Source organism: Oryctolagus cuniculus, chromosome 19 (assembly GCF_051225735.1).
Source record: "Oryctolagus cuniculus isolate XC-2025 breed Fujian yellow rabbit chromosome 19, ASM5122573v1, whole genome shotgun sequence".
Lineage (NCBI taxonomy): Eukaryota > Metazoa > Chordata > Mammalia > Lagomorpha > Leporidae > Oryctolagus > Oryctolagus cuniculus.
The window spans coordinates 43076997-43215915 of NC_142885.1; the positions used below are offsets into that span (position 1 = coordinate 43076997).

Here is a 138919-nt window from a genome sequence, read left to right on the forward strand (position 1 = left end):
AGTGGCTGGAGCTGGAAGCTGGGCAGAGCCAAAGGCTTTTTAGCTCAGGGCCACAGGGTCTGCGGTTCTGAACCAGGAGTCCTTCGACACCCAGGGCAGTTCCATGTCCAGTAGCCTTGCTCTTGGCAGAGTTGACAGAAGGCAGTCGCTGTTACAACAGCTGCTTGCCCAATGCCCTGGCTCCTTATGTCAGCAACAGGTGCCATTTGGGGTACATTGGCTTTGCTGGGTTTCCTTGACAGTGGATCACCGTGTAAAGCAGCCACTGATTGGCCTGTTGCCCATCCTTATATCGCTCCTGCTGCTAGCTTGCTCCTCATTTTCCTGGTCTCTAATAAAGTGGACCAAGGAGGCAGCCTCTATGATGTCAGTCAAGGGGGTGCTCAACCCCGTCCCTGATTTTTGGAGGTTTTTTTTTTTTTTTTAACATTTTAAAACTTTTTATGACTTGTTTATACCTTTGGAAACTTTACATCCGTAGTTACTTTTATATAGCCTTGAATTGTCATGTGTGGACGACCTATGAGAATACATGCTAACAGACTCAAACAGTCTCTCTTATCGAATTTGAGATGTTAAAAGTACACATAATACACTTTTCCAAGTTTTACTTAGTACTGATGCCTAGATGACTTAAGACACAGAGTTATTAATGAATACCATACCAGTATCTGAAGTAAAAGTCAAAATTACATTTCCATGCTTTTAAGTAATATAAGGACAACACCTCCTGAGCAGTAAACACGGTCACTAGTGCATGGTTACAACTTTGAAAAGATCTTTATCATTAAAAGAAACAAGTTTAAAGCACATCAAAGACATGTAAAACTGAGCAAGCAAGCCACTGAGCAAACTGAAGGGCATTTGCATTACCTCAATTTTCTGAACCAATCTGCATTGGCTTACTTTAGTTAACAACATAAAGGCTTGTATACACAGAATTTACTCTTATTTTTATAAGACCATTTTAGCTGGAAAGTAAAAACATGAATACAGCATAGGTCTGACACCATTTATAACATTTTAATACATTTTACATAGTCTGAATTGACTCAAGCAGCTGTTACTTTAACAAATTCAGAGTCTCATCCTTTGAGAGTTCCAGGGATCCAACTGGAAGCCCAAAGTTGGAAGACTCGATTTAGAATTTAAGCTGTCAGAGTCAAACCATTTAGCCAAAATTAGTACATTTTTGATCAGTTGGGTAATTACTCAAACATTAAAAACAGATAAACAACGTAGTCTCAGTACTACAAATAATAAAACATGAAACCTTCAAGACAGGTGAACACTCTCATCAGATAAGTCAGGGACAGCAGCACAGAAAAGAGCTGATAAAAACCCATTTACATTTTGGAATAACCTGTTAAGAATTTTTAAATTAAGACAACATTTTTAAAGTTTTTATTATAGAGTTTAGAACAGTTGGTTCTGAATGGAATTTTCCCATAATGTGTCCCCCTTGGTTGTACAAAACAAGAGATAAAGACCTCCGGAACAGGCACTGATCCGGAGTGAGATTGCTTCGCCCGCCTGGTGAACACGGAGCTGCAGGTTATGGCCCATTTAGACTCTGTAGCTGCAGGGCCGTGGAGCCACAAACACATTTACACCACACACACGCTCCTTTCCATTGCAGACACCAGGCAGGTCCCTGGTAGAGGGGCAACAGAAGCCCCCCCTTCCGCACAAAGGCGGGCCTGAGTACTGAGTGCCCCAGGGTGACTTACCGGGTCCTGAAGTCCAGGAGATCCATCCATTTGCCCCATTTGGTCGGCCATGGGGAGTCAGTCTGGGGGGACGGGTATGGCTTGGGGAGTTAGGGTCCTGAGGAATAAGTCAGGAGGCGCGCCTTCCCATCCTCCGCCTGCCATTCCTGGGCCCCAGCTGAGTCCTGCAGGTTGAGGCTCACAGGGCCAGCTTTGTTTGAACACACAGGGGGTTCCAGCACTTGCTAATGGCACAGCAGGGGTTTCCCTGCTGCCTGTGAAGGGGGAGTGGAGGGATCTGCTGGCCCCTGGGGAGCTGCTTCTGGTACCCTCTCCTGTGGCCCCCTCTGCCGGCCCCACAGCCAGGGCCGGGCGGCTGGTAGGGAGGAGGGAAAATCAAATCTTCAGAGTCGCCCTGTAAAACAGAATAGAGCGGCGCCGAGGCTGAAGTCTTAGTTTGTTTTATCTGCTTTGCTGGGACGGTCCTGGACGACTAAAATCTTTTTTTGAAGGTTGTTTCTGAGGGAGTAAAAGAGGCTTTAACCAGGAAAGGGAGTTTTTACCAGATCTTGCCAGACCAGGATGTCAAGGGTGCCCTCAGGCGCCCACCCTACTTCAAAGGTAGGCCAATCTGCAGAACAAAGGGTGGTTAGTCTCCCTTTCTAAGAGTTGTCTAAATCCGTCCCATTGTCTGAATTTCAGAAAGGCAAATACAAATAGCCAAAAACAAACACCAAAGAGACTCACAAAAAGGCACTGAACAAAACAAAAAAGACAAAAAATGGAACATCGGCCTCACGCCTGCGGAGCGACCCACTTCGTTCCTACAGAGGTGGGGAGCCTGGCCCCCTACAGAGTCCCAGATGGGGTCCGAGAACCACACTGACACACAGACACAGATACGAATGCAAGTTCCGGAACCACTTCAGAACCTACAAATGCAGACTCTGGGACCACTTCAGAGTCTCGCAACAATGCAACACACAAAGACCTACAAACACAGACTCTGGAACCGCATCAGAGCCCTGTGACAATGCCGGCAATACAAAATGTGAGTCTGAAAACAGTTTATGCAATAGAAGTAAAACCTGAAAGAAAAGGATGAATACTGATGCTGGCACCAAATTCCCGACCGCGGGAATTCCAGATGGGAGTTTTGCTGAGCGTCCTCAGTCACCCGGTCCTCCCCAGGCGTCCCTCGAGGCTGTAGCGTTGTGGCTTCTGGGCACGTCTGCCAGCCCAACGTCTACCGTGCCAGCCCGAAACCGCTTCAGGCCTGAACCAGATACAGAAACAGAAATGCACGTGCACAGAGTCCCTATCCTTTAGGCGCCTTTACTTACCCCGAGAGATGTCCGTTGGAGACGTCCGTGGGCAGCAGAGCCATCTCGGTGGAACCTCCATATGTTACAGTCGAATTAGAGTTGAATTGCTCTTGCCACCCCAAAAACGCTCCAAGAGACCTTCTCTCATGTAATTAACAAAGGGTCAAGTTTATTGATGTTCCGACATGTCGGGGCCCCGTCCCAGTACAGGCGAGCGGCCTCGAATAGTCTTGGGTTGGGGTTTTTATACACGTTTAAACAAAGAAAATCAATCATTGCGTAGAGCAGACAGTGGTATAGAGTAAACAATTGACACAAGTTAAGTGATTTTACAATCAGTTGATTTATGAACACAGGGAGTATCAAAAAGCCTCCTATTGCCAAAAGGGAGGGCCACACAAGATTGCAGGAACTGCCTTGATGATACCTAGGAATGCAGCCGAATGGCGATAAGGGACACCTGGTAGAGTCAGGGGTCCAGGAGGCAGAGATATATGGTGACTTCTTCTATCTCACTTAGGTGAAACTGAGGTTACACTCACATTGGGGTAATTTACTGATTAATGGCTATGCAGAACAAGTCTAACAAGGTCAGGAAAGTTCACCAGAGGAGGTTGGGGGGGAGCAGCTTTTAACTTTTTAACCCTTCACTAGCTTCCAGGGCCGGCACTGTGGCCTACTAGTGCAGCGATATTAGGCGCACGAGGCAATCCAAAGATGGCGCCCAAAGGAAGTAAGGTGGGTGGAACCCGAGGTTGTTTACCACCAAAGCTCATTGGCCGTGCAGCATCAGGAGAGATGACGACGACTGATGACAAGTCTACAGACATATGGCTGGTTCCGTAAAAATCGCCCCATAAAATGACCTTTTAAGCAATTGGTTGGTCCTTATGCTCTGACCCAATAATCGTGCAGTTTTGTGCTTTAAAAGGTTTTACTACGCGTGCAATAAACGAGTTCCTGCTTGACTCGACTTCCCGCTGCGTCTGATTGTCTCCGGGATCGGGAGGCTGGGGAACGGGTGAGTGGCGCACTTGCCTTTCCTGGGACCCAGTCCATCCGCGTTTGGGTGGACTCAGACCCTGCACACTAGGTTAAGCCTCTGCCTGCAGTGCTGACATGCCATATAGGTACCAGTTCAAGTCCCGTCTGCTCCCCTTCCAATCCAGCTCCCTGCTAATGGCCTGGGAAAGCAGTGGAAGATGGCCCAAGTGTCTGGGCACCCGCACCCATGTGGGAGACCCAGAAGAAGCTCCTGGCTCCTGGCTTCAGCTCAGCCCAGCTTCAGCCATTCTGGTTACTTGGGGAGGGAACTATTGGATGGAAGAACTTTCTCTCTTCCTGGCTCCCAGCTTCAGCCTGGTCCAGCCCAGCTGTTGCAAGAAGGTGTCAGAGTCGACCACCCGAAAAACGTCACCAAGAGACACGTCTCTTATGCAAACAGCACGGGGAAGTTTTATTGATTATCCAGCATGCTGGGGCTGTCTGATCATCATGAACAAAGCAGCCCCGAATAACCAAAGGTTAGGGTTTATAAAGGCAAAAACCGCAAAACCGGGAGAGGGGGGGAGAATACACAGTTGCTAAGCGGTTGCTAATATCTTACAATCAGCAATTATGATCTTAAGACATAGACAAATCACATCTTCATTATTAGCCCAGGTAACCCAGGTGCAACCTTTCTACTTTTAAGCTTGAGCAATCATGCTAGGGGGTTTTTGTGCGTTGCCAAGGGTGATGTAGTGCACTGCTATTGTCCGACTATTTGAGATCATAGTTTCAGACCAGAGTCTCACGGTGGGGGGGGGGGATTGCTTTCCCAGAATGCAGTCTCAAGGGCTCCAAAATGGAGTCCCTACTGTCAGGGTGCTACTTTACTCTGTCTTATTTTCACAGTTGCACCAGGAAGGTTTAAACCTGTAAGCTTAAGCTTAACTTTTTACATCCGCACATATACAATTTTAACTCTTCAAAGGTAGGGAGTAAACCAGCAGATTGGAGCTCTCACTCCCTTTCTTTCTGCCTCTCAAATAAAGAACACATTAAAAATTAAAAAAAAAAAAAAGGCAAGACAAACATACATTGTCCGCGCTAAAGTGAATTTAGGACATTTTGGCTACCAATGAAACTATAACTCCAAGCCACATTTACTGAGTATCTGTACGCCAGGACTCGACCGGCAGTCTTCATGGGGCCTGCTCTTAGGAAGTTAACTTAAGGAGGACGGACAAGCAAACAAGCCTCACAGACCAGCAATGAGAGCCGGGCAGCCCGCGCAGCCCAAGCCCCTGCTGTTCTCAGCGTGTGTTCTCTGTGTGTGGAATTCTTGGGGAGGCTTCCAGAATAAGTCTCCCTGATGGGTGTGGGGAGAGGGGAGACGGGGGAGGGGGTGGACTCAGGCCTTTCTAGTCGGACAGCTTCATGGAGGGCATGGGAACCCCCAAGGTCACGGTTCTGGGCTATGTTGTCTAACCAGAGGCCCAGAGGAGGCTAGGCCCAGTGGACATGGTCCCCAAGGGACAGGAAGCTCAGTGAAAAGTCTCCTGGTTTCTCCCTGAATGCCTCCACAATTGTCTCCGAGAATTGCCCAGTCATATTATTGTATGTCATTTCATCCCCTAAAATAACGCGACACAGGTGTCGTCCCGTATTTACTAACAGGAAACAGGCTGGCCTGGGGTGGGTGGCAGATTTGAATGTCCACCAGCTTCGCCCGCTATCGTGGTCTGGAAGTCTGTTTTTGGAGAGTGGCCATCAGCCAAGACAGCCACTCCCCGGGAGAGCCTCAAGCAGGACAAGGCTTCTGTTCGTGGTCATCGGGGGTCATCGGGGGCATCTGTCGGGTCAGACAGAGGAGGCAGCTGAAGAAAACGCATGAAATAACAGAAACAAGGGCTTTTTTATTATTATACTTAAAGATTCCAGAGGGGGAAGGTAACATGACTTGTATGGCCAGTGGGAAGGTTAGCAAGGAGGGACTGCAGAGAGAGAGAGAGAGAGAGAGAGAGAGAGAGAGAGAGAGAGAGGACCAAAGCTGTCATTGGGCCAGGGCATTCTCCAAGCAGGTTTCCTGTGGGGCGATCTAATTGGAGGGTTTAGCTCCAGCAGGCATGGTTCCTGGAGGCCACGCTGTGAAGGACAGATGGGCACCGCGGCCCCTGTGCACAGCCCGTGTGGAGTGGGGTCAGTGGAGTCAGTCATGTGGGTTGCATCCAGCTGTCCCACCAGGTGAAGGGCTGGTAACCGGGCCCCTGCTCCTGGGGTGAGCAGCCTGGACGCCACGGCAGCACAAACCCTGGGAACTCACTACGCTCTGAGGGCAGAGTGCGAAATCCTTTTGCAAGCATTTGGGTGTGTGAACCAGTGAATGAGAGTGTTTCTCTCTCTCTCTCTCTCTCTCTCTCTCTGCACCTCACGTTAGAAAAACAAAAACAGGGCCGGCACCGCGGCTCACTAGGCTAATCTTCCACCTTGGGCAACTGGCACACTGGATTCTAGTTCTGGTCGGGGCGCCGGATTCTGTCCCGGTTGCCCTCTTCCAGGCCAGCTCTCTGCTGTGGCCTGGGAGTGCAGTGGAGGATGGCCCAAGTGCTTGGGCCCTGCACCCCATGGGAGACCAGGAGAAGCACCTGGCTCCTGCCTTGGGATCAGGGCCATTGGAGGGTGAACCAACGGCAAAGGAAACATTTCTCTCTGTCTCTCTCTCACTGTCCACTCTGCCTTTCGGAAAAAAAAAAAAAAAAAAGAGCAGGAGGGAGTGCTAGGAGCTGGTATAAAAGTTCTGGAAGGTTCTAAGGGGTTACCTTGCACCTGAAGCTCCCAGGTGAGAGGTGTTAGGGATTCCTGGGTCTGCCTTTGAGGGGGTGGGGATTCAGATCTGATCTGGTCTGGCGAAGGGGATGCCTGGATTGAGTGGCAGGGAGTGTTAGTGAAGTGGGCACCTGGGTTGAAGCTATCTTGGTGCAGAGATGTGTCAGCTGTCAGTTGAAGGACTAGGAACCTGGGACACTCAGGTGACTGGGAAAGGCCAGGCGTGTGTCGGTGGACAAAGAATGGTGACAAAGATCCCATCTGCTGGTTCACTCCCCCACATGGCCGCAATGGCCAGAGCTGGGCCAATCTGAGCCAGGAGCTTGAGCTTCTTCCACGTCTCCCAAGGGGGTGCAGGGGCTCAAGAGCTTGGGCCATCTTCCACCGCCTTCCCAGGGCACTAGCAGAGAGCTGAACCTTGCTGGAGCAGACCAAGGAACACCAGGTCTGGAGGATGCACTGCAGGCTGTGGACAGCGCTGTGCACCTTGAGCCTGGGTCTGGCTAGGTGGGAGCTGAAGGGTCAGGCCACCCGGAGGCCAGAGGGAAAGGGGGAAACCTCCCCCTCTGCTCTCTTCTTCCCCCTGCAGCCTCACGATGTGGACCTTCATGCTCCTGGGCCTTCTCTGTGCCTCGGCCTCTGCCAGTGCCAGTAAGTGAGCCGCTGGGACTCTGGTGGCGGGTGGCGGGAAGGGGCCCTGCTCGGCTGGTGGCCAAGGCTTGCAGGGCCACCCCTGAGCGGTGGGAACTGGGAGGTCCTTGCCTCCAAGCCCCCCTTTCTTTCCACTGCAGTCCAGGCCAGGTCCTCCTCCTACAGTGGCGAGTACGGAAGGGGAGGAGGAGAGCCATTCTCCCACTCCGGCCTCCAGCTGGAAGGGCCCATCACAGCCATTCGTGTCCGGGTCAACAGCCGCTATATTGTGGGGTAAGGCTCTTCCGCGTTCCTCAAGCTCTTACTAGCTCAGGAAGTGCTCTTTCGCTCTGGGCCACCTGTGCTTCAACCAACAGGTCCCTAGTGAGGCAGGATATGGGGATAGCTGTGAGAGGACTCGGCTTCCAGAACCGTACCCTTTGGACTCCTCCCTCCCCGAATATGCCTGGTGGTGGCAAATCATTAATAACCACTAACTCTCAGGGGCCTGGAAGTCGACCAGCCCAGCCCACCCGCCTTCTGCGGTTTAAAGTTTCTTTCCAATATCCCTGCTGGGTGCCCTGCAACTTTGCTCAACGCCTCTCTTGAGCAGTCCCCACTCCATTGCTAGTCGGAAAATTCTATCACGTGCAGAGCCAACGTGTGTCCGCTGATCCTGGATCTGCCTCCTGGGACAGCAGGGACAAGCCTCTTCCCTCTCCCACAAGGGAGCCACTCAGCTGTTAGAAAATCCCTTTGCTTCCACAAGTGCGGGAAAGGGTGGGGCATCTTAGGAGGCTGGACTCCAAATTCAAGGCCTGCCATGTGCTGTGTGTGGGTGACTCTGGGCAAGCTGCCTTCCTTCTCTGCACCTGCTGTCAGCCAGGCCAGGAGCTGAAGTTCTTTGTGTGGTCCTCCAGGGCTCACCCGGCCTACACTTTTGGGGCAACTAGCAGGGACTGCTCATGCTAGCGTCCAGTTTGGAGGACTCCACGTGCAGGCCAAACGGTCCTGAACTCTGATGACCTAATCAGTGTCCCCGTTCCTGCCCTCCCACCCGTCCCCAGTCTCCAGGTGCGCTATGGCCAGGTGTGGAGCGACTACGTGGGTGGCAACCTGGGAGACCTGGAGGAGATCTTTCTGCACCCAGGGGAGTCAGTGATCCAGGTGTCTGGGTCATACAAAAAGTATCTGAAGACCCTGGTCTTTCAGACTGATGAGGGTCGCTTCCTTTCCTTTGGGAAAGACACAGGCATAATGTTCTATGCTATACCCTTGGACCTGGACGCCGTGCTCCGATTCATCAGTGGCCGAGCTGGCTTATTCATCACCGCCATTGGCCTGCACTGGGACACCATCCCAGAAACTGCCCCAGCTACTGCTGAGCCCGCCTCCTCCGTGGCAGGGCCCCGTGGTGGGGTGTGACAACTCCCTGATCACCATTCCCATACAAATGGCTCAATAAAAGGACATGGCTAAAGCTGGTGTGCATGTGGGTGTGTGCAGGCGGGACCCACTCTTGGAGGGCGGTGTGACTCTCAGCTCTGGCTACCTGCTGCTAAGAGTGGGAGCACGAGGGAGACAGGTGTTGAGAATCCTGGGCTCTTCCGTACATCGCAAGGAGAGGAGACGCTGGTTTGTACCAACTCTTTTCGGGGTTAGCTCATGAGAATGTCTGTCCAAACAGGAGTTCTGAAGGGAAGGCTCAGCGGGGGCACACCGCCGAGCCCCAGGTGTGCCTCTCTGGCGCCCTCCCCCCTGAGAAGGGGCTGGCTTCTCTGACCAAAGGCTGTCCCCTCTCCCTGGAGCTCAGCTGCAGGTGGGTGGCCTGCACCTCTGTCCTCCCATCTGTCCCAGATGCGATCTCCCTGCTGAAGTTTCGCCCCTGTTTGTGCTTAAGGACTCCACCCCATTCCCCAGGCCAGTTCTTCCTCGTCTTTACCCCTAACCTGGTGCTCTTGCTTAGCCCTCTGGGAACTGGCGCTCAGGCAGATGAGAAGCCCGTGGCTGAGACACACCCATGTCCCGTATTAGAGCGAGTGGGTTTCATTCCTGACTCCACCTTCCTGCTGACGTGGCTGCTGGGAGGCAGCAGGGACGGTTCAGGATGGTTCAAGTGCCACCCACACGGAGCGCCGGTTGAGTTCTCCTCCAGCTTCTGCCCCCACTCCCACCTCTCTAACAAACAGAAAATAAAAACAGGGCCGGCGCCATGGCTCAATAGGATAATGCTCCGCTTACGGCGCCGGCAGACCCAGTTCTAGTCCCGGTTGGGGCGCCGGATTCTGTCCCGGTTGCCCCTCTTCCAGGCCAGCTCTCTGCTGTGGCCAGGGAGTGCACTGGAGGATAGCCCACGTCCTTGGGCCCTGCACCCCATGGGAGACTAGGAAAAGCACCTGGCTCCTGCCTTCGGATCAGTGTCGTGCGCTGGCCGCAGCGGGCCGGCCTCGGCGGCCATTGGAGTGTGAACCAACGGCAAAAGAAGACCTTTCTCTCTGTGTCTCACCCTCACTGTCCACTCTGCCTGTGGAAAAAAAAAAATCAGAGAGTCTTTCCTTAGGGACCCACCATTTCAACAGTGTGAACTTGGCCAACACCACAGCCAAAGTGGAAATTCTGGGGTAGGTACTTAGTATGGTGGTTAAGTTGCCACTAGGGGCTGAGTCCCATATCTGAGTGCCTGAGTTCAAGGCCTGGCTCTACTTTTGTTTTTTAAGACTTTTTCAAAAAATATATTTATTTGAGAGTTACAGAGAGGCAGAGGCAGAGAGAGAGAGAGGTCTTGACATCTGCTGGTTCACTCCCAGATGGCTACAACGGCCGGAGCTGGGCCGATCTAAAGCCAGGAGCCTCTTCTGGGTGTCCCACGTGGATACAGGGACCCAAGGACTTGGAGCATCTTCTACTGCTTTCCCAGGCCATAGCAGAGAGCTGGATCACAAATGGAGCAGCCGGGACTCCAACCAGCGCCCATACAGAATGCCAGCACTGCAGGCGGCAGCTTTACCCACTACTCCACAGCCTGGCTCCACTTTTGAGTCCAGCTTCCTATTAATGCCAACCATGTGGGAGGCCTGCATTGAGTTCTGGGCTCCTGGCTTCAGTCTGGCCCAGCCTGCCTGTCGTGGGCATTTAGGGAGTGAACCAATGGATGGGACATCTCTGTCTGCCTTTCATAGAGCATGAAAATAAATTTTTACAAAAGTAAAGCCAAAGTAGAGACATTTTCATCTTTGATTGCCCCAAGTACAAGGGGTTAGTTAGAATTCAGGGGAAGCATTAGGATGGCTGGATAGAGTCAGTGAGGACACGAAGTGGCTTTGGGAAGAATTTCGAGGACTCTAAAATACTGGCAGTTTTAGGTTTCGGTGGTAGTGGTGGGCAGTAACATATTGCTTCCCATAGATTTCTTTGTGTCATAGGGAATGTCAAGTCATATTTCTTCCCAATTAGACAAAGAGAAGTTACAGACATGTAATTTTGTAAACAATAAAAATAAAAAAAACCCAAACACTATAAAAAGAAGCCCACCACTAGCACGTTTTCATAACAATTCCTTGGGCGCAGATGTTGCTGTGGATCCATTCTGAGAGGAGGATGGTGGTGGGGGCAAGAGGCGTGGAGTCACCACACAGACCCCAGGTGTGGGTGAAAGCAGGCCAGATGCGAGCAACTGGAAGACTCATTTATTTCAGTTGGTAGAGCAGCTTATAGAGCCAAGGCAACCAATCTGGTCAAGGGGTGGTCTATGCCCTAACCAATCATAGCCTGTTGCCAGGCAGTTTCCAAAGCCATCCAATCACAGCGTGTTGCCAGGCAGGCTCCGTTGCCATGTCATTCCTGAAGCCATCCAATCACAGCCTGTTGCCAGGCAGTTTCCGCTGCCTGCGGCCATCTTGGCATGGCCTTCTCATTCCACCACAAATTCCATCACAGAATATTATGCCATTGGAATTCTTTTTGAGCTATAAATATCATAGAACTTACCCTTTTCAAGTGTGCGAGTGATTTTTAGTATATTTATAAGGTTTGTACATCCAGCATCGCCAGTTCCAGAATACCTAAGTAAAAAATAAAACAAAAAACAAAAAACCCGAGGCCATGAGTTGTCTCCCCAGCCTCCCTTGAGCCCAGCAGAGTCATGTTCTCATGTGTGAACCTGAGGTAGAATTAAATCAGGCTGATAACAAAGCCATTGCCTTACATACTCATTTGTGGTGAAAACATTTACGATCTACTTTTAGCAATTCTGACGAAAGTCACCATTCCATGTGATCTATTGATCACTAAAGGCTGCTTCTTCCTTTCACCTGAAACTTTGTATGCTCTGATCAACATCTTGCCTCTCTCCATCCAGTGTTCTGCCAAGCTTCTCATGACTATCACTTTTTTTTTTTTTGTAAAGATTATTTATTTGAAAGGCAGAATGACAGAGAGAGGGAGAGACAGGGAGAGATCTTCCATCCACTGATTTACATCCCATACAGCTGCAATTGCTGGGGCTGGTCCAGGCTGTAATCAGGAGCCTAGAATCTCATCTAGGCCTCCCACGTGGGTAGCAGGGACCCAAGCAGTTAGGCCACCCTCCACTGCTTCCCCAGGTGCATCAGCAGGAAGCTGGATCAGAACTGGAGCAGCTGGGACTCAGATCAGCCTCTGATACGGGAAGCCGCTTAGCCCACTGTGTCATTACTCTGGCCCCTGCTGACGGCCACCCTGCTCTCAAATTCTGAGTTGGTATTTCTTAGATTCTACACCTAAGTGGGATGTGGTATGTATTTGTCTCTCTGTGCCTGATTTCCCTTAGCATAATGCCCTTCAGGTTCACCCCTAGGGTTACAAAGGACAGGGTTTGGGAATACAGCTGACTCAGAGGTCATCAGCACATAAATAGTGAAGTTCAAGTGCTACAGTGAAGTTCATGTGCTGGGTGTGGAAGAAGCCATTCAGGAAAGCAACAGGTATAGAAAAGGAGAAAGGCAGGAGTAAGCGAACTGGGAAACACCAGTGTTGGTTGGTACAAAGAGGAGGCAGTTACAGAACTATAGAAGGGAGGTTAATGTTGCGGCACAGCAGGTTAAGGCACCACGCTGCATCCCATACTGCAGTGCCCGTTGGAGTCCTGGCTACACTCCTTCTGGTCCAGCTCCCTGCCTCTGATAATGGCTCAAGTGATTGAGTTCCTGCTACCCATCTTGGATGGAGCTCCTGGCTCCTGGCTTTATGCTGGCCCAGCCCCAGCTGTTGTAGGCATCTGGGGAGTGAACCAATGGACGAAAGATCTCTCTCCTTCTCTCTGTCTGCATTTCAAATCAATAAATAGGGAAAAAAGAACTAGAGAATGGAGTGGTATGGGAGGCAATGAGAAGGCAAGAGAGAAATTCCAAGCAGTGGCTAAGGCCACGATAATGGAGAAAAGGAAAGATCTCCGTTTCTTCCATGGTGGCCGTGAGGAGGTCATCCATTATCTTGACAAGCACAGCTTCAGTGGGCTGCAGGAATCGGCTGAAGCAGACTGCAATTTGCTAAGGAATGAATGGGAGGTGAGGATTCCCAGAGGGGAGGGCTATTTCAAGAAGTGTGTCTCCAGAAAGACAAAAATAAGCTGGTCGTCATAGCTGGGGACTGTAATGTTGCGGTGGATTTATTCTGAGAGGAGGAGCGTGGTAGGGGAAGAGGCATGGAGTCACCACACAGACCCCAGGTGTCAGGTGAAAGCAAGCCAGAGGTGAGCAGCCCACAGACTCGTTTACTTCAGTTGGTAGAGCAGCTTAAATAGCCAAGGCATTCAATCTGGTCAAAGGGCGGTCTATGTCCTAACCAATCACAGCCTGTTGCCAGGCAGTTTCCAAAGCCATCCAATCACAGCTTGTTGCCAGGCAGGCTCCATTGCCATGTGGTTCCCGAAGCCATCCAATCACAGCCTGTTGCTAGGCAGTTTCCGTTGTTAGCGGCCATCTTGGCATGACCTTCTCTTTCCACCGCATTTCTTCCATTTCATTTATTTTTGAGCAACAGGAGGCATGATTCTTGGCCAGACCCCGTTTCCATGTGGTCTCTGCATGTGGCTGTTCCTGTCTTAGGTTGTCTCCCAGCGGATCTTACCCATCATTGACTAACCAGTGCTCCAAAAGGGAGGCCACAGGAGTGCTTGCTCAGATAGGGATTGAATGAGGAACAATGGTAATCAGGAATGGCGTGACTGCACACAGGTATGGAGACCCATGAGCCGGCCATGGGCGCACATGCTAAGGCTTCGCTTGCTGACCATTGGCATTAGTTACTGTTGTGTGGATGCTTATGGTTTCCGTGGAGCTGTGATATCGGGACCGTTTCATAAGTCCAGGCTAGAGTCCAAACAACTGTGGCCTTGGGGCTTCCCATACTTCTTTTCCCACTGACCAAGGCTGAGAAAACACCAGGTGGAAGCTTGTTGTTAGTGCCCGAGTTGCCTGCTACGTGACCAGGAGCTTGATTGGATGAAGGCGCGTGATCACCTTTATGGTTGGACCAGGAGCGCATGGACTGTGCGTGATCAGGCACCCGACTGGAGCACCGCCGCATGGACTAAGCTTGCTTACATGCTTCTGCAATGATACACTATATAAGCCATTTCTGACATGGTACGGGAGCTTCCCCTTTCTTTCGGAGCTCCCCTTGCTCAAGGGTTTCTTTTTCTATCCTGTTTAAATAAAAGTCTACTGAAGACCGATAAGCTGCGAGCAACATCGTTCCTTTGTGGGCAAGGGAGCGACACACAGGCTGTGGGCCGTTTGAGTGGCTGACCAGAGCTAGTGGGGTATAAAGCAGTAGCAGATGTGGCTATGGGCACCTTCTCAGGGTAGGATGATAGGGCAGGTGCATCCGCTAACAAGGCAGACTCTCAGTCTTGTTCAGCTGGTTCTGGTTGGCTGAGAGTTGTAGGCTTGATGTTTCTGGCTGGTACCCAAATGGGCTGTCCCGCATTCTCTGGAAAGACACAAGCATATCCTCGGCCCTAGGTTAGCAGAAGCCTTTTTACAGGCGTTGGAATCCAGGGCCTGAATTCTGTGTTCACTTCGAGATTAACGGCAAACAAGCGGGTGGGATGAGGTTTAGCTGCTGTCCTGAGAGCCTGGGTGCCTGGGGACTGCCAAAACGTGGGGATCCTCACTGGGTGCAGATGGGATGACCTCGCATTGGTTACTGCCTGGAGATCGTCTAAGTTCATCCCATGGATATTTGGGGGTGGTTGTCTAGGCATTGCTGGGTTGTTTGCTACATTGTCGTTTTCACTGTTGGAGCTCTCTCTCCCTAAGTTTCAGCTGTTGCCTGTGAGGCAGCAGCCTGAAGTGACAGGCTCTTATCACTCACAGACTCACTATATTTGTCCAGTGCTTACTGGGGGACTTCCTTGATTCATTAGGTCAAGGCCGTATGCCCACACGGTGTCTCCGGAGTGTCGTCTCTCTCGAGTGAGGGACAATGACATGCTTCCGAATTCTGGCATGATCAGTCCTTATGTGAATTCGCCGGGCGAACCGACAGTAAAAGGAGGAGCTGAGAAGCGGCATTAGGCTTCTGGGTGGTGTGTGCCTGCCTAACCTGGGGTGACTTAGACCGAGGACAAGGACCAGGAAAGGGGCGTAGGAGCGGGTCCACAGGAACACCTGTCCTATTTTATACACAGAAGTGTTCAGCCTGATTCTAGAATCACAGACAAAAGCCAGTTAGGATCTTTTCGATTAAACTTGTTGTATTTTGTCTTTGACAGGTGAAGGAGGCTCAGTCCCACCATGGGGTCTGGATTGCACCAAGACTCGAAAAGAGGGCAAAGGCTGCTTTGTCGCTTGCAGGCCACACAGGAGGGGAGGAGAGAGCAGGGACCCAGTGACATGGAAGCCATGGCCTCCCAGTTCTGCTGTCACTTTTGCAAAGTCCTGAGAAGAACTCCCTGGAACTCCTTGTCACACGTGACAAGTTCAGGTTGCTCTGAGCTAGGTAGCTCCGCTGCCCTCTTGGTCGAAACACAACCTGTGTTGCTGGTCCTTTGAGAGAGGAGCTGTGTCATTGGCCCAAAGGAGGCAGGAGCATGTGACGGTTCCAAGCTGCTTCCCCCATGGTGTGGTGGTGCAGGGGGCATTTTATAGATGACGCAGCAGACAGCTGGTGTGTGGAGATGCAGGTTGGGCAAGTTCTCATTGGAGGAGTTTGGAAACAGGCCAGCGTGGCACTGGCTCCTGCATACAGCTGCTTTGCCAAGCAAAACGCTGAAAAGGCAGAAGACCTTTGGACTTCCATAGCCTGTAGCACTGGGGCTGGGTGAAGTTTAAGGCAACGTCCTTGACATTTTCAGGGGCAGTAGGCCGGGCCCCTGGGTTAAATGGAAAACAGGGGGCAGGGGTTCGGGGCAACGGATTAAGCCACCGCTTGGGATGCCTGCATCCCACATCAGAGTTCCCGGTTGGACTCCCAGCTGCTCCACTTCCACTCCAGCTCCCCTAATGCATCCTGGGAGACAACAGATGATGCACAAGTGTTTGGGCCCTGCTGCTCATGTGGGAGCCCAGAGAGAGTCCCTGGCTTGTGGCTTCAGCCTGGCCTAGGCCTGGCTGTGCGGGCACGTGGAGAGCGAAACCATGGATGGAAGATCCCCATCTCTCTCTCTCTCCTTGTCACTCGACCTTTCAAGGAGAAGAAAATAAACACGTTTTTAAATTGCCGGCATTGTGGCACAGCGGGTTAAACTGCCTACCTGCTACACCAGCATCCTATAAATTATTTTATTTTTACTTTTATTATTTTTTAGAGAAAGATTTTATTTAATAAATATAAATTTCAAAAGTAGAACTTTTGGATTCTCCAGTGCATCCTGTAAGTTGAAGTGCTGGTTCGAGTCCTAGCTACCTGCTTCCCACCTAATTCCCTCGAACACGCCTCGGAAGGTAGCAGACAAGGGAACAAATATTTGGGACCCTGTCACCCATGTCCAAGACCCTAAGAGAGAAGCCTGGCTCCTGGCTTTGGGCTGTCCCATCCTCAATGTGGTAGCCATTAAAAAATATATTTATGTCTTATTTGAAAGAGTGGCAGAGAGAAAAGAGAGAAAGAGAAAGATCTTCCATTCCTGGCTTCACTTCCCAGTAGACCACAACGGACAGGCCTGGACCAGGCCAAAGCCAGGATCCAGGAGCTTCATCCGGGTCTCCCACATGGGAACAGGGGTCCAAGCACTTGGGCCATCCTCTGCCTCTTTCCCAGGCGCATTAGTAGGGAGCTGGGTTGGAAATGGAGCAGCCGGGACACGAACTGGTGCCCATACACGGGGTGCTGGCATTGCCGCCAGCAGCTTTACCCACAACGCCACAACGCCGGCCCCCTAAATAAATAGTGTTACAAATTCTAGTGTGAACAGATGGACAGGTGGGAGCTTGGTGTTCCACCGCCTTCCCGCTCTGCGCTGGTGCTTCAGTCACTACATGGGCAAATGTGGACTCCTGGAAAGGACCGGGCGGGGCCCTGGGACCCCTTCAGGGCCTCTGTCTTAAGGGTCCTGGGCGTTTCCTGCAGGCATCAAGAGAGAATCAGCAGTGAAAGGCAGACAGAGGACAAGGGACAAGGCCAAGCCGAGTGGCTGGGTGAGGTGAGAGTTCCGTCAAAGGGTACCTGAAGGCCAAGGAGAAGAGAGGAGACACCTTGGCGTTCCTGGCCTGGGTGCACCTGTGCTCCCGGAAGTGCGCCGCCCTACTTCCGGCTCTGGAGGGCGGGACTCCCTTTGGCATCTGGGCTGAGCCCCCAGTGCCAGATGGTGAGTCAGCTGGAGGGGAGGGAGTGGGATGCCCTGAGCGACGGGTCAGGAGCCACTGATAAGCGATGCTACTTACTCCAGACCCTCCCTGGCCTCCATGCTTCTGTCTTCTTGGAAGACCTGCTGACTCAGAGGGGTCACAGGGGCCAGTCCTGGAGACGCCAGACAACAGGACTCGGGGCTTGAGGTGGCTGAAAGATCCACCCTCGCGGGGCCGAAGGAGTCTGACACCCACTCTGAAGTCTCAGACCCGAGGGTGGGGGAGGGCTCCAGGACCTTTCTGCCATGGTGTCTGAGAGTCTGGGGCAGGGCCCAGCCCCACCCTGCCCCAAGGAGCACCTGCACCCCCTCAGCGCCTCAGCTTCCCTCATGCTCCCTGGAATGACATCTCTTGGGAGGGGGGCAACTTGCAGCCCAAGTCACCCTTCTCAGAGACAGAGATGGTTTGAGAAGCGGCTGGCAGGTTGAGGCTGGCTGGCTGGCTAGACTTGCTAATGTACAAGATAGTCCCCATGATGTGATAGAATCCATAAAGTGGTATATGGTTGTACGGGTGTTTCCCATGCCATTCTTTAAACTTTACTGCCTGCTTGTTCTTCGTTTTTTTTTCTTTGTTTGTTTGTTTTTCTTTTTGTATCAAAATATCAGGAAAGAGGGGGAAAATTCTTTTTTTAAAGATTTATTTATTGGGCCGGCGCTGCGGCTCACTAGGCTAATCCTCCGTCTTGCGGCGCCAGCACACTGGGTTCTAGTCCCGGTCGGGGCGCCGGATTCTGTCCCGGTTGCCCCTCTTCCAGGCCAGCTCTCTGCTGTGGCCAGGGAGTGCAGTGGAGGATGGCCCAGGTGCTTGGGCCCTGCACCCACATGGGAGACCAGGAAAAGCACCTGGCTCCTGGCTCCTGCCATCAGATCAGCGCGGTGCACCGGCTGCAGCGCGCTGGCTGCGGCGGCCATTGGAGGGTGAAGCAACGGCAAAGGAAGACCTTTCTCTCTGTGTCTCTCTCTCACTGTCCACTCTGCCTGTCAAAAAATAAAAAAATATAAAAATAAAGATTTATTTATTTATTTGGAGGTCAGAGTTACACAGACAGAGAAGACGCAGAGAGAGAGAGAGAGAGATAAAGAGAGGTCGGTGGGGATTCAGATCTGATCTGGTCTGGGGAAGGGGATGCCTGGATTGAGTGGCAGGGAGTGTTGGTGAAGTGGGCACCTGGGTTGAAGCTATCTTGGGTGCAGAGATGTGTCAGCTGTCAGTTGAAGGACTAGGAACCTGGGACACTCAGGTGACTGGGAAAGGCCAGGCGTGTGTCGGTGGACAAAGAATCGTGACAAAGATCCCATCTGCTGGTTCACTCCCCCACATGGCCACAATGGCCAGAAATGGGTCAATCCAAAGCCAGGAGCTTGAGCTTCTTCCAGGTCTCCCAAGGGGGTGCAGGGCCTCAAGTGCTTGGGCCATCTTCCACCGCCTTCCCAGGGCACTAGCAGAGACCTGGATCGGAAGTGGAGCAGACTGGACTTGAACCGGTGCCCATATGGGATGGCGGCTCCAGGGGCGGAGGACTCACCTACTGCACTCCAGCGGCCAGCTTGTCGGTGTTGGCTCTGATGCTGGGTTCAGGAAATTCAGCCGTCTCCAGGCTGAGGCCTATCCTCCAGTCCTAATTCAGAAAGAACCCGTCCTGGCTGTGTCAGGACACAGCGCTCGCCAAAAGTGAGCGCTGACCTTCTTCCCCCCTGCAGCCTGGCGATGTGGACCTTCATGCTCCTGGGCCTTCTCTGTGCCTCGGCCTCTGCCAGTGCCAGTAAGTGAGCCGCTGGGACTGTGGGGGCGGGTGGCGGGAAGGGGCCCCTGCTCGGCTGGTGGCCAAGGCTTGCAGGGCCGCCCCTGAGCGGTGGGAACTGGGAGGTCCTTGCCTCCAAGCCCCCCTTTCTTTCCACTGCAGTCCAGGCCAGGTCCTCCTCCTACAGTGGCGAGTACGGAAGGGGAGGAGGAGAGCCATTCTCCCACTCCGGCCTCCAGCTGGAAGGGCCCATCACAGCCATCCGTGTCCGGGTTGACAGCTTCAATATCGCGGGGTAAGGCTCTTCCGCGTTCCTCAAGCTCTTACTAGCTCAGGAAGTGCTCTTTCGCTCTGGGCCACCTGTGCCTCAACCAACAGGTCCCTAGTGAGGCAGGATATGGGGATAGCTGTGAGAGGACTCGGCTTCCAGAACCGTACCCTTTGGACTCCTCCCTCCCCGAATATGCCTGATGGTGACAAATCGTTAATAACCACTAACTCTCAGGGGCCTGGAAGTCGACCAGCCCAGCCCACCCCGCCTTCTGCGGGTTAAAGTTTCTTTCCAATATCCCTGCTGGGTGCCCTGCAACTTTGCTCAACGCCTCTCTTGAGCAGTCCCCACTTCATTGCTAGTCGGAAAATTCTATCACATGCAGAGCCAAAGTGTGTCCGCTGATCCTGGATCTGCCTCCTGGGACAGCAGGGACAAGCCTCTTCCCTCTCCCACAAGGGAGCCACTCAGCTGTTAGAAAATCCCTTTGCTTCCACAAGTGGGGGAATAGGGTGGGGCATCGTAGGAAGCTGGACTCCAAATTCAAGGCCTGCCATTTGCGGTATGTGGGAGACTCTGGGCAAGCTGCCTTCCTTCTCTGCACCTGCTGTCAGCCAGGCCAGGAGCTGAAGTTCTTTGTGTGGTCCTCCAGGGCTCACCCGGCCTACACTTTTGGGGCAACTAGCAGGGACTGCTCATGCTAGCGTCCAGTTTGGAGGACTCCACGTGCAGGTCAAAAGGTCCTGAACTCTGATGACCTAATCAGTGTCCCCGTTCCTGCCCTCCCACCCGTCCCCAGTCTCCAGGTGCGCTATGGCCAGGTGTGGAGCGACTACGTGGGTGGCAAGCTGGGAGACCTGGAGGAGATCTTTCTGCACCCAGGGGAGTCAGTGATCGCGGTGTCTGGGTCATACAGCAACTACCTGAAGACGCTGAACTTTGTGACTGACGAGGGTCGCTTCCTTTCCTTTGGGAAAGACACAGGCATAATGTTGTATGCTGTCCCCTTGCACCCAAACACCGTGCTCCGATTCATCTATTGGCGAGCTGGCTTATTTGTCACCGCCATTGGCCTGCACTGGGACAACTACCCCAGAAACTACCCCAGCAACTGCTGAGCCCGCCTCCTCCGTGGCAGGGCCCCGTGGTGGGGTGTGACAACTCCCTGATCACCATTCCCATACAAATGGCTCAATAAAAGGACATGGCTAAAGCTGGTGTGCATGTGGGTGTGTGCAGGCGGGACCCACTCTTGGAGGGCGGTGTGACTCTCAGCTCTGGCTACCTGCTGCTAAGAGTGGGAGCACGAGGGAGACAGGTGTTGAGAATCCTGGGCTCTTCCGTACGTCACAAGGAGAGGAGACGCTGGTTTGAACCAACTCTTTTCGGGGTTAGCTCTTGAGAATGTCTGTCCAAACAGGAGTTCTGAAGGGAAGGCTCAGCGGGGGCACACCGCCGAGCCCCAGGTGTGCCTCTCTGGCGCCCTCCCCCCTGAGAAGGGGCTGGCTTCTCTGACCAAAGGCTGTCCCCTCTCCCTGGAGCTCAGCTGCAGGTGGGTGGCCTGCACCTCTGTCCTCCCATCTGTCCCAGATGCGATCTCCCTGCTGAAGTTTCGCCCCAGTTTGTGCTTAAGGACTCCACCCCATTCCCCAGGCCAGTTCTTCCTCGTCTTTACCCCTAACCTGGTGCTCTTGCTTCACCCTCTGGGAACTGGCGCTCAGGCAGATGAGAAGCCCGTGGCTGAGACACACCCATGTCCCGTATTAGAGCGAGTGGGTTTCATTCCTGACTCCACCTTCCTGCTGACGTGGCTCCTGGGAGGCAGCAGGGACGGTTCAGGATGGTTCAAGTGCCACCCACACGGGAGAGCCGGTTGAGTTCTCCTCCAGCTTCTGCCCCCACTCCCACCTCTCTAACAAACAGAGAATAAAAACGGAGCCGGCGCCGTGGCTCATAGGCTAATGCTCCGCTTATGGCGCCGGCACACCAGGTTCTAGTCCCGGTTGGGGCGCCGGATTCTGTCCCGGTTGCCCCTCTTCCAGGCCAGCTCTCTGCTGTGGCCAGGGAGTACAATAGAGGATGGCCCAAGACCTTGGGCCCTGCACCCCATGGGAGATCAGGAGAAGTACCTGACTCCTGCCTTCGGATCAGTGTGGTGCGCCGACCGCAGTGCACCGGCCTCGGCTGCAATTGGAGGGTGAACCAATGGCAAAAGAAGACCTTTCTCTCTGTCTCTCTCCCTCACTGTCCAATCTGCCTGTCAAAAAAAAAGACAAAAAAAACCAAAACAAAACAAAACAAACAAACAAACAAACAAACAAAAACCAAAAACACGGTGCAAAGAGAAGCATCAAGATTACAGAATTATTGCACCAAGGAGAAGAAATAGCCAGGATTTCCATGAACAGATGTCAGGCCACAAATCCCAGCCCTGCTTGGCCTGGTCCTGGAGCTGTTTGGCTTTGTCCAGGAAAAGTACGAATTTGGATTTGTACCTGTCTAGTCTGATTGACCGAGAGACAACATTCTTCCTAGAACATGGCACAGACACCCCCCAGAACAGCACTTAGCATGTCCAATTTCTTTCTTTCATAACCTTTTGTGACTTCCACACACCCTCTTCAACTTACTTGAAACATGCCATCATTTCCATTCCAGTCTAGAGTAAACTAGCCATCAGGATTCTTACAACCATGTGCTTTCCTTATTTAAAAAGCTCTTTCCTTTTTAACCCTTCTTGCCAAGAACACTCTTTCCTTCTAAACCTTACTTACCAAGCACACATTTTTATCCTTGTGATGTTTTCCATAGAGCCTGGTTGGCTCTTCCTACCTTACCAGAAGTCTGAGGTCTCCATGCAGAGTGAAGGTGCCTTACAAATCCCCTGTGTGATCTAGAGCTCTGGTTAAGGCAATCAGTTTGCTAACTGAGCAAAAGTTCCTGGGGGCAGAGCACGCTTCAGTAACGTGCCATGCCGTAACTGTTGCATACCCAGAGAAGCAGGTCCCATCTGACAAAGCTGCTTCCATCTATGAACCAAACTTCACGTGTGTTAGTCAGGGGGCTGTCTTTTAGGTCCCTTCTGCTGGCATAGATCAAGTCTATAGTCTCAGCAGAGGAGTGGAGGGGACCACTTTCCCCCTGGGTTAGAGTAGAGCAATGCCTTATTTTTACCTGAGGGTTTTTTAGAAGGAGGACCTGATATTTTAGTATTCTGCGATCTGTGAGCCAGTGAGAGCCCTTTTGCTCTAATAGAGAATTTATTTGGTGTGGGGTATAAAGGGCGATGTCTTGTCCCACTGTAATTCTAGATACCTCCTCTGTCAGCAAGGCAGCCGCTGCCATTGTCTTTAGGCAGTGAGGCTATCCTTGTGCAACCATGTCTAAGGTTTTAGAAAAGTAGCCCACAGGTTGCTTAACAGGTCCCAGATCCTGAGTTAACCCTCCTAAGGTGCCTCCCTTCCTCCCAGTGATGTGCAGCTGGGAGGGTCTCTCTGGATTTGGCAGTCCTAGCACAGGGGCTTTAGTCATAGCATCCTTTAGTTGAGCAAAGGCTGTGGTTTGCTCTTTCCCCCAAAGGAGGGGGCTCTGCTTTGGCTGCCTGTGGAGAGCCTGGTTTAGGAACTGTGCTGTTTTCCTGTATCTGGGAACCTGATAGAGAACACTGGGACTGCCTGAAGTTTGCAGAAGTAGGAATTTGCTGCATGGCCCATATCCTCTCTGGGGCAGGTTTTCTCTCCCCAGGGGTGAGGATAAGGGTTAAATAATTAACACTCTAGGCCGGCGCCGCGGCTCACTAGGCTAATCCTCCACCTAGCGGCGCCGGCACACCGGGTTCTAGTCCCGGTCGGGGCGCCGGATTCTGTCCCGGTTGCCCCTCTTCCAGGCCAGCTCTCTGCTGTGGCCAGGGAGTGCAGTGGAGGATGGCCCAGGTGCTTGGGCCCTGCACCCCATGGGAGGCCAGGAAAAGCACCTGGCTCCTGGCTCCTGCCATCGGATCAGCGCGGTGCGCCGGCCGCAGCGCGCCGGCCGCGGCGGCCATTGGAGGGTGAACCAACGGCAAGGGAAGACCTTTCTCTCTGTCTCTCTCTCTCACTGTCCACTCTGCCTGTCAAAAAAAAAAAAAATAATTAACACTCTAATGGACTAGCAATGCTTTGTTTTCCTCTGGATACCCAGTAGCCAGTTTTGCTAGGAAGTTAAGCCAATGTACAAGACTAGAGTCTCAGGCTGGGAAAGGAGACAGACTAACAAATCATTTACATTTAACCATCTACATTATGGACTATTGTGCACCCCCTTCAAGAGATAGGCCCTTTATTCTCAGTGAGGACCTGTCCAAATAGGTGCAGGACTATCTGAGTTAATGTTACTGAAAGCCCTGTGTTTAGGAACTGGCAGGGAGGGCTTTCTAAGCTTAATGCTATTGGATAGACTTTTAAGGCCTGGCTGGGTGTGTGAGGCCCAGACCTATCCATGGGGTGCTGGAAGAGAATTGCAAGAGATGCAAATCCCCTTTAAGGGAGGCCCCCTGCTGACTTGCATTACATGGCTGGACTAGGAGGAGAGCTGAGTAGGAGGCTCATAGAAATAGGCAACTTGCATGTCGCTGACCCTAGGCCATCCCCTCAATAGCAGTGGCTGGAGCTGGAAGCTGGGCGGAGGCTGGGCAGAGCCAAAGGCTTTTTAGCTCAGGGCCACAGGGTCTGCGGTTCTGAACCAGGAGTCCTTCGACACCCAGGGCAGTTCCGTGTCCAGTGGCCTTGCTCTTGGCAGCGCTGACAGAAGGCAGTTGCTGTCACAACAGCTGCTTGCCCAATGCCCTGGCTCCTCATATCAGCAACAGGTGCTGTTTGGGGTGCACTGGCCTTGCTGGGTCTCCTTGACGGCAGATCACTGTGTAAAGCAGCCATGGATGGGCCTGTTGCCCATCCTCTGCTGCTTGCTTGCTCCTCGTTCTCCTGATCTCTAATAAAGTAGACCAAATAGGCAGCCTCTATGATGTCAGTCAAGGGGGTGCTCAACCCAACCCTGATTTTTGGAGATTTCTTTAATATCAGGGTGAGCTAAAAAACTATGGTCATGGGCAAATTCTGACACTTAGTATTTTCCTGCGAGTTTAGACTGCGCCCATGAGGAGAACTGTGACCTTTTAGGGAAGATCAACTGTGGTGACCTGCTTGCATACTTTGAGGTCATCAGTGCAACTTCCTATCTATCCCTCAGTTTGGTTTAAAAGGGGAGTTCTGCCCATTTACCGCGTACACCGAAAAATCGATCTAGCTGTCACATCAGTTCATAGTTTAACCTCTTTTTCTGGCTATGCTGTTTGGGGGCCCTATACTGTGGCCAGGCATTATTACAGAAAAGGTCAGTCATCTCTTACATCAGGTCTGGGGATCAAACCGTACATCACAGTGGAGAGTCCTGCAGAACAGTAGTAACTTCCCTTCTGGAAGAGAAAAGAGGAGAAGTGAGGCAGCGAGTCGGGTCTCTAGCCTGACTTCCTGGGCTTTCAGATTTAACTGGCATTTGACCAGTGCTTACTGCATAGCCTGACTTAGAGAGGAGAAATTGTGGCAGAGGTCTCTGCCATCCCTTGGCTTCTGGATATTTACCATGTAGCCAGTGGGCTATGGGCCTGGGTTTCCGGGTTTAACTAGTCTTACCGTGTAACCCATAAGTTTAGGTTTTGGGCTTCCGGGCTTTCACCGTGTAGCTGTGGACACTAGAGTTTTCTTGGGCTCCTGGAACCCAGTGCTCTAGCATCTGCCGCATAACCATCCCCTGTTGGCTCTAAGTCTCTTTTGGAACACTTTCTCCCTTTTGGCTAGACCTCTGTTTGATCCACATTTGAACTAGCAATGCCTGGTTGTTCAGCGTTAGCTGGACGGAGACTATGTCCGTCCCTCTTTAAAGGATCTGGCTTCTGAGCCAGAGACTGGAGCAGCTAGAAAGAAACACATTTATTGTCGCTCCCCCTCTTCGCGGAGGAACGACACAGGACCCCGCGCTGTTCTCTTGTCTGCTCGGCCCTCCCCGGGTTTGCTGCCGTCCCTCTACCTCCATTGAGGGGCGGCCCCCCCTGCCACTTTCCCCACTTCTGTGGGGGAGCGGCACACCGCCGGCCAGCTCGGGGGCTGCTCAGATGTTCCTCAGGTGTTCCTGGTGCATGTTGGCTCTCTCCTCCTTTATAGTCCTCTTCCACCAATCCCAACTCTGCTACCCACAAGCCGAGTACGCTGCTCTCCTCCAATTAGGAGCAGGATCAGCTCCTGCAGGTTATTGGTCAAACTGGAGGCAGCTGTGTAAAAGTTGTTTACTCCTCTCCCAGCGCCATATTGTGGGAGAGCAGATGCATAGAATAAGTCTTAATTCCAGTAACTTAGTCTAGTCCAAGTTGCTCCCCACAATTTATAACTGAAGTTTAGCATCATTTCACATCTTGGCACCACTTTTAATCTAAACAGCCTGATTGGTTATTATCTCTGCAAGATGAGAGATCTATCTTTTGACATCTCCAGGAGCCCTCTGGAGATACCAAAAGTCCAGAGAATTTAGAACTTTGATTTTCAGAAAGTCTGTTAAAGGTGCCAAGAGAACTTAGAGTATCTGGTCAAAATAGAATTCCTGAACATCCTGAAATGACAGCCATTCATTAGTCAGGGTGATTTTAACACTTTTAGACCAGATCTGTCATAATGATATGTAACAATGCTTTTCATCAATCTGAACTTAACAGAGACGGTAGAGTACACAATAGATTACTTTGGCAGAACATGAATTCTAGGTCTCTTGTTGTCGAATAAACCAGAAATAAAAAAAAAAAACCTTGAACATAAGAGTTAGCACACAAAGTCATCACATAACTCAGAATTATTTAACAGAGTCAAAAAGAGCTTACACGACCTAACTTTAGAAATGGCAGAGCAACCGATTAAGCAGACATTGTTAAAAAGAGACGTTACAGTTTTTGCAAAAACAGATTTAAGATTTACGATTGAAACCATTTCCAGATATTTACCAACATTAGTGCACATTTTTTAAAAACCCCATTGTTATAACAGAAGATCAGACTTCAACTTTAGGTCAGTGTAATTTTGGCATTAGCACTCAACTTAAAGAAAACTCGTAAACAATATTTTAAAATCGTAAACATTTGAAAACTTTTCATGACTTGCTCACACCTTCTGAAACTTTACACCCGTAGTTACTTTTACATAGTCTTGAATTGTCATGTATGGACAACCTTTGAGAATACATGCTAACAAACTCAGTCTCTCTTATCGAATTGGAGATGCTAAAAGTACACGTAATACATTTTCCCAAGTTTTACTTAGCACCGATGCCTAGATGACTTAAAACACTGAGTTATTAATGACTACCACACCATTATCTGAATTAAAGTCAAAACTCCATTTCCCATGCCTTTAAGTAACATAAGGGTAACACCTGAGCAGCAACAGGGACACTAGTGCATGTTTACAACTTTGAAAAGAAACAAGTTTAAAGCATATCAAGGACATGTAAAACTGAGCAAGGGAGCCACCGGGCAAACCCAAGGGCTTTTGCATTAACTCAATTCTCTGAACCAAACTGTACTGGCTTACTTTAGTTAACAACATAAAGGCCTGTATACACAGAATTTACTCTCATTTTCATAAGACCACTCTAGCTGGAAAGCAAAAACATGAATACAGCATAGGTCTGACACCGTTTACAACATTTTAATACATTTCACATAACCTGATTTGACTCAAGCAGCTGTTACTTTAACAAATTTTAGAGTCTCATCTTTGAGAGTTCCAGGGATCCGACTGGAAGCCCAAAGTTGGAAGACTCGGTTTAGATTTTTTTTTTTTTTTTTTGACAGGCAGAGTGGACAGTGAGAGAGACAGAGAGAAAGGTCTTCCTTTTGCCGTTGGTTCACCCTCCAATGGCCGCCGCGGCCGGCACACTGCACTGATCCGATGGCAGGAGCCAGGTGCTTCTCCTGGTCTCCCATGGGGTGCAGGGCCCAAGCACTTGGGCCATCCTCCACTGCACTCCCGGGCCACAGCAGAGAGCTGGCCTGGAAGAGGGGCAACCGGGACACCCGGTGTGCCTGCGCTGCAAGGCCCAAGGCGGAGGATTAGCCTAGTGAGCCAGGGCGCCAGCCTTCGGTTTAGAATTTAAACTGTCAGAGTCAAACGGTTTAACGTAAACAACTTCCCGTTGCAGTTTTCCCAATCAAGACTCATAATGGCAATAAAACGCGAAAACTTCAAGACAGGTGAACGCTCTCAGATAAGTCAGGGACAGCAGCACAGAAAAGAACTCGTCATCAGCGTATGAGCCCATTGCTTAGGCGTCCATAACTGCAGAGAAAAACCCATCAGGTTGGAAAGGTTGATGGATTAAGGGTCTTGCTCCCTCAGGTAAGGCCAGCAGTGGTACTGAATTGGAAATTCCTCCCAGGGAGGAAAAAAGCTGCCCTGGGGGCGCGCTCCCTAGAGATATCTGGCTATGCCTGCCTGGGTGCGGCAGGCCACGAGGACTGGAATAAAGTGCAGAGAAAGGCTGTGGTCCCCCATTTACAGGGAAGACTGCGCACACCGGGGCCTGGCAGGACTAGCCGTGGGGTTGGGTAGGTGCGCCATTTCACCAAGAGTGCTGGGAACCTCCTATAATTCAACCAAAGCCAGATCAATTAGGACTACTGCAGACACTCAGTCAATTACAACAGATAGTAAACTTTAGCTCTTTTCCAGATTTAGTCCTCAGGCAATCAAAGCTTAGCAACAGGAATAGTTCACAAAAACTTTAAGACGCACCAGAGCTACCATAAGCTGCAAAGATGGAAAACTTTCTACCAGGTTGGGAAGGGTTAACAGGTAACAGCTTTTCCCTTAGGTGGAGAGACCTGTGGAATTTCCCTCTCCCTTTCTCCTGGCCAGTGGTATAGGAATGGAGATGAGGAGAGCAAAAGAGTGGGGGAAGGAGCCCCCGGGAGGAGGAGGAAGGCAGAAAGCAATGGAGGACAAGACGTGCCCTCACCTTCCGCTATGAATCTCAGCTGGAGGAGAGCATAGGGAAAGGCCCTCCTGTCTGGAGGCTGAGTGGGGTTCGAAATCTCCTATCGCTCAAGGTTACCCACTACCTAGTTGTCTGAGTTTACCTGGAGGGCCAATATTAGCCTCGACCGAAGCTAAGCCCTGCTCGCGTAGCAGTAGGCAGCGTGACCAGGCGTCCCTCCAAGAGAGAGACCTGGTCCTCGGGTCGCAGTCCGGCTGCCGGGAAGCTGAAGAGAGCTCAGGGGGTCTCCAGGCTCCCAGCCAACTGCCCTTCCTAATTTCCCTCCCGTTCCTTACAATCCCTCTGGAGTTTCGGCCGTAGCTAAGCCGTGTCCGGGGGGACTCCGCGTTCTCGGAGAGCTGTGGGGTGCCGGACACTCAATGGTCACTTCCACAGGTCGTTCCCGCTTGAGGGAAGGAATACTGACCTCCGATGTCCTCAAAATCCCTTCGTGGTTGCCAAAAATGTTACCGGAGAAATTGCAGGGTTCTTGTCTTCGCGCAAGAAAGAATTCAGGCGTGAGACAGAGAGTAGTGGGAGGTAAAAGTAGCAAAGTTTATTAGGGAAGGGACATCCGTAAGAACGGATGGGCACCTCTCCAGACAGGACCTGAGAGAGAGTGCCCAGTCGCTCGGACTCGGGGGGGGGGGGCGAGGTTACATAGTTGAGTGCAGAGATTACGCCTGGCCAGACCAGGCAGGGACTCAGCAGAGAGGCAGAGGGCTGAGCGTGCAGTCGGGTTGAGGCCAGGGGTTTTTAAGGAGATGGGTCTTGCTTCCCCACCTCTGTTCCCCTTGGAACAAAGGGATTTTTGGATGTAAATAGAAAAACTTCTATCTGAGTTTCCTCTTGAAGGTCTGAAACAAAGGACTTTATGGATGCAAATGTTATCAGCCAGGAGGAAGGGTGGGCAGGACCCCCTAAGGGATTGGGATCTGGAGCAGGGTGTCTGAAATGCAGATACTGGGCTGCACCTGAGAGATATCAGGTGGAAGGGGTCAGGCAGGGCAGGATGTGAATACCAGGCTGCCCCTGAAACACCATCAGGATGACTTTGAGGTGCAGCATATGCTGGTCATAGAGGTCTTCTCTTTAGGCCTTTATGTCGCACACACATAAGCTCATAACTGACTTCCTACCTAACAGCCACATTGCCACCATTCCAGAAGGATCTGTTGTACAACACTTCCGGTCCAAGGGTCACCCCATTGGTGTCTCCTGGAAGCACACTGCAGTGCAGTCGCAGGCTCCCCAAGACTGCAGAGTTGGAACGTTTAGCTCATCAGGCAACTCAGCTGAAATGCAGGGCACTGGCCCCCTGTTCTCAGCATCGGGAGCCCCCTGGGAGCTTTTAGGAGTGCCAGATGGCTTGGCTGAGCCGCCATCTGTGGGACCATGGCCAAATGTCTGTAAGTCAGAGTACCCCCGGTTGGAAGGGCATGGCAACACAGGGAGGTTTGCTCAGCCTTGACCGGCACCATCCTGGAGGGCAGAGCGAGGCACACGGTGTGTCCTGCAGTGTACCAGGGCCCGGTCAGGTGCCAAGACAGGGGACAGGGCTGCAGGGTCGGGGAGGGGAGAGCTGCCCCTCATCCTTCATGCAATACACATTGATGGGCAACCTTGTGCTAAACTATTCTTTAAAAAACAAAGATTTATTTTGTTTGTTTGAAGGAGTCACAGAGAGAGGTAGACAGAGAGATCTTCCATTCGCTGGTTCACTCCTCAGATGGCAGCTTTACCTACCATGTCATGGTGTCAGCCCCCAAAACCCAACTTTCCAGACTTAACTTTATTACATGTGCCCTAATCTCACAATGAGACAAAGCCATAGCTCCCTGACTGACCTATGTATGTACTTATTTATCCATTCATCTGACCATCCACCCATCCATCCATCTGTCCATTGGTCCATCCGTCTGTCTGTCCTGGGCCACCTGTCTGTGCGTCCATCTGTCTGTCCAGTGTCCTGTGACTACATCCCTGTGTTAGCTGCAGCGTCATTCACAATAACCAAGCTTTTAAATCAACCTGAACGCCCATCGGCAGATGAACGGAGAGAGAAAAACATGGTGTTTCTACACAGTGAGATCCCGTTCACCCACGAAAAGAAGGAAGTCCTGGCCCTCGAGACATCCAGGACGAACAAACCTGGAGGACAGTGTGGCCAGACACAGAAGCACAAACACCCAGGGCCTCACTCAGATGGGGGAATCTCAAAAATGCTGACATCATAGTGGTCAGTTGTAGAACAGTGGTTGGGAGAGATGGGGGAGGGGTGGAAGAGGGAGGTGAGGGGGAGGATGCCAGCAGCTAGAAAGGGACACTAAGAGAAGAGGGGTGTGGCCTGGTAGGGTGACCTGGTTAACAAGAAGGTGTTGGATATTACAGCTAGAAGAAGGTTTGAGTGCTTCCACCAGGGAGTGATAATAAATCTATGAGGTGATACGCTAACCACTCTCATTCGATCCACATACGGTGCATACATATATTGAAACACCAAAAAGTGCCCCATAAATATGTACTCAAAGAGAGTCTGTTTATTACTTTCTTGCAAGATGTGTTGATTTAAAAGGCAGAGTGGCCAGAGGGAGGAAGAGAGAGAGTGATCATCCATCCTCTGGTTCATCCCCCTACATGGCCGCAACAGCTGGGCCTGGGGCCAGGCTGAAGCCAGGAGCCAGGAATTCCATCTGGGGCTCCCATGTGGGCCACAGGGGCCCGAGCACTTGGGCCATCCTCTGCTGCCTTCCTAGGTGCATTAGCAGGGGGCTGGATTGGAAGCAGAACAGCTGGGAGAGTCCATGTTGTGAATCCAGTGCTTTGGCTCTCTACCAGGTGCTGGGATCCACAGCCTTGGCCCTTGACGTTGGAACACCTTCTGTCTGGTTCACTTTGACTATTCCAACAGGGCTCAGCTGAAGCATCATCCCCGTGGAAACCTGGGATCTCTGCAGACGGACAGATGGAACTGTTTCAGGAGGGGGGGTACAGAAGGCACACCTCCCAGGGGGGAGCCATGCTGTCTCTTCACCCAGTGTTCACCCAGCGATTCCCAAAGAATGACTTCACTTCTGGGCTGGGTTTCAAGGACAATGATCAGGCAATACCCAGGATGGGTTGGCCTAGATTTCTGGACGCGACAGCCAAGCCAAGCTCACCGGCAGATTCAGCGTGCTCAAGGCGAGCTGAAATTCTCAGGAAGAGAAGCCAGTGGGGGTCAGAGTGTGGAAGTGTGTGTTCCCACATCTGTGCGTGCTGGCCCCAGCAGATGATGATTAAAAGTCCTCGAGCCCCTGCCCCCCGTGGGGGGAGACCCAGATTGAATTCCTAGCTTCCAGGGCCGGCACTGTGGCCTACTAGTGCAGCGATATTAGGCGCACGAGGCAATCCAAAGATGGCGCCCAAAGGAAGTAAGGTGGGTGGAACCCGAGGTTGTTTACCACCAAAGCTGATTGGCCGTGCAGCATCAGGAGAGATGACGACGACTGATGACAAGTCTACAGACATATGGCTGGTTCCGTAAAAATCGCCCCATAAAATGACCTTTTAAGCAATTGGTTGGTCCTTATGCTCTGACCCAATAATCGTGCAGTTTTGTGCTTTAAAAGGTTTTACTACGCGTGCAATAAACGAGTTCCTGCTTGACTCGACTTCCCGCTGCGTCTGATTGTCTCCGGGATCGGGAGGCTGGGGAACGGGTGAGTGGCGCACTTGCCTTTCCTGGGACCCAGTCCATCCGCGTTTGGGTGGACTCAGACCCTGCACACTAGGTTAAGCCTCTGCCTGCAGTGCTGACATCCCATATAGGTACCAGTTCAAGTCCCGTCTGCTCCACTTCCAATCCAGCTCCCTGCTAATGGCCTGGGAAAGCAGTGGAAGATGGCCCAAGTGTCTGGGCACCCGCACCCATGTGGGAGACCCAGAAGAAGCTCCTGGCTCCTGGCTTCAGCTCAGCCCAGCTTCAGCCATTCTGGTTACTTGGGGAGGGAACTATTGGATGGAAGAACTTTCTCTCTTCCTGGCTCCCAGCTTCAGCCTGGTCCAGCCCAGCTGTTGCAAGAAGGTGTCAGAGTCGACCACCCGAAAAACGTCACCAAGAGACACGTCTCTTATGCAAACAGCACGGGGAAGTTTTATTGATGATCCAGCATGCTGGGGCTGTCTGATCATCATGAACAGAGCAGCCCCGAATAACCAAAGGTTAGGGTTTATAAAGGCAAAAACCGCAAAACCGGGAGAGGGGGGGAGAATACACAGTTGCTAAGCGGTTGCTAATATCTTACAATCAGCAATTATGATTTGAAGACATAGACAAATCACATCTTCATTATTAGCCCAGGTAACCCAGGTGCAACCTTTCTACTTTTAAGCTTGAGCAATCATGCTAGGGGGTTTTTGTGCGTTGCCAAGGGTGATGTAGTGCACTGCTATTGTCCGACTAGTTGAGATCATAGTTTCAGACCAGAGTCTCACGTTGGGGGGGGGGGTTGCTTTCCCAGAATGCAGTCTCAAGGGCTCCAAAATGGAGTCCCTACTGTCAAGGTGCTACTTTACTCTGTCTTATTTTCACAGCTGCACCAGGAAGGTTTAAACCTGTAAGCTTAAGCTTAACTTTTTACATCCGCACATATACAATTTTAACTCTTCAAAGGTAGGGAGTAAACCAGCAGATTGGAGCTCTCACTCCCTTTCTTTCTGCCTCTCAAATAAAGAACACATTAAAAATTTAAAAAAAAAAAAAAAGGCAAGACAAACATACATTGTCCGCGCTAAAGTGAATTTAGGACATTTTGGCTACCAATGAAACTATAACTCCAAGCCACATTTACTGAGTATCTGTATGCCAGGACTCGACCGGCGGTCTTCATGGGGCCTGCTCTTAGGAAGTTAACTTAAGGAGGACGGACAAGCAAACAAGCCTCACAGACCAGCAATGAGAGCCGGCAGCCCGCGCAGCCCAAGCCCCTGCTGTTCTCAGCATGTGTTCTCTGTGTGTGGAATTCTTGGGGAGGCTTCCAGAATAAGTCTCCCTGATGCGTGTGGGGAGAGGGGAGATGGGGGAGGGGGTGGACTCAGGCCTTTCTAGTCGGACAGCTTCATGGAGGGCATGGGAACCCCCAAGGTCACGGTTCTGGGCTATGTTGTCTAACCAGAGGCCCAGAGGAGGCTAGGCCCAGTGGACATGGTCCCCAAGGGACAGGAAGCTCAGTGAAAAATCTCCTGGTTTCTCCCTGAATGCCTCCACAATTGCTACTCTTGTTTAGTTTATTTTCTCTTTGTTTCCAGAACACAGGACAATCAAACACCCTAAGGCAGGGATCCCTATCTGTCAGAGTTGTTAGCATCAGCCTTATCCAGTTCCTCTACCCTGAATAAGGTGCTCTCCAAGTGGCCGTGGGGTGAATTCCTTCCATCAGGGGGCGCTGTCGTTGCTTTGTGTCAGGGAGAATTCCTCTAACAACCCCAGCAGATTTGGTTTATTTTCTCCATCAGGAGGCTTCATCCTTGGTAGATCACCTGAGTTCTGTTTTTTATTGCTTAATAAAATATCTGAGCCCGGGTCCTTTGTAAAGCAGAGGAGATTTCTCCAGCTCATGGTTTTGCAGCTGAAAATCCAAGACCTGGCAGCCCCCCTGACTCCCCCCCTGGTGAGGGCCTTGGTCTGCATCTCGCCATGGCATCATGGTGGGAGTGTGTGCAGGGGGAGAAGGCAGTCATGTGGGGATACAGAAAGCCAGAGAAACTCAGGAGCTGTGCTGTGTGTGTGTGTGTGTTTTTTTTTTTTTTTTTTGTTTTTTTGTTTTTTTTTTTGACAGGCAGAGTGGACAGTGAGAGAGAGACAGAGAGAAAGGTCTTCCTTTGACGTTGGTTCACCCTCCAATGGCCGCCGCGGCCGGCGCACCGCACTGATCCGATGGCAGGAGCCAGGTGCTTATCCTGGTCTCTCATGGGGTGCAGGGCACAAGCACCTGTCCATCCTCCACTGCACTCCCAGGCCACAGCAGAGAGCTGGCCTGGAAGAGGGCAACAGGGACAGAATCCGGCACCCCGACTGGGACTAGAACCCAGTGTGCTGGCGCCGCAAGGCGGAGGATTAGCCTAGTGAGCCGTGGTGCCGGCACTGTTTTTGTTTTTCTAACGTGAGGTGCAGAGAGAGAGAGAGAGAGAGAGAGAGAGAGAGAGAGAGAAACACTCTCATTTTCTGGTTCACACACCCAAATGCTTGCAAAAGGATTTCGCACTCTGCCCTCAGAGCGTAGTGAGTTCCCAGGGTTTGTGCTGCCGTGGCGTCCAGGCTGCTCACCCCAGGAGCAGGGGCCCGGTTACCAGCCCTTCACCTGGTGGGACAGCTGGATGCAACCCACATGACTGACTCCACTGACCCCACTCCACACGGGCTGTGCACAGGGGCCGCGGTGCCCATCTGTCCTTCACAGCGTGGCCTCCAGGAACCATGCCTGCTGGAGCTAAACCCTCCAATTAGATCGCCCCACGGGAAACCTGCTTGGAGAATGCCCTGGCCCAATGACAGCTTTGGTTCTCTCTCTCTCTCTCTCTCTCTCTCTCTCTCTCTGCAGTCCCTCCCTGCTAACCTTCCCACTGGCCATACAAGTCATGTTACCTTCCCCCTCTGGAATCTTCAAGTATAATAATAAAAAAGCCCTTGTTTCTGTTATTTCATGCGTTTTCTTCAGCTGCCTCCTCCGTCTGACCCGACAGATGCCCCCTGGCCCCACGAACAGAAGCCTTGTCCTGCTTGAGGCTCTCCCGGGGAGTGGCTGTCTTGGCTGATGGCCACTCTCCAAAAACAGACTTCCAGACCACGATAGCGGGCGAAGCTGGTGGACATTCAAATCTGCCACCCACCCCAGGCCAGCCTGTTTCCTGTTAGTAAATACGGGACGACACCTGTGTCATGTTATTTTAGGGGATGAAATGACATACAATAATATGACTGGGCAATTCTCAGAGATAGGTGTTTGATTGTCCTGTGTTCTGGAAACAAAGAGAAAATAAACTAAACAAGAGTAGCAATTCTGGAGACGCCAGACAAGAGGACTCGGGGCTTGAGGTGGCGAGAGATCCACCCTCGCGGGGCCGAAGGAGTCTGACACCCACTCCGAGGTTCCAGACCCAAGGGTGGGCTACGGCTCCAGGACCTTTCTGCCATGGTGTCTGAGAGTCCAGGGCAGGGGGGCACCTAAAGCCCAGCCCCACCCTGCTCCAAGGAGGACCTGCACCCCCTCAGCCCCTCAGCTTCCCTCATGCTCGCTAGAATGACGTCTCTTGGGAGGGGGGCAACTTGCAGCCCAAGTCACCCTTCTCAGAGACAGAGATGGTTTGAGAAGGGGCTGGCAGGTTGAGGCTGGCTGGCTGGCTAGCCTTGCTAATGTACAAGATAGTCCCCATGATGTGATAGAATCCATAAAGTGGTATATGGTTGTACGGGCGTTTGCCATGCCATTCTTTAAACTTTACTGCCTGCTTGGGGTGTTTTTGCCTTTTTTTTTTTTTTTGTAATAAAATATCAGGAAAGAGAGGGAAAAATTCTTTTTTTTTAAAGATTTATTTATTTGAAGGTCAGAGTTACGCAGAGAAGAAGAGGCAGAGAGAGAGAGAGAGAGAGAGAGAGAGAGAGGTCTTCCATGTGATGGTTCACTCTCCAGATGGGGGAACATCCATAGCAATCCATCGGATCGGCTCAGTTCTGGCCATTGCGGCCATGTGGGGAGTGAAGCAGTGGATGAAGACTTCTCTGTCTCTCTCTCTCTCCCTCTCTCTCTCTCTCTCTCTCCCTTGCCACACTGAATAAATAAAATAAATTAATCAAAAGCTTCTGGTGACCATGCCTCAAGCTTGTCCTGCCCCTCCTGGCCTTGGCACTCAGCCAAGTGGACCCCACCTTGTCATCCATAAGCTTTACGAGAGGGACAGACCCTGCCCAACACCTGATGCCAAGAGGTTGACCTTGTTTGCTCAGGAGGTGAGCTTCACTTGATAAAGAGTAGGAGGGGCCGGCGCCCCAGCTCACAGCTCACTAGGCTAATCCTCCACCTAGCGGCGCCGGCACACTGGGTTCTAGTCCCGGTTTTCCCTCTTCCAGGCCAGCTCTCTGCTGTGGCCTGGGAGTGCAGTGGAGGAAGGCCCAAGTGCTTGGGCCCTGCACCCCATGGGAGACCAGGAGAAGCACCTGGCTCCTGCCTTGGGATCAGCGCCATTGGAGGGTGAACCAACGGCAAAGGAAAACATTTCTCTCTGTCTCTCTCTCACTGTCCACTCTGCCTGTCAAAAAAAAAAAAAAAAAAAAAAAAAAAAAAGAGCAGGAGGGAGGGTTTGGAGCTGGTATAAAAGTTCTGGAAGGTTCTAAGGGGTTACCTTGCACCTGAAGCTCCCAGGTGAGAGGTGTTAGGGATTCCTGGGTCTGCCTTTGAGGGGGTGGGGATTCAGATCTGATCTGGTCTGGGGAAGGGGATGCCTGGATTGAGTGGCAGGGAGTGTTAGTGAAGTGGGCACCTGGGTTGAAGCTATCTTGGGTGCAGAGATGTGTCAGCTGTCAGTTGAAGGACTAGGAACCTGGGACACTCAGGTGACTGGGAAAGGCCAGGCGTGTGTCGGTGGACAAAGAATCGTGACAAAGATCCCATCTGCTGGTTCACTCCCCCACATGGCCGCAATGGCCAGAGCTGGGCCAATCTGAGCCAGGAGCCTGGAGGTTCTTCCAGGTCTCCCAAGGGGGTGCAGAGTCCCAAGTGCTTGGGCCATCTTCCACCGCCTTCCCAGGGCACTAGCAGAGAGCTGGACCTTGCTGGAGCAGACCAAGGAACACCAGGTCTGGAGGATGCACTGCAGGCTGTGGACAGTGCTGTGCAACCTTGAGCCTGGGTCTGGCTAGGTGGGAGCTGAAGGGTCAGGCCACCCGGAGGCCAGAGGGAAAGGGGGAAACCTCCCCCTCTGCTCTCTTCTTCCCCCTGCAGCCTCACGATGTGGACCTTCATGCTCCTGGGCCTTCTCTGTGCCTCGGCCTCTGCCAGTGCCAGTAAGTGAGCCGCTGGGACTCTGGTGGCGGGGTGGCGGGAAGGGGCCCCTGCTCGGCTGGTGGCCAAGGCTTGCAGGGCCGCCCCTGAGCGGTGGGAACTGGGAGGTCCTTGCCTCCAAGCCCCCCTTTCTTTCCACTGCAGTCCAGGCCAGGTCCTCCTCCTACAGTGGCGAGTACGGAAGGGGAGGAGGAGAGCCATTCTCCCACTCCGGCCTCCAGCTGGAAGGCCCCATCACAGCCATCCGTGTCCGGGTTGACAGCCGCTATATCGTGGGGTAAGGCTCTTCCGCGTTCCTCAAGCTCTTACTAGCTCAGGAAGTGCTCTTTCACTCTGGGCCACCTGTGCCTCAACCAACAGGTCCCTAGTGAGGCAGGATATGGGGATAGCTGTGAGAGGACTCGGCTTCCAGAACCGTACCCTTTGGACTCCTCCCTCCCCAAATATGCCTGGTGGTGGCAAATCATTAATAACCACTAACTCTCAGGGGCCTGGAAGTCGACCAGCCCAGCCCACCCGCCTTCTGCGGTTTAAAGTTTCTTTCCAATATCCCTGCTGGGTGCCCTGCAACTTTGTTCAACGCCTCTCTTGAGCAGTCCCCACTCCATTGCTAGTCGGAAAATTCTATCACGTGCAGAGCCAAAGTGTGTCCCCTGATCCTGGATCTGCCTCCTGGGACAGCAGGGACAAGCCTCTTCCCTCTCCCACAAGGGAGCCACTCAGCTGTTAGAAAATCCCTTTGCTTCCACAAGTGCGGGAAAGGGTGGGGCATCGTAGAAAGCTGGACTCCAAATTCAAGGCCTGCCATGTGCTGTGTGTGGGCGACTCTGGGCAAGCTGCCTTCCTTCTCTGCACCTGCTGTCAGCCAGGCCAGGAGCTGAAGTTCTTTGTGTGGTCCTCCAGGGCTCACCCGGCCTACACTTTTGGGGGAACTAGCAGGGACTGCTCATCCTAGCGTCCAGTTTGGAGGACTCCACGTGCAGGCCAAAAGGTCCTGAACTCTGATGACCTAATCAGTGTCCCGTTCCTGCCCTCCCACCCGTCCCAGTCTCCAGGTGCGCTATGGCCAGGTGTGGAGCGACTACGTGGGTGGCAACCAGGGAGACCTGGAGGAGATCTTTCTGCACCCAGGGGAGTCGGTGATCCAGGTGTCTGGGTCATACAAAAAGTATCTGAAGACCCTGGACTTTTTTACCGATTATGGTCGCATCCTTTCCTTTGGGAGAGACACAGGCGTAATCTTCTATGCTGTCCCCTTGGACCTGGACGCCGTGCTCCGATTCATCAGTGGCCGAGCTGGCTTATTCGTCAACACCATTGGCCTGCACTGGGACACCATCCCAGAAACTACCCCAGCAACTGCTGAGCCCGCCTCCTCCGTGGCAGGGCCCCGTGGTGGGGTGTGACAACTCCCTGATCACCATTCCCATACAAATGGCTCAATAAAAGGACATGGCTAAAGCTGGTGTGCATGTGGGTGTGTGCAGGCGGGACCCACTCTTGGAGGGCGGTGTGACTCTCAGCTCTGGCTACCTGCTGCTAAGAGTGGGAGCACGAGGGAGACAGGTGTTGAGAATCCTGGGCTCTTCCGTACGTCGCAAGGAGAGGAGACGCTGGTTTGAACCAACTCTTTTCGGGGTTAGCTCTTGAGAATGTCTGTCCAAACAGGAGTTCTGAAGGGAAGGCTCAGCGGGGGCACACCGCCGAGCCCCAGGTGTGCCTCTCTGGCGCCCTCCCCCCTGAGAAGGGGCTGGCTTCTCTGACCAAAGGCTGTCCCCTCTCCCTGGAGCTCAGCTGCAGGTGGGTGGCCTGCACCTCTGTCCTCCCATCTGTCCCAGATGCGATCTCCCTGCTGAAGTTTCGCCCCTGTTTGTGCTTAAGGACTCCACCCCATTCCCCAGGCCAGTTCTCCCTCGTCTTTACCCCTAACCTGGTGCTCTTGCTTAGCCCTCTCGGAACTGGCGCTCAGGCAGATGAGAAGCCCGTGGCTGAGACACACCCATGTCCCGTATTAGAGCGAGTGGGTTTCATTCCTGACTCCACCTTCCTGCTGACGTGGCTCCTGGGAGGCAGCAGGGACGGTTCAGGATGGTTCAAGTGCCGCCCACACGGACCGCCGGTTGAGTTCTCCTCCAGCTCTGCCCCCACTCCCACCTCTCTAACAAACAGAAAATAAAAATAGGGCTGGCGCCATGGCTCAATAGGATAATGCTCCGCTTACGGCGCCGGCAGACCCAGTTCTAGTCCCGGTCGGGGTGCCGGATTCTGTACTGGTTGCCCCTCTTCCAGGCCAGCCCTCTGTTGTGTCCAGGGAGTGCACTGGAGGATAGCCCACGTCCTTGGGCCCTGCACCCCATGGGAGACTAGGAAAAGCACCTGGCTCCTGCCTTCGGATCCGTGTCGTGCGCTGGCCGCAGCGGGCCGGCCTCGGCGGCCATTGGAGTGTGAACCAACGGCAAAGGAAGACCTTTCTCTCTGTCTCTCTCCCTCACGGTCCACTCTGCCTATGGAAAAAAAAAAAAAAATTGGAGAGTCTTTCCTTAGGGACCCACCATTTCAACAGTGTGAACTTGGCCAACACCACAGCCAAAGTGGAAATTCTGGGGTAGGTACTTAGTATGGTGGTTAAGTTGCCACTAGGGGCTGAGTCCCATATCTGAGTGCCTGAGTTCAAGGCCTGGCTCTACTTTTGTTTTTTAAGACTTTTTCAAAAAATATATTTATTTGAGAGTTACAGAGAGGCAGAGGCAGAGAGAGAGAGAGGTCTTGACATCTGCTGGTTCACTCCCAGATGGCTACAACGGCCGGAGCTGGGCTGATCTAAAGCCAGGAGCCTCTTCTGGGTGTCCCACGTGGATACAGGGACCCAAGGACTTGGAGCATCTTCTACTGCTTTCCCAGGCCATAGCAGAGAGCTGGATCACAAGTGGAGTAGCCGGGACTCGAACCGGCGCCCATACAGATTGCCAGCACTGCAGGCGGCAGATTTACCCACTACTCCACAGCCTGGCTCCACTTTTGAGTCCAGCTTCCTATTAATGCCAACCATGTGGGAGGCCTGCATTGAGTTCTGGGCTCCTGGCTTCAGTCTGGCCCAGCCTGCCTGTTGTGGACATTTAGGGAGTGAACCAATGGATGGGACATCTCTGCCTGCCTTTCATAGAGCATGAAAATAAAGTTTTTACAAAAGTAAATTCCAAAGTAGAGACATTTTCATCTTTGATTGCCCCAAGTACAAGGGGTTGGATAGAATTCAGGGGAAGCATTAGGATGGCTGGATAGAGTCAGTGAGGACACAAAGTGGCTTTGGGAAGAAATTCAAGGACTCTAAAATACTGGCAGTTTTTGGTTTTGGTGGTAGTGGTGGGCAGTAACATATTGCTTCCCATAGAGGGCAATGTCAAAATCATATTTCACCCAGTTAGACAAAGAGAAGTTACAGACATGTAATTTTGTAAAAAACAAAAACAAAACAAATCAAAACAAAACAAAACAAAAAAACAAAAAACCCAAGCACTATAAAAAGAAGCCCACCACTAGCATGTTTTTATAAGAATTCCTTGGGCACCAGATGTTGCTGTGGATCCATTCTGAGAGGAGGATCGAGGTGGGGGCAAGAGGCGTGGAGTCACCACACAGACCCCAGGTGTGGGTGAAAGCAGGCCAGATGCGAGCAGCTGGAAGACTCATTTATTTCAGTTGGTACAGCAGCTTATAGAGCCAAGGCAGCCAATCTGGTCAAGGGGTGGTCTATGCTCTAACCAATCACAGCCTGTTGCCAGGCAGTTTCCAAAGCCATCCAATCACAGCTTGTTGCCAGGCAGTTTCTGTTGCCTGCAGCCATCTTGGCATGGCCTTCTCATTCCATCACAAATTCCATCACAGAATATTATGCCATTGGAATTCTTTTTGAGCTATCAATATCATAGATCTTACCCTTTTCAAGTGTGCAAGTGATTTTTAGTAAATTTATAAGGTTTGTACATCCAGCATCACCAATTCCAGAATACTGAAGAAAACAACAACAGCAACAACAAAAAAACCAAAAACGTGAATTGTCTCCCCAGCCTCCCTTTAGCCCAGCAGAGTCATGTTCTCATGTGTGAACCTGAGGAAGAATTAAGTCAGGCTGATAACAAAGCCATTGCCTTACATACTCATTTGTGGTGAAAACATTTAGGATCTACTTTTAGCAATTCTGACGAAAGTCACCATTCCATGTGATCTATTGATCACTAAAGGCTGCTTCTTCCTTTCACCTGAAACTTTGTATGCTCTGATCAACATCTTGCCTCTCTCCATCCAGTGTTCTGCCAAGCCTCTCATGACTACCACCTTTATTTGTAAAGATTATTTATTTGAAAGGCAGAATGACAGAGAGAGGCAGAGACAGGGAGAGATCTTCCATCCACTGATTTACATCCCATACAGCTGCAATTGCTGGGGCTGGTCCAGGCTGTAATCAGGAGCCTAGAATCTCATCTAGGCCTCCCACGTGGGTAGCAGGGACCCAAGCAGTTAGGCCACCCTCCACTGCTTCCCCAGGTGCATCAGCAGGAAGCTGGATCAGAACTGGAGCAGCTGGGACTCAGATCAGCCTCTGATACGGGAAGCCGCTTAGCCCACTGTGTCATTACTCTGGCCCCTGCTGACGGCCACCCTGCTCTCAAATTCTGAGTTGGTATTTCTTAGATTCTACACGTAAGTGGGATGTGGCATGTATTTGTCTCTCTGTGCCTGATTTCCCTTAGCATAGTGCCCTTCAGGTTCACCCCTAGGATTACAAAGGACAGCTTACTCAAAGGTCATCAGCACATAAATAGTGAAGTTCAAGTGCTACAGTGAAGTTCATGTGCTGGGTGTGGAAGAAGCCATTCAGGAAAGCAACAGGTATAGAAAAGGAGAAAGGCAGGAGTAAGGGAATTGGGAAACACCAGTGGTGGTTGGTAGAAAGAGGAGGCAGTTACAGAACTATAGAATGGAGGTTAATGTTGTGGCACAGCAGGTCAAGGCACCACGCTGCATCCCATACTGCGGTGCCCTTTGGAGTCCTGGCTACACTCCTTCTGGTCCAGCTCCCTGCCTCTGATAATGGCTCAAGTGATTGAGTTCCTGCTACCCACCTGGATGGAGCTCCTGGCTCCTGGCTTTATGCTGGCCCAGCCCCAGCTGTTGTAGGCATCTGGGGAGTGAACCAATGGATGAAAGATCTTTCTGCTTCTCTCTGTCTGCATTTCAAATCAATAAATAGGGAAAAAAGAACTAGAGAATGGAGTGTCATGGGAGGCAAGGAGAAGGCAAGAGAGAAATTCCAAGAAGTGGCTAAGGCCAGGAGAAATGGAGAAAAAGAAAGATCTCCGTTTCTTCCATGGTGGCCGTGAGGAGGTCATTCATTATCTTGACAAGCACAGCTTCAGTGGCCTGTAGGAATTGGCTGAAGCAGGCTGCAATTTGCTAAGGAATGAATGGGAGGTGAGGATTCCCAGAGGCGAGGGCTATTTCAAGAAGTGTGTCTCTAGGAAGACAAAAATAAGCTGGTCGTCATAGCTCTGGGGACTGTGATTTTGTGGTGGATTCCTTCTGAGAGTAGGAGCGTGGTAGGGGCAAGAGGCATGGAGTCACCACACAGACCCCAGGTGTCAGGTGAAAGCAAGCCAGAGGTGAGCAGCCCACAGACTCGTTTACTTATTTGGTAGAGCAGCCTAAATATCCAAGGCAGTCAATCGTGTCAAGGGGCGGTCTATGCCCTAACCAGTCACAGCCTGTTGCCAGGCAGTTTCTGAAGCCATCCAATCACAGCTTGTTGCCAGGCAGGCTCCATTGCCATGTGGTTCCCAAAGCCATCCAATCAAAGCCTGCTGTCAGTCAGGCTCCATTGTCATGTTGTTTCCCGAAGCCATCCAATCATAGCCTGTTGCCAGGCAGTCTCCATTGTCAGCGGCCATCTTGGCATGACCTTCTCTTTCCACCACATTTCTTCCTTTTCATTTATTTTTGAGCAATGGGAGGTATGATTCTTGGCCATACCATTGCTGACCCCGTTTCCATGTGGTCTCTGCACGTGGCTGTGCTTCTCTTAGGTTGTCTCCCAGGGGATCTTACCCATCATTGACTAACCAGTGCTCAAAATGGGAGGCCACAGGAGTGCTTGCTCAGATAGGGATAGGAATGAAGAACAATGGTAATCAGCAATGGCGTGTCTGCACACAGGCTGTGGGCCGTTTGAGTGGCTGACCAGAGCTAGTGGGGTATAAAGCAGTAGCAGATGTGGCTATGGGCACTTTCTCAGGGTAGGATGATAGGGCAGGTGCATCCGCTAACAAGGCGGACTCTCAGTCTTGTTCAGCTGGTTCTGGTTGGCTGACAGTTGTAGGCTTGATGTTTCTGGCTGGTACCCAAATGGGCTGTCCCGCATTCTCTGGAAAGACACAAGCATATCCTCGGCCCTAGGTTAGCAGAAGCCTTTTTACAGGCGTTGGAATCCAGGGCCTGAATTCTGTGTTCACTTCGAGATTAACGGCAAACATGTGGGTGGGATGGGGTCTAGCTGCTGTCCTGAGAGCCTGGGTGCCTGGGGACTGCCACAAACGTGGGGATCCTCACTGGGTGCGGATGGGATGACCTCGCGTTGGTTACTGCTTGGAGATTGTCTAAGTTCATCCCATGGATATTTGGGGGTGGCTGACTAGGCATTGCTGCGTTGTTTGCTACATTGTCGTTTTCACTGTTGGAGCTCTCTCTCCCTAAGTTTCAACTGTTGCCTGTGAGGCAGCAGCCTGAAGTGACAGGCTCTTATCACTCACAGACTCACTATATTTCTCCTGTGCTTAGTGGGGGACTTCCTTGATTCATTAGGTCAAGGCCGTATGCCCACACGGTGTCTCCGGAGCGTCACCTCTCTCGAGTGAGGGACAATGACATGCTTCCGAATTCTGGCATGATCAGTCCTTATGTGAATTCGCCGGGCGAACCGACAGTAAAAGGAGGAGCTGAGAATTGGCGTTAGGCTTCTGGGTGGTGTGTGCCTGCCTAACCTGGGGTGACTTAGACCGAGGGCAAGGACCTGGAAAGGGGCGTAGGAGGGGGTCCACAGGAACACCTGTCCTATTTTATACACAGAAGTGTTCAGCCTGATTCTAGAATCACAGACAAAAGCCAGTTAGGATCTTTTTGATTAAACTTGTTGTATTTTGTCTTTTGACAGGTGAAGGAGGCTCAGTCCCACCATGGGGTCTGGAATGCACAAAGACTTTGAAAAGAGGGCAAAGGCTGCTTTGTCGTTTTCAGGCCACACAGGAGGGGAGGAGAGAGCTGGGACCCAGTGACATGGAAGCCATTGCCTCCCTTTTCTGCTGTCACTTTTGCAAAGTCCTGAGAGGAACTCCCTGGAACTCCTTGTCACACGTGACAAGTTCAGGTTGCTCTGAGCTAGGTAGCTCCGCTGCCCTCTTGGTCGAAACACAACCTGTGTTGCTGGTCCTTTGAGAGAGGAGCTGTGTCATTGGCTCAAAGGAGGCAGGAGCATGTGACAGTTCCAAGCTGCTTCCCCCATGGTGTGGGGGTGCAGGGGGCATTTTATAGATGACGCAGCAGACAGCTGGTGTGTGGAGATGCAGGTTGGGCAAGTTCTCATTGGAGGAGCTTGGAAACAGGCCAGCATGGCACTGGCTCCTGCATACAGCTGCTTTGCCAAGCAAAACACTGAAAACACAAAGACCTTTGGACTTCCATAGCCTGTAGCACTGGGGCTGGTGAAGTTTAAGGCAACGTCCTTGACATTTTCAGGGGCAGTAGGCCGGGCCCCTGGGTGAAATGGAAAACAGGGGGCAGGGGTTCAGGGCAATGGATTAAGCCACCGCTTGGGATGCCTGCATCCCACATCAGAGTTCCCGGTTGGACTCCCAGCTGCTCCACTTCCACTCCAGCTCCCCTAATGCATCCTGGGAGGCAGCATATGATGTACAAGTGCCCTGGCCCTGCTGCTCATGTGGGAGCCCCAGATAGAGTCCCTGGCTTGTGGCTTCAGCCTGGCCTAGGCCTGGCTGTGTGGGCACGTGGAGAGCGAAACCGTGGATGGAAGATCCCCATCTCTCTCTCTCTCCCTGTCACTCTACCTTTCAAGGAGAAGAAAATGATAAACACGTTTTAAAATTGCCAAAGAGAGGACCGGCATTGTGGCACAGCGGGTTAAACTGCCTACCTGCTACACCAGCATCCTATAACTTATTTTATTTTTACTTTTATTATTTTTTAGAGGAAGATTTTATTTAATAAACATAAATTTCAAAAGTAGAACTTTTGGATTCTCCAGTGCATCCTGTAAGTTGAAGTGCTGGTTCGAGTCCTAGCTACCTGCTTCCCATCTAATTCCCTCGAACACGCCTGGGAAGGTAGCAACAAGGGAACAAATATTTGGGACCCTGTTACCATGTCTGAGACCCTAAGAGAGAGGCCTGGCTCCTGGCTTTGGGCTGTCCCATCCTCAATGTGGTGGCCATTAAAAAATATATTTATGTCTTATTTGAAAGAGTGGCAGAGAGAAAAGAGAGAAAGAGAAAGATCTTCCATTCCTGGCTTCACTTCCCAGACGACCACAACGGACAGGCCTGGACCAGGCCAAAGCCAGGATCCAGGAGCTTCATCCGGGTCTCCCACATGGGAGCTGGGGTCCAGGCACTTGGGCCATTCTCTGCCTCTTTCCCAGGCGCATTAGTAGGGAGCTGGGTTGGAAGTGGAGCAGCCGGGACACAAACTGGTGCCCATACACGGGGTGCTGGCATTGCCGCCAGCAGCTTTACCCACAACGCCACAACGCCGGCCCCCTAAATAAATAGTGTTACAAATTCTAGTGTGAACAGATGGACAGGTGGAGCATGGTGTTCCACCGCCTTCCCGCTCTGCGCTGGTGCTTCAGTCACTACATGGGCAAATGTGGACTCCTGGAAAGGACCGGGCGGGGCCCTGGACCGCTTCAGGGCCTCTGTCTTAAGGGTCCTGGGCGTTTCCTGCAGGCATCAAGGGAGAGAATCAGCAGAGAAAGGCAGACAGAGGACAAGGGACAAGGCTAAGCCGAGTGGCTGGGTGAGATGGAAGTTCCGTCAAAGGTTACCTGAAGGCCAAGGAGAAGAGAGGAGACACCTTGGCATTCCTGGCCTGGGTGCACCTGTGCTCCCGGAAGTGCGCCGCCCTACTTCCGGCTCTGGAGGGCGGGACTCCCTTTGCCATCTGGGCTGAGCCTCCAGTCCCAGATGATGAGCCAGCTGGAGGGGAGGGAGTGGGATGCCCTGAGCGACGGGTCAGGAGCCACTGATAAGTGATGCTACTTACTCCAGACGCTCCCTGGCCTCCATGCTTCTGTCTTCTTGGAAGACCTGCTGACTCAGAGGGGTCACAGAACCAGTCCTGGAGACGCCAGACATCAGGACTCGGGGCTTGAGGTGGAGAGATCCACCCTTGCAGGGCAGAACGAGTCTGACACCCACTCTGAAGTCTCAGACCCGAGGGTGGGGGAGGGCTCCAGGACCTTTCTGCCATGGTGTCTGAGAGTCTGGGGCAGGGGCCCAGCCCCACCCTGTCCCAAGGAGGACCTGCACCCCCTCAGCCCCTAAGCTTCCCTCATGCTCGCTGGAATGACGTCTCTTGGGAGGGGGGCAACTTGCAGCCCAAGTCACCCTTCTCAGAGACAGATGGTTTGAGAAGGGGCTGGCAGGTTGAGGCTGGCTGGCTGGCTAGACTTGCTAATGTACAAGATAGTCCCCATGATGTGATAGAATCCATAAAGTGGTATATGGTTGTACGGGTGTTTGCCATGCCATTCTTTAAACTTTACTGCCTGCTTGTTCTTCGTTTTTTTTTCTTTGTTTGTTTGTTTTTCTTTTTCTATCAAAATATCAGGAAAGAGGGGGAAAATTCTTTTTTAAAGATTTATTTATTGGTCCGGCGCTGCGGCTCACTAGGCTAATCCTCCGTCTTGCGGCGCCAGCACACTGGGTTCTAGTCCCGGTCGGGGCGCCGGATTCTGTCCCGGTTGCCCCTCTTCCAGGCCAGCTCTCTGCTGTGGCCAGGGAGTGCAGTGGAGGATGGCCCAGGTGCTTGGGCCCTGCACCCGCATGGGAGACCAGGAAAAGCACCTGGCTCCTGGCTCCTGCCATCGGATCAGCGCCGTTGGAGGGTGAACCAACGGCAAAGGAAGACCTTTCTCTCTGTCTCTCTCTCACTGTCCACTCTGCCTGTCAAAAAATAAAAAAAAAATAAAAAAAATAAAAAAAATAAAGATTTATTTATTTATTTGAAGGTCAGAGTTACAAAGACAGAGAAGACGCAGAGAGAGAGAGAGAGAGATAAAGAGAGGTCGGTGGGGATTCAGATCTGATCTGGTCTAGGGAAGGGGATGCCTGGATTGAGTGGCAGGGAGTGTTAGTGAAGTGGGCACCTGAGTTGAAACTATCTTGGTGCAGAGATGTGTCAGCTGTCAGTTGAAGGACTAGGAACCTGGGACACTCAGGTGACTGGGAAAGGCCAGGCGTGTGTCGGTGGACAAAGAATCGTGACAAAGATCCCATCTGCTGGTTCACTCCCCCACATGGCCACAACGGCCAGAAATGGGTCAATCCAAAGCCAGGAGCTTGAGCTTCTTCCAGGTCTCCCAAGGGGGTGCAGGGGCTCAAGTGCTTGGGCCATCTTCCACCGCCTTCCCAGGGCACTAGCAGAGAGCTGGATCAGAAGTGGAGCAGACAGGACTTGAACCGGTGCCCATATGGGATGGCGGCTCCAGGGGCGGAGGACTCACCTACTGTACTCCAGCGGCCAGCTTGTCGGTGTTGGCTCTGATGCTGGATTCAGGAAATTCAGCCGTCTCCAGGCTGAGGCCTATCCTCCAGTCCTTCTTCAGAAAGTCCCCGTCGTGGCTGAGCGCTGACCTTCTGCTTGGAGGGGAAAAGGAGGGCGTGGCTACAGCCAGACCAAGGGTGGGCCAGAGACAGTTGGACCCTGGAACACCAGGTCTGGAGGATGCACTGCAGGCTGTGGACAGTGCTGTGCACCTTGAGCCTGGGTCTGGCTAGGTGGGAGCTGAAGGGTCAGGCCACCCGGAGGCCAGAGGGAAAGGGGGAAACCTCCCCCCTCCTCTCTTCTTCCCCCCTGCAGCCTCACGATGTGGACCTTCATGCTCCTGGGCCTTCTCTGTGCCTCGGCCTCTGCCAGTGCCAGTAAGTGAGCCGCTGGGACTCTGGTGGCGGGGTGGCGGGAAGGGGCCCCTGCTCGGCTGGTGGCCAAGGCTTGCAGGGCCGCCACTGAGCGGTGGGAACTGGGAGGTCCTTGCCTCCAAGCCCCCCTTTCTTTCCACTGCAGTCCAGGCCAGGTCCTCCTCCTACAGTGGCGAGTATGGAAGTCCAGGAGGAGAGCCATTCTCCCACTCCGGCCTCCAGCTGGAAGGGCCCATCACAGCCATCCGTGTCCGGGTTGACAGCTTCAATATCGTGGGGTAAGGCTCTTCCGCGTTCCTCAAGCTCTTACTAGCTCAGGAAGTGCTCTTTCACTCTGGGCCACCTGTGCCTCAACCAACAGGTCCCTAGTGAGGCAGGATGTGGGGATAGCTGTGAGAGGACTCGGCTTCCAGAACCGTACCCTTTGGACTCCTCACTCCCCGAATATGCCTGGTGGTGGCAAATCATTAATAACCACTAACTCTCAGGGGCCTGGAAGTCGACCAGCCCAGCCCACCCGCCTTCTGTGGTTTAAATTTTCTTTCCAATATCCCTGCTGGGTGCCCTGCAACTTTGTTCAACGCCTCTCTTGAGCAGTCCCCACTCCATTGCCAGTTGGAAAATTCTATCACGTGCAGAGCCAAAGTGTGTCCCCTGATCCTGGATCTGCCTCCTGGGACAGCATGGACAAGCCTCTTCCCTCTCCCACAAGGGAGCCACTCAGCTGTTAGAAAATCCCTTTGCTTCCACAAGTGGGGGAATATGGTGGGGCATCGTAGGAAGCTGGACTCCAAATTCAAGGCCTGCCATTTGCGGTATGTGGGAGACTCTGGGCAAGCTGCCTTCCTTCTCTGCACCTGCTGTCAGCCAGGCCAGGAGCTGAAGTTCTTTGTGTGGTCCTCCAGGGCTCACCCGGCCTACACTTTTGGGGCAACTAGCAGGGACTGCTCATGCTAGCGTCCAGTTTGGAGGACTCCACGTGCAGGTCAAAAGGTCCTGAACTCTGATGACCTAATCAGTGTCCCCGTTCCTGCCCTCCCACCCGTCCCAGTCTCCAGGTGCGCTATGGCCAGGTGTGGAGTGACTACGTGGGTGGCAAGCTGGGAGACCTGGAGGAGATCTTTCTGCACCCAGGGGAGTCAGTGATCGCGGTGTCTGGGTCATACGGTAACTATCTGAAGACCCTGAACTTTTATACCGATGAGGGTCGCTTCCTTTCCTTTGGGAAAGGCACAGGCGTAATCTTCTATGCTGTCCCCTTGGACCTGGACGCCGTGCTCCGATTCATCAGTGGCCGAGCTGGCTTATTCATCACCGCCATTGGCCTGCACTGGGACACCATCCCAGAAACTGCCCCAGCAACTGCTGAGCCCGCCTCCTCTGTGGCAGGGCCCCGTGGTGGGGTGTGAGAACTCCCTGATCACCATTCCCATACAAATGGCTCAATAAAAGGACATGGCTAAAGCTGGTGTGCATGTGGGTGTGTGCAGGCGGGACCCACTCTTGGAGGGCGGTGTGACTCTCAGCTCTGGCTACCTGCTGCTAAGAGTGGGAGCACGAGGGAGACAGGTGTTGAGAATCCTGGGCTCTTCCGTACGTCGCAAGGAGAGGAGACGCTGGTTTGAACCAACTCTTTTCGGGGTTAGCTCTTGAGAATGTCTGTCCAAACAGGAGTTCTGAAGGGAAGGCTCAGCGGGGGCACACCGCCGAGCCCCAGGTGTGCCTCTCTGGCGCCCTCCCCCCTGAGAAGGGGCTGGCTTCTCTGACCAAGGGCTGTCCCCTCTCCCTGGAGCTCAGCTGCAGGTGGGTGGCCTGCACCTCTGTCCTCCCATCTGTCCCAGATGCGATCTCCCTGCTGAAGTTTCGCCCCAGTTTGTGCTTAAGGACTCCACCCCATTCCCCAGGCCAGTTCTTCCTCGTCTTACCCCTAACCTGGTGCTCTTGCTTAGCCCTCTGGGAACTGGCGCTCAGGCAGATGAGAAGCCCGTGGCTGAGACACACCCATGTCCCGTATTAGAGCGAGTGGGTTTCATTCCTGACTCCACCTTCCTGCTGACGTGGCTCCTGGGAGGCAGCAGGGACGGTTCAAGTGCCACCCACACGGGCGAGCCGGTTGAGTTCTCCTCCAGCTTCTGCCCCTACTCCCACCTCTCTAACAAACAGAAAATAAAAACGGAGCCGGCGTCGTGGCTCATAGGCTAATGCTCGGCTTATGGCGCCGGCACACCGAGTTCTAGTCCCGGTCGGGGCGCCGGATTCTGTCCTGGTTGCCCCTCTTCCAGGCCAGCTCTCTGTTGTGGCCAGGGAGTGCAATAGAGGATGGCCCAAGACCTTGGGCCCTGCACCCCATGGGAGACAAGGAGAACCACCTGACTCCTGCCTTCGGATCAGCGCGGTACGCCGACCACAGTGCACCGGCCTCGGCTGCCATTGGAGGGTGAACCAATGGCAAAGGAAGACCTTTCTCTCTGTCTCTCTCCCTCACTGTCCACTCTGCTTGTAAAAAATAAAAAATAAAATTAAAAAAAAATCGGAGAGTCTTTCCTTAGGGACCCACCATTTCAACAGTGTGAACTTGGCCAACACCACAGCCAAAGTGGAAATTCTGGGGCAGGCACTTAGTATGGTGGTTAATTGCCACTAGGGGCTGAGTCCTATATCTGAGTGCCTGGGTTCATGGCCTGGCTCCACTTTCGTTTTTTAAGACTTTTTCAAAAAATGTATTTATTTGAGAGTTACAGAGAGGCAGAGGCAGAGGCAGAGAGAGAGAGAGAGGTCTTCCATCTGCTGGTTCACTCCCAGATGGCTGCAATGGCCGGACCTGGGCCGATCTGAAGCCAGGAGCTTCTTCTGGGTCTCCCACGTGGATACAGGGACCCAAGGACTTGGAGCATCTTCTACTGCTTTCCCAGGCCATAGCAGAGAGCTGGATCACAAGTGGAGTAGCCGGGACTCCAACCGGTGCCCATACAGAATGCCGGTGCTGCAGGCTGCAGCTTTACCCACTACTCCACAGCCTGGCTAAACTTTTGAATCCGGCTTCCTATTAATGCCAACCATGTGGGAGGCCTGCATTGTGTCGCTCGCCCTCTTCGTGGAGGAACGACACAGGACCCTGCGCTGTTCTTTCGTCTGCTCGGCCCTCCCCGGGTTTGCTGCTGGTTCTTCCCGGGTTGGCCATTATCCCTTCCACCTCCGTGGAAGGGCAGTTCCCCCTGGCCACATTCCCCACTTCCGCAGGGGAGCGGCACACCATTGGCTGGTTCTTTCGGGGGCTGCACAGGTGTTCCTTCAGCTAGATGTTCCCCTTAGATGTTCCTGGTGCATGCCGTCTCTCTCCTCCTAATAGTCCTCCTCTGCCAATCCTAACTCGGCTGCCCACACACCGAGCACGCTGCTCTCCTCCAATCAGGAGCAAGTCCTACAGTTTATTGGTTGAACTGGAGGCAGCTGTGTAGAAGCTGTTTTCTTCTCTCCCAGCGCCATATTGTGGGAGAGCAGGTGCATAGAATAAGTCTTAATTCCAGTAACTTAGTCTAGTCCGAGTTGCTCCCCACACATTGAGTTCTGGACTCCTGGCTTCAGTCTGGCCCAGCCTGCCTGTCGTGGGCATTTAGGGAGTGAACCAATGGATGGGACATCTCTGTCTGCCTTTCATAGAGCATGAAAATAAATTTTTTACAAAAGTAAAGCCAAAGTAGAGACATTTTCATCTTTGATTGCCCCAAGTACAAGTTGTTGGATAGAATTCAGGGGAAGCATTAGGATGGCTGGATAGAGTCAGTGAGGACACAAAGTGGCTTTGGGAAGAATTTCGAGGACTCTAAAATACTGGCAGGTTTTGGTTTTGGTGGTAGTGGTGGGCAGTAACATATTGCTTCCCATAGATTTCTTTGTGTCATAGGGAATGTCAAAGACATAATTCTTCCCAACTAGACAAAGAGAAGCTATAGACACGTAATTTTGTTAGAAAAAATTTAAAAAAAACCCAAGCACTATAAAAAGAAGCCCACCACTAGCATGTTTTTATAACAATTCCTTGGGTGCCAGATGTTGCTGTGGATCCATTCTGAGAGGAGGATGGTGGTGGGGGCAAGAGGCGTGGAGTCACCACACAGACCCCAGGTGTGGGTGAAAGCAGGCCAGATGCGAGCAGCTGGAAGACTCATTTATTTCAGTTAGTACAGCAGCGTATAGAGCCAAGGCAGCCAATCTGGTCAAGGGGTGGTCTATGCCCTAACCAATCACAGCCTCTTGCCAGGCAGTTTCCAAAGCCATCCAATCACAGCCTGTTGCCAGGCAGTTTCCGTTGCCTGTGGCCATCTTGGCATGGCCTTCTCATTCCACCACAAATTCCATCACAGAATATTATGCCATTGGAATTCTTTTTGAGCTATAAATATCATAGATCTTACCCTTTTCAAGTGTGCAAGTGATTTTTAGTATATTTGTAAGGTTTGTAAAGCCTTCATCGCCAATTCCAGAATACCTAAGTAAAAAAAAAAAAAAAAAAAAAAAACCTGAGGCCATGAGTTGTCTCCCCAGCCTCCCTTGAGCCCAGCAGAGTCATGTTCTCATGTGTGAACCTGAGGAAGAATTAAGTCAGGCTGATAACAAAGCCATTGACTTACATACTCATTTGTGGTGAGAACATTTACAATCTACTTTTAGCAATTCTGACGAAAGTCACCATTCCATGTGATCTATTGATCACTAAAGGCTGCTTCTTCCTTTCACCTGAAACTTTGTATGCTCTGATCAACATCTTGCCTCTCTCCATCCAGCGTTCTGCCAAGCCTCTCATGACTACCACTTTTATTTGTAAAGATTATTTATTTGAAAGGCAGAATGACAGAGAGAGGCAGAGACAGGGAGAGATCTCCCATCCACTGATTTACATCCCATACAGCTGCAATTGCTGGGGCTGGTCCAGGCTGTAATCAGGAGCCTAGAATCTCATCTAGGCCTCCCACGTGGGTAGCAGGGACCCAAGCAGTTAGGCCACCCTCCACTGCTTCCCCAGGTGCATCAGCAGGAAGCTGGATCAGAACTGGAGCAGCTGGGACTCAGATCAGCCTCTGATACGGAAAGCCGCTTAGCCCACTGTGTCATTACTCTGGCCCCTGCTGACGGCCACCCTGCTCTCAAATTCTGAGTTGGTATTTCTTAGATTCTACACCTAAGTGGGATGTGGTATGTATTTGTCTCTCTGTGCCTGATTTCCCTTAGCATAGTGCCCTTCAGGTTCACCCCTAGGATTACAAAGGACAGCTTACTCAAAGGTCATCAGCACATAAATAGTGAAGTTCAAGTGCTACAGGGAAGTTCATGTGCTGGGTGTGGAAGAAGCCATTCAGGAAAGCAACAGGTATAGAAAAGGAGAAAGGCAGGAGGAAGCGAACTGGGAAACACCAGTGGTGGTTGGTACAAAGAGGAGGCAGTTACAGAACTATAGAATGGAGGTTAATGTTGTGGCACAGCAGGTCAAGGCACCACACTGCATCCCATACTGCGGTGCCCTTTGGAGTCCTGGCTACACTCCTTCTGGTCCAGCTCCCTGCCTCTGATAATGGCTCAAGTGATTGAGTTCCTGCTACCCATCATGGATGGAGCTCCTGGCTCCTGGCTTTATGCTGGCCCAGCCCCAGCTGTTGTAGGCATCTGGGGAGTGAACCAATGGACGAAAGATCTCTCTGCTTCTCTCTGTCTGCATTTCAAATCAATAAATAGGGAAAAAAGAACTAGAGAATGGAGTGGTTTGGGAGGCAAGGAGAAGGCAAGAGAGAAATTCCAAGAAGTGGCTAAGGCCATGATAATGGAGAAAAGGAAAGATCTCCATTTCTTCCATGGTGGCCGTGAGGAGGTCATCCATTATCTTGACAAGCACAGCTTCAGTGGGCTGCAGGAATCGGCTAAAGCAGGCTGCAATTTGCTAAGGAATGAATGGGAGGTGAGGATTCACAGAGGCGAGGGCTATTTCAAGAAGTATGTCTCTAGAAAGACAAAAATAAGCTGGTTGTCATAGCTCTGGGGACTGTGATGTTGCGGTGGATTCATTCTGAGAGTAGGAGCATGGTAGGAGCAAGAGGCATGAGTCACCACGCAGACCACAGGTGTCAGGGGAAAGCAAGCTAGAGGCGAGCGGATGGAACACTCATTAATTTAGTTGGCACAGCAGCTTATAGAGCCAAGGCAGCCAATCTGGTCAAGGGGTGGTCTATGCCCTAACCAATCATAGCCTGCTGCCAGGCAGTTTCTAAAACCAAGCCATCCAATCATAGCCTGTTGTCTGTCAGGCTCCATTGTCATGTAGTTTCCCGATGCCATCCAATCACAGCCTGTTGCCAGGCAGTTTCCGTTGCCTGCGGCCATCTTGGCATGACCTTCTCTTTCCACCACATTTCTTCCTTTTCGTTTATTTTTGAGCAATGGGAGGCATGATTCTTGGTCAGACCATTGTTGACCCCGTTTCCATGTGGTCTCTGCACGTGGCTGTGCTACTCTTAGGTTGTCTCCCAGAGGATCTTACCCATCATTGACTAACCAGTGCTCAAAACGGGAGGCACAGGAGTGCTTGCTCAGATAGGGAAAGGAATGAGGAACAGTGGTAATCAGGAATGGCGTGACTGCACACAGGCTGTGGGCCGTTTGAGTGGCTGACCAGAGCTAGTGGGGTATAAAGCAGTAGCAGATGTGGCTATGGGCACTTTCTCAGGGTAGGATGATAGGGCAGATGCATCCGCTAACAAGGCAGACTCTCAGTCTTGTTCAGCTGGTTCTGGTTGGCTGAGAGTTGCAGGCTTGATGTTTCTGGCTGGTACCCAAATGGGCTGTCCCGCACTCTCTGGAAAGACACAAGCATATCCTCGGCCCTAGGTTAGCAGAAGCCTTTTTACAGGCGTTGGAATCCAGGGCCTGAATTCTGTGTTCACTTCGAGATTAACGGCAAACATGTGGGTGGGATGGGGTCTAGCTGCTGTCCTGAGAGCCTGGGTGCCTGGGGACTGCCACAAACGTGGGGATCCTCACTGGGTGCGGATGGGATGACCTCGCGTTGGTTACTGCTTGGAGATTGTCTAAGTTCAGCCCATGGATATTTGGGGGTGGTTGTCTAGGGATTTCTGCGTTGTTTGCTACATTGTCGTTTTCACTGTTGGATCTCTCTCTCCCTAAGTTTCAGCTGTTGCCTGTGAGGCAGCAGCCTGAAGTGACAGGCTCTTATCACTCACAGACTCACTATATTTCTCCTGTGCTTACTGGGGGACTTCCTTGATTCATTAGGTCAAGGCCGTATGCCCACACGGTGTCTCCGGAGCGTCACCTCTCTCGAGTGAGGGACAATGACATGCTTCCGAATTCTGGCATGATCAGTCCTTATGTGAATTCGCCGGGCGAACCGACAGTAAAAGGAGGAGCTGAGAAGCGGCGTTAGGCTTCTGGGTGGTGTGTGCCTGCCTAACCTAGGGTGACTTAGACCGAGGGCAAGGACCTGGAAAGGGGCGAAGGAGCGGGTCCACAGGAACACCTGTCCTATTTTATACACGCAAGTGTTCAGCCTGATTCTAGAATCACAGACAAAAGCCAGTTAGGATCTTTTCGATTAAACTTGTTGTATTTAGTCTTTGACAGGTGAAGGAGGCTCAGTCCCACCATGGGGTCTGGATTGCACCAAGACTCGAAAAGAGGGCAAAGGCTGCTTTGTCGCTTGCAGGGCCACACAGGAGGGGAGGAGAGAGCAGGGACCCAGTGACATGGCCAGCCATGGCCTCCCAGTTCTGCTGTCACTTTTGCAAAGTCCTGAGAACTCCCTGGAACTCCTTGTCACACATGACAAGTTCAGGTTGCTCTGAGCTAGGTAGCTCCGCTGCCCTCTTGGTCGAAACACAACCTGTGTTGCTGGTCCTTTGAGAGAGGAGCTGTGTCATTGGCTCAAAGGAGGCAGGAGCATGTGAGGGTTCCAAGCTGCTTCCCCCATGGTGTGGGGGTGCAGGGGGCATTTTATAGATGACGCAGCAGACAGCTGGTGTGTGGAGATGCAGGTTGGGCAAGTTCTCATTGGAGGAGCTTGGAAACAGGCCAGCATGGCACTGGCTCCTGCATACAGCTGCTTTGCCAAGCAAAAAGCTGAAAAGGCAGAAGACCTTTGGACTTTCATAGCCTGTAGCACTGGGACTGGGTGAAGTTTAAGGCAACTCCTTGACATTTTCAGGGGCAGTAGGCCGGGCCCCTGGGTGAAATGGAAAACAGGGGGCAGGGGTTCGGGGCAACAGATTAAGCCACCGCTTGGGATGCCTGCATCCCACATCAGAGTTCCCGGTTGGACTCCCAGCTGCTCCACTTCCACTCCAGCTCCCCTAATGCATCCTGGGAGGCAGCATATGATGCACAAGTGCTTGGGCCCTGCTGCTCATGTGGGAGCCTAGATAGAGTTCCTGGCTTGTGGCTTCAGCCTGGCCTAGGCCTGGCTGTGCGGGCACGTGGAGAGCGAAACCGTGGATGGAAGATCCCCATCTCTCTCTCTCTCCCTGTCACTCTACCTTTCAAGGAGAAGAAAATAAACACGTTTTAAAATTGCCAAAGAGAGGACCGGCATTGTGGCACAGCGGGTTAAACTGCCTACCTGCTACACCAGCATCCTATAACTTATTTTATTTTTACTTTTTATTATTTTTGATAGAAAGCTTTTTTAATAAACATAAATTTCAAAAGTAGAACTTTTGGATTCTAGCAGTGCATCCTGTAACTTGAAGTGCTGGTTCGAGTCCTAGCTACCTGCTTCCCATCTAATTCCCTCGAATACGCCTCGGAAGGTAGCAGACAAGGGAACAAATATTTGGGACCCTGTCACCCATGTCTGAGACCCTAAGAGAGAAGCCTGGCTCCTGGCTTTGGGCTGTCCCATCCTCAATGTGGTAGCCATTAAAAATATATTTATGTCTTATTTGAAAGAGTGGCAGAGAGAAAAGAGAGAAAGAGAAAGATCATCCATTCCTGGCTTCACTTCCCAGATGACCACAACGGACAGGGCTGGACCAGGCCAAAGCCAGGAACCAGGAGCTTCATCCGGGTCTCCCACATGGGAGCAGGGGTCCAAGCACTTGGGCCATCCTCTGCCTCTTTCCCAGGCGCATTAGTAGGGAGCTGGGTTGGAAGTGGAGCAGCCGGGACACGAACTGGTGCCCATACACGTGGTGCTGGCATTGCCGCCAGCACCTTTACCCACAACGCCACAACACCGGCCCCCTAAATAAATAGTGTTACAAATTCTAGTGTGAACAGATGGACAGGTGGGAGCTTGGTGTTCCACTGCCTTCCCGCTCTGCGCTGGTGCTTCAGTCACTACATGGGCAAATGTGGACTCCTGGAAAGGACCGGGCGGGGCCCTGGGACCCCTTCAGGGCCTCTGTCTTAAGGGTCCTGGGCGTTTCCTGCAGGCATCAAGGGAGAGAATCAGCAGAGAAAGGCAGACAGAGGACAAGGGACAAGGCCAAGCCCATTGGCTGGGTGAGGAGACAGTTCCGTCAAAGGGTACCTGAAGGCCAAGGAGAAGAGAGGAGACACCTTGGCATTCCTGGCCTGGGTGCACCTGCGCTCCCGGAATTGTGCCGCCCTACTTCCGGTTCTGGAGGGCGGGGCTCCCTTTGCCATCTGGGCTGAGCCCCCAGTCCCAGATGGTGAGCCAGCAGGAGGGGAGGGAGTGGGATGCCCTGAGTGACGGGTCAGGAGCCACCGATAAGCGATGCTAGTTACTCCAGACCCTCCATGGCCTCCATGCTTCTGTCTTCTTGGAAGACCTGCTGACTCACAGGGGTCACAGGGGCCAGTCCTGGAGACGCCAGACAACAGGACTCGGGGCTTGAGGTGGCGAGAGATCCACCCTCGCAGGGCCGAAGGAGTCTGACACCCACTCTGAAGTTTCAGACCCCAGGGTGGGGGAGGGCTCCAGGACCTTTCTGCCATGGTGTCTGAGAGTCTGGGGCAGGGGCCCAGCCCCACCCTGCCCCAAGGAGGACCTGCACCCCCTCAGCGCCTCAGCTTCCCTCATGCTCCCTGGAATGACGTCTCTTGGGAGGGGGGCAACTTGTATCCCAAGGCACCCTTCTCAGAGACAGAGATGGTTTGAGAAGGGGCTGGCAGGTTGAGGCTGGCTGGCTGGCTAGACTTGCTAATGTACAAGATAGTCCCCATGATGTGATAGAACTCATAAAGTGGTATATGGTTGTATGGGTGTTTGCCATGCCATTCTTTAAACTTTACTGCCTGCTTGCTTTTCGTTTTTTTTTTCTTTGTTTGTTTGTTTTTCTTTTTGTATCAAAATATCAGGAAAGAGGGGGAAAATTCTTTTTTTAAACATTTATTTATTTATTTGAAAGTCAGTGTTACACAGACAGAGAAGAAGACGCAGAGAGAGAAAGAGAGAGAGAGAGAGAGAGGTCTTCCATGTGCTGGTTCTCTCCCCAGATGGGGGAACTTCCATAGCGATCCATCGGATCGGCTCAGTTCTGGCCATTGCAACCATGTGGGGAGTGACCAGTGGATGAAGACCTTGCTCTCTCTCTCTCTCCCTTCCCACACTTAATAAATAAAATGAATTCATCAAAAGCTGCGGTGACCATGTCTCAAGCTTGTCCTGCCCCTCCTGGGCTCTGGCACTCAGCCGAGTGGACCCCACCTTGTCATCCCTAAGCTTTCCGGGAGGGACAGACCCTGCCCAACACCTGATCCCAAGAGGTTGACCTTGTTTGCTCAGGAGGTGAGCTTCCCTTGATAAAGAGCAGGAGGGAGTGCTAGGAGCTGGTATAAAAGTTCCGGAAGGTTCTAAGGGGTTACCTTGCACCTGAAGCTCCCAGGTGAGAGGTGTTAGGGATTCCTGGGTCTGCCTTTGAGGGGGTGGGGATTCAGATCTGATCTGGTCTGGGGAAGGGGATGCCTGGATTGAGTGGCAGGGAGTGTTGGTGAAGTGGGCACCTGGGTTGAAGCTATCTTGGGTGCAGAGATGTGTCAGCTGTCAGTTGAAGGACTAGGAACCTGGGACACTCAGGTGACTGGGAAAGGCCAGGCGTGTGTCGGTGGACAAAGAATCGTGACAAAGATCCCATCTGCTGGTTCACTCCCCGATATGGCCACAATGGCCAGAGCTGGGCCAATCCAAAGCCAGGAGCTTGAGCTTCTTCCAGGTCTCCCAAGGGGGTGCAGGGCCTCAAGTGCTTGGGCAATCTTCCACCGCCTTCCCAGGGCACTAGCAGAGAGCTGGATCGGAAGTGGAGCAGACGGGACTTGAACCGGTGCGCATATGGGATGGCCGCTCCAGGGGCGGAGGACTCACCTACTGCACTCCAGCGGCCAGCTTGTCGGTGTTGGCTCTGATGCTGGGTTCAGGAAATTCAGCCATCTCCAGGCTGAGGCCTATCCTCCAGTCCTAATTCAGAAAGAACCCGTCCTGGCTGTGTCAGGACACAGCGCTCGCCAAAAGTGAGCGCTGACCTTCTTCCCCCCTGCAGCCTGGCGATGTGGACCTTCATGCTCCTGGGCCTTCTCTGTGCCTCGGCCTCTGCCAGTGCCAGTAAGTGAGCCGCTGGGACTCTGGTGGCGGGTGGCGGGAAGGGGCCCCTGCTCGGCTGGTGGCCAAGGCTTGCAGGGCCGCCCCTGAGCGGTGGGAACTGGGAGGTCCTTGCCTCCAAGCCCCCCTTTCTTTCCACTGCAGTCCAGGCCAGGTCCTCCTCCTACAGTGGCGAGTATGGAAGGGGAGGAGGGGAGCCATTCTCCCACTCCGGCCTCCAGCTGGAAGGGCCCATCACAGCCATCCGTGTCCGGGTTGACAGCCGCTATATTGTGGGGTAAGGCTCTTCCGCGTTCCTCAAGCTCTTACTAACTCAGGAAGTGCTCTTTCACTCTGGGCCACCTGTGCCTCAACCAACAGGTCCCTAGTGAGGCAGGATATGGGGATAGCTGTGAGAGGACTCGGCTTCCAGAACCGTACCCTTTGGACTCCTCCCTCCCCGAATATGCCTGGTGGTGGCAAATCATTAATAACCACTAACTCTCAGGGGCCTGGAAGTCGACCAGCCAAGTCCACCCGCCTTCTGCGGTTTAAAGTTTCTTTCCAATATCCCTGCTGGGTGCCCTGCAACTTTGCTCAACGCCTCTCTTGAGCAGTCCCCACTCCATTGCCAGCTGGAAAATTCTATCACGTGCAGAGCCAAAGTGTGTCCGCTGGTCCTAGATCTGCCTCCTGGGACAGCATGGACAAGCCTCTTCCCTCTCCCACAAGGGAGCCACTCAGCTGTTAGAAAATCCCTTTGCTTCCACAAGTGCGGGAAAGGGTGGGGCATCTTAGGAGGCTGGACTCCAAATTCAAGGCCTGCCATGTGCTGTGTGTGGGCGACTCTGGGCAAGCTGCCTTCCTTCTCTGCACCTGCTGTCAGCCAGGCCAGGAGCTGAAGTTCTTTGTGTGGTCCTCCAGGGCTCACCCGGCCTACACTTTTGGGGCAACTAGCAGGGACTGCTCATCCTAGCGTCCAGTTTGGAGGACTCCACGTGTAGGTCAAAAGGTCCTGAACTCTGATGACCTAATCAGTGTCCCGGTTCCTGACCTCCCACCCGTCCCAGTCTCCAGGTGCGCTATGGCCAGGTGTGGAGCGACTACGTGGGTGGTAAGCTGGGAGACCTGGAGGAGATCTTTCTGCACCCAGGGGAGTCAGTGATCGCGGTGTCTGGGTCATACAGCAACTATCTGAAGACGCTGAACTTTGTGACTGACGAGGGTCGCTTCCTTTCCTTTGGGAAAGACACAGGCATAATGTTGTATGCTGTCCCCTTGCACCCAAACACCGTGCTCTGATTCATCAATGGCCGAGCTGGCTTATTCGTCACCGCCATTGGCCTGCACTGGGACAACCACCCCAGAAACTACCTCAGCGACTGCTGAGCCCACCTCCTCCGTGGCAGGGCCCCGTGGTGGGGTGTGACAACTCCCTGATCACCATTCCCATACAAATGGCTCAATAAAAGGACATGGCTAAAGCTGGTGTGCATGTGGGTGTGTGCAGGCGGGACCCACTCTTGGAGGGCGGTGTGACTCTGAGCTCTGGCTACCTGCTGCTAAGAGTGGGAGCACGAGGGAGATAGGTGTTGAGAATCCTGGGCTCTTCCGTACGTCGCAAGGAGAGTGACGCTGGTTCGAACCAACTCTTTTCGGGGTTAGCTCTTGAGAATGTCTGTCCAAACAGGAGTTCTGAAGGGAAGGCTCAGCAGGGGCACACCGCCGAGCCCCAGGTGTGCCTCTCTGGCGCCCTCCCCCCTGAGAAGGGGCTAGCTTCTCTGACCAAGGGCTGTCCCCTCTCCCTGGAGCTCAGCTGCAGGTGGGTGGCCTGACCTCTGTCCTCCCATCTGTCCCAGATCCGATCTCCCTGCTGAGGTTTCGCCCCAGTTTGTGCTTAAGGACTCCACCCCATTCCCCAGGCCAGTTCTTCCTCGTCTTTACCCCTAACCTGGTGCTCTTGCTTAGCCCTCTGGGAACTGGCGCTCAGGCAGATGAGAAGCCCGTGGCTGAGACACACCCATGTCCCGTATTAGAGCGAGTGGGTTTCATTCCTGACTCCACCTTCCTGCTGACGTGGCTCCTGGGAGGCAGCAGGGACGGTTCAGGATGGTTCAAGTGCCGCCCACACGGAGCGCCGGTTGAGTTCTCCTCCAGCTTCTGCCCCCACTCCCACCTCTCTAACAAACAGAAAATAAAAACGGAGCCGGCGCCGTGGCTCAATAGGCTAATGCTCCGCTTATGGCGCCGGCACACCGAGTTCTAGTCCCGGTTGGGGCGCCGGATTCTTTCCCGGTTGCCCCTCTTCCAGGCCAGCTTCTGCTGTGGCCAGGGAGTACAATAGAGGATGGCCCAAGACCTTGGGCCCTGCACCCCATGGGAGACCAGGAGAAGTACCTGACTGCTGCCTTCGGATCAGTGTGGTGCGCCGACCGCAGTGCACCGGCCTCGGCTGCAATTGGAGGGTGAACCAATGGCAAAAGAAGACCTTTCTCTCTGTCTCTCTCCCTCACTGTCCACTCTGCCTGTCAAAAAAAAAAAGACCAAAAAAAAAAAAAAAACCAAACCAAAACAAAACAAACAAACAAACAAAAACCAAAAACACGGTGCAAGGAGAAGCATCAAGATTACAGAAGTTATTGCGCCAAGGAGAAGAAATAGCCAGGATTTCCATGACCAGATGTCAGGCCACAAATCCCAGTCCTGCTTGGCCCGGTCCTGGAGCTGCTTGGCTTTGTCCAGGAAAAGTACGAATTTGGATTTGTACCTGTCCAGTCTGATTGACCCAGAGACAACATTCTTCCTAGAACATGGCACAGACACCCCCCAGAACAGCACTTAGCATGTCCAATTTCTTTCTTTCATAACCTTTTGTGACTTCCACACACCCTCTTCAACTTACTTGAAACATGCCATCATTTCCATTCCAGTCTAGAGTAAACTAGCCATCAGGATTCTTACAACCATGTCCTTTCCTTATTTAAAAAGCTCTTTCCTTTTTAACCCTTCTTGCCAAGAACACTCTTTCCTTCTAAACCTTACTTACCAAGCACACATTTTTATCCTTGTGATGTTTTCCATAGAGCCTGGTTGGCTCTTTCTACCTTACCAGAAGTCTGAGGTCTCCATGCAGAGTGAAGGTGCCTTACAAATCCCCTGTGTGATCTAGAGCTCTGGTTAAGGCAATCAGTTTGCTAACTGAGCAAAAGTTCCTGGGGGCAGAGCACGCTTCACTAACGTGCCATGCCGTAACTGTTGCATACCCAGAGAAGCAGGTCCCATCTGACAAAGCTGCTTCCATCTATGAACCAAACTTCATGTGTGTTAGTCAGGGGGCTGTCTTTTAGGTCCCTTCTGCTGGCATAGATCAAGTCTATAGTCTCAGCAGAGGAGTGGAGGGGACCACTTTCCCCCTGGGTTAGAGTAGAGCAATGCCTTATTTTTACCTGAGGGTTTTTTAGGAGGACTTGATATTTTAGTATTCTGCGATCTGTGAGCCAGTGAGAGCCCTTTTGCTCTAATAGAGAATTTATTTGGTGTGGGGTATGTCTTGTCCCACTGTAATTCTAGATACCTCCTCTGTCAGCAAGGCAGCCGCTGCCATTGCCTTTAGGCAGTGAGGCTATCCTTGTGCAACCATGTCTAAGGTTTTAGAAAAGTAGCCCACAGGTTGCTTATGTTAGAGTCGACTGCCCGAAAAACGTCACCAAGAGACATCTCTTATGCAAACAGCACGGGGAAGTTTTATTGATTATCCAGCATGCTGGGGCTGTCTGATCATACATGAACAGAGCAGCCCCGAATAACCAAAGGTTAGGGTTTATAAAGGCAAAAACCGCAAAACCGGGAAGGGGAAGAGAATACACGGTTGTTAAGTGGTTGCTAAAGTCTTACAATCAGCAATTATGATCTTAAGACATAGACAAATTATATCTTTATTATTAGCCCAGGTAACCCAGGTGCAACCTTTTTACTTTTAAGCTTGAGCAATCATGCTAGGGGGTTTTTGTGCGTTGCCAAGGGTGATGTAGTGCACTGCTATTGTCCGACTATTTGAGATCATAGTTTCAGACCAGAGTCTCACGGTGGGGGGGGGGTGCTTTCCCAGAATGCAGTCTCAAGTGCTCCAAAATGGAGTCCCTACTGTCAAGGTGCTACTTCACTCTGTCTTATTTTCACGGCTGCACCAGGAAGGTTTAAACCTGTAAGCTTAAGCTTAACTTTTTACACCCGCACATATACAATTTTAACTCTTCATTCCCCACTCCTTGTTGTGAGGATCTCTAATCTTAGAGATTATTTGTTTTTGTCTTTTTTAATGTGACATATTGTTGTTTTATAACCATGAGTTTAACATTTTTAACTTGTTCCCTCACGAAGGTGATGAGTCTATTTAACACACAAGGTCCTATGGTTACAATTAGGAGTAAAACAATTAAGGGTCCTGTTAGGGCTGACAGTAGAGTAGTAAGCCATGGGGACCAGCCAAACCATGACTCAAACCATCCCTGTTGAGTTTCCCTCTCCCGTTGCCATTTTTCCAGTCGTTTTCTGAGTTTGGCCATGGAGTTTTTAACCACCCCAGTTTAGTCGGCATAAAGACAATATATTTTTTTTTTTTTAGGGCCGTGCATAACCCCCCCACCATGAAAATGAGATTTAACCCCCACCTGTTTTGTAATACTGAAATGCAGATACTGGGCTGCATCTGGGAGATTGTGGAAGATTTCTCAGGCAGAAGGGGCGGGGACCTCCACCTGGCAGGTTATCAGGTAGAAGGGGGCAGGGCAGGATGCGAAGGCCAGGCTGCCCGTGAAACATTGTCAGGATGACTGAGATACAGATGCATATGCTGGACACATTAGGCCTTTATGTCACACACACATAAGCTCATAACTGACTTTCTGCCTAATATTTTCCCCTCAAGAGGCAATACCCAAAATTCTTCTTTGGGATTATGGATGGAGTTCCGTTTTCTGTAACTTCTTCGAAGCTGGCATGTGGGCGTCGAGGGGATTTGGGTATTTCCTCTTGCTACCTGTCTTATGGTGTGCAACAGTGGCCTTGGAAAGACTGTGTTGCTCGGTCCAGAGGGCTGCTCAGGTCGTCCAGTGGAATGGGCTGGAAGCCTTGCCTGATGACCATTTGGAGTTCAACAGCTTTTAGTCTGTTAGAGACAAAACGAACAAGGGCATTAAAAACACACGGTGCAAAGAGAAGCATCAAGATTGCAGAAGTTAGTGGGCCAAGGAGAGGAAATAGCCAGGATTTCCATGACCAGATGGCAGGTCAGAAATCCCAGCCCTGCTTGGCCTAATCCTGGAGCTGTTTGGCTTTTTCCAGGAAAAGTACAAATTTGGGTTTGTGCCTGTCTAGTCTGATTGACCCAGAGACAATTTTTTTTTTTTTTAATATTTAGTAGCCAGTTTTGCTAGGAAGTTAAGCCAATGTACAAGACTAGAGTCTCAGGCTGGGAAAAGGACAGACTAATGAATTATTTACATTTAACCATTTATATTATGGATTATTGTGCACCCCCCCTCAAGAGATAGGCCCTTTAAGTTCTCAGTGAGGACCTGTCCAAATCGGTGTAGGGCTATCTGAGTTAGCTGTTACTGAAAGCCCTGTTTTTAGGAACTGGCAGGGAGGGCTTTCTAAGCTTAATGTTATTGGATAGACTTTGAAGGCCTGGCTGGGTATGAGAGGCGCAGACCTATCCATGGGGTGCTGGAAGAGAATTGAAAGAGATGCAAATCCCCTTTAAGGGAGGCCCCCTGCTGACTTGCATTACATGGCTGGACTAGGAGGAGAGCTGAATAGGAGGCTGATGGAAATAGGCAACTTGCAATTCACTGACCCTAGGCCATCCCCTCAATAGCAGTGGCTGGAGCTGGAAGCTGGGCAGAGGCTGGACAGAGCCAAAGGCTTTTTAGCTTGGGGCCACAGGGTCAGCGGTTCTGAACCAGGAGTCCTTCGACACCCAGGGCAGTTCCGTGTCCAGTGGCCGTGCTCTTGGCAGGGCTGACAGAAGGCATTTGCTGTCACGACAGCTGCTTGCCCAATGCCCTGGCTCCTTATATCAGCAACAGGTGCCGTTTGGGGTGCACTGGCCTTGTTGGGTCTCCTTGATGGCAATCACCGTGTAAAGCAGCCATTGATTGGTCTGTTGCCTATCCTCTGCTGCTAGCTTGCTCTGCGTTTTCCTGGTCTCTAATAAAGTAGACCAAATAGGCAGCCTCTATGATGTCAGTCAAGGGGGTGCTCAACCCATCCCTGATTTTTGGAGATTTTTTTAAATATCAGGGTGAGCTAGAAAAACTATGGTCATGGGCAAATTCTGACACTTAGTATTTTCCTGCGAGTTAAGACTGTGCCCATGAGGAGAACTATGACCCTTTAGGTAAGATCAACTGTGGTGACCTGCTTGCATACTTTGAGGTCATCAGTGTAACTTTTTACACCCAAAAATTGATTTAGTTGTCACATTATTTTATAGTTTAACCTTTGTTGTTGTTGTTGTTGTTGTTGGGGGCCCTATACTGTGGCCAGGCATTATTACAGAAAAGGTCAGTCATCCCTTACATCAGGTCTGGGGATCAAACCGTACATCACAGTGGAGAGTCCTGCAGAACAGTAGTAACTTCCCTTCTGGAAGAGAAAAGAGGAGAAGTGAGGCAGCGAGTCGGGTCTCTAGCCTGACTTCCTGGGCTTTCAGATTTAACTGGCATTTGACCAGTGCTTACTGCATAGCCTGACTTAGAGAGGAGAAATTGTGGCAGAGGTCTCTGCCATCCCTTGGCTTCTGGATATTTACCATGTAGCCAGTGGGCTATGGGCCTGGGTTTCCGGGTTTAACTAGTCTTACCTTGTAACCCATAAGTTTAGGTTTTGGGCTTCCGGGCTTTCACCGTGTAGCTGTGGACACTAGAGTTTTCTTGGGCTCCTGGAACCCAGTGCTCTAGCATCTGCCGCATAACCATCCCCTGTTGGCTCTAAGTCTCTTTTGGAACACTTTCTCCCTTTTGGCTAGACCTCTGTTTGATCCACATTTGAACTAGCAATGCCTGGTTGTTCAGCGTTAGCTGGATGGAGACTATGTCAGTCCCTCTTTAAAGGATCTGGCTTCCGAGCCAGAGACTGGAGCAGCTAGAAAGAAACACATTTATTGTCGCTCCCCCTCTTCGCGGAGGAACGACACAGGACCCCGCGCTGTTCTCTTGTCTGCTCGGCCCTCCCCGGGTTTGCTGCCATCCCTCTACCTCCATTGAGGGGCGGCCCCCCCTGCCACTTTCCCCACTTCCGCGGGGGAGCGGCACACCGCTGGCCAGCTCGGGGGCTGCTCAGATGTTCCTCAGGTGTTCCTGGTGCATGTTGGCGCTCTCCTCCTTTATAGTCCTCTTCCACCAATCCCAACTCGGCTGCCCACATGCTGAGCACGCTGCTCTCCTCCAATCAGGAGCAGGATCAGCTCCTGCAGGTTATTGGTCGAACTGGAGGCAGCTGTGTAAAAGTTGTTTACTCCTCTCCCAGCGCCATATTGTGGGAGAGCAGATGCATAGAATAAGTCTTAATTCCAGTAACTTAGTCTAGTCCGAGTTGCTCCCCACAATTTATAACTGAAGTGTAGCATCATTTCACATCTTGGCACCACTTTTAATCTAAACAGCCTGATTGGTTATTATCTCTGCAAGATGAGAGATCTATCTTTTGACATCTCCAGGAGCCCTCTGGAGATACCACAAGTCCAGAGAATTTAGAACTTTGATTTTCAGAAAGTCTGTTAAAGGTGCCAAGAGAACTTAGAGTATCTGGTCAAAACAGAATTCCTTAATTCCTGAAATGACAGCCATTCATTAGTCAGGGTGATTTTAACACTTTTAGACCAGACCTGATCATAATGATATGTAACAATGCTTTTCATCAATCTGAACTTAACAGAGACGGTAGAGTACACAATAGATTACTTTGGCAGAACAGGAATTCTAGGTCTCTTGTTGTCGAATAAACCAGAAATAAAAAAAACCTTGAACATAAGAGTTAGCACACAAAGTCATCACATAACTCAGAATTATTTAACAGAGTCAAAAAGAGCTTACACGACCTAACTTTAGAAATGGCAGAGCAACCGATTAAGCAGACATTGTTAAAAAGAGACGTTACAGTTTTTGCAAAAACAGATTTAAGATTTACGATTGAGACCATTTCCAGATATTTACCAACATTAGTGCACATTTTTTAAAAACCCCATTGTTATAACAGAAGATCAGACTTCAACTTTAGGTCAGTGTAATTTTGGCATTAGCACTCAACTTGAAGAAAACTCGTAAACAATATTTTAAAATCGTAAACATTTGAAAACTTTTCAAGACTTGCTCACACCTTCTGAAACTTTACACCCGTAGTTACTTTTACATAGTCTTGAATTGTCATGTATGGACAACCTTTGAGAATACATGCTAACAAACTCAGTCTCTCTTATCGAATTGGAGATGCTAAAAGTACACGTAATACATTTTCCCAAGTTTTACTTAGCACCGATGCCTAGATGACTTAAAACACTGAGTTATTAATGACTACCACACCATTATCTGAATTAAAGTCAAAACTCCATTTCCCATGCCTTTAAGTAACATGAGGGTAACACCTGAGCAGCAACAGGGACACTAGTGCATGTTTACAACTTTGAAAAGAAACAAGTTTAAAGCATATCAAGGACATGTACAACTGAGCAAGGGAGCCACCGGGCAAACCCAAGGGCTTGTGCATTAACTCAATTCTCTGAACCAAACTGTACTGGCTTACTTTAGTTAACAACATAAAGGCCTGTATACACAGAATTTACTCTCATTTTCATAAGACCACTCTAGCTGGAAAGCAAAAACATGAATACAGCATAGGTCTGACACCGTTTACAACATTTTAATACATTTCACATAACCTGAATTGACTCAAGCAGCTGTTACTTTAACAAATTTTAGAGTCTCATCCTTTGAGAGTTCCAGGGATCCGACTGGAAGCCCAAAGTTGGAAGACTCGGTTTAGAATTTTTTTTTTTTTTTTTTTGACAGGCAGAGTGGACAGTGAGAGAGAGAGACAGAGAGAAAGGTCTTCCTTTTGCCATTGGTTCACCCTCCAATGGCCGCTGCGGCCGGCACACTGCGCTGATCCGATGGCAGGAGCCAGGTGCTTCTCCTGGTCTCCCATGGGGTGCAGGGCCCAAGGACTTGGGCCATCCTCCACTGCACTCCCGGGCCACAGAAGAGAGCTGGCCTGGAAGAGGAGCAACCGGGACACCCGGTGTGCCGGCGCCACAAGGCGGAGGATTAGCCTAGTGAACCAGGGCACCAGCCTTTGGTTTAGAATTTAAGCTGTCAGAGTCAAACGGTTTAACGTAAACAACTTCCCGTTGCAGTTTTCCCAATCAAGACTCATAATGGCAATAAAAACGCGAAAACTTCAAGACAGGTGAACGCTCTCAGATAAGTCAGGGACAGCAGCACAGAAAAGAACTCGTCATCAGCGTATGAGCCCATTGCTTAGGCGTCCATAACTGCAAAGAGAAAAACCCATCAGGTTGGAAAGGTTGATGGGTTAAGGGTCTCGCTCCCTCAGGTGAGGCCAGCAGTGGTACTGAATTGGAAATTCCTCCCAGGGAGGAAAAAAGCTGCCCTGGGGGCGCGCTCCCTAGAGATATCTGGCTGTGCCTGCCTGGGTGCGGCAGGCCACGAGGACTGGAATACAGTGCAGAGAAAGGCTGTGGTCCCCCATTTACAGGGAAGACTGCGCACACCGGGGCCTGGCAGGACTAGCCGTGGGGTTGGGTAGGTGCGCCATTTCACCAAGAGTGCTGGGAACCTCCTATAATTCAACCAAAGCCAGATCAATTAGGACTACTGCAGACACTCAGTCAATTACAACAGATAGTAAACTTTAGCTCTTTTCCAGATTTAGTCCTCAGGCAATCAAAGCTTAGCAACAGGAATAGTTCACAAAAACTTTAAGACGCACCAGAGCTACCATAAGCTGCAAAGATGGAAAACTTTCTACCAGGTTGGGAAGGGTTAACAGGTAACAGCTTTTCCCTTAGGTGGAGAGACCAGTGGAATTTCCCTCTCCCTTTCTCCTGGCCAGTGGTATAGGAATGGAGATGAGGAGAGCAAAAGAGTGGGGGAGGGAGCCCCGGGAGGAGGAGGAAGGCAGAAAGCAATGGAGGACAAGACGTGCCCTCACCTTCCGCTATGAATCTCAGCTGGAGGAGAGCATAGGGAAAGGCCCTCCTGTCTGGGGGCTGACTGGGGTTCGAAATCTCCTATCGCTCAAGGTTACCCACTACCTAGTTGTCTGAGTTTACCTGGAGGGCCAATATTAGCCTCGACCGAAGCTAAGCCCTGCTCGCGTAGCAGTAGGCAGCGTGACCAGGCGTCCCTCCGAGAGAGAGACCTGGTCCTCGGGTCGCAGTCCGGCTGCCGGGAAGCTGAAGAGAGCTCAGGGGGTCTCCAGGCTCTCAGCCAACTGCCCTTCCTAATTTCCCTCCTGTTCCTTACAATCCCTCTGGAGTTTTGGCCATAGCTAAGCCGTGGCCGGGGGGGGGACTCCGTGTTCTCGGAGAGCTGTGGGGTGCCGGACACTCAACGGTCACTTCCACAGATCCGTTCCCGCTTGAGGGAAGGAATACTGACCTCCGATGTCCTCAAAATCCCTTCGTGGTTGCCAAAAATGTTACCGGAGAAATTTCAGGGTTCTTGTCTTCGCACAAGAAAGAATTCGGGCGTGAGACAGAGAGTAGTGGGAGGTAAAAGTAGCAAAGTTTATTAGGGAAGGGACATCCGTAAGAACGGATGGGCACCTCTCCAGACAGGACCTGAGAGAGAGTGCCCAGTCGCTCGGACTCGGGGGGGGGGGGTTGAAGGAGCGAGGTTACATAGTTGAGTGCAGAGATTACGCCTGGCCAGACCAGGCAGGCGACTCAGCAGAGAGGCAGAGGGCTGAGCGTGCAGTCTGGTTGGGGCCGGGGGTTTTTAAGGAGATGGGTCTTGCTTCCCCACCTCTGTTCCCCTTGGAACAAAGGGCTTTTGGGATGTAAATAGAAAAACTTCTACCTGTGTTTTCTCTTGAAGGTCTGAAACAAAGGACTTCATGGATGCAAATGTTATCAGCCAGGAGGAAGGGTGGGCAGGACCCCCTAGAGAATGGGGATCTGGAGCAGGGTATCTGAAATGCAGATACTGGGCTGCACCTGAGAGATATCAGGTGGAAGGGGTCAGGCAGGGCAGGATGTGAATACCGGGCTGCCCCTGAAACACCATCAGGATGACTTTGAGGTGCAGCATATGCTGGTCATAGATGGCTCCTCTTTAGGCCTTTATGTCGCACACACATAAGCTCATAACTGACTTCCTACCTAACAGCCACATTGCCACCATTCCAGAAGGATCTGTTGTACAACACTTCCGGTCCAAGGGTCACCCCATTGCTGTCTCCTGGAAGCACACTGCAGTGCGGTCGCAGGCTCCCCAAGACTGCAGAGTTGGAACGTTTAGCTCATCAGCCAACTCAGCTGAAATGCAGGGCACTGGCCCCCTGTTCTCAGCATCGGGAGCCCCCCGGGAGCTTTTAGGAGTGCCAGATGGCTTGGCTGAGCCGCCATCTGTGGGACCATGGCCAAACGTCTGTAAGTCAGAGTCCCCCCGGTTGGAAGGGCATGGCAACACAGGGAGGTTTGCTCAGCCTTGACCGGCACCATCCTGGAGGGCAGAGCGTGGCACACGGTGTGTCCTGCAGTGTACCAGGGCCCGGTCAGGTGCCAAGACAGGGGACAGGGCTGCAGGGTTGGGGAGGGGAGAGCTGCCCCTCATCCTTCATGCAATACACATTGATGGGCAACCTTGTGCTAAACTATTCTTTAAAAAACAAAGATTTATTTTGTTTGTTTGAAGGAGTCACAGAGAGAGGTAGACAGAGAGATCTTCCATTCGCTGGTTCACTCCTCAGATGGCAGCTTTACCCACCATGTCATGGTGTCAGCCCCCAAAACCCAACTTTCCAGACTTAACTTTATTACATGTGCCCTAATCTCACAATGAGACAAAGCCATAGCTCCCTGACTGACCTATGTATGTACTTATTTATCCATTCATCTGACCATCCACCCATCCATCCATCTGTCCATTGGTCCATCCGTCTGTCTGTCCTGGGCCACCTGTCTGTGCGTCCATCTGTCTGTCCAGAGTCCTGTGACTACATCCCTGTGTTAGCTGCAGCGTCATTCACAATAACCAAGCTTTTAAATCAACCTGAACGCCCATCGGCAGATGAACGGAGAGAGAAAAACATGGTGTTTCTACACAGTGAGATCCCGTTCACCCACGAAAAGAAGGAAGTCCTGGCCCTCGAGACATCCAGGACGAACAAACCTGGAGGACAGTGTGGCCAGACACAGAAGCACAAACACCCAGGGCCTCACTCAGATGGGGGAATCTCAAAAATGCTGACATCATAGTGGTCAGTTGTAGAACAGTGGTTGGGAGAGATGGGGGAGGGGTGGAAGAGGGAGGTGAGGGGGAGGATGCCAGCAGCTACAAAGGGACACTAAGAGAAGAGGGGTGTGGCCTGGTAGGGTGACCTGGTTAACAAGAAGGTGTTGGATATTACAGCTAGAAGAAGGTTTGAGTGCTTCCACCAGGGAGTGATAATAAATCTATGAGGTGATACGCTAACCACTCTCATTCGATCCACATACGGTGCATACATATATTGAAACACCAAAAAGTGCCCCATAAATATGTACTCAAAGAGAGTCTGTTTATTACTTTCTTGCAAGATGTGTTGATTTAAAAGGCAGAGTGGCCAGAGGGAGGAAGAGAGAGAGAGTGATCATCCATCCTCTGGTGCATCCCCCTACATGGCCGCAACAGCTGGGCCTGGGGCCAGGCTGAAGCCAGGAGCCAGGAATTCCATCTGGGGCTCCCATGTGGGCCACAGGGGCCTGAGCACTTGGGCCATCCTCTGCTGCCTTCCTAGGTGCATTAGCAGGGGGCTGGATTGGAAGCAGAACAGCTGGGAGAGTCCATGTTGTGAATCCAGTGCTTTGGCTCTCTACCAGGTGCTGGGATCCACAGCCTTGGCCCTTGACGTTGGAACACCTTCTGTCTGGTTCACTCTGACTATTCCAACAGGGCTCAGCTGAAGCATCATCCCCGTGGAAACCTGGGATCTCTGCAGACGGACAGATGGAATTGTTTCAGGAGGGGGGGTACAGAAGGCACACCTCCCAGGGGGGAGCCATGCTGTCTCTTCACCCAGTGTTCACCCAGCGATTCCCAAAGAATGACTTCACTTCTGGGCTGGGTTTCAAGGACAATGATCAGGCAATACCCAGGATGGGTTGGCCTAGATTTCTGGACGCGACAGCCAAGCCAAGCTCACCGGCAGATTCAGCGTGCTCAAGGCGAGCTGAAATTCTCAAGAAGAGAAGCCAGTGGGGGTCAGAGTGTGGAAGTGTGTGTTCCCACATCTGTGTGTGCTGGCCCCAGCAGATGATGATTAAAAGTCCTCGAGCCCCTGCCCCCCATGGGGGGAGACCCAGATTGAATTCCTAGCTTCCAGGGCCGGCACTGTGGCCTACTAGTGCAGCGATATTAGGCGCACGAGGCAATCCAAAGATGGCGCCCAAAGGAAGTAAGGTGGGTGGAACCCGAGGTTGTTTACCACCAAAGCTAATTGGCCGTGCAGCATCAGGAGAGATGACAACGACTGATGACAAGTCTACAGACATATGGCTGGTTCCGTAAAAAATCGCCCCATAAAATGACCTTTTAAGCAATTGGTTGGTCCTTATGCTCTGACCCAATAATCGTGCAGTTTTGTGCTTTAAAAGGTTTTACTACGCGTGCAATAAACGAGTTCCTGCTTGACTCGACTTCCCGCTGCGTCCGATTGTCTCCGGGATCGGGAGGCTGGGGAACGGGTGAGTGGCGCACTTGCCTTTCCTGGGACCCAGTCCATCCGCGTTTGGGTGGACTCAGACCCTGCACACTAGGTTAAGCCTCTGCCTGCAGTGCTGACATCCCATATAGGTACCAGTTCAAGTCCCGTCTGCTCCACTTCCAATCCAGCTCCCTGCTAATGGCCTGGGAAAGCAGTGGAAGATGGCCCAAGTGTCTGGGCACCTGCACCCATGTGGGAGACCCAGAAGAAGCTCCTGGCTCCTGGCTTCAGCTCAGCCCAGCTTCAGCCATTCTGGTTACTTGGGGAGGGAACTATTGGATGGAAGAACTTTCTCTCTTCCTGGCTCCCAGCTTCAGCCTGGTCCAGCCCAGCTGTTGCAAGAAGGTGTCAGAGTCGACCACCCGAAAAATGTCACCAAGAGACACGTCTCTTATGCAAACAGCACGGGGAAGTTTTATTGATTATCCAGCATGCTGGGGCTGTCTGATCATCATGAACAGAGCAGCCCCGAATAACCAAAGGTTAGGGTTTATAAAGGCAAAAACCGCAAAACCGGGAGAGGGGGGGAGAATACACAGTTGCTAAGCGGTTGCTAATATCTTACAATCAGCAATTATGATCTTAAGACATAGACAAATCACATCTTCATTATTAGCCCAGGTAACCCAGGTGCAACCTTTCTACTTTTAAGCTTGAGCAATCATGCTAGGGGGTTTTTGTGCGTTGCCAAGGGTGATGTAGTGCACTGCTATTGTCCAACTATTTGAGATCATAGTTTCAGACCAGAGTCTCACGTTGGGGGGTGGGGTTGCTTTCCCAGAATGCAGTCTCAAGTGCTCCAAAATGGAGTCCCTACTGTCAAGGTGCTACTTTACTCTGCCTTATTTTCACAGCTGCACCAGGAAGGTTTAAACCTGTAAGCTTAAGCTTAACTTTTTACATCCGCACATATACAATTTTAACTCTTCAAAGGTAGGGAGTAAACCAGCAGATTGGAGCTCTCACTCCCTTTCTTTCTGCCTCTCAAATAAAGAACACATTAAAAATTAAAAAAAAAAAAAGGCAAGACAAACATACATTGTCCGCGCTAAAGTGAATTTAGGACATTTTGGCTACCAATGAAACTATAACTCCAAGCCACATTTACTGAGTATCTGTACGCCAGGACTCGACCGGCAGTCTTCATGGGGCCTGCTCTTAGGAAGTTAACTTAAGGAGGATGGACAAGCAAACAAGCCTCACAGACCAGCAATGAGAGCCGGCAGCCCGCCAGCCCAAGCCCCTGCTGTTCTCAGCATGTGTTCTCTGTGTGTGGAATTCTTGGGGAGGCTTCCAGAATAAGTCTCCCTGATGGGTGTGGGGAGAGGGGAGATGGGGGAGGGGGTGGACTCAGGCCTTTCTAGTCGGACAGCTTCATGGAGGGCATGGGAACCCCCAAGGTCACGGTTCTGGGCTATGTTGTCTAACCAGAGGCCCAGAGGAGGCTAGGCCCAGTGGACATGGTCCCCAAGGGACAGGAAGCTCAGTGAAAAATCTCCTGGTTTCTCCCTGAATGCCTCCACAATTGCTACTCTTGTTTAGTTTATTTTCTCTTTGTTTCCAGAACACAGGACAATCAAACACCCTAAGGCAGGGATCCCTATCTGTCTGAGTTGTTAGCATCAGCCTTATCCAACAGTTCCTCTACCCTGAATAAGGTGCTCTCCAAGTGGCCGTGGGGTGAATTCCTTCCATCAGGGGGCGCTGTCGTTGCTTTGTGTCAGGGAGAATTCCTCTAACAACCCCAGCAGATTTGGTTTATTTTCTCCATCAGGAGGCTTCATCCTAGGTAGATCACCTGAGTTCTGTTTTTTATTGCTTAATAAAATATCTGAGCCCGGGTCCTTTGTAAAGCAGAGGAGATTTCTCCAGCTCATGGTTTTGCAGCTGAAAATCCAAGACCTGGCAGCCCCCCTGACTCCCCCCCCCCCCCGTGAGGGCCTTGGTCTGCATCTCGCCATGGCATCATGGTGGGAGTGTGTGCAGGGGGAGAAGGCAGTCATGTGGGGATACAGAAAGCCAGAGAAACTCAGGAGCTGTGCTGTTTTTTTTTTTTTTTTTTTTTTTTTTTTTTTTTTTTTTTGACAGGCAGAGTGGACAGTGAGAGAGAGACAGAGAGAAAGGTCTTCCTTTGCCGTTGGTTCACCCTCCAATGGCCGCCGCGGCCGGCGCACCGCGCTGCCGAGCAGTAGCCAGGTACTTATCCTGGTCTCCCATGGGGTGCAGGGCCCAAGCACTTGGGTCATCCTCCACTGCACTCCCAGGCCACAGCAGAGAGCTGGCCTGGAAGAGGGCAACCGGGACAGAATCCGGCACCCCGACCGGGACTAGAACCCGGTGTGCCGGCGCCACTAGGCGGAGGATTAGCCTAGTGAGCCGCGGCACCGGCCCTGTTTTTGTTTTTCTAACGTGAGGTGCAGAGAGAGAGAGAGAGAGAGAGAGAGAGAGAGAAACACTCTCATTCACTGGTTCACACACCCAAATGCTTGCAAAAGGATTTCGCACTCTGCCCTCAGAGCGTAGTGAGTTCCCAGGGTTTGTGCTGCCGTGGCGTCCAGGCTGCTCACCCCAGGAGCAGGGGCCCGGTTACCAGCCCTTCACCTGGTGGGACAGCTGGATGCAACCCACATGACTGACTCCACTGACCCCACTCCACACGGGCTGTGCACAGGGGCTGTCCTTCACAGCGTGGCCTCCAGGAACCATGCCTGCTGGAGCTAAACCCTCCAATTAGATCGCCCCACGGGAAACCTGCTTGGAGAATGCCCTGGCCCAATGACAGCTTTGGTCCTCTCTCTCTCTCTCTCTCTCTCTCTCTCTCTCTGCAGTCCCTCCCTGCTAACCTTCCCACTGGCCATACAAGTCATGTTACCTTCCCCCTCTGGAATCTTTAAGTATAATAATAAAAAAGCCCTTGTTTCTGTTATTTCATGCATTTTCTTCAGCTGCCTCCTCCGTCTGACCCGACAGATGCCCCCTGGCCCCACGAACAGAAGCCTTGTCCTGCTTGAGGCTCTCCCGGGGAGTGGCTGTCTTGGCTGATGGCCACTCTCCAAAAACAGACTTCCAGACCACGATAGCGGGCGAAGCTGGTGGACATTCAAATCTGCCACCCACCCCAGGCCAGCCTGTTTCCTGTTAGTAAATACGGGACGACACCTGTGTCATGTTATTTGAGGGGATGAAATGACATACAATAATATGACTGGGCAATTCTCGGAGACAGGTGTTTGATTGTCCTGTGTTCTGGAAACAAAGAGAAAATAAACTAAACAAGAGTAGCAATTCTGGAGACGCCAGACAAGAGGACTCGGGGCTTGAGGTGGCGAGAGATCCACCCTCGCGGGGCCGAAGGAGTCTGACACCCACTCCGAGGTTCCAGACCCAAGGGTGAGCTACGGCTCCAGGACCTTTCTGCCATGGTGTCTGAGAGTCCAGGGCAGGGGGGCACCTAAAGCCCAGCCCCACCCTGCCCCAAGGAGCACCTGCACCCCCTCAGCCCCTCAGCTTCCCTCATGCTCGCGGGACTGATGTCTCTTGGGAGGGGGGCAACTTGCAGCCCAAGTCACCCTTCTCAGAGACAGAGATGGTTTGAGAAGCGGCTGGCAGGTTGAGGCTGGCTGGCTGGCTAGACTTGCTAATGTACAAGATAGTCCCCATGATGTGATAGAATCCATAAAGTGGTATATGGTTGTACGGGCGTTTGCCATGCCATTCTTTAAACTTTACTGCCTGCTTGGGGTGTTTTTGCCTTTTTTTTTTTTTTTTGTAATAAAATATCAGGAAAGAGAGGGAAAAATTCTTTTTTTTTAAAGATTTATTTATTTGAAGGTCAGAGTTACACAGAGAAGAAGAGGCAGAGAGAGAGAGAGAGAGAGAGAGAGAGACAGAGAGAGAGGTCTTCCATGTGCTGGTTCACTCTCCAGATGGGGGAACATCCATAGCGATGCATCGGATCGGCTCAGTTCTGGCCACTGCGGCCATGTGGGGAGTGAAGCAGTGGATGAAGACTTCTCTGTCTCTCTCTCTCTCTCTCTCTCTCTCCCTTGCCACACTGAATAAATAAAATAAATTAATCAAAAGCTTCTGGTGACCATGCCTCAAGCTTGTCCTGCCCCTCCTGGCCTTGGCACTCAGCCAAGTGGACCCCACCTTGTCATCCGTAAGCTTTACGAGAGGGACAGACCCTGCCCAACACCTGATGCCAAGAGGTTGACCTTGTTTGCTCAGGAGGTGAGCTTCACTTGATAAAGAGCAGGAGGGGCCGGCGCCCCAGCTCACTAGGCTAATCCTCCACCTAGCGGCGCCGGCACACTGGATTCTAGTCCCGGTTTTCCCTCTTCCAGGCCAGCTCTGTGCTGTGGCCTGGGAGTGCAGTGGAGGAAGGCCCAAGTGCATGGGCCCTGCACCCCATGGGAGACCAGGAGAAGCACCTGGCTCCTGCCTTGGGATCAGCGCCATTGGAGGGTGAACCAACGGCAAAGGAAAACATTTCTCTCTGTCTCTCTCTCACTGTCCACTCTGCCTGTCAAAAAAAAAAAAAAAAAAAAAAAAAAAAAAAAAAAAGAACAGGAGGGAGGGCTAGGAGCTGGTATAAAAGTTCTGGAAGGTTCTAAGGGGTTACCTTGCACCTGAAGCTCCCAGGTGAGAGGTGTTAGGGATTCCTGGGTCTGCCTTTGAGGGGGTGGGGATTCAGATCTGATCTGGTCTGGGGAAGGGGATGCCTGGATTGAGTGGCAGGGAGTGTTAGTGAAGTGGGCACCTGGGTTGAAGCTATCTTAGGTGCAGAGATGTGTCAGCTGTCAGTTGAAGGACTAGGAACCTGGGACACTCAGGTGACTGGGAAAGGCCAGGCGTGTGTCGGTGGACAAAGAATCGTGACAAAGATCCCATCTGCTGGTTCACTCCCCCACATGGCCGCAATGGCCAGAGCTGGGCCAATCTGAGCCAGGAGCCTGGAGCTTCTTCCAGGTCTCCCAAGGGGGTGCAGGGCCTCAAGTGCTTGGGCCATCTTCCACCGCCTTCCCAGGGCACTAGCAGAGAGCTGGACCTTGCTGGAGCAGACCAAGGAACACCAGGTCTGGAGGATGCACTGCAGGCTGTGGACAGTGCTGTGCACCTTGAGCCTGGGTCTGGCTAGGTGGGAGCTGAAGGGTCAGGCCACCCGGAGGCCAGAGGGAAAGGGGGAAACCTCCCCCTCTGCTCTCTTCTTCCCCCTGCAGCCTCACGATGTGGACCTTCATGCTCCTGGGCCTTCTCTGTGCCTCGGCCTCTGCCAGTGCCAGTAAGTGAGCCGCTGGGACTCTGGGGGCAGGTGGCGGGAAGGGGCCCCTGCTGGGCTGGTGTCCAAGGCTTGCAGGGCCGCCCCTGAGTGGTGGGAACTGGGAGGTCCTTGCCTCCAAGCCCCCCTTTCTTTCCACTGCAGTCCAGGCCAGGTCCTCCTCCTACAGTGGCGAGTATGGAAGGGGAGGAGGAGAGCCATTCTCCCACTCCAGCCTCCAGCTGGAAGGGCCCATCACAGCCATCCGTGTCCGGGTCAACAGCCGCTATATCGTGGGGTAAGGCTCTTCCGCGTTCCTCAAGCTCTTACTAGCTCAGGAAGTGCTCTTTCACTCTGGGCCACCTGTGCCTCAACCAACAGGTCCCTAGTGAGGCAGGATATGGGGATAGCTGTGAGAGGACTCGGCTTCCAGAACCGTACCCTTTGGACTCCTCCCTCCCCGAATATGCCTGGTGGTGGCAAATCATTAATAACCACTAACTCTCAGGGGCCTGGAAGTCGACCAGCCCTGCCCACCCGCCTTCTGCGGTTTAAAGTTTCTTTCCAATATCCCTGCTGGGTGCCCTGCAACTTTGCTCAACGCCTCTCTTGAGCAGTCCCCACTCCATTGCTAGTCGGAAAATTCTATCACGTGCAGAGCCAACGTGTGTCCGCTGATCCTGGATCTGCCTCCTGGGACAGCAGGGACAAGCCTCTTCCCTCTCCCACAAGGGAGCCACTCAGCTGTTAGAAAATCCCTTTGCTTCCACAAGTGCGGGAATGGGGGAGGGGCATCGTAGGAGGCTGGACTCCAAATTCAAGGCCTGCCATGTGCTGTGTGTGGGCGACTCTGGGCAAGCTGCCTTCCTTCTCTGCACCTGCTGTCAGCCAGGCCAGGAGCTGAAGTTCTTTGTGTGGTCCTCCAGGGCTCACCCGGCCTACACTTTTGGGGCAACTAGCAGGGACTGCTCATGCTAGTGTCCAGTTTGGAGGACTCCACGTGCAGGCCAAACGGTCCTGAACTCTGATGACCTAATCAGTGTCCCCGTTCCTGCCCTCCCACCCGTCCCCAGTCTCCAGGTGCGCTATGGCCAGGTGTGGAGCGACTACGTGGGTGGCAAGCTGGGAGACCTGGAGGAGATCTTTCTGCACCCAGGGGAGTCAGTGATCTCGGTGTCTGGGTCATACAAAAACTATCTGAAGACCCTGGTCTTTGAGACTAACGAGGGTCGCTTCCTTTCCTTTGGGAACGACACAGGCGTAATGTTCTATGCTATACCCTTGGACATCGACGCCGTGCTCCGATTCATCAGTGGCCGAGCTGGCTTATTCATCAACGCCATTGGCCTGCATTGGGACACCATCCCAGAAACTGCCCCAGCAACTGCTGAGCCCGCCTCCTCCGTGGCAGGGCCCCGTGGTGGGGTGTAACAACTCCCTGATCACCATTCCCATACAAATGGCTCAATAAAAGGACATGGCTAAAGCTGGTGTGCATGTGGGTGTGTGCAGGCGGGACCCACTCTTGGAGGGCGGTGTGACTCTCAGCTCTGGCTACCTGCTGCTAAGAGTGGGAGCACGAGGGAGACAGGTGTTGAGAATCCTGGGCTCTTCCGTACATCGCAAGGATAGGAGACGCTGGTTTGAACCAACTCTTTTCGGGGTTAGCTCTTGAGAATGTCTGTCCAAACAGGAGTTCTGAAGGGAAGGCTCAGCGGGGGCACACCGCCGAGCCCCAGGTGTGCCTCTCTGGCGCCCTCCCCCCTGAGAAGGGGCTGGTCTGACCAAGGGCTCTCCCCTCTCCCTGGAGCTCAGCTGCAGGTGGGTGGCCTGCACCTCTGTCCTCCCATCTGTCCCAGATGCGATCTCCCTGCTGAAGTTTCGCCCCAGTTTGTGCTTAAGGACTCCACCCCACTCCCCAGGCCAGTTCTTCCTCGTCTTACCCCTAACCTGGTGCTCTTGCTTAGCCCTCTGGGAACTGGCGCTCAGGCAGATGAGAAGCCCGTGGCTGAGACACACCCATGTCCCGTATTAGAGCGAGTGGGTTTCATTCCTGACTCCACCTTCCTGCTGACGTGGCTCCTGGGAGGCAGCAGGGACGGTTCAGGATGGTTCAAGTGCCACCCACACGGAGCGCCGGTTGAGTTCTCCTCCAGCTTCTGCCCCCACTCCCACCTCTCTAACAAACAGAAAATAAAAACGGAGCCGGCGCCGCGGCTCATAGGCTAATCCTCCGCTTTGCGGCGCTGGCACACGGAGTTCTAGTCCCGGTTGGGGCGCCGGATTCTGTACCGGTTGCCCCTCTTCCAGGCCAGCTCTCTGCTGTGGCCAGGGAGTGCAGTGGAGGATGGCCCAAGACCTTGGGCCCTGCACCCCATCGTAGATCAGGAGAAACAGCATGCTCCTGATTTGGATTAGTGTGTTGTGCCAGCCTCAGTGCACTGGCCTCGGCTGCCTTTGGAGGGTGAACCAATGGCAAAGGAAGACCTTTTTGTCTGTCTCTCTCTCTCACTGTCCACTCTGACTGTAAAAAACAAAAACAAAACAAAAAAAAACAAAACAACAACAACAAAAACAAAACACCACCAACAACAACGGAGAGTCTTTCCTTAGGGACCCACCATTTCAACAGTGTGAACTTGGCCAACACCACAGCCAAAGTGGAAATTCTGGGGCAGGCACTTAGTATGGTGGATAAGTTGCCACTAGGGGCTGCGTCCCATATCTGAGTGCCTGGGTTCAAGGCCTGGCTCCACTTTCGTTTTTTAAGACTTTTCAAAAATGTATTTATTTGAGAGTTACAGAGAGGCAGAGGCAGAGCCAGTGGCAGAGAGAGAAAGAAAGATGTCTTCCATCTGCTGGTTCACTCCCAGATGGCTACAACGGCCAGAGCTGGGCCGATCTAAAACCAGGATTCAATAGCCAGGAGCTTCTTCTGGGTCTCCCACGTGGATACAGGGACCCAAGGACTTGGAGCATCTTCTACTGCTTTCCCAGGCCATCGCAGAGAGCTGGATCACAAGTGGAGTAGCCGGGACTCCAACCGGCGCCCATACAGAATGCCAGCACTGCAGGCGGCAGCTTTACCCACTACTCCACAGCCTGGCTCCACTTTTGATTCCAGCTTCCTGTTAATGCCAACCATGTGGGAGGCCTGCATTGAGTTCTGGGCTCCTGGCTTCAGTCTGGCCCAGCCTGCCTGTCGTGGGCATTTAGGGAGTGAACCAATGGATGGGACATCTCTGTCTGCCTTTCATAGAGTATGAAAATAAAGTTTTTACAAAAGTAAATTCCAAAGTAGAGACATTTTCATCTTTGATTGCCCCAAGTACAAGGGGTTAGTTAGAATTCAGGGGAAGCATTAGGATGGCTGGATAGAGTCAGTGAGGACACAAAGTGGCTTTGGGAAGAATTTCGAGGACTCTAAAATACTGGCAGTTTTAGGTTTTGGTGTAGTGGTGGGCAGTAACATATTGCTTCCCATAGATTTCTTTGTGTCATAGGGAATGTCAAAGACATATTTCTTCCCAATTAGACAAAGAGAAGCTATAGACACGTAATTTTGTTAGAAAAAATTTTAAAAAACCCCAAGCACTATAAAAATAAGCCCACCACTAGCATGTTTTTATAACAATTCCTTGGGCGCCAGATGTTGCTGTGGATCCATTCTGAGAGGAGGGTCGAGGTGGGGGCAAGAGGCGTGGAGTCACCACACAGACCCCAGGTGTGGGTGAAAGCAGGCCAGATGCGAGCAGCTGGAAGACTCATTTATTTCAGTTGGCACAGCAGCGTATAGAGCCAAGGCAGCCAATCTGGTCAATTGGTGGTCTATGCCCTAACCAATCACAGCCTGTTGCCAGGCAGTTTCCAAAACCATCCAATCACAGCGTGTTGCCAGGCAGTTTCTGTTGCCTGTGGCCACCTTGCATGGCCTTCTCATTCAACCACAATTTCCATCACAGAATATTATGCCATTGTAATTCTTTTTGAGCTATCAATATCATAGATCTTACCCTTTTCAAGTGTGCAAGTGATTTTTAGTATATTTGTAAGGTTTGTAAAGCCTTCATCGCAAATTCCAGAATACCTAAGTAAAAAAAAAAAAAAAAATCCGAGGCCATGAGTTGTCTCCCCAGCCTCCCTTTAGCCCAGCAGAGTCATGTTCTCATGTGTGAACCTGAGGAAGAATTAAGTCAGGCTGATAACAAAGCCATTGCCTTACATACTCATTTGTGGTGAGAACATTTACGATCTACTTTTAGCAATTCTGACGAAAGTCACCATTCCATGTGATCTATTGATCACTAAAGGCTGCTTCTTCCTTTCACCTGAAACTTTGTATGCTCTGATCAACATCTTGCCTCTCTCCATCCATTGTTCCACCAAACCTCTCATGACTAACACTTTTTTTTTTTTTGTAAAGATTATTTATTTGAAAGGCAGAATGACAGAGAGGGAGAGACAGGGAGAGATCTTCCATCCACTGATTTACATCCCATACAGCTGCAATTGCTGGGGCTGGTCCAGGCTGTAATCAGGAGCCTAGAATCTCATCTAGGCCTCCCACGTGGGTAGCAGGGACCCAAGCAGTTAGGCCACCCTCCACTGCTTCCCCAGGTGCATCAGCAGGAAGCTGGATCAGAACTGGAGCAGCTGGGACTCAGATCAGCCTCTGATACGGGAAGCCGCTTAGCCCACTGTGTCATTACTCTGGCCCCTGCTGACGGCCACCCTGCTCTCAAATTCTGAGTTGGTATTTCTTAGATTCTACACGTAAGTGGGATGTGGTATGTATTTGTCTCTCTGTGCCTGATTTCCCTTAGCATAGTGCCCTTCAGGTTCACCCCTAGTATTACAAAGGACAGGGTTTGGGAATACAGCTGACTCAGAGGTCATCAGCACATAAATAGTGAAGTTCAAGTGCTACAGTGAAGTTCAAGTGCTGGGTGTGGAAGAAGCCATTCAGGAAAGCAACAGGTATAGAAAAGGAGAAAGGCAGGAGGAAGCGAACTGGGAAACACCAGTGGTGGTTGGTACAAAGAGGAGGCAGTTACAGAACTATAGAAGGGAGGTTAATGTTGCGGCACAGCAGGTTAAGGCACCACACTGCATCCCATACTGGAGTGTCCGTTGGAGACCTGGCTACACTCCTTCTGGTCCAGCTCCCTGCCTCTGATAATGGCTCAAGTGATTGAGTTCCTGCTACCCATCTTGGATGGAGCTCCTGGTTCCTGGCTTTATGTCTGCCCAGCCCCAGCTGTTGTAGGCATCTGGGGAGTGAACCAATGGACGAAAGATCTCTCTCCTTCTCTCTGCACTCAAATCAATAAATAGGGAAAAAAGAACTAGAGAATGGAGTGGTATGGGAGGCAAGGAGAAGGCAAGAGAGAAATTCCAAGCAGTGGCTAAGGCCACGATAATGGAGAAAAGGAAAGATCTCCGTTTCTTCCATGGTGGCCGTGAGGAGGTCATTCATTATCTTGACAAGCACAGCTTCAGTGGCCTGCAGGAATCAGCTGAAGCAGGCTGCAATTTGCTAAGGAATGAATGGGAGGTGAGGATTCCCAGAGGTGAGGGCTATTTCAAGAAGTTTGTCTCTAGAGAGACAAAAATAAGCTGGTAGTCATAGCTCTGGGGACTGTGATGTTGCTGTGGATCCATTCTGAAAGGAGGATCGTGGTGGGGGCAAGAGGCGTGGAGTCACCACACAGATCCCAGGTGTGGGTGAAAGCAGGCCAAAGGTGAGCAGCTAGAAGACTCCTTTACTTCAGTTGGTAGAGCAGCTTAAATAACCAAGGCAGCCAATCTGGTCAAGGGGTGGTCTATGCTCTAACCAATCACAGCCTGCTGCCAGGCAGTTTCTAAAACCAAGCCATCCAATCAAAGCCTGTTGTCTGTCAGGCTCCATTGTCATGTTGTTTCCGAAGCCATCCAATCACAGGCTGTTGCCAGGCAGTTTCCATTGTCAGATGGCATCCTGGCATGACCTTCTCTTTCCACCACATTTCTTCCTTTTCATTTATTTTTGAGCAACAGGAGGCATGATTCTTGGCCAGACCATTGTTGACCCCGTTTCCATGTGGTCTCTGCACGTGGCTGTGCTTCCCTTAGGTTGTCTCCCAGGGGATCTTATCCATAATTGACTAACCAGTGCTCACAAAGGGAGGCACAGGAGTGCTTACTCAGATAGGGATAGGAATGAGGAACAACGGTAATCAGGAATGGCGTGACTGCACACAGGCTGTGGGCCGTTTGAGTGGCTGACCAGAGCCAGTGGTGTATAAAGCAGTAGCAGATGTGGCTATGGGCACTTTCTCAGGGTAGGATGATAGGGCAGGTGCATCCGCTAACAAGGCAGACTCTCAGTCGTGTTCAGCTGGTTCTGGTTGGCTGACAGTTGTAGGCTTGATGTTTCTGGCTGGTACCCAAATGGGCTGTCCCGCATGCTCTGGAAAGACACAAGCATATCCTTGGCCCTTGGTTAGCAGAAGCCTTTTTACAAGCGTTGGAATCCAGGGCCTGAATTCTGTGTTCACTTAGAGATTAACGGCAAACATGTGGGTGGGATGGGGTCTAGCAGCTGTCCTGAGAGCCTGGGTGCCTGGGGACTGCCAAAAACGTGGGGATCCTCACTGGGTGCGGATGGGATGACCTCGCGTTGGTTACTGCCTGGAGATCGTCTAAGTTCATCCCATGGATATTTGGGGGTGGTTGTCTAGGCATTGCTGCGTTGTTTGCTACATTGTCATTTTCACTGTTGGAGCTCTCTCTCCTTAAGTCACCAACCGTTGCCTGTGAGGCAGCAGCCTGGAGTGACAGGCTCTTATCACTCACAGACTCACTATATTTCTCCTGTGCTTAGTGGGGGACATCCTTGATTCATTAGGTCAAGGCCGTATGCCCACATGGTGTCTGCGCAGCGTCACCTCTCTCGAGTGAGGGACAATGACATGCTTCCGAATTCTGGCATGATCAGTCCTTATGTGAATTCGCCGGGCGAACCGACAGTAAAAGGAGGAGCCGAGAAGCGGCGTTAGGCTTCTGGGTGGTGTGTGCCTGCCTAACCTGGGGTGACTTAGACCGAGGGCAAGGACCAGGAAAGGGGCGTAGGAGCGGGTCCACAGGAACACCTGTCCTATTTTATACATGCAAGTGTTCAGCCTGATTCTAGAATCACAGACAAAAGCCAGTTAGGATCTTTTCGATTAAACTTGTTGTATTTTGTCTTTGACAGGTGAAGGAGGCTCAGTCCCACCATGGGGTCTGGATTGCACCAAGACTCGAAAAGAGGGCAAAGGCTGCTTTGTCGCTTGCAGGCCACACAGGAGGGGAGGAGAGAGCAAGGACCCAGTGACATGGCTAGCCATGGCCTCCCAGTTCTGCTGTCACTTTTGCAAAGTCCTGAGAAGAACTCCCTGGAACTCCTTGTCACACGTGACAAGATCAGGTTGCTCTGAGCTAGGTAGCTCCGCTGCTGTCTTTGTTGAAACACAAACTGTGTTGCTGGTCCTTTGAGAGAGGAGCTGTGTCATTGGTTCAAAGGAGGCAGGAGCATGTGAGGGTTCCAAGCTGCTTCCCCCATGGTGTGGGGGTGCAGGGGGCATTTTATAGATGACGCAGCAGACAGCTGGTGTGTGGAGATGCAGGTTGGGCAAGTTCTCATTGGAGGAGCTTGGAAACAGCCAGCATGGCACTGGCTCCTGCATACAGCTGCTTTGCCAAGCAAAACACTGAAAACACAAAGACCTTTGGACTTTCATAGCCTGTAGCATTGGGGCTGGGTGAAGTTTAAGGCAACTCCTTGACATTTTCAGGGGCAGTAGGCCGGGCCCCTGGGTTAAAAGGAAAGCAGGGGGCAGGGGTTCGGGGCAACAGATTAAGCCACCGCTTGGGATGCCTGCATCCCACATCAGAGTTCCCGGTTGGACTCCCAGCTGCTCCACTTCCACTCCAGCTCCCCTAATGCATCCTGGGAGGCAGCATATGATGCACAAGTGCTTGGGCCCTGCTGCTCATGTGGGAGTCCAGAGAGAGTTCCTGGCTTGTGGCTTCAGCCTGACTTAGGCCTGGCTGGGCGGGCACGTGGAGAGCGAAACCGTGGATGGAAGATCCCCATCTCTCTCTCTACCTTTCAAGGAGAAGAAAATGATAAACACGTTTTTAAATTGCCAAAGAGAGGACTGGCATTGTGGCACAGCGGGTTAAACTGCCTACCTGCTATACCAGCATCCTATAATTTATTTTATTTTTACTTTTATTACTTTTTAGAGAAAGCTTTTATTTAATAAATATAAATTTCAAAAGTAGAACTTTTGGATTCTAGCAGTGCATCCTGTAAGTTGAAGTGCTGGTTCGAGTCCTAGCTACCTGCTTCCCATCTAATTCCCTCGAACACGCCTCGGAAGGTAGCAGATAATGGAACAAATATTTGGGACCCTGTCACCCATGTCCGAGACCCTAAGCGAGAGGCCTGGCTCCTGGCTTTGGGCTGTCCCATCCTCAATGTGGTAGCCATTAAAAAATATATTTATGTCTTATTTGAAAGAGTGGCAGAGAGAAAAGAGAGAAAGAGAAAGATCTTCCATTCCTGGCTTCACTTCCCAGATGACCACAACGGACAGGCCTGGACCAGGCCAAAGCCAGGATCCAGGAGCTTCATCCGGGTCTCCCACATGGGAGCTGGGGTCCAAGCACTTGGGCCATCCTCTGCCTCTTTCCCAGGCGCATTAGTAGGGAGCTGGGTTGGAAATGGAGCAGCCGGGACAGGAACTGATGCCCATACACGGGGTGCTGGCATTGCCGCCAGCAGCTTTACCCACAACGCCACAACACCGGCCCCCTAAACAAATAGTGTTACAAATACCACTGTGAACAGATGGACTGGTGGGAGCTTGGTGTTCCACCGCCTTCCCGCTCTGCGCTGGTGCTTCAGTCACTACATGGGCAAATGTGGACTCCTGGAAAGGACCGGGCGGGGCCCTGGGACCCCTTCAGGGCCTCTGTCTTAAGGGTCCTGGGCGTTTCCTGCAGGCATCAAGGGAGAGAATCAAAGAGAAAGGCAGACAGAGGACAAGGGACAAGGCCAAGCCCATTGGCTGGGTGAGGAGACAGTTCCGTCAAAGGGTACCTGAAGGCCAAGGAGAAGAGAGGAGACACCTTGGAATTCCTGGCCTGGGTGCACCTGTGCTCCCGGAAGTGCGCCGCCCTACTTCCGGCTCTGGAGGGCGGGACTCCCTTTGCCATTTGGGCTGAGCCCCCAGTGCCAGATGATGAGCCAGCTGGAGGGGAGGGAGTGGGATGCCCTGAGTGACGGGTCAGGAGCCACTGATAAGCGCTGCTAGTTACTCCAGACCCTCCATGGCCTCCATGCTTCTGTCTTCTTGGAAGTCCTGCTGACTCAGAGGGGTCACAGGGGCCAGTCCTGGAGACGCCAGACAACAGGACTCGGGGCTTGAGGTGGAGAGATCCACCCTCGTGGGGCAGAAGGAGTCTGACACCCACTCTGAAGTCTCAGACCCGAGGGTGGGGGAGGGCTCCAGGACCTTTCTGCCATGGTGTCTGAGAGTCTGGGGCAGGGGCCCAGCCCCACCCTGCCCCAAGGAGCACCTGCACCCCCTCAGCGCCTCAGCTTCCCTCATGCTCCCTGGAATGACGTCTCTTGGGAGGGGGGCAACTTGCAGCCCAAGTCACCCTTCTCAGAGACAGATGGTTTGAGAAGGGGCTGGCAGGTTGAGGCTGGCTGGCTGGCTAGACTTGCTAATGTACAAGATAGTCCCCATGATGTGATAGAATCCATAAAGTGGTATATGGTTGTACAGGTGTTTGCCATGCCATTCTTTAAACTTTACTGCCTGCTTGTTCTTCGTTTTTTTTTCTTTGTTTGTTTTTTTTTCTTTTTGTATCAAAATATCAGGAAAGAGGGGGAAAATTCTTTTTTTAAAGATTTATTTATTGGGCCGGCGCTGCGGCTCACTAGGCTAATCCTCCGCCTTGCGGCGCCAGCACACTGGGTTCTAGTCCCGGTCGGGGCGCCGGATTCTGTCCCGGTTGCCCCTCTTCCAGGCCAGCTCTCTGCTGTGGCCAGGGAGTGCAGTGGAGGATGGCCCAGGTGCTTGGGCCCTGTACCCGCATGGGAGACCAGGAAAAGCACCTGGCTCCTGGCTCCTGCCATCGGATCAGAGCGGTGCGCCGGCCGCAGCGCGCTGGTCGTGGCGGCCATTGTTGGGTGACCCAACGGCAAAGGAAGACATTTCTCTCTGTGTCTCTCTCTCACTGTCCACTCTGCCTGTCAAAAAATAAAAAAAAAATAAAAATTTATTTATTTATTTGGAGGTCAGAGTTACACAGACAGAGAAGACGCAGAGAGAGAGAGAGAGAGAGATAAAGAGAGGTCGGTGGGGATTCAGATCTGATCTGGTCTGGGGAAGGGGATGCCTGGATTGAGTGGCAGGGAGTGTTAGTGAAGTGGGCACCTGGGTTGAAGCTATCTTGGTGCAGAGATGTGTCAGCTGTCAGTTGAAGGACTAGGAACCTGGGACACTCAGGTGACTGGGAAAGGCCAGGCGTGTGTCGGTGGACAAAGAATCGTGACAAAGATCCCATCTGCTGGATCACTCCCCCACATGGCCACAATGGCCAGAAATGGGTCAATCCAAAGCCAGGAGCTTGAGCTTCTTCCAGGTCTCCCAAGGGGGTGCAGGGCCTCAAGTGCTTCGGCCATCTTCCACCGCCTTCCCAGGGCACTAGCAGAGAGCTGGATCGGAAGTGGAGCAGACGGGACTTGAACCGGTGCCCATATGGGATGGCGGCTCCAGGGGCGGAGGACTCACCTACTGCACTCCAGAGGCCAGCTTGTCGGTGTTGGCTCTGATGCTGGGTTCAGGAAATTCAGCCGTCTCCAGGCTGAGGCCTATCCTCCAGTCCTAATTCAGAAAGTCCCTGTCCTGGCTGTGTCAGGAGACAGAGCACACCAAGAGTGAGCGCTGACCTTCTGCTTGGAGGGGAAAAGGAGGGCGTGGCTACAGCCAGACCAAGGGCGGGCCAGAGACAGTTGGACCCTGGAACATCAGGTCTGGAGGATGGCACTGCAGGCTGTGGACAGTGCTGTGCACCTTGATCCTGGGTCTGGCTAGGTGGGAGCTGAAGGGTCAGGCCACCCGGAGGCCAGAGGGAAAGGGGGAAACCTCCCCCTCTGCTCTCTTCTTCCCCCCTGCAGCCTCGCGATGTGGACCTTCATGCTCCTGGGCCTTCTCTGTGCCTCGGCCTCTGCCAGTGCCAGTAAGTGAGCCGCTGGGACTCTGGGGGCGGGGTGGCAGGAAGGGGCCCCTGCTGGGCTGGTGGCCAAGGCTTGCAGGGCCGACCCTGAGCGGTGGGAACTGGGAGGTCCTTGCCTCCAAGCCCCCCTTTCTTTCCACTGCAGTCCAGGCCAGGTCTTCCTCCTACAGTGGCGAGTACGGAAGTCCAGGAGGAGAGCCATTCTCCCACTCCGGCCTCCAGCTGGAAGGGCCCATCACAGCCATCCGTGTCTGGGTTGACAGCCGCTATATTGTGGGGTAAGGCTCTTCCGTGTTCCTCCAAGGTCTTAGAACTCAGGAAGTGCTCTTTCACTCTGGGCCACCTGTGCCTCAACCAACAGGTCCCTAGTGAGGCAGGATATGGGGATAGCTGTGTGAGGACTCGGCTTCCAGAACTGTACCCTTTGGACTCCTCCCTCCCCGAATATGCCTGATGGTGGCAAATCATTAATAACCACTAACTCTCAGGGGCCTGGAAGTCGATCAGCCCATCTCACCCGCCTTCTGTGGTTTAAAGTTTCTTTCCAATATCCCTGCTGGGTGCCCTGCAACTTTGCTCAACGCCTCTCTTGAGCAGTCCCCACTTCATTGCTAGTCGGAAAATTCTATCACGTGCAGAGCCAAAGTGTGTCCGCTGATCCTGGATCTGCCTCCTGGGACAGCAGGGACAAGCCTCTTCCCTCTCCCACAAGGGAGCCACTCAGCTGTTAGAAAATCCCTTTGCTTCCACAAGTGCGTGAAAGGGTGGGGCATCGTAGGAAGCTGGACTCCAAATTCAAGGCCTGCCATTTGCGGTATGTGGGCGACTCTGGGCAAGCTGCCTTCCTTCTCTGCACCTGCTGTCAGCCAGGCCAGGAGCTGAAGTTCTTTGTGTGGTCCTCCAGGGCTCACCCGGCCTACACTTTTGGGGCAACTAGCAGGGACTGCTCATGCTAGCGTCCAGTTTGGAGGACTCCACGTGCAGGTCAAAAGGTCCTGAACTCTGATGACCTAATCAGTGTCCCCGTTCCTGCCCTCCCACCCGCCCCAGTCTCCAGGTGCGCTATGGCCAGGTGTGGAGCGACTACGTGGGTGGCAACCTGGGAGACCTGGAGGAGATCTTTCTGCACCCAGGGGAGTCAGTGATCGCGGTGTCTGGGTCATACGGTAACTATCTGAAGACCCTGAACTTTTTCACCAACTACGGTCGCATCCTTTCCTTTGGGAACGACACAGGCGTAATCTTCTATGCTGTCCCCTTGGACCTGGACGCCGTGCTCCGATTCATCAGTGGCCGAGCTGACTTATTCGTCAGCGCCATTGGCCTGCACTGGGACACCATCCCAGAAACTGCCCCAGCAACTGCTGAGCCCGCCTCCTCCGTGGCAGGGCCCCGTGGTGGGGTGTGAGAACTCCCTGATCACCATTCCCATACAAATGGCTCAATAAAAGGACATGGCTAAAGCTGGTGTGCATGTGGGTGTGTGCAGGCGGGACCCACTCTTGGAGGGCAGTGTGACTCTCAGCTCTGGCTACCTGCTGCTAAGAGTGGGAGCACGAGGGAGACAGGTGTTGAGAATCCTGGGCTCTTCCGTACGTCGCAAGGAGAGGAGATGCTGGTTTGTACCAACTCTTTTCGGGGTTAGCTCTTGAGAATGTCTGTCCAAACAGGAGTTCTGAAGGGAAGGCTCAGCGGGGGCACACCGCCGAGCCCCAGGTGTGCCTCTCTGGCGCCCTCCCCCCTGAGAAGGGGCTTCTCTGACCAAAGGCTGTCCCCTCTCCCTGGAGCTCAGCTGCAGGTGGGTGGTCTGACCTCTGTCCTCCCATCTGTCCCAGATCCGATCTCCCTGCTGAAGTTTCGCCCCAGTTTGTGCTTAAGGACTCCACCCCATTCCCCAGGCCAGTTCTTCCTCGTCTTACCCCTAACCTGGTGCTCTTGCTTAGCCCTCTGGGAACTGGCGCTCAGGCAGATGAGAAGCCCGTGGCTGAGACACACCCATGTCCCGTATTAGAGCGAGTGGGTTTCATTCCTGACTCCACCTTCCTGCTGACGTGGCTCCTGGGAGGCAGCAGGGACGGTTCAGGATGGTTCAAGTGCCACCCACACGGGAGAGCCGGATGAGTTCTCCTCCAGCTTCTGCCCCCACTCCCACCTCTCTAACAAACAGAGAACAAAAACGGAGCCTGCGCCGTGGCTCAATAGGCTAATCCTCCGCCTTGCGGCGCTGGCACACTGAGTTCTAGTCCCGGTTGGGGCGCCGGATTCTGTCCCGGTTGCCCCTCTTCCAGGCCAGCTCTCTGTTGTGGCCAGGGAGTGCAGTGGAGGATGGCCCAAGACCTTGGGCCCTGCACCCCATGGGAGACCAGGAGAAACAGCATACTCCTGATTTGGATCAGTGTGTTGTGCCGGCCGCAGTGCACTGGCCTCGGCTGACTTTGGAGGGTGAACCAACGGCAAAGGAAGACCTTTTTGTCTGTCTCTCTCTCTCACTGTCCACTCTGACTGTAAAAAACAAAAAAAAACCAAAACAACAACAACAACAAAAACAAAACACCACCAACAACAACGGAGAGTCGTTCCTTAGGGACCCACCATTTCAACAGTGTGAACTTGGCCCACACCACAGCCAAAGTGGAAATTCTGGGGCAGGCACTTAGAATGGTGGTTAAGTTGCCACTAGGGGCTGAGTCCCATATCTGAGTGCCTGGGTTTAAGGACTGGCCCTACTTTTGTTTTTAAGACTTTTTAAAAAATGTATTTATTTGAGAGTTACAGAGAGGCAGAGGCAGAGAGAGAGAGACAGAGAGACAGAGAGAGGTGTTCCAAATGCTGGTTCACTCCCAGATGGCTACAACGGCCAGAGCTGGGCCGATCTGAAGCCAGGAGCCAGGAGCTTCTTCTGGGTCTCCCACATGGATACAGGGACACAAGGACTTGGAGCATCTTCTACTGCTTTCCCAGGCCATAGCAGAGAGCTGGATCACAAGTGGAGCAGCTGGGACTCGAACCGGCGCCCATACGGAATGCCAGCACTGCAGGCGGCAGCTTTACCCACTACTCCACAGCCTGGCTCCACCTTTGATTCCAGCTTCCTGTTAATGCCAACCATGTGGGAGGCCTGCATTGAGTTCTGGGCTCCTGGCTTCAGTCTGGCCCAGCCTGCCTGTCGTGGGCATTTAGGGAGTGAACCAATGGATGGGACATCTCTGCCTGCCTTTCATAGAGTATGAAAATAAAGTTTTTACAAAAGTAAATTCCAAAGTAGAGACATTTTCATCTTTGATTGCCCCAAGCACAAGGGGTTGGTTAGAATTCAGGGGAATCATTAGGATGGCTGGATAGAGTCAGTGAGGACACGAAGTGGCTTTGGGAAGAAATTCAAGGACTCTAAAATACTGGCAGTTTTTGGTTTTGGTGGTAGTGGTGGGCAGTAACATATTGCTTCCCATATATTTCTTTGTGTCATAGGCAATGCAAAGTCATATTTCTTCCCAATTAGACAAAGAGAAGTTACAGACATGTAATTTTGTAAACAATAAAAATAAAAAAAAACCCAAACACTATAAAAAGAAGCCCACCACTAGCATGTTTTCATAACAATTCCTTGGGCACCAGATGTTGCTGTGGATCCATTCTGAGAGGAGGATCGAGGTGGGGCAAGAGGCGTGGAGTCACCACACAGACCTCAGGTGTGGGTGAAAGCAGGCCAGAGGCGAGCAGCTGGAAGACTCATTTATTTCAGTTGGTACAGCAGCTTATAGAGCCAAGGCAGCCAATCTGGTCAAGGGGTGGTCTATGCCCTAACCAATCACAGCCTGTTGCCAGGCAGTTTCCAAAGCCATCCAATCACAGCGTGTTGCCAGGCAGGCTCCGTTGCCATGTCATTCCTGAAGCCATCCAATCACAGCCTGTTGCCAGGCAGTTTCCGTTGCCTGCGGCCATCTTGGCATGGCCTTCTCATTCCACCACAAATTCCATCACAGAATATTATGCCATTGGAATTCTTTTTGAGCTATAAATATCATAGATCTTACCCTTTTCAAGTGTGCAAGTGATTTTTAGTATATTTATAAGGTTTGTACATCCAGCATCGCCAGTTCCAGAATACCTAAGTAAAAAACAAAACAAAAAAACAAAACCTGAGGCCATGAGTTGTCTCCCCAGCCTCCCTTTAGCCCAGCAGAGTCATGTTCTCATGTGTGAACCTGAAGAAGAATTAAATCAGGCTGATAACAAACCATTGCCTTACATACTCATTTGTGGTGAGAACATTTATGATCTACTTTTAGCAATTCTGATCAAAGTCACCATTCCATGTGATCTATTGATCACTAAAGGCTGCTTCTTCCTTTCACCTGTATGACTTTGTATGCTCTGATCAACATCTTGCCTCTCTCCATGCATTGTTCCACCAAACCTCTCATGACTACCGCTTTGTTTTTTTTTTTTTTTTAAAGATTATTTATTTGAAAGGCAGAATGACAGAGAGAGGCAGAGACAGGGAGAGATCTCCCATCCACTGATTTACATCCCATACAGCTGCAATTGCTGGGGCTGGTCCAGGCTGTAATCAGGAGCCTAGAATCTCATCTAGGCCTCCCACGTGGGTAGCAGGGACCCAAGCAGTTAGGCCACCCTCCACTGCTTCCCCAGGTGCATCAGCAGGAAGCTGGATCAGAACTGGAGCAGCTGGGACTCAGATCAGCCTCTGATACTGGAAGCCGCTTAGCCCACTGTGTCATTACTCTGGCCCCTGCTGACGGCCACCCTGCTCTCAAATTCTGAGTTGGTATTTCTTAGATTCTACATGTAAGTGGGATGTGGTATGTATTTGTCTCTCTGTGCCTGATTTCCCTTAGCATAATGCCCTTCAGGTTCACCCCTAGGGTTACAAAGGACAGGGTTTGGGAATACAGCTGACTCAGAGGTCATCAGCACATAAATAGTGAAGTTCAAGTGCTACAGTGAAGTTCATGTGCTGAGTGTGGAAGAAGCCATTCAGGAAAGCAACAGGTATAGAAAAGGAGAAAGGCAGGAGTAAGCGAACTGGGAAACACCAGTGGTGGTTGGTACAAAGAGGAGGCAGTTACAGAACTATAGAAGGGAGGTTAATGTTGTGGCACAGCAGGTTAAGGCACCATGCTGCATCCCATACTGGAGTGCCCGTTGGAGTCCTGGCTACACTCCTTCTGGTCCAGCTCCCTGCCTCTGATAATGGCTCAAGTGATTGAGTTCCTGCTACCCATCTGGATGGAGCTCCTGGCTCCTGGCTTTATGCTGGCCCAGCCCCAGCTGTTGTAGGCATCTGGGGAGTGAACCAATGGATGGAAGATCTCTCTCCTTCTCTCTGTCTGCATTTCAAATCAATAAATAAAGAAAAAAAGAACTAGATAATGGAGTGTTATGGGAGGCAATGAGAAGACAAGAGAGAAATTCCAAGCAGTGGCTAAGGCCACGATAATGGAGAAAAGGAAAGATCTCCGTTTCTTCCATGGTGGCCGTGAGGAGGTCATTCATTATCTTGACAAGCACAGCTTCAGTGGCCTGCAGGAATCAGCTGAAGCAGGCTGCAATTTGCTAAGGAATGAATGGGAGGTGAGGATTCCCAGAGGCGAGGGCTATTTCAAGAAGTGTGTCTCCAGAAAGACAAAAATAAGCTGGTAGTCATAGCTCTGGGGACTGTGATTTTGTGGTGGATTTATTCTGAGAGGAGGAGCGTGGTAGGGGAAGAGGCATGGAGTCACCACACAGACCGCAGGTGTCAGGGGAAAGCAAGCCAGAGGTGAGCAGCCCACAGACTCGTTTACTTCAGTTGGTAGAGCAGCTTAAATAGCCAAGGCAGTCAATCTGGTCAAAGGGCGGTCTATGTCCTAACCAATCACAGCCTGTTGCCAGGCAGTTTCCAAAGCCATCCAATCACAGCTTGTTGCCAGGCAGGCTCCATTGCCATGTGGTTCCCGAAGCCATCCAATCACAGCCTGTTGCTAGGCAGTTTCCGTTGTTAGCGGCCATCTTGGCATGACCTTCTCTTTCCACCGCATTTCTTCCATTTCATTTATTTTTGAGCAACAGGAGGCATGACTCTTGGCCAGACCCCGTTTCCATGTGGTCTCTGCACATGGCTGTTCCTGTCTTAGGTTGTCTCCCAGCGGATCTTACCCATCATTGACTAACCAGTGCTCCAAAAGGGAGGCCACAGGAGTGCTTGCTCAGATAGGGATTGAATGAGGAACAATGGTAATCAGGAATGGCGTGACCGCACACAGGTATGGAGACCCATGAGCCGGCCATGGGCCCACATGCTAAGGCTTCGCTTGCTGACCATTGGCATTAGTTACTGTTGTGTGGATGCTTATGGTTTCTGTGGAGCTGTGATATGGGGACCGTTTCATAAGTCCAGGCTAGAGTCAAAACAACTATGGCCTTGGGGCTTCCCATACTTCTTTTCCCACTGACCAAGGCTGAGAAAACACCAGGTGGAAACTTGTTGTTAGCACCCGAGTTGCCTGCTACGTGACCAGGAGCTTGATTGGATGAAGGCGCGTGATCACCTTCATGGTTGGACAAGGAGCGCACGGACTGTGCGTGATCAGGCACCCGATTGGAGCACCGCCGCATGGACTAAGCTTGCAAATCATGCTTCTGCAATGATATACTATATAAGCCATTTCTGACATGGTACGGGAGCTTCCCCTTTCTTTCGGAGCTCCCCTTGCTCAAGGGTTTCTTTTTCTATCCTGTTTAAATAAAAGTCTACTGAAGACCGATAAGCTGCGAGCAACATCGTTCCTTTGTGGGCAAGGGAGCGACACACAGGCTGTGGGCCGTTTCAGTGGCTGACCAGAGCTAGTGGGCTATAAAGCAGTAGCAGATGTGGCTATGGGCACCTTCTCAGGGTAGGATGATAGGGCAGGTGCATCCGCTAACAAGGCAGACTCTCAGTCTTGTTCAGCTGGTTCTGGTTGGCTGACAGTTGTAGGCTTGATGTTTCTGGCTGGTACCCAAATGGGCTGTCCCGCATGCTCTGGAAAGACACAAGCATATCCTCGGCACTAGGTTAGCAGAAGCCTTTTTACAGGCGTTGGAATCCAGGAACTGAATTCTGTGTTCACTTCGAGATTAACGGCAAACAAGCGGGTGGGATGATGTCTAGCGGCTGTCCTGAGAGCCTGGGTGCCTGGGGACTGCCAAAACGTGGGGATCCTCACTGGGTGCGGATGGGATGACCTCGCGTTGGTTACTGCCTGGAGATCGTCTAAGTTCATCCCATGGATATTTGGGGGTGGCTGACTAGGCATTGCTGCGTTGTTTGCTACATTGTCGTTTTCACTGTTGGAGCTCTCTCTCCCTAAGTTTCAACTGTTGCCTGTGAGGCAGCAGCCTGGAGTGACAGGCTCTTATCACTCACAGACTCAATATATTTCTCCTGTGCTTACTGGGGGACATCCTTGATTCGTTAGGTCAAGGCCGTATGCCCACACGGTGTCTCCGGAGCGTCACCTCTCTCGAGTGAGGGACAATGACATGCTTCCGAATTCTGGCATGATCAGTCCTTATGTGAATTCGCCGGGCGAACCGACAGTAAAAGGAGGAGCTGAGAAGCGGCGTTAGGCTTCTGGGTGGTATGTGCCTGCCTAACCTGGGGGGACTTAGACCGAGGGCAAGGACCAGGAAAGGGGCGAAGGAGCGGGTCCACAGGAACACCTGTCCTATTTTATACACAGAAGTGTTCAGCCTGATTCTAGAATCACAGACAAAAGCCAGTTAGCATCTTTTTGATTAAACTTGTTGTATTTTGTCTTTTGACAGGTGAAGGAGGCTCAGTCCCACCATGGGGTCTGGATTGCACCAAGACTTTGAAAAGAGGGCAAAGGCTGCTTTGTCGTTTTCAGGCCACACAGGAGGGGAGGAGAGAGCTGGGACCCAGTGACATGGAAGCCATGGCCTCCCAGTTCTGCTGTCACTTTTGCAAAGTCCTGAGAAGAACTCCCTGGAACTCCTTGTCACACGTGACAAGTTCAGGTTGCTCTGAGCTAGGTAGCTCCGCTGCTCTCTTGGTCGAAACACAACCTGTGTTGCTGGTCCTTTGAGAGAGGAGCTGTGTCATTGGCCCAAAGGAGGCAGGAGCATGTGATGGTTCCAAGCTGCTTCCCCCATGGTGTGGGGGTGCAGGGGGCATTTTATAGATGACGTAGCAGACAGCTGGTGTGTGGAGATGCAGGTTGGGCAAGTTCTCATTGGAGGAGCTTGGAAACAGCCAGCATGGCACTGGCTCCTGCATACAGCTGCTTTGCCAAGCAAAACACTGAAAACACAAAGACCTTTGGACTTCCATAGCCTGTAGCACTGGGGCTGGTGAAGTTTAAGGCAACGTCCTTGACATTTTCAGGGGCAGTAGGCCGGGCCCCTGGGTTAAATGGAAAACAGGGGGCAGGGGTTCGGGGCAACGGATTAAGCCACCGCTTGGGATGCCTGCATCCCACATCAGAGTTCCCGGTTGGACTCCCAGCTGCTCCACTTCCACTCCAGCTCCCCTAATGCATCCTGGGAGGCAGCATATGATGCACAAGTGCTTGGGCCCTGCTGCTCATGTGGGAGCCCAGATAGAGTCCCTGGCTTGTGGCTTCAGCCTGGCCTAGGCCTGGCTGTGCGGGCACGTGGAGAGCGAAACCGTGGATGGAAGATCCCCATCTCTCTCTCTCTCCCTGTCACTCTACCTTTCAAGGAGAAGAAAATGATAAACACGTTTTTAAATTGCCAAAGAGAGGACCGGCATTGTGGCACAGCGGGTTAAACTGCCTACCTGCTACACCAGCATCCTATAAATTTTTTTATTTTTACTTTTATTATTTTTTAGAGGAAGATTTTATTTAATAAATATAAATTTCAAAAGTAGAACTTTTGGATTCTAGCAGTGCATCCTGTAAGTTGAAGTGCTGGTTCGAGTCCTAGCTACCTGCTTCCCATCTAATTCCCTCGAACACGCCTCGGAAGGTAGCAGACAAGGGAACAAATATTTGGGACCCTGTCACCCATGTCCAAGACCCTAAGAGAGAAGCCTGGCTCCTGGCTTTGGGCTGTCCCATCCTCAATGTGGTAGCTCTTAAAAATATATTTATGTCTTATTTGAAAGAGTGGCAGAGAGAAAAGAGAGAAAGAGAGAAAGATCTTCCATTCCTGGCTTCACTTCCCAGATGACCACAACGGACAGGCCTGGACCAGGCCAAAGCCAGGAACCAGGAGCTTCATCCGGGTCTCCCACATGGGAACAGGGGTCCAGGCACTTGGGCCATCCTCTGCCTCTTTCCCAGGCGCATTAGTAGGGAGCTGGGTTGGAAATGGAGCAGCCGGGACACGAACTGGTGCCCATACACGTGGTGCTGGCATTGCCGCCAGCACCTTTACCCACAACGCCACAACACTGGCACCCTAAATAAATAGTGTTACAAATTCCAGTGTGAACAGATGGACAGGTGGAGCATGGTGTTCCACCGCCTTCCCGCTCTGCGCTGGTGCTTCAGTCACTACATGGGCAAATGTGGACTCCTGGAAAGGACGGGCGGGGCCCTGGGACCCCTTCAGGGCCTCTGTCTTAAGGGTCCTGGGCGTTTCCTGCAGGCATCAAGGGAGAGAATCAGCAGTGAAAGGCAGACAGAGGACAAGGGACAAGGTCAAGCCGAGTGGCTGGGTGAGGTGACAGTTCCGTCAAAGGTTACCTGAAGGCCAAGGAGAAGAGAGGAGACACCTTGGCATTCCTGGCCTGGGTGTACCTGTGCTCCCGGAAGTGCGCCGCCCTACTTCCGGCTCTGGAGGGCGGGACTCCCTTTGCCATTTGGGCTGAGCCCCCAGTCCCAGATGATGAGCCAGCTGGAGGGGAGGGAGTGGGATGCCCTGAGTGACGGGTCAGGAGCCACTGATAAGCGATGCTACTTACTCCAGCCCCTCCCTGGCCTCCACGCTTCTGTCTTCTTGGAAGACCTGCTGACTCAGAGGGGTCACAGGGACCAGTCCTGGAGACGCCAGACAACAGGACTTGGGGCTTGAGGTGGCCGAAAGATCCACCCTTGCGGGGCCGAAGGAGTCTGACACCCACTCTGAAGTCTCAGACCCGAGGGTGGGGGAGGGCTCCAGGACCTTTCTGCCATGGTGGCTGAGAGTCTGGGGCAGGGGCCCAGCCCCACCCTGCCCCAAGGAGCACCTGCACCCCCTCAGCGCCTCAGCTTCCCTCATGCTCGCTGGAATGACGTCTCTTGGGAGGGGGGCAACTTGCAGCCCAAGTCACCCTTCTCAGAGACAGAGATGGTTTGAGAAGGGGCTGGCAGGTTGAGGCTGGCTGGCTGGCTAGACTTGCTAATGTACAAGATAGTCCCCATGATGTGATAGAACTCATAAAGTGGTATATGGTTGTACGGGTGTTTGCCATGCCATTCTTTAAACTTTACTGCCTGCTTGTTCTTCGTTTTTTTTTTCTTTTTTTTTCTTTTTGTATCAAAATATCAGGAAAGAGGGGGAAAATTCTTTTTTTAAAGATTTATTTATTGGGCCGGCGCTGCGGCTCACTAGGCTAATCCTCCGTCTTGTGGCGCCAGCACACCAGGTTCTAGTCCCGGTCGGGGCGCCGGATTCTGTCCCGGTTGCCCCTCTTCCAGGCCAGCTCTCTGCTGTGGCCAGGGAGTGCAGTGGAGGATGGCCCAGGTGCTTGGGCCCTGCACCCGCATGGGAGACCAGGAAAAGCACCTGGCTCCTGGCTCCTGCCATCGGATCAGCGAGGTGCGCTGGCCGCAGCGCGCCAGCCGCGGCGGCCATTGGACGGTGAACCAACGGCAAAGGAAGACCTTTCTCTCTGTGTCTCTCTCTCACTGTCCACTCTGCCTGTCAAAAAATAAAAAAAAAAATAAAAAAATAAAAAAAAATAAAGATTTATTTATTTATTTGGAGGTCAGAGTTACACAGACAGAGAAGACGCAGAGAGAGAGAGAGAGAGATAAAGAGAGGTCGGTGGGGATTCAGATCTGATCTGGTCTGGGGAAGGGGATGCCTGGATTGAGTGGCAGGGAGTGTTAGTGAAGTGGGCACCTGAGTTGAAACTATCTTGGTGCAGAGATGTGTCAGCTGTCAGTTGAAGGACTAGGAACCTGGGACACTCAGGTGACTGGGAAAGGCCAGGCGTGTGTCGGTGGACAAAGAATCGTGACAAAGATCCCATCTGCTGGTTCACTCCCCCACATGGCCACAATGGCCAGAAATGGGTCAATCCAAAGCCAGGAGCTTGAGCTTCTTCCAGGTCTCCCAAGGGGGTGCAGGGCCTCAAGTGCTTGGGCCATCTTCCACTGCCTTCCCAGGGCACTAGCAGAGAGCTGGATCGGAAGTGGAGCAGACGGGACTTGAACTGGTGCCCATATGGGTTGGCGGCTCCAGGGGCGGAGGACTCACCTACTGCACTCCAGCGGCCAGCTTGTCGGTGTTGGCTCTGATGCTGGGTTCAGGAAATTCAGCCGTCTCCAGGCTGAGGCCTATACTCCATCCTAATTCAGAAAGTCCCCGTCCTGGCTGTGTCAGGACACAGCGCTCGCCAAGAGTGAGCGCTGACCTTCTGCTTGGAGGGGAAAAGGAGGGCGTGGCTACAGCCAGACCAAGGGCGGGCCAGAGACAGTTGGACCCTGGAACATCAGGTCTGGAGGATGCACTGCAGGCTGTGGACAGTGCTGTGCACCTTGAGCCTGGGTCTGGCTAGGTGGGAGCTGAAGGGTCAGGCCACCCGGAGGCCAGAGGGAAAGGAGGAACCTCCCCCTCTGCTCTCTTCTTCCCCCTGCAGCCTCACGATGTGGACCTTCATGCTCCTGGGCCTTCTCTGTACCTCGGCCTCTGCCAGTGCCAGTAAGTGAGCCGCTGGGACTCTGGTGGCGGGTGGCGGGAAGGGGCCCCTGCTCGGCTGGTGGCCAAGGCTTGCAGGGCCGCCCCTGAGCGGTGGGAACTGGGAGGTCCTTGCCTCCAAGCCCCCCTTTCTTTCCACTGCAGTCCAGGCCAGGTCCTCCTCCTACAGTGGCGAGTACGGAAGGGGAGGAGGAGAGCCATTCTCCCACTCCAGCCTCCAGCTGGAAGGGCCCATCACAGCCCTCCGTGTCCGGGTCAACAGCCGCTATATTGTGGGGTAAGGCTCTTCCGCGTTCCTCAAGCTCTTACTAGCTCAGGAAGTGCTCTTTCGCTCTGGGCCACCTGTGCCTCAACCAACAGGTCCCTAGTGAGGCAGGATATGGGGATAGCTGTGAGAGGACTCGGCTTCCAGAACCGTACCCTTTGGACTCCTCCCTCCCCAAATATGCCTGGTGGTGGTAAATCGTTAATAACCACTAACTCTCAGGGGCCTGGAAGTCGACCAGCCCTGCCCACCCGCCTTCTGCGGTTTAAAGTTTCTTTCCAATATCCCTGCTGGGTGCCCTGCAACTTTGCTCAACGCCTCTCTTGAGCAGTCCCCACTCCATTGCCAGTTGGAAAATTCTATCACGTGCAGAGCCAAACTGTGTCCCCTGATCCTGGATCTGCCTCCTGGGACAGCAGGGACAAGCCTCTTCCCTCTCCCACAAGGGAGCCACTCAGCTGTTAGAAAATCCCTTTGCTTCCGCAAGTGGGGGAATAGGGTGGGGCATCATAGGAAGCTGGACTCCAAATTCAAGGCCTGCCATTTGCGGTATGTGGGCGACTCTGGGCAAGCTGCCTTCCTTCTCTGCACCTGCTGTCAGCCAGGCCAGGAGCTGAAGTTCTTTGTGTGGTCCTCCAGGGCTCACCCGGCCTACACTTTTGGGGCAACTAGCAGGGACTGCTCATGCTAGTGTCCAGTTTGGAGGACTCCACGTGCAGGTCAAAAGGTCCTGAACTCTGATGACCTAATCAGTGTCCCCGTTCCTGCCCTCCCACCCGCCCCAGTCTCCAGGTGCGCTATGGCCAGGTGTGGAGCGACTACGTGGGTGGCAAGCTGGGAGACCTGGAGGAGATCTTTCTGCACCCAGGGGAGTCAGTGATCGCGGTGTCTGGGTCATACAGCAACTACCTGAAGACGCTGAACTTTGTGACTGACGAGGGTCGCTTCCTTTCCTTTGGGAAAGACACAGGCATAATGTTGTATGCTGTCCCCTTGGACCCAAACACCGTGCTCTGATTCATCAATGGCCGAGCTGGCTTATTCGTCACCGCCATTGGCCTGCACTGGGACAACTACCCCAGAAACTACCTCAGCGACTGCTGAGCCCGCCTCCTCCGTGGCAGGGCCCCGTGGTGGGGTGTGACAACTCCCTGATCACCATTCCCATACAAATGGCTCAATAAAAGGACATGGCTAAAGCTGGTGTGCATGTGGGTGTGTGCAGGCGGGACCCACTCTTGGAGGCGGTGTGACTCTCAGCTCTGGCTACCTGCTGCTAAGAGTGGGAGCATGAGGGAGACAGGTGTTGAGAATCCTGGGCTCTTCCGTACGTCGCAAGGAGAGGAGACGCTGGTTTGAACCAACTCTTTTCGGGGTTAGCTCTTGAGAATGTCTGTCCAAACAGGAGTTCTGAAGGGAAGGCTCAGCGGGGGCACACCGCCGAGCCCCAGGTGAGCCTCTCTGGTGCCCTCCCCCCTGAGAAGGGGCTGGCTTCTCTGACCAAGGGCTGTCCCCTCTCCCTGGAGCTCAGCTGCAGGTGGGTGGCCTGCACCTCTGTCCTCCCATCTGTCCCAGATGTGATCTCCCTGCTGAAGTTTCGCCCCAGTTTGTGCTTAAGGACTCCACCCCATTCCCCAGGCCAGTTCTTCCTCGTCTTTACCCCTAACCTGGTGCTCTTGCTTAGCCCTCTGGGAACTGGCGCTCAGGCAGATGAGAAGCCCGTGGCTGAGACACACCCATGTCCCGTATTAGAGCGAGTGGGTTTCATTCCTGACTCCACCTTCCTGCTGACGTGGCTGCTGGGAGGCAGCAGGGACGGTTCAGGATGGCTCAAGTGCCACCCACACGGAGCGCCGGTTGAGTTCTCCTCCAGCTTCTGCCCCCACTCCCACCTCTCTAACAAACAGAAAATAAAAACGGAGCCGGCGCCGTGGCTCATAGGATAATGCTCTGCTTATGGCGCCGGCACCCTGAGTTCTAGTCCCGGTTGGGGCGCCGGATTCTGTCCCAGTTGCCCCTCTTCCAGGCCAGCTCTCTGCTGTGGCCAGGGAGTACAATAGACGATGGCCCAAGACCTTGGGCCCTGCACCCCATGGGAGACCAGGAGAAGTACCTGACTCCTGCCTTCGGATCAGTGTGGTGCGCCGACCGCAGTGCACCAGCCTCGGCTGCAATTGGAGGGTGACCAATGGCAAAAGAAGACCTTTCTCTCTGTCCCTCTCCCTCACTGTCCACTCTGCCTGTCAAAAAAAAAAGACAAAACAAAACAAACAAATAAACAAAAACAAAAAAAAACCCAAAAACACGGTGCAAGGAGAAGCATCAAGATTACAGAAGTTATTGCGCCAAGGAGAAGAAATAGCCAGGATTTCCATGACCAGATGTCAGGCCACAAATCCCAGCCCTGCTTGGCCTGGTCCTGGAGCTGCTTGGCTTTGTCCAGGAAAAGTACGAATTTGGATTTGTACCTGTCCAGTCTGATTGACCCAGAGACAACATTCTTCCTAGAACATGGCACAGACACCCCCCAGAACAGCACTTAGCATGTCCAATTTCTTTCTTTCATAACCTTTTGTGACTTCCACACACCCTCTTCAACTTACTTGAAACATGCCATCATTTCCATTCCAGTCTAGAGTAAACTAGCCATCAGGATTCTTACAACCATGTCCTTTCCTTATTTAAAAAGCTCTTTCCTTTTTAACCCTTCTTGCCAAGAACACTCTTTCCTTCTAAACCTTACTTACCAAGCACACATTTTTATCCTTGTGATGTTTTCCATAGAGCCTGGTTGGCTCTTTCTACCTTACCACAAGTCTGAGGTCTCCATGCAGAGTGAAGGTGCCTTACAAATCCCCTGTGTGATCTAGAGCTCTGGTTAAGGCAATCAGTTTGCTAACTGAGCAAAAGTTCCTGGGGGCAGAGCACGCTTCAGTAACGTGCCATGCCGTAACTGTTGCATTCCCGGAGAAGCAGGTCCCATCTGACAAAGCTGCTTCCATCTTGAACCAAACTTCATGTGTGTTAGTCAGGGGGCTGTCTTTTAGGTCCCTTCTGCTGGCATAGATCAAGTCTATAGTCTCAGCAGAGGAGTGGAGGGGACCACTTTCCCCCTGGGTTAGAGTAGAGCAATGCCTTATTTTTACCTGAGGGTTTTTTAGAAGGAGAACCTGATATTTTAGTATTCTGCGATCTGTGAGCCAGTGAGAGCCCTTTTGCTCTAATAGAGAATTTATTTGGTGTGGGGTATAAAGGGTGATGTCTTGTCCCACTGTAATTCTAGATACCTCCTCTGTCAGCAAGGCAGCCACTGCCATTGTCTTTAGGCAGTGAGGCTATCCTTGTGCAACCATGTCTAAGGTTTTAGAAAAGTAGCCCACAGGTTGCTTAACAGGTCCCAGATCCTGAGTTAACCCTCCTAAGGTGCCTCCCTTCCTCCCAGTGATGTGCAGCTAGGAGGGTCTCTCTGGATTTGGCAGTCCTAGCACAGGGGCTTTAGTCATAGCATCCTTTAGTTGAGCAAAGGCTGTGGTTTGCTCTTTCCCCCAAAGGAGGGTTCTCTGCTTTGGCTGCCTGTCAAGAGCCTGGTTTAGGAACTGTGCTGTTTTCCTGTATCTGGGAACCTGATAGAGAAAACTGGGACTGCCTGAAGTTTGCAGGAGTAGGAATTTGCTGCATGGCCCATATCCTCTCTGGGGCAGGTTTTCTCTCCCCAGGGGTGAGGATAAGGGTTAAATAATTAACACTCTAAGGGACTAGCAATGCTTTGTTTTCCTCTGGATACCCAGTAGCCAGTTTTGCTAGGAAGTTAAGCCAATGTACAAGACTAGAGTCTCAGGCTGGGAAAGGAGACAGACTAACAAATCATTTACATTTAACCATCTACATTATGGACTATTGTGCACCCCCTTCAAGAGATAGGCCCTTTAAGTCCTCAGTGAGGACCTGTCCAAATAGGTGCAGGACTATCTGAGTTAGCTGTTACTGAAAGCCCTGTGTTTAGGAACTGGCAGGGAGGGCTTTCTAAGCTTAATGCTATTGGATAGACTTTTAAGGCCGGCTGGGTGTGTGAGGCCCAGACCTATCCATGGGGTGCTGGAAGAGAATTGAAAGAGATGCAAATCTCCTTTAAGGGAGGCCCCCTGCTGACTTGCATTACATGGCTGGACTAGGAGGAGAGCTGAATAGGAGGCTCATAGAAATAGGCAACTTGCATGTCACTGACCCTAGGCCATCCCCTCAATAGCAGTGGCTGGAGCTGGAAGCTGGGCGGAGGCTGGGCAGAGCCAAAGGCTTTTTAGCTCAGGGCCACAGGGTCTGCGGTTCTGAACCAGGAGTCCTTCGACACCCAGGGCAGTTCCGTGTCCAGTGGCCTTGCTCTTGGCAGCGCTGACAGAAGGCATTTGCTGTCATGACACCTGCTTGTCCAATGCCCTGGCTCCTCATATCAGCAACAGGTGCTGTTTGGGGTGCACTGGCCTTGCTGGGTCTCCTTGACGGCAGATCACTGTGTAAAGCAGCCATGGATGGGCCTGTTGCCCATCCTCTGCTGCTTGCTTGCTCCTCGTTCTCCTGGTCTCTAATAAAGTAGACCAAATAGGCAGCCTCTATGATGTCAGTCAAGGGGGTGCTCAACCCATCCCTGATTTTTGAAGATTTCTTTAATGTCAGGGTGAGCTAAAAAACTGTGGTCATGGGCAAATTCTGACACTTAGTATTTTCCTGCGAGTTGAGACCACGCCCATGAGGAGAACTATGACCCTTTAGGTAAGATCCACTGTGCTGACCTGCTTGCATACTTTGAGGTCATCAGTGCAACTTCCTATCTATCCCTCAGTTTGGTTTAAAAGGGGAGTTCTGCCCATTTACCGCGTACACCGAAAAATTGATCTAGCTGTCACATCAGTTCATAGTTTAACCTCCTTTTCTGGCTATGCTGTTTGGGGACCCTATACTGTGGCCAGGCATTATTACAGAAAAGGTCAGTCATCTCTTACATCAGGTCTGGGGATCAAACCGTACATCACAGTGGAGAGTCCTGCAGAACAGTAGTAACTTCCCTTCTGGAAGAGAAAAGAGGAGAAGTGAGGCAGCGAGTCGGGTCTCTAGCCTGACTTCCTGGGCTTTCAGATTTAACTGGCATTTGACCAGTGCTTACTGCATAGCCTGACTTAGAGAGGAGAAATGGTGGCAGAGGTCTCTGCCATCCCTTGGCTTCTGGATATTTACCATGTAGCCAGTGGGCTATGGGCCTGGGTTTCTGGGTTTAACTAGTCTTACCGTGTAACCCATAAGTTTAGGTTTTGGGCTTCCGGGCTTTCACCGTGTAGCTGTGGACACTAGAGTTTTCTTGGGCTCCTGGAACCCAGTGCTCTAGCATCTGCCGCATAACCATCCCCTGTTGGCTCTAAGTCTCTTTTGGAACACTTTCTCCCTTTTGGCTAGACCTCTGTTTGATCCACATTTGAACTAGCAATGCCTGGTTGTTCAGCGTTAGCTGGATGGAGACTATGTCAGTCCCTCTTTAAAGGATCTGGCTTCTGAGCCAGAGACTGGAGCAGCTAGAAAGAAACACATTTATTGTCGCTCCCCCTCTTCGCGGAGGAACGACACAGGACCCCGCGCTGTTCTCTTGTCTGCTCGGCCCTCCCTGGGTTTGCTGCCCTCCCTCTACCTCCATTGAGGGGCGGCCCCCCCTGCCACTTTCCCCACTTCCGCGGGGGAACAGCGCACCGCTGGCCAGCTCGGGGGCTGCAGGCCAGCTCAGGGGCTGCAGGCCAGCTCGGGGGCTGCTCAGATGTCCCTCAGGTGTTCCTGGTGCATGTTGGCTCTCTCCTCCTTTATAGTCCTCTTCCACCAATCCCAACTCTGCTACCCACAAGCCGAGTACGCTGCTCTCCTCCAATCAGGAGCAGGATCAGCTCCTGCAGGTTATTGGTCGAACTGGAGGCAGCTGTGTAAAAGTTGTTTACTCCTCTCCCAGCGCCATATTGTGGGAGAGCAGATGCATAGAATAAGTCTTAATTCCAGTAACTTAGTCTAGTCCAAGTTGCTCCCCACAATTTATAACTGAAGTTTAGCATCATTTCACATCTTGGCACCACTTTTAATCTAAACAGCCTGATTGGTTATTATCTCTGCAAGATGAGAGATCTATCTTTTGACATCTCCAGGGGCCCTCTGGAGATACCACAAGTCCAGAGGATTTAGAACTTTGATTTTCAGAAAGTCTGTTAAAGGTGCCAAGAGAACTTAGAGTATCTGGTCAAAACAGAATTCCTTAATTCCTGAAATGACAGCCATTCATTAGTCAGGGTGATTTTAACATTTTTAGACCTGACCTGATCATAATGATATGTAACAATGCTTTTCATCAGTCTGAACTTAACAGCGACGGTAGAGTACACAATAGATTACTTTGGCAGAACAGGAATTCTAGGTCTCTTGTTGTCAAATAAACCAGAAATAAAAAAAACCTTGAACATAAGAGTTAGCACACAAAGTCATCACATAACTCAGAATTATTTAACAGAGTCAAAAAGAGCTTACACGACCTAACTTTAGAAATGGCAGAGCAACCGATTAAGCAGACATTGTTAAAAAGAGACGTTACAGTTTTTGTAAAAACAGATTTAAGATTTACGATTGAGACCATTTCCAGATATTTACCAACATTAGTGCACATATTTTAAAAACCCCATTGTTATAACAGAAGATCAGACTTCAACTTTAGGTCAGTGTAATTTTGGCATTAGCACTCAACTTGAAGAAAACTCGTAAACAATATTTTAAAATTGTAAACATTTGAAAACTTTTCATGACTTGCTCACACCTTCTGAAACTTTACACCGGTAGTTACTTTTACATAGTCTTGAATTGTCATGTATGGACAACCTTTGAGAATACATGCTAACAAACTCAGTCTCTCTTATCGAATTTGAGATGCTAAAAGTACACGTAATACATTTTCCCAAGTTTTACTTAGCACCGATGCCTAGATGACTTAAAACACTGAGTTATTAATGACTACCACACCATTATCTGAATTAAAGTCAAAACTCCATTTCCCATGCCTTTAAGTAACATGAGGGTAACACCTGAGCAGCAACAGGGACACTAGTGCATGTTTACAACTTTGAAAAGAAACAAGTTTAAAGCATATCAAGGACATGTAAAACTGAGCAAGGGAGCCACCACCGGGCAAACCCAAGGGCTTTTGCATTAACTCAATTCTCTGAACCAAACTGTACTGGCTTACTTTAGTTAACAACATAAAGGCCTGTATACACAGAATTTACTCTCATTTTCATAAGACCACTCTAGCTGGAAAGCAAAAACATGAATACAGCATAGGTCTGACACCGTTTACAACATTTTAATACATTTCACATAACCTGAATTGACTCAAGCAGCTGTTACTTTAACAAATTAGAGTCTCATCCTTTGAGAGTTCCAGGGATCCGACTGGAAGCCCAAAGTTGGAAGACTCGGTTTAGAATTTTTTTTTTTTTTTTTGACAGGCAGAGTGGACAGTGAGAGAGAGAGAGAGAAAGGTCTTCCTTTTGCCGTTGGTTCACCCTCCAATGGCCGCCGCGGCCGGCACACTGCCCTGATCCGATGGCAGGAGCCAGGTGCTTCTCCTGGTCTCCCATGGGGTGCAGGGCCCAAGCACTTGGGCCATCCTCCACTGCACTCCCTGACCACAGCAGAGAGCTGGCCTGGAAGAGGGGCAACCGGGACACCTGGTGTGCTGGCGCTGCAAGGTGCAAGGCAGAGGATTAGCCTAGTGAGCAAGGGCGCCAGCCTTCGGTTTAGAATTTAAGCTGTCAGAGTCAAACCATTTAGCCAAAATTAGTACATTTTTGATCAGTTGGGTAATTACTCAAACATTAAAAACAGATAAACAACGTAGTCTCAGTACTACAAATAATAAAACATGAAACCTTCAAGACAGGTGAACACTCTCATCAGATAAGTCAGGGACAGCAGCACAGAAAAGAGCTGATAAAAACCCATTTACATTTTGGAATAACCTGTTAAGAATTTTTAAATTAAGACAACATTTTTAAAGTTTTTATTATATAGTTTAGAACAGTTGGTTCTGAATGGAATTTTCCCATAATGTGTCCCCCTTGGTTGTACAAAACAAGAGATAAAGACCTCCGGAACAGGCACTGATCCGGAGTGAGATTGCTTCGCCCGCCTGGTGAACACGGAGCTGCAGGTTATGGCCCATTTAGACTCTGTAGCTGCAGGGCCGTGGAGCCACAAACACATTTACACCACACACACGCTCTTTTCCATTGCAGACACCAGGCAGGTCCCTGGTAGAGGGGCAACAGAAGCCCCCCTTCCGCACAAAGGCGGGCCTGAGTACTGAGTGCCCCAGGGTGACTTACCGGGTCCTGAAGTCCAGGAGATCCATCCATTTGCCCCATTTGGTCTGCCATGGGGAGTCAGTCTGGGGGGACGGGTATGGCTCGGGGAGTTAGGGTCCTGAGGAATAAGTCAGGAGGCGCGCCTTCCCATCCTCCGCCTGCCATTCCTGGGCCCCAGCTGAGTCCTGCAGGTTGAGGCTCACAGGGCCAGCTTTGTTTGAACACACAGGGGGTTTCAGCACTTGCTAATGGCACAGCAGGGGTTTCCCTGCTGCCTGTGAAGGGGGAGTGGAGGGATCTGCTGGCCCCTGGGGAGCTGCTTCTCGTACCCTCTCCTGTGGCCCCCTCTGCCGGCCCCACAGCCAGGGCCGGGCGGCTGGTAGGGAGGAGGGAAAATCAAATCTTCAGAGTCGCCCTGTAAAACAGAATAGAGCGGCGCCGAGGCTGAAGTCTTAGTTTGTTTTATCTGCTTTGCTGGGACGGTCCTGGACGACTAAAATCTTTTTTGAAGGTTGTTTCTGAGGGAGTAAAAGAGGCTTTAACCAGGAAAGGGAGTTTTTACCAGATCTTGCCAGACCAGGATGTCAAGGGTGCCCTCAGGCGCCCACCCTACTTCAAAGGTAGGCCAATCTGCAGAACAAAGGGTGGTTAGTCTCCCTTTCTAAGAGTTGTCTAAATCCGTCCCATTGTCTGAATTTCAGAAAGGCAAATACAAATAGCCAAAAACAAACACCAAAGAGACTCACAAAAAGGCACTGAACAAAACAAAAAAGACAAAAAATGGAACATCGGCCTCACGCCTGCGGAGCGACCCGCTTCGTTCCTACAGAGGTGGGGAGCCTGCCCCCCTACAGAGTCCCAGATGGGGTCCGAGAACCACACTGACACACAGACACAGATACGAATGCAAGTTCCGGAACCACTTCAGAACCTACAAATGCAGACTCTGGGACCACTTCAGAGTCTCGCGACAATGCCACACACAAACAGACAAACACAGACTCTGGAACCGCATCAGAGCCCTGTGACAATGCCGGCAATACAAAATGTGAGTCTGAAAACAGTTTATGCAATAGAAGTAAAACCTGAAAGAAAAGGATGAATACTGATGCTGGCACCAAATTCCCGACCGCGGGAATTCCAGATGGGAGTTTCGCTGAGCGTCCTCAGTCTCCCGGTCCTCCCGAGGCGTCCCTCGAGGCTGTAGCGTTGTGGCTTCCGGGCACATCTGCCAGCCCAACGTCTACCGTGCCAGCCCGAAACCGCTTCAGGCCTGAACCAGATACAGAAACAGAAATGCACGTGCACAGAGTCCCTATCCTTTAGGCGCCTTTACTTACCCCGAGAGATGTCCGTTGGAGACGTCCGTGGGCAGCAGAGCCATCTCGGTGGAACCTCCATATGTTACAGTCGAATTAGAGTTGAATTGCTCTTGCCACCCCAAAAACGCTCCAAGAGACCTTCTCTCATGTAATTAACAAAGGGTCAAGTTTATTGATGTTCCGACATGTCGGGGGCCCCCGTCCCAGTACAGGCGAGCGGCCTCGAATAGTCTTGAGTTGGGGTTTTTATACACGTTTAAACAAAGAAAATCAATCATTGCGTAGAGCAGACAGTGGTATAGAGTAAACAATTGATACAAGTTAAGTGATTTTACAATCAGTTGATTTATGAACACAGGGAGTATCAAAAAGCCTCCTATTGCCAAAAGGGAGGGCCACACAAGATTGCAGGAACTGCCTTGATGATACCTAGGAATGCAGCCGAATGGCCATAAGGGACACCTGGTGGAGTCAGGGGTCCAGGAGGCAGAGATATATGGTGACTTCTTCTCTCTCACTTAGGTGAAACTGAGGTTATGCTCACATTGGGGTAATTTACTGATTAATGGCTATGCAGAGCAAGTCTAACAAGTCAGGAAAGTTCACCAGAGGAGGTTGGGGGGGGAGCAGCTTTTAACTTTTTAACCCTTCACTAGCTTCCAGGGCCGGCACTGTGGCCTACTAGTGCAGCGATATTAGGCGCACGAGGCAATCCAAAGATGGCGCCCAAAGGAAGTAAGGTGGGTGGAACCCGAGGTTGTTTACCACCAAAGCTGATTGGCCGTGCAGCATCAGGAGAGATGACGACGACTGATGACAAGTCTACAGACATATGGCTGGTTCCGTAAAAAATCGCCCCATAAAATGACCTTTTAAGCAATTGGTTGGTCCTTATGCTCTGACCCAATAATCGTGCAGTTTTGTGCTTTAAAAGGTTTTACTACGCGTGCAATAAACGAGTTCCTGCTTGACTCGACTTCCCGCTGCGTCTGATTGTCTCCGGGATCGGGAGGCTGGGGAACGGGTGAGTGGCACACTTGCCTTTCCTGGGACCCAGTCCATCCGCGTTTGGGTGGACTCAGACCCTGCACACTAGGTTAAGCCTCTGCCTGCAGTGCTGACATCCCATATAGGTACCAGTTCAAGTCCCGTCTGCTCCACTTCCAATCCAGCTCCCTGCTAATGGCCTGGGAAAGCAGTGGAAGATGGCCCAAGTGTCTGGGCACCTGCACCCATGTGGGAGACCCAGAAGAAGCTCCTGGCTCCTGGCTTCAGCTCAGCCCAGCTTCAGCCATTCTGGTTACTTGGGGAGGGAACTATTGGATGGAAGAACTTTCTCTCTTCCTGGCTCCCAGCTTCAGCCTGGTCCAGCCCAGCTGTTGCAAGAAGGTGTCAGAGTCGACCACCCGAAAAACGTCACCAAGAGACACGTCTCTTATGCAAACAGCACGGGGAAGTTTTATTGATGATCCAGCATGCTGGGGCTGTCTGATCATCATGAACAGAGCAGCCCCGAATAACCAAAGGTTAGGGTTTATAAAGGCAAAAACCGCAAAACCGGGAGAGGGGGGAGAATACACAGTTGCTAAGCGGTTGCTAATATCTTACAATCAGCAATTATGATTTTAAGACATAGACAAATCACATCTTCATTATTAGCCCAGGTAACCCAGGTGCAACCTTTCTACTTTTCAGCTTGAGCAATCATGCTAGGGGGTTTTTGTGCGTTGCCAAGGGTGATGTAGTGCACTGCTATTGTCCGACTATTTGAGATCATAGTTTCAGACCAGAGTCTCACGGTGGGGGGGTTGCTTTCCCAGAATGCACTCTCAAGGGCTCCAAAATGGAGTCCCTACTGTCAAGGTGCTACTTTACTCTGTCTTATTTTCACAGCTGCACCAGGAAGGTTTAAACCTGTAAGCTTAAGCTTAACTTTTTACATCCGCACATATACAATTTTAACTCTTCAAAGGTAGGGAGTAAACCAGCAGATTGGAGCTCTCACTCCCTTTCTTTCTGCCTCTCAAATAAAGAACACATTAAAAATTAAAAAAAAAAAAGGCAAGACAAACATACATTGTCCACGCTAAAGTGAATTTAGGACATTTTGGCTACCAATGAAACTATGACTCCAAGCCACATTTACTGAGTATCTGTACGCCAGGACTCGACCGGCAGTCTTCATGGGGCCTGCTCTTAGGAAGTTAACTTAAGGAGGACGGACAAGCAAACAAGCCTCACAGACCAGCAATGAGAGCCGGCAGCCCGCACAGCCCAAGCCCCTGCTGTTCTCAGCGTGTGTTCTCTGTGTGTGGAATTCTTGGGGAGGCTTCCAGAATAAGTCTCCCTGATGGGTGTGGGGAGAGGGGGGATGGGGGAGGGGGTGGACTCAGGCCTTTCTAGTCGGACAGCTTCATGGAGGGCATGGGAACCCCCAAGGTCACGGTTCTGGGCTATGTTGTCTAACCAGAGGCCCAGAGGAGGCTAGGCCCAGTGGACATGGTCCCCAAGGGACAGGAAGCTCAATGAAAAATCTCCTGGTTTCTCCCTGAATGCCTCCACAATTGTCTCCGAGAATTGCCCAGTCATATTATTGTATGTCATTGCATCCCCTAAAATAACGCGACACAGGTGTTGTCACGTATTTACTAACAGGAAACAGGCTGGCCTGGGGTGGGTGGCAGATTTGAATGTCCACCAGCTTGGCCCGCTATCGTGGTCTGGAAGTCTGTTTTTGGAGAGTGGCCATCAGCCAAGACAGCCACTCCCCGGGAGAGCCTCAAGCAGGACAAGGCTTCTGTTCGTGGGGCCAGGGGGCATCTGTCGGGTCAGACGGAGGAGGCAGCTGAAGAAAACGCATGAAATAACAGAAACAAGGGCTTTTTTATTATTATACTTAAAGATTCCAGAGGGGGAAGGTAACATGACTTGTATGGCCAGTGGGAAGGTTAGCAGGGAGGGACTGCAGAGAGAGAGAGAGAGAGAGAGAGAGAGAGGGGACCATAGCTGTCATTGGGCCAGGGCATTCTTCAAGCAGGTTTCCCGTGGGGCGATCTAATTGGAGGGTTTAGCTCCAGCAGGCATGGTTCCTGGAGGCCACGCTGTGAAGGACAGATGGGCACCGCGGCCCCTGTGCACAGCCTGTGTGGAGTGGGGTCAGTGGAGTCAGTCATGTGGGTTGCATCCAGCTGTCCCACCAGGTGAAGGGCTGGTAACCGGGCCCCTGCTCCTGGGGTGAGCAGCCTGGACGCCACGGCAGCACAAACCCTGGGAACTCACTACGCTCTGAGGGCAGAGTGCGAAATCCTTTTGCAAGCATTTGGGTGTGTGAACCAGTGAATGAGAGTGTTTCTCTCTCTCTCTCTCTCTCTCTCTCTCTCTGCACCTCACGTTAGAAAAACAAAAACAGTGCCGGCACCGCGGCTCACTAGGCTAATCCTCCGCCTTGGGGCACCGGCACACTGGATTCTAGTTCTGGTCGGGGTGCCGGATTCTGTCCCGGTTGCCCTCTTCCAGGCCAGCTCTCTGCTGTGCCCAGGGAGTGCAATGGAGGAAGGCCCAAGTGCTTGGGCCCTGCACCCCATGGGAGACCAGGAGAAGCACCTGGCTCCTGCCATCGGATCAGCGCCATTGGAGGGTGAACCAACGGCAAAGGAAACATTTCTCTCTGTCTCTCTCTCACTGTCCACTTTGCCTGTCGAAAAAAAAAAAAAAAAAAAAAAGAGCAGGAGGGAGTGCTAGGAGCTGGTATAAAAGTTCTGGAAGGTTCTTAGGGGTTACCTTGCACCTGAAGCTCCCAGGTGAGAGGTGTTAGGGATTCCTGGGTCTGCCTTTGACGGGGGTGGGGATTCAGATCTGATCTGGTCTGGGGAAGGGGATGCCTGGATTGAGTGGCAGGGAGTGTTAGTGAAGTGGGCACCTGGGTTGAAGCTATCTTAGGTGCAGAGATGTGTCAGCTGTCAGTTGAAGGACTAGGAACCTGGGACACTCAGGTGACTGGGAAAGGCCAGGCGTGTGTCGGTGGACAAAGAATCGTGACAAAGATCCCATCTGCTGGTTCACTCCCCCACATGGCCACAATGGCCAGAGCTGGGCCAATCTGAGCCAGGAGCCTGGAGCTTCTTCCAGGTCTCCCAAGGGGGTGTAGAGTCCCAAGTGCTTGGGCCATCTTCCACCGCCTTCCCAGGGCACTAGCAGAGAGCTGGATCGGAAGTGGAGCAGACGGGACTTGAACCGGTGCCCATATGGGATGGCGGCTCCAGGGGCGGAGGACTCACCTACTGCACTCCAGCGGCCAGCTTGTCAGTGTTGGATCTGATGCTGGGTTCAGGAAATTCAGCCGTCTCCAGGCTGAGGCCTATCCTCCAGTCCTAATTCAGAAAGTCCCCGTCCTGGCTGTGTCAGGACACAGCGCTCGCCAAGAGTAAGTGCTGACCTTCTGCTTGGAGGGGAAAAGGAGGGCGTGGCTACAGCCAGACCAAGGGCGGGCCAGTGACATTTGGACCCTGGAACATCAGGTCTGGAGGATGCACTGCAGGCTGTGGACAGTGCTGTGCACCTTGAGCCTGGGTCTGGCTAGGTGGGAGCTGAAGGGTCAGGCCACCCGGAGGCCAGTGGGAAAGGGCGAAACCTCCCCCTCTGCTCTCTTCTTCCCCCCTGCAGCCTCACGATGTGGACCTTCATGCTCCTGGGCCTTCTCTGTGCCTCGGCCTCTGCCAGTGCCAGTAAGTGAGCCGCTGGGACTCTGGTGGCGGGTGGCGGGAAGGGGCCCCTGCTTGGCTGGTGGGCAAGTCTTGCAGGGCTGACCCTGAGCGGTGGGAACTGGGAGGTCCTTGCCTCCAAGCCCCCCTTTCTTTCCACTGCAGTCCAGGCCAGGTCCTCCTCCTACAGTGGCGAGTACGGAAGTGGAAGAGGGGAGCCATTCTCCCACTCCGACCTCCAGCTGGAAGGGCCCATCACAGCCATCCGTGTCCGGGCTGACAGCTTCAATATCGTGGGGTAAGGCTCTTCCGCATTCCTCAAGCTCTTACTAACTCAGGAAGTGCTCTTTCACTCTGGGCCACCTGTGCCTCAACCAACAGGTCCCTAGTGTGGCAGGATATGGGGATAGCTGTGAGAGGACTCGTTTTCTAGATCTGTGCCCTTTGGACTGCTCCCTCCCCGAATATGCCTGATGGTGGCAAATCATTAATAACCACTAACTCTCAGGGGCCTGGAAGTCGACCAGCCCAGCCCACCCGCCTTCTGCGGTTTAAAGTTTCTTTCCAATATCCCTGCTGGGTGCCCTGCAACTTTGCCCAACGCCTCTATTGAGCAGTCCCCACTTCATTGCTAGTCGGAAAATTCTATCACGTGCAGAGCCAAAGTGTGTCCCCTGATCCTCAATCTGCCTCCTGGGACAGCAGGGACAAGCCTCTTCCCTCTCCCACAAGGGAGCCACTCAGCTGTTAGAAAATCCCTTTGCTTCCACAAGTGCGGGAATGGGGGAGGGGCATCGTAGGAGGCTGGACTCCAAATTCAAGGCCTGCCATGTGCTGTGTGTGGGCGACTCTGGGCAAGCTGCCTTCCTTCTCTGCACCTGCTGTCAGCCAGGCCAGGAGCTGAAGTTCTTTGTGTGGTCCTCCAGGGCTCACCCGGCCTACACTTTTGGGGCAACTAGCAGGGACTGCTCATGCTAGTGTCCAGTTTGGAGGACTCCACGTGCAGGTCAAAAGGTCCTGAACTCTGATGACCTAATCAGTGTCCCGTTCCTGCCCTCCCACCCGTCCCAGTCTCCAGGTGCGCTATGGCCAGGTGTGGAGCGACTACGTGGGTGGCAACCTGGGAGACCTGCAGGAGATCTTTCTGCACCCAGGGGAGTCAGTGATCGCGGTGTCTGGGTCATACGGTAACTATCTGAAGACCCTGAACTTTTATACCGACTACGGTCGCTTCCTTTCCTTTGGGAAAGGCACAGGCGTAATCTTCTATGCTGTCCCCTTGGACCTGGACGCCGTGCTCCGATTCATCAGTGGCCGAGCTGGCTTATTCGTCAGCGCCATTGGCCTGCACTGGGACACCATCCCAGAAACTGCCCCAGCAACTGCTGAGCCCGCCTCCTCCGTGGCAGGGCCCCGTGGTGGGGTGTGACAACTCCCTGATCACCATTCCCATACAAATGGCTCAATAAAAGGACATGGCTAAAGCTGGTGTGCATGTGGGTGTGTGCAGGCGGGACCCACTCTTGGAGGGTGGTGTGACTCTCAGCTCTGGCTACCTGCTGCTAAGAGTGGGAGCACGAGGGAGACAGGTGTTGAGAATCCTGGGCTCTTCCGTACATCGCAAGGAGAGTGACGCTGGTTTGAACCAACTCTTTTCGGGGTTAGCTCTTGAGAATGTCTGTCCAAACAGGAGTTCTGAAGGGAAGGCTCAGCGGGGGCACACCGCCGAGCCCCAGGTGTGCCTCTCTGGCGCCCTCCCCCCTGAGAAGGGGCTGGCTTCTCTGACCAAAGGCTGTCCCCTCTCCCTGGAGCTCAGCTGCAGGTGGGTGGCCTGCACCTCTGTCCTCCCATCTGTCCCAGATGCGATCTCCCTGCTGAAGTTTCGCCCAAGTTTGTGCTTAAGGACTCCACCCCATTCCCCAGGCCAGTTCTTCCTCGTCTTTACCCCTAACCTGGTGCTCTTGCTTAGCCCTCTGGGAACTGGCGCTCAGGCAGATGAGAAGCCCGTGGCTAAGACACACCCATGTCCCATATTAGAGCGAGTGGGTTTCATTCCTGACTCCACCTTCCTGCTGACGTGGCTCCTGGGAGGCAGCAGGGACGGTTCAGGATGGTTCAAGTGCCACCCACACGGAGAGCCGGTTGAGTTCTTCTCCAGCTTCTGCCCCCACTCCCACCTCTCTAACAAACAGAAAATAAAAACGGAGCCTGCGCCGTGGCTCATAGGCTAATCCTCCGCCTTGCGGCGCTGGCACACGGAGTTCTAGTCCCGGTTGGGGTGCCGGATACTGTACCGGTTGCCCCTCTTCCAGGCCAGCTCTCTGTTGTGGCCAGGGAGTGCAGTGGAGGATGGCCCAAGACCTTGGGCCCTGCACCCCATCGTAGATCAGGAGAAACAGCATGCTCCTGATTTGGATTAGTGTGTTGTGCCGGCCGCAGTGCACTGGCCTCGGCTGCCTTTGGAGGGTGAACCAACAGCAAAGGAAGACCTTTTTGTCTGTCTCTCTCTCTCACTGTCCACTCTGACTGTAAAAAACAAAAACAAAAACAAAAAAAACCAAAACAACAACAACAACAACAAAAACAAAACACCACCACCAACAACGGAGAGTCTTTCCTTAGGGACCCACCATTTCAACAGTGTGAACTTGGCCAACACCACAGCCAAAGTGGAAATTCTGGGGCAGGCACTTAGTATGGTGGTTAAGTTGCCACTAGGGGCTGCGTCCCATATCTGAGTGCCTGGGATCAAGGCCTGGCTCTACTTTTGTTTTTAAGACTTTTTAAAAAATGTATTTATTTGAGAGTTACAGAGAGGCAGAGGCAGAGAGAGAGAGACAGAGAGACAGAGAGAGGTGTTCCAAATGCTGGTTCACTCCCAGATGGCTACAACGGCCAGAGCTGGGCCGATCTGAAGCCAGGAGCCAGGAGCTTCTTCTGGGTCTCCTACATGGATACAGGGACACAAGGACTTGGAGCATCTTCTACTGCTTTCCCAGGCCATAGCAGAGAGCTGGATCACAAATGGAGCACCTGGGACTCGAACCGGCGCCCATACAGAATGCCAGCACTGCAGGCGGCAGCTTTACCCACTACTCCACAGCCTGGCTCCACATTTGATTCCAGCTACCTATTAATGCCAACCCTGTGGGAGGCCTGCATTGAGTTCTGGGCTCCTGGCTTCAGTCTGGCCCAGCCTCCCTGCCGCGGGCATTTAGGGAGTGAACCAATGGATGGGACATCTCTGTCTGCCTTTCATAGAGCATGAAAATAAAGTTTTTACAGAAGTAAATTCCAATGTAGAGACATTTTCATCTTTGCTTGCCCCAAGTACAAGGGGTTAGTTAGAATTCAGGGGAAGCATTAGGATGGCTGAATAGAGTCAGTGAGGACACAAAGTGGCTTTGGGAAGAATTTCGAGGACTCTAAAATACTGGCAGTTTTGGTTTTGGTGGTAGTGGTGGGCAGTAACATATTGCTTCCCATAGATTTCTTTGTGTCACAGGCAATGTCAAAGACATAATTCTTCCCAACTAGACAAAGAGAAGTTATAGACACGTAATTTTGTAAAAAATAAAAATAAAAAAAACCCAAACACTATAAAAAGAAGCCCACCACTAGCATGTTTTCATAACAATTCCGTGGGTGCCAGATGTTGCTGTGGATCCATTCTGAGAGGAGGATGGTGGTGGGGGCAAGAGGCGTGGAGTCACCACACAGACCCCAGGTGTGGGTGAGAGCAGGTCAGAGGTGAGCAGCTGGAAGACTCATTTATTTCAGTTGGTACAGCAGCGTATAGAGCCAAGGCAGCCAATCTGGTCAAGGGGTGGTCTATGCCCTAACCAATCACAGCCTGTTGCCAGGCAGTTTCCAAAGCCATCCAATCACAGCGTGTTGCCAGGCATGCTCCGTTGCCATGTCATTCCTGAAGCCATCCAATCACAGCCTGCTGCCAGGCAGTTTCCGTTGCCTGCGGCCATCTTGGCATGGCCTTCTCATTCCACCACAAATTCCATCACAGAATATTATGTCATTGGAATTCTTTTTGAGCTATAAATATCATAGATCTTACCCTTTTCAAGTGTGCAAGTGATTTTTAGTATATTTATAAGGTTTGTACATCCAGCATCGCCAGTTCCAGAATACCTAAGTAAAAAACAAACAAACAAACAAAACCTGAGGCCATGAGTTGTCTCCCCAGCCTCCCTTTAGCCCAGCAGAGTCATGTTCTCATGTGTGAACCTGAAGAAGAATTAAATCAGGCTGATAACAAAGCCATTGCCTTACATACTCATTTGTGGTGAGAACATTTACGATCTACTTTTAGCAATTCTGATGAAAGTCACCATTCCGTGTGATCTATTGATCACTAAAGGCTGCTTCTTCCTTTCACCTGTATGACTTTGTATGCTCTGATCAACATCTTGCCTCTCTCCATGCAGTGTTCCACCAAACCTCTCATGACTACCGCTCTTTTTTTTTTTTTAAAGATTATTTATTTGAAAGGCAGAATGACAGAGAGAGGCAGAGACAGGGAGAGATCTCCCATCCACTGATTTACATCCCATACAGCTGCAATTGCTGGGGCTGGTCCAGGCTGTAATCAGGAGCCTAGAATCTCATCTAGGCCTCCCACATGGGTAGCAGGGACCCAAGCAGTTAGGCCACCCTCCACTGCTTCCCCAGGTGCATCAGCAGGAAGCTGGATCAGAACTGGAGCAGCTGGGACTCAGATCAGCCTCTGATACGGGAAGCCACTTAGCCCACTGTGTCATTACTCTGGCCCCTGCTGACGGCCACCCTGCTCTCAAATTCTTAGTTGGTATTTCTTCGATTCTACACGTAAGTGGGATGTGGTATGTATTTGTCTCTCTGTGCCTGATTTCCCTTAGCATAATGCCCTTCAGGTTCACCCCTAGGGTTACAAAGGACAGGGTTTGGGAATACAGCTGACTCAGAGGTCATCAGCACATAAATAGTGAAGTTCAAGTGCTACAGGGAAGTTCATCTGCTGGGTGTGGAAGAAGCCATTCAGGAAAGCAACAGGTATAGAAAAGGAGAAAGGCAGGACTAAGCGAACTGGGAAACACCAGTGGTGGTTGGTACAAAGAGGAGGCAGTTACAGAACTATAGAAGGGAGGTTAATGTTGCGGCACAGCAGGTTAAGGCACCACACTGCATCCCATACTGGAGTGTCCGTTGGAGACCTGGCTACACTCCTTCTGGTCCAGCTCCCTGCCTCTGATAATGGCTCAAGTGATTGAGTTCCTGCTACCCATCTTGGATGGAGCTCCTGGCTCCTGGCTTTATGCTGGCCCAGCCCCAGCTGTTGTAGGCATCTGGGGAGTGAACCAATGGATGGAAGATCTCTCTCCTTCTCTCTGTCTGCATTTCAAATCAAAAAATAAAGAAAAAAAGAACTAGAGAATGGAGTGGTATGGGAGGCAAGGAGAAGGCAAGAGAGAAATTCCAAGCAGTGGCTAAGGCCACAATAATGGAGAAAAGGAAAGATCTCCGTTTCTTCCATGGTGGCTGTGAGGAGGTCATTCATTATCTTCACAAGCACAGCTTCAGTGGCCTGCAGGAATCGGCTGAAGCAGGCTGCAATTTGCTAAGGAATGAATGGGAGGTGAGGATTCCCAGAGGCGAGGGCTATTTCAAGAAGTGTGTCTCCAGAAAGACAAAAATAAGCTGGTAGTCATAGCTGGGGACTGTGATGTTGCGGTGGATTTATTCTGAGAGGAGGAGCGTGGTAGGGGAAGAGGCATGGAGTCACCACACAAACCCCAGGTGTCAGGTGAAAGCAAGCCAGAGGTGAGCAGCCCACAGACTCGTTTACTTCAGTTGGTAGAGCAGCTTAAATAGCCAAGGCAGTCAATCTGGTCAAAGGGCGGTCTATGTCCTAACCAATCACAGCCTGTTGCCAGGCAGTTTCCAAAGCCATCCAATCACAGCTTGTTGCCAGGCAGGCTCCATTGCCATGTGGTTCCCGAAGCCATCCAATCACAGCCTGTTTCTAGGCAGTTTCCGTTGCCTGCGGCCATCTTGGCATGACCTTCTCTTTCCACCGCATTTCTTCCATTTCATTTATTTTTGAGCAACAGGAGGCATGATTCTTGGCCAGACCCCGTTTCCATGTGGTCTCTGCACATGGCTGTTCCTGTCTTAGGTTGTCTCCCAGGGGATCTTACCCATCATTGACTAACCAGTGCTCCAAAAGGGAGGCCACAGGAGTGCTTGCTCAGATAGGGATTGAATGAGGAACAATGGTAATCAGGAATGGCGTGACCGCACACAGGTATGGAGACCCATGAGCCGGCCATGGGCCCACATGCTAAGGCTTCGCTTGCTGACCATTGGCATTAGTTACTGTTGTGTGGATGCTTATGGTTTCTGTTGAGCTGTGATATCGGGACCGTTTCATAAGTCCAGGCTAGAGTCCAAACAACTATGGCCTTGGGGCTTCCCATACTTCTTTTCCCACTGACCAAGGCTGAGAAAACACCAGGTGGAAACTTGTTGTTAGCACCCGAGTTGCCTGCTAAGTGACCAGGAGCTTGATTGGATGAAGGCGCGTGATCACCTTTATGGTTGGACCAGGAGCACATGGACTGTGCGTGATCAGGCACCCGATTGGAGCACCGCCGCATGGACTAAGCTTGCTTACATGCTTCTGCAATGATACACTATATAAGCCATTTCTGACATGGTACGGGAGCTTCCCCTTTCTTTCGGAGCTCCCCTTGCTCAAGGGTTTCTTTTTCTATCCTGTTTAAATAAAAGTCTACTGAAGACCGATAAGCTGCGAGCAACATCGTTCCTTTGTGGGCAAGGGAGCGACACACAGGCTGTGGGCCGTTTGAGTGGCTGACCAGAGCTAGTGGGGTATAAAGCAGTAGTGGATGTGGCTATGGGCACTTTCTCAGGGTAGGATGATAGGGCAGGTGCATCCGCTAACAAGGCAGACTCTCAGTCTTGTTCAGCTGGTTCTGGTTGGCTGAGAGTTGTAGGCTTGATGTTTCTGGCTGGTACCCAAATGGGCTGTCCCGCATGCTCTGGAAAGACACAAGCATATCCTCGGCCCTAGGTTAGCAGAAGCCTTTTTACAGGCATTGGAATCCAGGGCCTGAATTCTGTGTTCACTTCGAGATTAACGGCAAACAAGCGGGTGGGATGAGGTCTAGCTGCTGTCCTGAGAGCCTGGGTGCCTGGGGACTGCCACAAACGTGGGGATCCTCACTGGGTGCAGATGGGATGACCTCGCATTGGTTACTGCCTGGAGATCGTCTAAGTTCATCCCATGGATATTTGGGGGTGGTCAACAAGGCATTGCTGCGTTGTTTGCTACATTGTCATTTTCACTGTTGGAGCTCTCTCTCCCTAAGTTTCAACTGTTGCCTGTGAGGCAGCAGCCTGAAGTGACAGGCTCTTATCACTCACAGACTCACTATATTTGTCCTGTGCTTTGTGGGGGACATCCTTGATTCATTAGGTCAAGGCCGCATGCCCACATAGTGTCTCCGGAGCGTCACCTCTCTCGAGTGAGGGACAATGACATGCTTCCGAATTCTGGCATGATCAGTCCTTATGTGAATTCGCCGGGCGAACCGACAGTAAAAGGAGGAGCTGAGAAGCGGCATTAGGCTTCTGGGTGGTGTGTGCCTGCCTAATCTGGGGTGACTTAGACCGAGGACAAGGACCAGCAAAGGGGCGTAGGAGCGGGTCCACAGGAACACCTGTCCTATTTTATACATGCAAGTGTTCAGCCTGATTCTAGAATCACAGACAAAAGCCAGTTAGGATCTTTTTGATTAAACTTGTTGTATTTTGTCTTTTGACAGGTGAAGGAGGCTCAGTCCCACCATGGGGTCTGGATTGCACCAAGACTCGAAAAGAGGGCAAAGGCTGCTTTGTTGTTTTCAGGGCCACACAGGAGGGGAGGATAAGGCAGGGACCCAGTGACATGGAAGCCATGGCCTCCCTTTTCTGCTATCACTTTTGCGAAGTCCTGAGAAGAACTCCCTGGAACTCCTTGTCACACGTGACAAGTTCAGGTTGCTCTGAGCTAGGTAGCTCCGCTGCCCTCTTGGTCAAAACACAACCTGTGTTGCTGGTCCTTTGAGAGAGGAGCTGTGTCATTGGCTCAAAGGAGGCAGGAGCATGTGACGGTTCCAAGCTGCTTCCCCCATGGTGTGGGGGTGCAGGGGGCATTTTATAGATGACGCAGCAGACAGCTGGTGTGTGGAGATGCAGGTTGGGCAAGTTCTCATTGGAGGAGCTTGGAAACAGGCCAGCATGGCACTGGCTCCTGCATACAGCTGCTTTGCCAAGCAAAATGCTGAAAAGGCAGAAGACCTTTGGACTTCCATAGCCTGTAGCACTGGGGCTGGGTGAAGTTTAAGGCAACGTCCTTGACATTTTCAGGGGCAGTAGGCCGGGCCCCTGGGTTAAATGGAAAACAGGGGGCAGGGGTTCGGGGCAACGGATTAAGCCACCGCTTGGGATGCCTGCATCCCACATCAGAGTTCCCGGTTGGACTCTCAGCTGCTCCACTTCCACTCCAGCTCCCCTAATGCATCCTGGGAGACAACAGATGATGCACAAGTGCTTGGGCCCTGCTGCTCATGTGGGAGCCCAGATAGAGTCCCTGGCTTGTGGCTTCAGCCTGGCCTAGGCCTGGCTGTGCGGGCACGTGGAGAGCGAAACCGTGGATGGAAGATCCCCATCTCTCTCTCTCTCTCCCTGTCACTCTACCTTTCAAGGAGAAGAAAATAAACACGTTTTTAAATTGCCGACATTGTGGCACAGCGGGTTAAACTGCCTACCTGCTACACCAGCATCCTATAAATTTTTTTATTTAATTTTTTACTTTTATTATTTTTTAGAGGAAGATTTTATTTAATAAATATAAATTTCAAAAGTAGAACTTTTGGATTCTAGCAGTGCATCCTGTAAGTTGAAGTGCTGGTTCGAGTCCTAGCTACCTGCTTCCCATCTAATTCCCTCGAACACACCTCGGAAGGTAGCAGACAAGGGAACAAATATTTGGGACCCTGTTACCATGTCTGAGACCCTAAGAGAGAAGCCTGGCTCCTGGCTTTGGGCTGTCCCATCCTCAATGTGGTAGCCATTAAAAAATATATTTATGTCTTATTTGAAAGAGTGGCAGAGAGAAAAGAGAGAAAGAGAAAGATCTTCCATTCCTGGCTTCACTTCCCAGATGACCACAACGGACAGGCCTGGACCAGGCCAAAGCCAGGATCCAGGAGCTTCATCCGGGTCTCCCACATGGGAACAGGGGTCCAAGCACTTGGGCCATCCTCTGCCTCTTTCCCAGGCGCATTAGTAGGGAGCTGGGTTGGAAATGGAGCAGCCGGGACACGAACTGGTGCCCATACACGGGGTGCTGGCATTGCCGCCAGCAGCTTTACCCACAACGCCACAACACTGGCCCCCTAAATAAATAGTGTTACAAATTCTAGTGTGAACAGATGGACTGGTGGGAGCTTGGTGTTCCACCGCCTTCCCGCTCTGCGCTGGTGCTTCAGTCACTACATGGGCAAATGTGGACTCTTGGAAAGGACCGGGCGGGGCCCTGGGACCCCTTCAGGGCCTCTGTATTAAGGGTCCTGGGCGTTTCCTGCAGGCATCAAGAGAGAATCAGCAGTGAAAGGCAGACAGAGGACAAGGGACAAGGCCAAGCCCATTGGCTGGGTGAGGAGACAGTTCCGTCAAAGGGTACCTGAAGGCCAAGGAGAAGAGAGGAGACACCTTGGCGTTCCTGGCCTGGGTGCACCTGCGCTCCCGGAAGTGGGCCGCCCTACTTCCGGCTCTGGAGGGCGGGACTCCCTTTGCCATCTGGGCTGAGCCCCCAGTCCCAGATGGTGAGTCAGCTGGAGGGGAGGGAGTGGGATGCCCTGAGCGACGGGTCAGGAGCCACTGATAAGCGATGCTACTTACTCCAGACCCTCCCTGGCCTCCATGCTTCTGTCTTCTTGGAAGACCTGCTGACTCAGAGGGGTCACAGGGACCAGTCCTGGAGACGCCAGACATCAGGACTCGGGGCTTGAGGTGGCCGAAAGATCCACCCTCGCGGGGCCGAAGGAGTCTGACACCCACTCTGAAGTCTCAGACCCGAGGGTGGGGGAGGGCTCCAGGACCTTTCTGCCATGGTGTCTGAGAGTCTGGGGCAGGGCCCAGCCCCACCCTGCCCCAAGGAGCACCCGCACCCCCTCAGCCCCTAAGCTTCCCTCATGCTCCCTGGAATGACGTCTCTTGGGAGGGGGGCAACTTGCAGCCCAAGTCACCCTTCTCAGAGACAGAGATGGTTTGAGAAGCGGCTGGCAGGTTGAGGCTGGCTGGCTGGCTAGACTTGCTAATGTACAAGATAGTCTCCATGATGTGATAGAATCCATAAAGTGGTATATGGTTGTACGGGTGTTTGCCATGCCATTCTTTAAACTTTACTGCCTGCTTGTTCTTCGTTTTTTTTTCTTTGTTTGTTTGTTTTTTCTTTTTGTATCAAAATATGAGGAAAGAGGGGGAAAATTCTTTTTTTAAAGATTTATTTATTGGGCCGGCGCTGCGGCTCACTAGGCTAATCCTCCGTCTTGTGGCGCCAGCACACTGGGTTCTAGTCCCGGTCGGGGCGCCGGATTCTGTCCCGGTTGCCCCTCTTCCAGGCCAGCTCTCTGCTGTGGCCAGGGAGTGCAGTGGAGGATGGCCCAGGTGCTTGGGCCCTGCACCCACATGGGAGACCAGGAAAAGCACCTGGCTCCTGCCATCAGATCAGCGCGGTGCACCGGCCGCAGCGCGCTGGCTGCGGCGGCCATTGGAGGGTGAAGCAACGGCAAAGGAAGACCTTTCTCTCTGTGTCTCTCTCTCACTGTCCACTCTGCCTGTCAAAAAATAAAAAAATAAAAAAAAAAAGATTTATTTATTTATTTGGAGGTCAGAGTTACACAGACAGAGAAGACGCAGAGAGAGAGAGAGAGAGATAAAGAGAGGTCGGTGGGGATTCAGATCTGATCTGGTCTGGGGAAGGGGATGCCTGGATTGAGTGGCAGGGAGTGTTGGTGAAGTGGGCACCTGGGTTGAAGCTATCTTGGGTGCAGAGATGTGTCAGCTGTCAGTTGAAGGACTAGGAACCTGGGACACTCAGGTGACTGGGAAAGGCCAGGCGTGTGTCGGTGGACAAAGAATCATGACAAAGATCCCATCTGCTGGTTCACTCCCCCACATGGCCACAATGGCCAGAAATGGGTCAATCCAAAGCCAGGAGCTTGAGCTTCTTCCAGGTCTCCCAAGGGGGTGCAGGGCCTCAAGTGCTTGGGCCATCTTCCACCGCCTTCCCAGGGCACTAGCAGAGAGCTGGATCGGAAGTGGAGCAGACGGGACTTGAACCGGTGCGCATATGGGATGGCCGCTCCAGGGGCGGAGGACTCACCTACTGCACTCCAGCGGCCAGCTTGTCGGTGTTGGCTCTGATGCTGGGTTCAGGAAATTCAGCCGTCTCCAGGCTGAGGCCTATCCTCCAGTCCTAATTCAGAAAGAACCCGTCCTGGCTGTCAGGACACAGCGCTCGCCAAAAGTGAGCGCTGACCTTCTTCCCCCCTGCAGCCTCACGATGTGGACCTTCATGCTCCTGGGCCTTCTCTGTGCCTCGGCCTCTGCCAGTGCCAGTAAGTGAGCCGCTGGGACTCTGGGGGCGGGTGGCGGGAAGGGGCCCCTGCTGGGCTGGTGGCCAAGTCTTGCAGGGCCGCCCCTGAGCGGTGGGAACTGGGAGGTCCTTGCCTCCAAGCCCCCCTTTCTTTCCACTGCAGTCCAGGCCAGGTCCTCCTCCTACAGTGGCGAGTACGGAAGTGGAGGAGGAGAGCCATTCTCCCACTCCGGCCTCCAGCTGGAAGGGCCCATCACAGCCATCCGTGTCCGGGTCAACAGCTTCAATATCGCGGGGTAAGGCTCTTCCGCGTTCCTCAAGTTCTTACTAGCTCAGGAAGTGCTCTTTCACTCTGGGCCACCTGTGCCTCAACCAACAGGTCCCTAGTGAGGCAGGATATGGGGATAGCTGTGAGAGGACTCGGCTTCCAGAACCGTACCCTTTGGACTCCTCCCTCCCCGAATATGCTTGGTGGTGGCAAATCATTAATAACCACTAACTCTCAGGGGCCTGGAAGTCGACCAGCCCAGCCCACCCGCCTTCTGCGGTTTAAAGTTTCTTTCCAATATCCCTGCTGGGTGCCCTGCAACTTTGCTCAAGGCCTCTCTTGAGCAGTCCCCACTCCATTGCTAGTCGGAAAATTCTATCACGTGCAGAGCCAAAGTGTGTCCGCTGATCCTGGATCTGCCTCCTGGGACAGCATGGACAAGCCTCTTCCCTCTCCCACAAGGGAGCCACTCAGCTGTTAGAAAATCCCTTTGCTTCCACAAGTGCGAGAATGGGGGAGGGGCATTGTAGGAGGCTGGACTCCAAATTCAAGGCCTGCCATGTGCTGTGTGTGGGCGACTCTGGGCAAGCTGCCTTCCTTCTCTGCACCTGCTGTCAGCCAGGCCAGGAGCTGAAGTTCTTTGTGTGGTCCTCCAGGGCTCACCCGGCCTACACTTTTGGGGCAACTAGCAGGGACTGCTCATGCTAGCGTCCAGTTTGGAGGACTCCACGTGCAGGCCAAACTGTCCTGAACTCTGATGACCTAATCAGTGTCCCCGTTCCTGCCCTCCCACCCGTCCCAGTCTCCAGATGCGCTATGGCCAGGTGTGGAGCGACTACGTGGGTGGCAACCTGGGAGACCTGGAGGAGATCTTTCTGCACCCAGGGGAGTCAGTGATCCAGGTGTCTGGGTCATACAGTAACTATCTGAAGACCCTGGTCTTTCAGACTGACGAGGGTCGCTTCCTTTCCTTTGGGAACGACACAGGCGTAATGTTCTATGCTGTCCCCTTGGACCTGGATGCCGTGCTCCGATTCATCAGTGGCCGAGCTGGCTTATTCATCACCGCCATTGGCCTGCACTGGGACACCATCCCAGAAACTGCCCCAGCAACTGCTGAGCCCGCCTCCTCCGTGGCAGGGCCCCGTGGTGGGGTGTGACAACTCCCTGATCACCATTCCCATACAAATGGCTCAATAAAAGGACATGGCTAAAGCTGGTGTGCATGTGGGTGTGTGCAGGCGGGACCCACTCTTGGAGGGCGGTGTGACTCTCAGCTCTGGCTACCTGCTGCTAAGAGTGGGAGCACGAGGGAGACAGGTGTTGAGAATCCTGGGCTCTTCCGTACGTCGCAAGGAGAGGAGACGCTGGTTTGAACCAACTCTTTTCGGGATTAGCTCTTGAGAATGTCTGTCCAAACAGGAGTTCTGAAGGGAAGGCTCAGCGGGGGCACACCGCCGAGCCCCAGGTGTGCCTCTCTGGCGCCCTCCCCCCTGAGAAGGGGCTGGCTTCTCTGACCAAAGGCTCTCCCCTCTCCCTGGAGCTCAGCTGCAGGTGGGTGGCCTGCACCTCTGTCCTCCCATCTGTCCCAGATGCGATCTCCCTGCTGAAGTTTCGCCCCAGTTTGTGCTTAAGGACTCCACCCCATTCCCCAGGCCAGTTCTTCCTCGTCTTACCCCTAACCTGGTGCTCTTGCTTAGCCCTCTGGGAACTGGCGCTCAGGCAGATGAGAAGCCCGTGGCTGAGACACACCCATGTCCCGTATTAGAGCGAGTGGGTTTCATTCCTGACTCCACCTTCCTGCTGACGTGGCTCCTGGGAGGCAGCAGGGACGGTTCAGGATGGTTCAAGTGCCACCCACACGGAGCGCCGGTTGAGTTCTCCTCCAGCTTCTGCCCCCACTCCCACCTCTCTAACAAACAGAAAATAAAAACAGGGCCGGTGCCGTCGCTCAATAGGCAAATGCTCCACTTATGGCGCCGGCACACCGGGTTCTAGTCCCGGTTGGGGCGCCGGATTCTGTCCCGGTTGCCCCTCTTCCAGGCCAGCTCACTGCTGTGGCCCGGGAGTGCAGTGGAGGATGTCACAAGTGCTTGGGCCCTGCACCCCATGGGAGACTAGGAAAAGCACCTGGCTCCTGCCTTCGGATCAGTGTCGTGCGCTGGCCGCAGCGGGCCGGCCTCGGCGGCCATTGGAGTGTGAACCAACGGCAAAGGAAGACCTTTCTCTCTGTCTCTCTCCCTCACTGTCCACTCTGCCTTGAAAAAAAAAAAATCGGAGAGTCTTTCCTTAGGGACCCACCATTTCAACAGTGTGAACTTGGCCCACACCACAGCCAAAGTGGAAATTCTGGGGCAGGCACTTAGTATGGTGGTTAATTGCCACTAGGGGCTGCGTCCCATATCTGAGTGCCTGGGTTCATGGCCTGGCTCCACTTTCGTTTTTTAAGACTTTTTCAAAAAATGTATTTATTTGAGAGTTACAGAGAGGCAGAGTCAGAGAGAGAGAGAGGTCTTGACATCTGCTGGTTCACTCCCAGATGGCTACAACGGCCAGAGCTGGGCCGATCTAAAGCCAGGAGCCTCTTCTGGGTCTCCCACGTGGATACAGGGACCCAAGGACTTGGAGCATCTTCTACTGCTTTCCCAGGCCATAGCAGAGAGCTGGATCACAAGTGGAGCAGCCGGGACTCCAACCGGCGCCCATACAGAATGCCGGTGCTGCAGGCAGCAGCTTTACCCGCTACTCCACAGCCTGGCTCCACTTTTGAGTCCAGCTTCCTATTAATGCCAACCATGTGGGAGACCTGCATTGAGTTCTGGGCTCCTGGCTTCAGTCTGGCCCAGCCTGCCTGTTGTGGGCATTTAGGGAGTGAACCAATGGATGGGACATCTCTGTCTGCCTTTCATATAGCATGAAAATAAATTTTTTACAAAAGTAAAGCCAAAGTAGAGACATTTTCATCTTTGATTGCCCCAAGTACAAGGGGTTAGTTAGAATTCAGGGGAAGCATTAGGATGGCTGGATAGAGTCAGTGAGGACACAAAGTGGCTTTGGGAAGAAATTCAAGGACTCTAAAATACTGGCAGTTTTAGGTTTCGGTGGTAGTGGTGGGCAGCAACATATTGCTTCCCATACATTTCTTTGTGTCACGGGCAATGTCAAAATCATATTTCGCCCAGTTAGACAAAGAGAAGTTACAGACATGTAATTTTGTAAAAAACAAAAACAAAAACAAAAAAACAAAAACAAAAAACCCAAGCACTATAAAAATAAGCCCACCACTAGCATGTTTTTATAACAATTCCTTGGGCACCAGATGTTGCTGTGGATCCATTCTGAGAGAAAGAGCATGGTGGGGGCAAGAGGTGTGGAGTCACCACACAGACCCCAGGTGTGGGTGAAAGCAGGCCAGATGCGAGCAGCTGGAAGACTCATTTATTTCAGTTGGTACAGCAGCTTATAGAGCCAAAGCAGCCAATCTGGTCAAGGGGTGGTCTATGCCCTAACCAATCACAGCCTCTTGCCAGGCAGTTTCTGTTGCCTGCGGCCACCTTGCATGGCCTTCTCATTCCACCACAAATTCCATCACAGAATATTATGCCATTGGAATTCTTTTTGAGCTATAAACATCATAGATCTTACCCTTTTCAAGTGTGAAAGTGATTTTTAGTATATTTGTAAGGTTTGTACATCCAGCATCGCCAATTCCAGAATACTGAAGAAAACAACAACAGCAACAACAAAAAAACAAAAAACGTGAATTGTCTCCCCAGCCTCCCTTTAGCCCAGCAGAGTCATGTTCTCATGTGTGAACCTGAGGAAGAATTAAGTCAGGCTGATAACAAAGCCATTGCCTTACATACTCATTTGTGGTGAGAACATTTAAGATCTACTTTTAGCAATTCTGACGAAAGTCACCATTCCATGAGATCTATTGATCACTAAAGGCTGCTTCTTCCTTTCACCTGAAACTTTGTATGCTCTGATCAACATCTTGCCTCTCTCCATCCAGTGTTCTGCGAAGCCTCTCATGACTACCGCTTTTTTTTTTTTTTTTTTTTGTAAAGATTATTTATTTGAAAGGCAGAATGACAGTGAGAGGGAGAGACAGGGAGAGATCTTCCATCCACTGATTTACATCCCAAACAGCTACAATTGCTGGGGCTGGTCCAGGTTGTAATCAGGAGCCTAGAATCTCATCTAGGCCTCCCACGTGGGTAGCAGGGACCCAAGCAGTTAGGCCACCCTCCACTGCTTCCCCAGGTGCATCAGCAGGAAGCTGGATCAGAACTGGAGCAGCTGGGACTCAGATCAGCCTCTGATACAGGAAGCCACTTAGCCCACTGTGTCATTACTCTGGCCCCTGCTGACGGCCACCCTGCTCTCAAATTCTGAGTTGGTATTTCTTAGATTCTACACGTAAGTGGGATGTGGTATGTATTTGTCTCTCTATGCCTGATTTCCCTTAGCATAATGCCCTTCAGGTTCACCCCTAGGATTACAAAGGACAGCTTACTCAAAGGTCATCAGCACATAAATAGTGAAGTTCAAGTGCTACAGTGAAGTTCATGTGCTGGGTGTGGAAGAAGCCATTCAGGAAAGCAACAGGTATAGAAAAGGAGAAAGGCAGGAGTAAGCGAACTGGGAAACACCAGTGGTGGTTGGTACAAAGAGGAGGCAGTTACAGAACTATAGAATGGAGGTTAATGTTGTGGCACAGCAGGTTAAGGCACCACACTGCATCCCATACTGGAGTGCCCGTTGGAGACCTGGCTACTCCCCTGGTCCAGCTCCCTGCCTCTGATAATGGCTCAAGTGATTGAGTTCCTGCTACCCATCTTGGATGGAGCTCCTGGCTCCTGGCTTTATGCAGGCCCAGCCCCAGCTGTTGTAGGCTTCTGTGGAGTGAACCAATGGACGAAAGATCTCTCTCCTTCTCTGTCTGCATTTCAAATCAATAAATAGGGAAAAAAGAACTAGAGAATGGAGTGGTATGGGAGGCAAGGAGAAGGCAAGAGAGAAATTCCAAGAAGTGGCTAAGGCCACGATAATGGAGAAAAGGAAAGATCTCCGTTTCTTCCATGGTGGCCGTGAGGAGGTCATTCATTTTCATGACAATAACAGCTTCAGTGGGCTGCAGGAATCAGCTGAAGCAGGCTGCAATTTGCTAAGGAATGAATGGGAGGTGAGGATTCCCAGAGGCGAGGGCTATTTCAAGAAGTTTGTCTCTAGAGAGACAAAAATAAGCTGGTAGTCATAGCTCTGGGGACTGTGATGTTGTGGTGGATTCCTTCTGAGAGGAGGAGCGTGGTAGGGGCAAGAGGCATGGAGTCACCACACAGACCCCAGGTGTCAGGTGAAAGCAAGCCAGAGGTGAGCAGCCCACAGACTCGTTTACTTCAGTTGGTAGAGCAGCTTAAATAACCAAGGTAGTCAATCGGGTCAAGAGGCGGTCTATGCCCTAACCAATCACAGCCTGTTGCCAGGCAGTTTCTGAAGCCATCCAATCACAGCCGGTTGCCAGGCAGGCTCCATTGCCATGTGGTTCCCGAAGCCATCCAATCACAGCCTGTTGTCAGTCAGGCTCCATTGTCATGTTGTTTCCAAAGCCATCCAATCACAGTCTGTTGCCAGGCAGTTTCCATTGTCAGCGGCCATCTTGGCATGACCTTCTCTTTCCACCACATTTCTTCCTTTTCATTTATTTTTGAGCAATGGGAGGCATGATTCTTGGCCATACCATTGCTGACCCCGTTTCCATGTGGTCTCTGCACGTGGCTGTGCTTCTCTTAGGTTGTCTCCCAGAGGATCTTACCCATTGTTGACTAACCAGTGCTTAAAACGGGAGGCCACAGGAGTGCTTGCTCAGATAGGGAAAGGAATGAGGAACAATGGTAATCAGGAATGGCGTGACTGCACACAGGCTGTGGGCCGTTTGAGTGGCTGACCAGAGCTAGTGGGGTATAAAGCAGTAGCAGATGTGGCTATGGGCACTTTCTCAGGGTAGGATGATAGGGCAGGTGCATCCACTAACAAGGCAGACTCTCAGTCTTGTTCAGCTGGTTCTGGTTGGCTGAGAGTTGCAGGCTTGATGTTTCTGGCTGGTACCCAAATGGGCTGTCCCGCATTCTCTGGAAAGACACAAGCATATCCTCGGCCCTAGGTTAGCAGAAGCCTTTTTACAGGCGTTGGAATCCAGGGCCTGAATTCTGTGTTCACTTCGAGATTAACAGCCAACATGTGGATGGCATGGGGTCTAACAGCTGTCCTGAGAGCCTGGGTGCCTGGGGACTGCCACAAACGTGGGGATCCTCACTGGGTGCGGATGGGATGACCTCGCGTTGGTTACTGCTTGGAGACTGTCTAAGTTCATCCCATGGATATTTGGGGGTGGTTGTCTAGGCATTGCTGGGTTGTTTGCTACATTGTCGTTTTCACTGTTGGAGCTCTCTCTCCCTAAGTTTCAGCTATTGCCTGTGAGGCAGCAGCCTGGAGTGACAGGCTCTTATCACTCACAGACTCACTATATTTCTCCTGTGCTTACTGGGGGACTTCCTTGATTCATTAGGTCAAGGCCGTATGCCCACACGGTGTCTCCGGAGCGTCACCTCTCTCGAGTGAGGGACAATGACATGCTTCCGAATTCTGGCATGATCAGTCCTTATGTGAATTCGCCGAGCGAACCGACAGTAAAAGGAGGAGCTGAGAAGCGGCATTAGGCTTCTGGGTGGTGTGTGCCTGCCTAACCTGGGGTGACTTAGACCAAGGACAAGGACAAGGAAAGGGGCGTAGGAGGGGGTCCACAGGAACACCTGTCCTATTTTATACACGCAAGTGTTCAGCCTGATTCTAGAATCACAGACAAAAGCCAGTTAGGATTTTTTGATTAAACTTGTTGTATTTAGTCTTTGACAGGTGAAGGAGGCTCAGTCCCACCATGGGGTCTGGATTGCACCAAGACTCGAAAAGAGGGCAAAGGCTGCTTTGTTGTTTTCGGGGCCGCACAGGAGGGGAAGATAAGGCAGGACCCAGTGACATGAAAGCCATGGCCTCCCTTTTCTGCTGTCACTTTTGCAAAGTCCTGAGAAGAACTCCCTGGAACTCCTTGTCACACGTGACAAGATCAGGTTGCTCTGAGCTAGGTAGCTCCGCTGCCCTCTTGGTCAAAACACAACCTGTGTTGCTGGTCCTTTGAGAGAGGAGCTGTGTCATTGGCCCAAAGGAGGCAGGATCATGTGACGGTTCCAAGCTGCTTCCCCCATGGTGTGGGGGTGCAGGGGGCATTTTATAGATGACGCAGCAGACAGCTGGTGTGTGGAGATGCAGGTTGGGCAAGTTCTGATTGGGGGAGCTTGGAAACAGCCAGCATGGCACTGGCTCCTGCATACAGCTGCTTTGCCAAGCAAAAAGCTGAAAACACAAAGACCTTTGGACTTCCATAGCCTGTAGCACTGGGGCTGGGTGAAGTTTAAGGCAACGTCCTTGACATTTTCAGGGGCAGTAGGCCCGGCCCCTGGGTTAAATGGAAAACAGGGGGCAGGGGTTCGGGGCAACGGATTAAGCCACCGCTTGGGATGCCTGCATCCCACATCAGAGTTCCCGGTTGGACTCCCAGCTGCTCCATTTCCACTCCAGCTCCCCTAATGCATCCTGGGAGACAGCATATGATGCACAAGTGCTTGGGCCCTGCTGCTCATGTGGGAGCCCAGATAGAGTTCCTGGCTTGTGGCTTCAGCCTGGCCTAGGCCTGGCTGTGCGGGCACGTGGAGAGCGAAACCGTGGATGGAAGATCCCCATCTCTCTCTCTCTCCCTGTCACTCTACCTTTCAAGGAGAAGAAAATGATAAACATGTTTTTAAATTGCCAAAGAGAGGACCGGCATTGTGGCACAGCGGGTTAAACTGCCTACCTGCTACACCAGAATCCTATAACTTATTTTATTTTTAGTTTTTATTATTTTTTATAGAAAGCTTTTTTAATAAACATAAATTTCAAAACTAGAACTTTTGGATTCTCCAGTGCATCCTGTAAGTTGAAGTGCTGGTTCGAGTCCTAGCTACCTGCTTCCCATCTAATTCCCTCGAACATGCCTCGGAGGGTAGCAGACAAGGGAACAAATATTTGGGACCCTGTCACCCATGTCCGAGACCCTAAGAAAGAAGCCTGGCTCCTGGCTTTGAGCTGTCCCATTCTCAATGTGGTAGCCATTAAAAATATATTTATGTCTTATTTGAAAGAGTGGCAGGGAGAAAAGAGAGAAAGAGAAAGATCTTCCATTCCTGGCTTCACTTCCCAGATGACCACAACGGACAGGGCTGGACCAGGCCAAAGCCAGGATCCAGGAGCTTCATCCGGGTCTCCCACATGGGAGCAGGGGTCCAAGCACTTGGGCCATCCTCTGCCTCTTTCCCAGGCGCATTAGTAGGGAGCTGGGTTGGAAATGGAGCAGCCGGGACACGAACTGGTGCCCACACACGGGGTGCTGGCATTGCCGCCAGCAGCTTTACCCACAACGTCACAACACTGGCCCCCTAAATAAATAGTGTTACAAATTCCAGTGTGAGGCCGGCGCCGCGGCTCACTAGGCTAATCCTCCGCCTTGCGGCGCCGGCACACCGGGTTCTAGTCCCGGTCAGGGCGCCGGATTCTGTCCCGGTTGCCCCTCTTCCAGGCCAGCCCTCTGCTGTGGCCAGGGAGTGCAGTGGAGGATGGCCCAGGTGCTTGGGCCCTGCACCCCATGTGAGACCAGGAAAAGCACCTAGCTCCTGGCTCCTGCCATCGGATCAGCGCAGCGCGCCGGCCGCGGCGGCCATTGGAGGGTGAACCAACGGCAAAAGGAAGACCTTTCTCTCTGTCTCTCTCTCTCTCACTGTCCACTCTGCCTGTCAAAAAAAAAAAAAAAATTCCAGTGTGAACAGATGGTCAGGTGGAGCTTGGTGTTCCACCGCCTTCCCGCTCTGCGCTGGTGCTTCAGTCACTACATGGGCAAATGTGGACTCCTGGAAAGGACCGGGCGGGGCCCTGGGACCCCTTCAGGGCCTCTGTCTTAAGGGTCCTGGGCGTTTCCTGCAGGCATCAAGGGAGAGAATCAGCAGAGAAAGGCAGACAGAGGACAAGGGACAAGGCCAAGCCCATTGGCTGGGTGAGGAGACAGTTCCGTCAAAGGGTACCTGAAGGCCAAGGAGAAGAGAGGAGACACCTTGGCATTCCTGGCCTGGGTGCACCTGTGCTCCAGGAAGTGCGCCGCCCTACTTCCGGTTCTGGAGGGCGGGACTCCCTTTGCCATTTGGGCTGAGCCCCCAGTCCCAGATGGTGAGTCAGCTGGAGGGGAGGGAGTGGGATGCCCTGAGCGACGGGTCAGGAGCCACCGATAAGCGATGCTACTTACTCCAAACCCTACCTGGCCTCCATGTTTCTGTCTTCTTGGAAGACCTGCTGACTCAGAGGGGTCACAGGGGCCAGTCCTGGAGTCGCCAGACAACAGGACTCGGGGCTTGAGGTGGCTGAAAGATCCACCCTCAGAGGGCCCAACGAGTCTGACACCCACTCTGAAGTCTCAGACCCGAGGGTGGGGGAGGGCTCCGGGACCTTTCTGCCATGGTGTCTGAGAGTCTGGGGCAGGGGCCCAGCCCCACCCTGCTGCAAGGAGGACCTGCACCCCCTCAGCGTCTCAGCTTGCCTCATGCTCACTGGAATGACGTCTCTTGGGAGGGGGGCAACTTGCAGCCCAAGTCACCCTTCTCAGAGACAGAGATGGTTTGAGAAGGGGCTGGCAGGTT

At 52.0% G+C, this 138919-nt stretch overlaps 5 protein-coding genes, 1 long non-coding RNA gene and 2 pseudogenes across 6 annotated transcripts; 7 read left to right on the forward strand and 1 right to left on the reverse strand.

Annotated features, from left to right (window-relative positions):
* Window positions 1-7440: 7440 nt before the first annotated feature.
* On the forward strand, window positions 7441-8899 carry LOC149120512 (zymogen granule membrane protein 16-like). The gene is made up of 3 exons (XM_089320812.1): window positions 7441-7495; window positions 7636-7768; window positions 8542-8899. Exons 1-3 carry the CDS (start codon window positions 7441-7443, stop codon window positions 8897-8899), a joined length of 546 nt encoding a protein of 181 aa, XP_089176938.1.
* Window positions 8900-19011: 10112 nt separating this feature from the next.
* LOC100358477 (zymogen granule membrane protein 16-like) lies at window positions 19012-20434 on the forward strand. The gene is made up of 3 exons (XM_017337761.4): window positions 19012-19066; window positions 19208-19340; window positions 20116-20434. The coding sequence occupies exons 1-3, from the start codon at window positions 19012-19014 to the stop codon at window positions 20432-20434; spliced, it is 507 nt and encodes a 168-aa protein (XP_017193250.4).
* A 16921-nt stretch (window positions 20435-37355) lies between these two features.
* LOC138846962 (zymogen granule membrane protein 16-like) lies at window positions 37356-38814 on the forward strand. Its single transcript, XM_070064300.2, has 3 exons — window positions 37356-37410; window positions 37553-37685; window positions 38457-38814. Exons 1-3 carry the CDS (start codon window positions 37356-37358, stop codon window positions 38812-38814), a joined length of 546 nt encoding a protein of 181 aa, XP_069920401.2.
* A 9746-nt stretch (window positions 38815-48560) lies between these two features.
* On the forward strand, window positions 48561-50021 carry LOC138847126 (zymogen granule membrane protein 16-like). The gene is made up of 3 exons (XM_070064878.2): window positions 48561-48615; window positions 48758-48890; window positions 49664-50021. The coding sequence occupies exons 1-3, from the start codon at window positions 48561-48563 to the stop codon at window positions 50019-50021; spliced, it is 546 nt and encodes a 181-aa protein (XP_069920979.2).
* A 10099-nt stretch (window positions 50022-60120) lies between these two features.
* On the forward strand, window positions 60121-61540 carry LOC149120513 (zymogen granule membrane protein 16-like; annotated as a pseudogene).
* Window positions 61541-63871: 2331 nt separating this feature from the next.
* On the reverse strand, window positions 63872-70663 carry LOC149120514 (uncharacterized). The gene is made up of 3 exons (XR_016225603.1): window positions 70503-70663; window positions 66759-66799; window positions 63872-65318 (listed from the first exon to the last, which is right to left on the reverse strand). It is a non-coding gene; the product is annotated as an uncharacterized LOC149120514 (long non-coding RNA).
* An 8703-nt stretch (window positions 70664-79366) lies between these two features.
* LOC138847125 (zymogen granule membrane protein 16) lies at window positions 79367-80828 on the forward strand. The gene is made up of 3 exons (XM_070064877.2): window positions 79367-79421; window positions 79563-79695; window positions 80471-80828. The coding sequence occupies exons 1-3, from the start codon at window positions 79367-79369 to the stop codon at window positions 80826-80828; spliced, it is 546 nt and encodes a 181-aa protein (XP_069920978.2).
* Window positions 80829-102493: 21665 nt separating this feature from the next.
* LOC138847083 (zymogen granule membrane protein 16-like) lies at window positions 102494-103914 on the forward strand (annotated as a pseudogene).
* Window positions 103915-138919: the final 35005 nt, after the last annotated feature.

Bases quoted from the DNA above. Each gene is read 5' to 3' on its own strand.
- LOC149120512 (XM_089320812.1), top strand. From the start codon at position 7,441: ATGTGGACCTTCATGCTCCTGGGCCTTCTCTGTGCCTCGGCCTCTGCC. The intron at 7,496-7,635 runs GTAAGTGAGCCG...TTTCCACTGCAG, and splicing joins CTCGGCCTCTGCCAGTGCCA to TCCAGGCCAGGTCCTCCTCC. The intron at 7,769-8,541 runs GTAAGGCTCTTC...ACCCGTCCCCAG, and splicing joins AACAGCCGCTATATTGTGGG to TCTCCAGGTGCGCTATGGCC.
- LOC138847125 (XM_070064877.2), top strand. From the start codon at position 79,367: ATGTGGACCTTCATGCTCCTGGGCCTTCTCTGTGCCTCGGCCTCTGCC. The intron at 79,422-79,562 runs GTAAGTGAGCCG...TTTCCACTGCAG, and splicing joins CTCGGCCTCTGCCAGTGCCA to TCCAGGCCAGGTCCTCCTCC. The intron at 79,696-80,470 runs GTAAGGCTCTTC...ACCCGTCCCCAG, and splicing joins AACAGCCGCTATATCGTGGG to TCTCCAGGTGCGCTATGGCC.
- LOC138846962 (XM_070064300.2), top strand. From the start codon at position 37,356: ATGTGGACCTTCATGCTCCTGGGCCTTCTCTGTGCCTCGGCCTCTGCC. The intron at 37,411-37,552 runs GTAAGTGAGCCG...TTTCCACTGCAG, and splicing joins CTCGGCCTCTGCCAGTGCCA to TCCAGGCCAGGTCCTCCTCC. The intron at 37,686-38,456 runs GTAAGGCTCTTC...CACCCGTCCCAG, and splicing joins GACAGCCGCTATATCGTGGG to TCTCCAGGTGCGCTATGGCC.
- LOC100358477 (XM_017337761.4), top strand. From the start codon at position 19,012: ATGTGGACCTTCATGCTCCTGGGCCTTCTCTGTGCCTCGGCCTCTGCC. The intron at 19,067-19,207 runs GTAAGTGAGCCG...TTTCCACTGCAG, and splicing joins CTCGGCCTCTGCCAGTGCCA to TCCAGGCCAGGTCCTCCTCC. The intron at 19,341-20,115 runs GTAAGGCTCTTC...ACCCGTCCCCAG, and splicing joins GACAGCTTCAATATCGCGGG to TCTCCAGGTGCGCTATGGCC.
- LOC138847126 (XM_070064878.2), top strand. From the start codon at position 48,561: ATGTGGACCTTCATGCTCCTGGGCCTTCTCTGTGCCTCGGCCTCTGCC. The intron at 48,616-48,757 runs GTAAGTGAGCCG...TTTCCACTGCAG, and splicing joins CTCGGCCTCTGCCAGTGCCA to TCCAGGCCAGGTCCTCCTCC. The intron at 48,891-49,663 runs GTAAGGCTCTTC...CACCCGTCCCAG, and splicing joins GACAGCTTCAATATCGTGGG to TCTCCAGGTGCGCTATGGCC.